General features: G+C 47.2%; 2 protein-coding genes and 1 long non-coding RNA gene across 5 annotated transcripts; 2 read left to right on the top strand and 1 right to left on the bottom strand.

Moving 5' to 3' along the window:
* Nucleotides 1-24,714: 24,714 nt before the first annotated feature.
* Nucleotides 24,715-63,709, top strand: TRIM62 (tripartite motif containing 62). 2 transcript variants are annotated; one of them, XM_055398250.2, is made up of 6 exons: nucleotides 24,715-24,961; nucleotides 25,392-25,916; nucleotides 40,670-40,765; nucleotides 45,766-46,022; nucleotides 47,133-47,248; nucleotides 61,189-63,709. In XM_055398250.2, exons 2-6 carry the CDS (start codon nucleotides 25,509-25,511, stop codon nucleotides 61,737-61,739), a joined length of 1,428 nt encoding a protein of 475 aa, XP_055254225.1. In that variant the 5' UTR covers nucleotides 24,715-24,961; nucleotides 25,392-25,508; the 3' UTR covers nucleotides 61,740-63,709. The 2 variants fall into 2 exon arrangements, with proteins under 2 accessions (XP_055254225.1, XP_088700880.1); XM_088844754.1 differs by lacking the exons at nucleotides 24,715-24,961; nucleotides 25,392-25,916 and adding an exon at nucleotides 30,911-30,979.
* A 15,986-nt stretch (nucleotides 63,710-79,695) lies between these two features.
* LOC129538317 (uncharacterized) lies at nucleotides 79,696-84,448 on the top strand. Its single transcript, XR_008682200.2, has 3 exons — nucleotides 79,696-82,877; nucleotides 83,196-83,358; nucleotides 84,313-84,448. It is a non-coding gene; the product is annotated as an uncharacterized LOC129538317 (long non-coding RNA).
* Nucleotides 79,838-124,931, bottom strand: AZIN2 (antizyme inhibitor 2). Of its 2 annotated transcripts, XM_088844725.1 has the most exons (10): nucleotides 124,768-124,931; nucleotides 122,903-123,076; nucleotides 112,695-112,867; nucleotides 111,573-111,707; nucleotides 110,621-110,786; nucleotides 104,937-105,105; nucleotides 103,384-103,496; nucleotides 87,796-88,010; nucleotides 84,618-84,752; nucleotides 79,838-79,964 (listed from the first exon to the last, which is right to left on the bottom strand). In XM_088844725.1, exons 1-10 carry the CDS (start codon nucleotides 124,870-124,872, stop codon nucleotides 79,838-79,840), a joined length of 1,512 nt encoding a protein of 503 aa, XP_088700851.1. In that variant the 5' UTR covers nucleotides 124,873-124,931. The 2 variants fall into 2 exon arrangements, with proteins under 2 accessions (XP_088700851.1, XP_055254413.2); XM_055398438.2 differs by lacking the exon at nucleotides 79,838-79,964 and having other exon boundaries at nucleotides 84,614-84,752.
* Nucleotides 124,932-143,579: the final 18,648 nt, after the last annotated feature.

The following is a 143,579-nucleotide window of genomic DNA, read 5'->3' as shown; positions in this document are numbered from 1 at the left end:
TCTCCAGGGGATCCTCCCAACCCAAGGGTTGAACCCACATCTCCTACACTGTCAGGTGGCCTCTTTACCATTTGAGCCACCAAGGAAGCCCTATTTCCAATTTGGGCTATTATAAATAAAGCAGCAATGAACATTTGTGTACAAATTGTCATGCAACGATGGTTTTATTTCTCTTAAATACTTTGGAGTAGAATGGCTGAGTTATGTGGTTGGTGTATTTTTAACTTTTTAAGAAACTGCTAAACTGTTTTCCAAATTAGTTGTACATTGAGCAGTTTCTCCAGCAATTTAGGAAAGATTTTGTTACTCCACATCCTCGCCAGCACTTTGTATGGCCGTAGGTGTTACAGTAAGTGCATTGTAGTATCTCATTGTGGTTTTAATTTGCATTTTAATGATGACTAATGATGTCAAACATCTTTTTATATGCTTGTTGGCCATCCACACATATTCTTTGGTGAAGTGTTTGTGCAAATCTTTTACCCATTTTGGGGGAAGCTGTGTGTTTTCTTTTTATTGAGTTTTTATAGTTCTTTATATTCTGCATCAAGTCCTTGATTAGATATGTGATTTGCAGTTATTTTCTCCCAGTCTGTGGCTTGTTTTTTCATTATTGTAACAGTGTCTTTCAAAGAATAGATTTTTCTTATTTTGATGAAGTCCAGTTTATCAATTTTTCCTTGCATGCTATAACCAATGTTTTAAAATTTCAGTACTGTATACAGGAAATCTTTCAAGACTTGAAATAGCTCAACTGGAATTCCATCACCTCCACTAGCTTTGTTCGTAGTGATGCTTTCTAAGGCCCACTCGACTTCACATTCCAAGATGTCTGGCTCTAGGTCAGTGATCATGTTATCGTGACTATCTTGGTCGTGAAGATCTTTTTTGTACAGTTCTTCTGTGTATTCCTGCCACCTCTTCTTAATATCTTCTGCTTCTGTTAGGTCCATATCATTTCTGTCCTTTATCGAGCCTATCTTTGCATGAAATGTTCCCTTGGAATCTCTAATTTTCTTGAAGAGGTCTCTTGTTTTTCCTATTCTGTTGTTTTCCTTTATTTCTTTGCATTGATCACTGAGGAAGTCTTTCTTATCTCTCCTTGCTCTTCTTTGGAACTCTGCATTCAGATGCTTATATCTTTCCTTTTCTCGTTTGCTTTTCGCCTCTCTTCTTTTCACAGCTATTTGTAAGGCCTCCTCAGACAGCCATTTCTCTCTTTTGCATTTCTTTTCCATGGGGATGGTCTTGGTCCCTGATGATGCTGTGAAAGTGCTGCACTCAATATGCCCGCAGATTTGGAAAACTCAGCAGTGGCCACAGGACTGGAAGAGGTCAGTCTTCATTCCAATCCCAAAGAAAGGCAATGCCAAAGAATGCTCAAACTACTGCACAATTGCACTCATCTCACACACTAGTAAAGTCATGCTCAAAATTCTCCAAGCCAGGCTTCAGCAATATGTGAACCGTGAACTCCCAGATGTTCAAGCAGGTTTTAGAAAAGGCAGAGGCACCAGAGATCAAATTGCCAACATCCGCTGGATCATGGAGAAAGCAAGAGAGTTTCAGAAAAACATCTATTTCTGCTTCATTGACTATGCCAAAGCCTTTGACTGTGTGGATCACAATAAACTGTGGAACATTCTGAAAGAGATGGGAATCCCAGACCACCTGACCTGCCTCTTGAGAAACCTGTATGCAGGTCAGGAAGTAACAGTTAGAACTGGACATGGAACAACAGACTGGTTCCAAATAGCAAAAGGTGTACGTCAAGGTTGTATATTGTCACCTTGCTTATTTAACTTATATGCAGAGTACATCATGAGGAACGCTGGGCTGGAAGAAGCACAAGCTGGAATCAAGATTGCTGGGAGAAATATCAATAACCTCAGATATGCAGATGACATCACCCTTATGGCAGAAAGTGAAGAGGAACTCAAAAGCCTCTTGATGAAAGTGAAAGAGGAGAGTGAAAAGGTTGGCTTGAAGCTCAACATTCAGAAAACAAAGATCATGGCATCTGGTCCCATCACTTCATGGGAAATAGACGGGGGAACAGTGGAAACAGTGTCAGACTTTATTTTTTTGGGCTCCAAAATCACTGCAGATGCTGATTGCAGCCATGAAATTAAAAGACGCTTGCTCCTTGGAAGGAAAGTTATGACCAACCTTGATAGTATATTAAAAAGCAGAGACATTACTTTGCCAACCAAGGTCCGTCTAGTCAAGGCAATGGTTTTTCCCGTTGTCATGTATGGATGTGAGAGTTGGACTGTGAAGAAGGCTGATTGCCGAAGAATCGATGCTTTTGAACTGTGGTGTTGGAGAAGACTCTTGAGAGTCCCTTGGACTGCAAGGAGATCCAACCAGTCCATTCTAAGGGAGATCAATCCTGGATGTTCATTGGAGGGACTGATGCTAAAGCTGAAACTGCAATACTTTGGCCACCTCTTGCGCCGAGTTGACTCACTGGAAAAGACTCTGATGCTGGGAAAGGTTGGGGGCGGGAGGAGAAGGGGACGACAGAGAATGAGATGGCTGGATGGCATCACCGACTCTGTGGACATGAGTTTGAGTGAACTCCGAGAGTTGGTGATGGACAGGGAGGCCTGGCGTGCTGTGATTCATGGGGTCGCGGAGAGTCGGACACGACTGAGCGACTGAACTGAACTGAACTGATACAAGAAATCATTGCCTAACTCAAGACCAACAAAGAATTTCTTCTGTTTTCTTCCAGAAGTTTTATAGTTTTATGGCATACATTTAAGTCCATGATTCAAGTCTTATTTTTGTTTTCAATTTTTGCCTATGGATGTTTAGTTGTTCCAATACTATTTTTTGAAAAGATTATCCTTTCTCAATTGAATTGCCTTCACATATTTTCAAAATTCAATTGACCAAGTGTGACTCTCTTCTGGAATTTTGTCCTAGAGATATGTGTCTATCTTGAAGCCAATACCACACTGTCTTACTTACTGTAGCTTTATAATAAGTCCTTCAACATTCACATTCTTTTTCAAAACTGTTTTTACTATTTTACATCCTCTGTATTTTTATATAAATTTTGGAGTTAGCTTGTCAGTTTGTACACACACACACACACACACACACAAAGTCTACTAGGGTTTTCATTAAGATTGTGTTGAATCTATAGATGAATTTTGGGAGAATTGATTTAATATTGAGTCCACTAATCTAAGACCAGGGTATAGCATCCCATTTGTTTAGGCCTTTTCTAATTTCTCTTAGCAAAGAGTTGTTATTGTGTATAGGTCTTACACATTTTTGTCAGAGTCATCCCCAAGTATTTAATATATTTTACTATAAATAATGTTTCAAAATTTAATTTCTGATTATTTGTTTCTAAGAAATAGAAATAAAATGGATTTTTTCATATTAATCTTGTGTCAAACCTAACTAACTCACTTATTTGTTCCAGTAGCACTGGCAAGAATCTCTAGTATAAAGTGCAATAAAAGTGATGAGTGCTGACATCTTTACTTTGATTCTGATCCTAGGGGAAAGCATTCAATCTTTTACTATGAAATATGATAGAAATTGTAAGTTTTTCATAAATGCCCTTTATCAAGTTGAGGAACTTCCCTATTATTTCTAGAGCATTGAGAGTTTTAATCAAGAATGGATTTGACTTTTGTGAAATGTTTTTTCTGCTTATTAAGATGATCACATGGCTTTTCTTTCTCAGTCTGTTAATATGATGGATTATATTGACTGTATTCCTGGAGCATATTATCCTTTTGACCATGATGTGTTGATAGTATCCTGTTTATATATTGTTGAATTCAATTTGCTGACCTCATAAAATAAATCAGGTAGTATTCCCTCCTCTTCAATTTTATGGAAGATTTTTGTAAAATTAGTATTATTTCTTCCTTATACATTTGGAAGAATTCCTCAGTGAAGCCATCTGGAGTTGGAGTTTTCTTTGTGGAAAGATTTTAACTATAAATTCAATTTATTTGTGTGTGTATATGTGCTCAATTGGAGAATCGTGTCCGACTCTTTGCAAACCCATGGACTGTAGCCCACCAGGCTCCTCTGTCCAAGCAGGAATACTGGAGTGGGTTGCTGTTTCCTTCTCCAGGGGATCTTCCCAACCCAAGGAATCAAGGAACCCGCATCTCCTGCACTGGCAGGCAGATTCTTTACCACTGAGCCCCCTGAGAAGCCCCAATCTATTTAATTCTTATAAAATTATTCAGGTTATCTCTTCTTGAGTGAGCTTTGGTCATTTGTATCTTTCAAGGAATTTATCATTTTTATCTAAATTATCAAACTTAGGTTGGCAGAGTACCTTCAATATCTTTGAAGATCCGCTATCTTCTAGCTTGCATTGTTTCCAAATATAAAATCTGCTGTCATCATTCTTTGTTTTTCTGCATGTAGTGTGTCTTTTTTAAAAAGTTATTTTTATTTCTTTGTGATTTTTGGTTGTGCTGGGTCTTCGTCGCTGCATGTAGGCTTTCTCTAGTCAGAGCGAGTGGGCTACTCTCTAGATGTCGTTCGGGGACCTCTCATTACTGGGGCTTCTTTTGTTGCTGGAGTACAGGCTCCTGGCAATCTTCCCAGGTAACACTAGTGATAAAGAACCTGCCTGCTAAGGCAGGAGATGCAGCTTCGATCCCTGGGTCAGGAAGATCCCCTGGAGGAGGGCATGGCAACCCACTCCAGTATTCTTATCTGGAGAATTCCATGGACAGAGGAGCCTGGTGCACTACTTACAATTCAGGTCAATCGGTTGTGAAGAGTCAACCACCACTGAAGTGACTTAGCATGCCCACCTGTGTAGGCTCTAGGCACTCTGGCTTCAGTGGTTGCAGCTGGCAGGGTTTGTTGCCCCAAAGCATGTGGAATCCTTCCGGAGCAAGGATCAAACCCATGTCCCCTGCATTGGCAGGTGGACTCTCAGCCATCAGACCACCAGGGAAGTCCCAGCAGTGTGTCTTCTTACTCTGACTGCCATGAAGATTTTCACTTTATCGCTTGCCTTATGCAATTTGATATGCTGTGTCTTGTAATTTTATGTTTCTTGTGTTTGTGTTTTATTGAATTTCTTGGATCTGTGAATTTATAGTTTTCATCAGATTGGAAAATTTTCAGACATTTCTTCAAATTGCTTTTGGTCCCTCCCCTTCTCCTCTCCCTCCAAATACACATATGTTGCTGCTGCTGCTGCTGCTAAGTCACTTCAGTCGTGTCCGACTCTATGTGACCCCATAGACGGCAGCCCACCAGGCTCCCCCGTCCCTGGGATTCTCCAGGCAAGAACACTGGAGTGGGTTGCCATTTCCTTCTCCAATGTGTGAAAGTGAAGTCGCTCAGTCGTGTCCGACCCTTAGCGACCCCACGGACTGCAGCCTACCAGGCTCCTCCATCCATGGGATTTTCTAGGCAAACATACGTTGCTGCTGCTGCTGCTAAGTCACTTCAGTCGTGTCCGACTCTGTGTGACCCCACAGACGGAAGCCCACCAGGCTCCCCTGTCCCTGGGATTCTCCAGGCAAGAACACTGGAGTGGGTTGCCATTTCCTTCTCCAATGTGTGAAAAGTGAAAGTGAAGTCGCTTAGTCGAGTCCGACCCTTAGCGACCCCACGGACTGCAGCCTACCAGGCTCCTCCATCCATGGGATTTTCTAGGCAAACATATGTTACGCTGCTTTAAAGCTATCCCACAGCCTGTTTATGCTCATTTCATTTGTTATATCTTTTTTCTTTTTTTTTCTTTGTATGTTTCATTTTGGATAGTTTCTATAGCTATGTCTTTAGATTCACAAATCTTTTCTGCCGTATCAAAACTGTCATTAATTCCATTCAGTGTATTTTTCATCTTAAACATTGTAATTTTCATCTCTAGAAATTTGATTTGGGTCTTTTTTATATCTTCCATGACTCTACTTAACATACTTAATCTTTCTTCCAGCTTCTTGAACATATGGAATTCAGTTATAATGTGTGTTTTAATGTCTTGTCTCCTAATTCTATCATGTGTCACTTCTGGGTAGTTCTGATTGATTTTTCTCTTCCTGATAAGTTGTATTTTCCTCCTTCTTTACATGCCTGGTACTTTGTTTTTGGATGCCAGACATTGTGAGTTTTACCTTGTGGATGCTGGATCATTTTTGTATTCTTAAAAATATTCTTTAGCTTTGTTCTGGATATGGGAAGGCTCAGTTCAGTTCAGTCACTCAGTCATGTCCGATTCTTTGTGACCCCATGAATTGAAGCACGCCAGGCCTTCCTGTCCATCACCAACTCCCAGAATTTACTCAAACTCATGTCCATCGAGTCGGTGATGCCATCCAACCATCTCATCCTCTGTCATCCCCTTCTCCTCCCACTTTCAGTCTTTTCCAGGATCAGGGTCTTTTCCAATGAGTCAATTCTTCACATCAGGTGGCCAAAGTATTGGAGTTTCAGCTTCAGCATCAGTCCTTCCAATGAACACCCAGGACTGATCTCCTTTAGGATGGACTGGTTGATCTCCTTGCTGTCCAAGGGACTGTCAAGAGTCTTTTCCAACACCCCAGTTCAAAAGCATCAATTCTTTGGCACTCAGCTTTCTTTATAGTCCAACTCTCACATCCATACATGACTACTGGAAAAACCATAGCCTTGATTAGATGGACCTTGGTTGGCAAAGTAATGTCTCTGCTTTTTAATATGCTATCTAGGTTGGTCATAGATTTTCTTCCAAGCAGCAAGCATCTTTTAATTTCATGGCTGCGGTCACCATCTGCAGAGATTTTGGAGCCCAAAAAATAAAGGCTGTCACAGTTTCCACTGTTTCCCCATCTATTTGCCATGAAGTGATGGGACCAGATGCCATGATCTTAGTTTTCTGAATACTGAGTTTTAAGCCAACTTTTTCACTCTCCTCTTTTACTTTCATCAAAAGGCTCTTCAGTTCTTTGCTTTCTGCCATAAATGTGGTGTCATCTGCATATCTGAGGTTATTGATATCTTTCCTGGCAATCTTGATTCCAGCTTGTGCTTTCTCCAGCCCAGCATTTCTCATGATGTACTCTGCGTATAAATTAAATAAGCAGGGTAACAATATACAGCCTTGACATACGCCTTTCCCAATTTGGAACCAGTCTGTTGTTCCATGTCCAGTTCTAACTATTGCTTCTTGACCTGCATACAGATTTCTCAGGAGGCAGGTCAGGTGGTCTGGTATTCCCATCTCTTGAAGAATTTTCCACAGTTTGTTTCTCTATGATCCACACAGTCAAAGGCTTTGGGGTAGTACATAAAGCAGAAGTAGATGTTTTTCTGGAACTCTCTTGCTTTTTTGATGATCTAGTGGATGTTGGCAATTTGATCTCTGGTTCCTCTGCCTTTTCTAAATCCAGCTTGAACATCTGGTTAGGCTACTTGGGAATAATTTGACCCTTTCAAAAGTTTGCTTCTAAACTTTTTGGACAGGATCAGAGTATTATTTAGCTGAGAGATAATTCTCCCCATTACTGAGGTAAAATTCTTTTGATTTCTCAGATTCCCAATAATTATGATATTTTCCCCCTCTAGTTGGTGGAAATGACCTTTTTACTAGCTATATGTGAACTCTGAGAATTTTTTCCTCGAATCCTTCCAGGAGGTCCTTTCCCCTGCCTTGGGTCATTTCATATGCATACATTGATCAATACTCAGTACTGAGCTAGTACCCTAGCTGGTACTTTGCCCTGTAAACTCTAGCTTCTTTGGCCTCCCTGGACTCCCTGATCTCAGGGATCTGTCTCCTGATCTCAGAAAGACCTCTAGAGACTGTCTAAGGTCCCTCTCCCTGCACTGTGGCCTGGAAACTTCCTCTAGGCAGTAAGCTGGGGCAACTACAGGGCTCAGCTTGTTAGTTTCCCATCTCTCAGAGATCACTGCCCTTCATAGCCTCATGTCTGATGCCTTGAGAAGCAACACTTCATACATCTTGTCTAGCTTTTCTTAGTTGTTTCAAGCCGGAAGGTAAGTTTAGTTCTTGACTGGAAGAGAAGGTCTTTTCCACTGCGTTTAGTTTTCTTCTTTCTGAAGTTCATCCTTCATAAATTCTTGGAGCAAAGTCTAAGATAAGATTCCCTTATCTCTCAGTCTGTAAATCTCTGAAAATTTCTTTATGTTACACTCACATTTAAATGCTAGTTAGCTGAATGTAGGATCCTAATTGTTCTTCTGTTCACTCTGAAGTTTTATTCCATTGGCATCTATTATTGCTGATGAGAAAATGGTTTCAGGCAGAAATCATTCATTTATGGATAACCTCCTTCCTCTCTAGCATTTTTTCCGATTTCTTTCTTTATCTTTATTATTTTCCAATTTCTTTACAACATCTCTGGGAATGACATTCTAAAAACTACTTAGAACTCAGTGTTTTCATTTTAGGGGCTCATTTTTCTTCATGTATAGAAAATTCTCATCATCATTTCTTGAAATGTTGCTTCTTCCCTGTTGTCTCCATCTGGGACTGATTAGATAAGTGCTGGAACTTCTTGCTTTTTCCACCATGACTTTTAACTTATCTTTCATATTTTCCTTTTCTCTGTAATATTAGATAATGTTTACTGAGTACTTACTATGTGCTATAAGAACTATGACTCAGTGATAAGAACCATAAACTCATTTAATCCTAATGGTAATACCATGAGGGCTTCCCTGGTGTCTCAGCAGTAAAGGATCTGCCTGCAGGTGCAGGAAACCTGGGTTTGATGCCTGGGTCGGGAAGATCCCCTGGAGGAGGAAATGGCGACCCACTCCAGTATGCTTGCCTGGAGAATCCTATGGACAGAGGAACCTGGTGGGCTACAGTCCATGGGGTCACAAAGAGTGACACGACTGAGGGCACACACAACAATCGGGTACTAGTATATCTTCGTTTTGCCTTTGAGAAAACTGAGCCATAAGGAGCTTAAAAACATGCCTAAGGCCTTATAGCTGGGCTTCCCAGGTGGCTCTAGTGGTAAAGAACCCACCTGTGAGTGCAGGAGACATAAGAGACAAAGGTTCGACCCCTAGGTTGGAGGAGGGCATGGCAACCCACTCCAGTATTCTTGCCTGGAGAATCCCTTGGACAGAGGAGCCTGGCAGGTTATAGTCCACAGGGTCACAGAGTCGGACACAACTGAAGCGACTTAGCACGCAAGGCCTTATAACTAGTAACAGAGTTGAAATTTAATCCCAGGTGCGTCGCTTCAGAGCCCCTGCACTCGGCTGATATTCATTGCTGGCTGTCATCATTGCATTTCTTTGTGCTGCTTTGTGCTACAGCCTGGGTGATGTCTTCAGGCCAATTCAAGTTTACTAATCCTCTCTCCAGCCTGATGTCTAGCCTACTTCTCAAAACACGAATGAGTTTTCAATAGTTTATTTCTATTATCTCTATTTGGTTCCTTTTTATTAAAAAAAAAAAAGCTGTATGCCTTCTAGTCCTAATTTTATCTCTTTAAACGTACTTCTATTCACATCTTTGAGACCTTTCTGTTTTGGGCATGTGCACCATTCAGATCTCCTGTCATTAAAAAGAAAAATTCACCCCATTCAACCACAAGGGGTGCAGTTAGCTGACAACCTGGGACTATCGGTACCTTTATGACCTGCCTGGGCTTTTGAGTTGAGACCATGCTCTTTCTTGACGGTCTCCAAGCAATGACTGATTAGAAATAGGGAACTAGTGTCTCACCGTTTTTGTTCCGCATGGGACTCCTCCGATGTGCAATATTTGCTCTGTAATTCCCTTTGGGTTAGCAGCCAAGGCTTTGTCATCTGCGTCTCATCCAGGGCTCTCACTGCCCAGTCTTGCTAGGCAACACCCCAACTCCTAACTCCACCCCTGCCTCTATTTTCTGGAGGACACAACTAGCTCAGCATGTGAATTATCCAAGTTGTTTCATCTTCTTTTATCTCCTAGAAGTCTTTCTCTTCTTATACTTTGTAATGTTTTACCAGTGGGAGTTGATTCTAAAGAAATCCTATGTGCCCTCATTGCAGAGGACTACTTTGGGCAGTTTCACAAGAAACTTCGTTCGCTTAACCTCCATAACAAATTTTCTTTCAATTTCTGGGTTTTCCCCTATGACTGACACCACCACTATAGTATTATTAATACAAACTTAGCCCTCACACCCACACAGTAGCAAGCTGTGATTACAATTGTTCCCAGGTGACTCTTTTCTGCCTACAGCTTTTTGTCTCAGCTCTGTATTTAAAAATACATTTATTATGTTTTATCAATCATTTCTATTTATTTACAGTAGGAGGTGAAAGGGACTTCTTCACCGGAGTACCCCATATTTATTGAAATCAAACCCCAAAACCCACAGTAAGTATATGTAGTTGGTTAATTGCATGCAACTGGTTTCTCTGGTCATCCTATTTTTTTAACTTTTAATTTTGAAATAATTATAGAGTCTCAGGAAGTTGTAGAGAAGTCTTGCATATTCTTCAGAGTTTCCCCCAATCAGGAATCTGCATTTTAACCAAATAATCAGATAAATGTAGATGCTGTCAGTTCTACATGTGTATCCCTTGGACCTTTCCTATCAACTGCTAGCATCTGCCCGTAACCAGTGATGCTCAGAGTTGGTATATAAAACATCTCGTGGGACTTCCCTGGTGGTTCAGTGGCTAAGACTCTGGGCTCTGAATACAGGGGGCCTGGGTTCCATCCCTCATCAGGGAACTAGATCCCACATGCCACAACTAAGACCTGGAACAGTCAAATAAATAAATGTATTTTTTAAAAACCCATCTGCCTTACCCCACACATGGGTTATTTCTGAAGAACATGTTTTGTACCATTTCCTAGAGTTTCCCTGGTAGATGAACTTTGATTACCAACTGTGGTAGCTGGTTGTCTTCCTTTCCTTCATCACCTCCCACTTCTCTCCCAATGCAACCAACAGTTCCCAAATAAGTGAACTGAACTCAGATCCTTGTCAAATCTGGACAGTGTGTACCAGAAGTGGTATTAGGAATCAGATCCTTAGGATGGAATTCTAGAGTTGGGTCACCTGCCAGTCAGGGGCAACAGGACCCCATTGTTGGAAGTCCTTGATGTACCTTGAAGTTGGTCACCTTCACTATAACAGGTGACCAACTCCTGTTACAAGGACTCTCATCTGTAGTGTATGGGGGGCTCAGATACAAGTGTAAGGGGTGTGATGGTTTCTATAGCCTCTCTAACATTTGAGAGATATGGAGGCAATGGTAATTAAAAGAACTTGTGGAATTTGTTGGTTGTTGTTAAGTATCATTGATGTGATGAAAGAAGAAAATGATAGGCTGTAACTAACTAGCCAACTAACAATCTAGGGCATAGCACAAGAACAGAAGACTTTTATGACAGCATTTAATGATCTCCTAATCTCCTTCGCTGGAGGGAAAACCAGAACCAGGACCCAATGATTAGAGTGTCAGAAGTGTCCCACTCCCCTTTGTTGGAAGGTAAGAGGCTCCCCCTTCTTGCCTAGAGACCAGGGAGAGGCCTCACCTAAGGCAAATATGTTGCAAGAAGGATACTTGCCCTCTCGGAGGCCTGCTACTACTTCCTCTTGTCACTTCTGGACTAATCACTAAGGTCAAGTCCTAGCATGGCACCACTGAGGAAGTACTACCTCTGCTTGGAGACTTTTACCAAAAACAAACAAATGAAAAATGCTAATAAGTAATTAGCATTGTTATCTGAGTAATAAGTGGCAACAGCAATCTGGAGAACATAGCTGGGAATGGATTTTGAGGGTATTGAGTCAGGAGCAGAATGGAACGTGGAGTTGGATTACAGAAGTTTGTTGAGATGGAAGTACTTTCCTGGGTCTCTGGATCTGTCATCCTGGCAAAGGCACCTGGAGCTGGGATGGCTCCTTGAAACTTGAAAAAATTAATGATCTGGGTTCAATCAGGAGACAAAAACCTCAACTCTATTTTAATAAAATCTAGTATGGACAGAGGAACCTGGCAGGCCACAGCCCACAGGGTCGCAAACAGTCAGAAACAACTGAAGTGACTTAGCACATTGGATACACATAAAGTATTAAGTAGGTATAATGACATTAACTAAATAACTGGAAAGGTAAAAACAGCAATTGCTAAGTTATCACAAAGGCAGCAATTACAAGAACAGATGCCTTGTCCAAGGTTCACTCATGAAATAAGGTAAGAGTGTGGAATTACAAAAATTGAAAAGCTTGGAGGAGGGATTCCAAGAAACTAAAACTCAGACCTCCAAGGAGAAGAACCAGAGTGTTGGCAACTATTGGTACAGAGTGCTGGAAAAACTGCAGACTAGATTCAGCGGCCGCAAAGGCACTGCTGTGCTGGAAGGAAGAAGTCAGTCCCTCCTTGATGCTTTAGGCTTGTCAACACCCTGCTGCACTCCTTATTGACAGGGCATAATGGGGAGCAACTGGAGGTGCTGACATATGATTTTCTGAATCCTGGCTCCAGTACTAAACAACAGGGTATAACATTTATGGCTTAGTGGTAAAGAATCTGCCTGCTAATGCAGGAGACGCAGGTTCAATCCCTGGGTCGGGAAGATCCCCTGGAGGAGGAAATGGCAACCTGCTCCAATATTCTTGCCTGGAGAATTTCATGGACAGAAGAGCCTGGCGGGTTGCAGTCCATGGCGGGGTGCAAAGAGTCAGAGATGACTGAGCAACTACGCAAGCACACTACGTGTAGCATTTAAGTAATAGTTTAACAACTGACAGAAAGAATAGCTACAATCAGCGGTAAAGCGACACGTGAACTGCCAGAACTGGAGGAAGCAGTCAAAAGGTACAGAGAAGCGGGCTCCCTAGAAGAAAAGCATCACCTAAAACAAGAGGACCCTCTAGCTGAGATGCTCTCAGTAAGCTGCTTTCATTGATACTCACTGGAAATGAGCTTATGAAGGGGACACTGGCCCCGTGGAACAGCTCAGCGGTGGCTGTCCTTTCTAAGCTGAGGATGGTAGGGGAGGATGCTATGCGCCTGGACTCTGTAGTGTTTATACTAATGGTGTGACAGTGGGATTCCAGAACAGCAGAGGCCAGGTGGCAGCACTTAAGCATCAGAGGCAAAGTGGATGGAAGGTCTACCAAGGGGCCCTGACGCACAGGGATCTGAGGGATCACTGATAGACCTTGGAGTTCTAAACTTGGTTCAAAGGGGGAGGTGGCCTGCACATAAAGGTCACTCCTGGGCAGTGGTGATGGCTTGGTTGGTTAATAAGGAACCTGCAAAGGGCAAGACTGAAAACTTGGAGTTATGGAAATCTGGAGAAGAAGCTTGTAGATTAACCTTGGAGAGAAGTTACAGAATGTATGGATCTCAGGCTCCTTTCAGTGTCTACTGGACAGTGCCCATTGTAGAGGAGGCATGGAAAAGGCAGGTAGAGAGCACAGTTCACCCCATAGAAATGGGCCATGCTCTAACCTCAGAGCATGCACAACTGGCCAGTGAACCAAGTAGCCATGGCAGCAAGGATGGAAGCCCTGCATGGCCCACAGCATGGGCTCCCTCTCACCACTACTACTTCTCAGTGCTCAGTCTGTCAGAGCGAAGACTGATATACTTGATAGGGTGCCACCCCTGAAGGAGGGCACATGGTGACAGGTTGATTACAAAGAACACAACCATCCCAGAGGGGCCATGATTCATCCACGACTTCTTGGGATCGGTGCAGGTTTGTCTTCTCAGTTCATAATCTCTTGGCTAACAGTACAATCTGAAGGCTCCCAGAGTGTCTAATTTATCATGATGGGATTCCCCAATAACATGATCATGGAGGAAGTGGGCTATCACATTAACCACTGGTCCTACTATATATCGTATCAACCAGAAGCTGCCATCTTGAGAAAATATTGGGATAATCACTTGAAAGTATAACTAAGGCATCAGCTAGAAGATAGGATCAAGATGCTGTCCTTAAGATATACCTTCAGCCAGTAGCCATTACATAAATACATGCTGTATTCCTGATCAGTAGACTACACAGCTCTGGGAACCATGGAAGTGGCCCTTCTCACCTTTATTCCTGGTGTCCCATTTGGTAAATTTGTGCTTCCTATCCCCAAAACCTTAGACTCTGCAAGACTAGAGATCCTATTTCCTAGAGGATAAGAGAACACTCCTACCACAGCCACATTAATGGTTTTCACTAAATCTAAAATTATGTATGCCTCCTGGCAACTTTGAGCTTCTCATGTCACGAGAAGTGCAGGCAAAGAAAGGAGTCACTGAATTGGCAGGAGTAAGTGACCCCAGCTGACTCAGGTGAGAGGCACCTAGAATGGGCGGTAGAGGGACTTCCCTGGAGGTCCAGTGGTTAAGAATCCTTCTTGCAGTGAAGGGGATGCAGGTTCAATCCGTGGTGGAGGAACTATGATCCCACAAGCTATAAGATCCTACACGCCGTGGGGCAACTGAGCCCGTGTGCCACAACTAGAGAGTCTGTATGTCACAGTAAAGACCCTGTGTGCTACAGCTAAGACCTGACACAGCCAAATGCAGCTTTTTTAAAGGGTGGTAGAGAAGAATCGGTAGGTGTTCAATGTGCTACTGGAGATCAGTGGAGAAATAACTCCAGAAAGAATGAAGGGATGGAGCCAAAGCAAAACAATACCCAGTTGTGGATGTGACTGGTGACAGAAGCAAGGTCCAATGCTGTAAAGAGCAATATTGCCTAGGAACCTGGAATGCTAGATTCATGAATCAAGGCAAATTGGAAGTGGTCAAACAGGAGATGGCAAGAGTGAACATCGATATTCTAGGAATCAGCTAACTAAAATGGACTGGAATGCATGACTTTAACTCAGATGACCACTATATCTACTACTGTGGGCAGGAATTCCTTAGAAGAAATGGAGTAGCCATCATGGTCAACAAAAGAGTCTGAAATGCAGTAGTTGGATGCAGTCTTAAAAATGACAGAATGATCTCTGTTCGTTTCCAGGGCAAACCATTCAATATCGCGGTAATCCAAGACTATGCCCCAACCAGTAACGCTGAAGAAAATGAATTTGAATGGTCTGTGAAGACCTACAAGACCTTTTAGAACTAACACCCAAAAAAGATGTCCTTTTCATTATAGGGGACTGGAATGTAAAAGTAGGAAGTCAAGAAACACCTGGAGTAACAGGCAAATTTGGCCTTGGAGCACAGAATGAAGCAGGGCAAAGGCTAATAGAGTTTTGCCAAGAGAACGCACTGGTCATAGCAAACACCCTCTTCCAACAACACAAGAGAAGACTCTACACATGGACATCACCAGATGGTCAACACCGAAATCAGATTGATTATATTCTTTGCCGCCAAAGATGGAGAAGCTCTATACAGTCAGCAAAAACAAGACTGGGAGCTGACTGTGGCTCAGATCATGAACTCCTTATTGCCAAATTCAGACTTAAATTGAAGAAAGTAGGGAAAACCACTAGACCATTCAGGTATGACCTGAATCAAATCCCTTATGATTATACAGTGGAAGTGAGAAATAGATTTAAGGGACTAGATCTGATCGACAGAGTGCTTGATGAACTATGGATGGAGGTTTGTGACATTGTACAGGATACGGGGACCAAGACCATCCCCATGGAAAAGAAATGCAAAAAAGCAAAATGGCTGCCTGAGGAGGCCTTACAAATAGCTGTGAAAAGAAGAGAAGCAAAAAGCTTCAAAAAGGAGAAAAGGAAAGATATTCCCATCTGAATGCAGAGTTCCAAAGAATAGCAAGGAGAGATAAGAGAGCCTGCCTCAGCAATCAATGCAAAGAAATAGAGGGAAACAACAGAATGGGAAAGACTAGAGATCTCTTCAAGAAAGAGATATCAAGGGAACATTTCATGCAAAAATGGGCTCAATAAAAGACAGAAATGGTATGGACCTAACAGAAGCAGAAGATATTAAGAAGAGGTGGCAAGAATACACAGAAGAACTGTACAAAAAAGAGCCTCACAACCCAGATAATCACGATGGTGTGATCAATCACCTAGAGCCAGACATCTTGGAATGTGAAGTCAAGTGGGCCTTAGAAAGCATTACTACAAACAAAGCTAGTGGAGGTGATGGAATTCCAGTAGAGCTATTTCAAATCTTGAAAGATGATGCTGTGAAAGTGCTGCACTCAATATGCCAGCAAATTTGGAAAACTCTACAGTGGCCACAGGACTGGAAAACGTCAGTTTTCATTTCAATCCCAAAGAAAGGCAATGCCAAAGAATGCTCAAACTACCACACAATTGCACTCATCTCACATGCTAGTAAAGTCATGCTCAAAATTCTCCAAGCCAGGCTTCAGCAATATGTGAACCATGAACCTCCAGATGTTCAAGTTGGTTTTAGAAAAGGCAGAGGAATCAGAGATCAAATTGCCAACATCCGCTGGATAATCGAAAAAGCAAGAGAGTTCCGGAAAAACATCTACTTCTTCTTTATTGACTATGCCAAAGCCTTTGACTGTGTGGATCACAATAAACTGTGGAAAATTCTGAAAGAGATGGGAATACCAGACCACCTGACCTGCCTCTTGAGAAACCTATATGCAGGTCAGGAAGCAACAGTTAGAACTGGACATGGAACAACAAATAGGAAAAGGAGTACATCAAGGCTGTATTTTGTCACCCTGCTTATTTAACTTATATGCAGAGTACATCATGAGAAACGCTGGGGTGGAAGAAGCACAAGTTGGAATCAAGATTGCTGGGAGAAATATCAATAACCTCATATATGCAGATGACTCCACCCTTATGGCAGAAAGTGAAGAGGAACTAAAAAGCCTCTTGATGAAAGTGAAAGAGGAGAGTGAAAAAGTTGGCTTAAAGCTCAACATTCAGAAAACAAAGATCATGGCATCTGGTCCCATCACTTCATGGGAAATAGACAGGGAAACTGTGGAAACAGTGTCAGACTTTATTTTTGGGGCTCCAAAATCACTGCAGATGGTGACTGCAGCCATGAAATTAAAATGCTTGCTCCTTGGGAGGAAAGTTATGACCAACCTAGACAGCATATTAAAAAGCAGAGACTTTACTTTGCCAACAAAGATCCATCTAGTCAAGGCTACAGTTTTTCCAGTGGTCATGTATGGATGTGAGAGTTGGACTGTGAAGAAAGCTGATTGCCAAAGAATTGATGCTTTTGAACTGTGGTGTTGGAGAAGACTCTGGAGAGTCCCTTGGACTGCAAGGAGATCCAACCAGTCCATCCTAAAGGAGATCAGTCCTGGGTGTTCATTGGAAGGACTGATATTGAAGCTGAAACTGCAATACTTTGGCCACCTCATGCGACGAGTTGACTCACTGGAAAAGACTCTGATGCTGGGAGGGATTGGGGGCAGGAGGAGAAGGGGACGAATGAAAATGAGATGGCTGGATGGCATCACCGACTCGATGGACATGAGTTTGAGCGAACTCTGGGAGTTGGTGATGGACAGGGAGGCCTAGCGTGCTGTGATTCATGGGGTCGCAAAGAGTCGGACACGACTGAGCAACTGAACTGAACTGAACTGAGAGATGGAAGCTGATGAGCATCGCTTCATCTCAGGACCAAAGACAGCAGTGGCATTTTGGCTTGTTCCTCTAATCCTCCTGTTGTCTTCTTTAAAAAAAAAAAAATGACTGGTCACCACTTTGAAGAAGCAGGGGCAGGACATGAAACTTGAAGTGGGGTGCTAGTTGATCTGAAGGTGTGTGAGGAGGAGGGCCATCACAGATACTATTGTGCCCTGTCCTTATCCTTCAGCCCCCTCAGTGGGCCAGCATGTGTACCGTGGCTGAGGGATCTTCTCCCCAGAACTGCAGGCAGCTGACTACATACATCACAGGTCACAAGTACTGGGGAGCAGCCTCAGCACTCAGAGATGGTGTATAAATGCCCAGCTCCCTCGTCCTTGAGGTGGCATCACTGTGAGGCATGTTTTTTCCCACTTCCTAGAGGCTTCTCTGCGGGAGAAATTGTCACTTGCCCTCTGTTTTAGCTGGCTTAATAGTACAGCCATAGGGGGCTGCCTCCTGTTCCCTGTATCACTTTCCCACTTCTCTGCAGTGTTACTTAAAAACACCTCCCAAATAAACTATTTTCTCAAGGTCAGCTCCTGGAAGGCCCTATGCTAAAGACACATGTGGCTCAAGAAAAGAAATGATTTAGAGAGTGAACTCATTTCTATTTTAAAAAAATCTCTCTTAAGAATTACCTTAATTAAAAAAAATCTCCCTCTCTCCCTCCTCTTCCCTTCTTCCTCGTGTGTGCATGCATGCGTGTGTATGTGTGTGTGTGTGCGTGTGATAAACGCCTGTGAGGATATAAGCTGAGTATTAACAATAGGTCTTTCTGGGTGGTGTAATCATGAATATTTCAAAGTTTCTCTTAATTTGTCTCTGTGTTTTGTTTCTCTGCAGCAGCAGCTATGTATTAGCAGCTATCTTTAATTGGCAATTAGGAGGTTATTAGTGAGTTCGGTGGAATGGTAGGGAGCAGGGCCAGGCTGCCGTGGCTGATGAATGGCAGAGGAGGCTGGGCAGACAATTCTTCCAAGAGGCGGGGCTAGAGAAAGGCAAGATGAAATGAGGTGGTCGCTCAAGACGGGGGGGAAGTGGAGAGAGGGCTGTTTTAAGAGAAACTCAAGCCTGTTTATCGGCTGAGGAGGATAAGTAGTCAATGCCAAAGCAAGAAATGAAAATACAGGGTGCAGAGGGAGAGAACTGAAGGAGTCAGATCCCAGAGGAGGCCTGAGAGGATCCGACCCGGGCCTAGGTGGAAGAATTAAGGAACTTCATCCTCAGGCTACAGCAAAGGAGCTGAGGATGAGTCAAGTTATAAATGCACTGACTTCATTCCATTTGTTTATTTTACACTCAGCTTCACTGCACAAAGGATGGATATAGGTTGAAAGGGAGTGGATGCTAAGAAGGCCCCCTGGAGGGGCTTTTTTCCTAGTATGGGATGCAAGGTCCCCCACTGAGAAAGAAGCAGGGGCATGTCTATGGGACTAGTGGAAACAGGCAAAAGTTTGGCGTGGTGGGAAAGAGGGGCTAGCTGGATTTATAAAGACCATCGGATAGAGCTACGGGCTCAGATGTGACCCAGCTCCAAGATGCACAACTGTGGAATCTTCTCTCCAGTATTGGGGGGTGGAAAAGTCTATGCCTTTTACTTGCTCTGGTTTGAGGCAAGTCACGTCTCCCCTTTGAGCTGCAGTTTTCTCATCTGCAAAGGGGCAGAAAAAGGACAAGTCTGGAGGGCTGTTGCGAGGATTAAATAAAAGTCATGGACACCAAGCACCTAGTGCAGGGCCTGACACACAGAAGTGGCTCAATCCACGCTCATCCTCTTGCCGCTCCCCTTTGACAGACCTGAGTCAATGCTGCTTTGTGAGCTACACATTCTCTGTGCCCTGGAGCTCAGGCATGTCCGACCCCATGGACTACAGCCCACCAGGCTCCTCTGTCCCTGGGATTTTTCCAGCAAGCATGCTGAAGTGGGTTGCCATTTCCTCCTTCAGATCTCAACCCAGGGATCAAACCTTCATCTCCCACTTTGCAGGCAGATTCTTTACTGCTGAGCCACTGGGGAAGTCCTCAAGCCAATGTTACCTGGAGGGAAAGGGGCATGGAGTTTGGTACCTCCTATTGATGACTGCTGTTAGACACAACTTTAAGTACAAGCGACTCTTGACATTCACATAGTTATGTTCCACTAAGTTGCTGCAGCGACTGAAATAGGGACTATTAAACCATTGCTCCTTGAGGAAATACAGAGGCAGGTTCCTGGGAGTCTCTGGCCGCATTTTTGTCAGCCAATCAATACATAGCCTTGTTTTAAGTGTGTTTCTGTTTAAAAACGCCTTATTTAATATATGTTGTTGATTCATTAATGTTGAACTCATGGCCAACAGCACTATAACTTATTCCTGAATGAAGCTTATCAAACACACTCCCCCAGCTGCCTTCAACCCCCAAGGCCCATCACAGCAGTGGTGCACTTGGGAGCACGAGACAGCCCTTTAGTGCCGTACTTGGGAGTTATTTTAAAACAGCAACATCACCAATCAAAGCCCCCAAAATGAGGGAGAAAGTGGCACTGAAAAGATCATGAAAAGTTGATAGTATGAGAGCTGAAAAAAGAAGACTGGTTCCACCTCTGCTGTGTATCAGACAATCTAAATGTTCGCTACCCTGGGCCTGTGTATGTCCACAAATGACAATGAAAACACCTCAAGTGTTGATTGGGGAGTGGGGGTTATAAGTAAATTTGAGGGGTAGGCGAATTTGCAAATACAGAAGCCATGAAAATGAGAATCAACTGTGTCTTTTTTTATTGAAGTATAGTTGATTTACAATGTTATGCTGATTTCTACTCTATTGCAAATCTTTTTTCTGATTATAAAACTAAACAATAAGCAAACAGAGCTGTACAGTGTCATAATTAAAGTCCCCCCTCAGCCTACATGTAAACACAGTTAGGATTGCTATAGTGGTCTACAGATTTTTGCTATACAAATAATGCCTGTGAGCATGCGTAGGACTGCATGTGCCCATGTCTGTGTATCTGTGTGTATGGGGTCTCCTTCTCCCTTTTTTTTAAATCACTCAACAACATCTCTTGGACAGTGTAAAAAATTTTTTTAACTCCTGATATTATTCTTTAGAGTATGAATAGAAGTGGGTGGCATACCCTGCAGTCAGGATCACAAAGTCTTGGTTGACCTCTCAGCCACATCAGGTTGGAGAAACATATCCAGAAAGAGCAATGACCTGCCCAACAAATATAACTAACAGTCTGCAGGAGTGTAGTGCCCAGTATCTTAGTGGAAATGGGGGTAAATTCAGAAGAACAACAACTCGAAGGGCAAAAAGATGGAAAGCTGGAAAGAATTGTGATGGGTCTAAGAGATTGCAACTTTCAGCCAGAGAAAACCATGTTCTATACTCTTTAGATTAGGGCTTCCCTGGTGGCTCAGAGGTTAAAGCGTCTGCCTCCAATGCGGGAGACCCGGGTTCGATCCCTGGGTCGGGAAGACCCCCAGGAGAGGGAAACGGTAACCCACTCCAGTATTCTTGCCTGGAGAATCCCATGGACGGAGAAGCCTGGTAGGCTACAGTCCACGGGGTCGCATAGAGTCGGACACGACTGAGCGACGGAACGGAACGGATACTCTTTAGAAGAGATTGGTGCTAGATTAAGAGGAACTTAGCTATTGAAAAGATTTCAGTTCAGTTCAGTCACTCAGTCGTGTTCGACTCTCTGCAACCCCATGAATCACAGCACGCCAGGCCTCCCTGTCCATCACCAACTCCCGGAGTTCACTCAAACTCATGTCCACAGAGTCGGTGATGCCATCCAGCCATCTCATTCTCTGTCGTCCCCTTCTCCTCCTGCCCCCAACCTTTCCCAGCATCAGAGTCTTTTCCAGTGAGTCAACTCGTCGCATGAGGTGGCCAAAGTATTGCAGTTTCAGCTTTAGCATCAGTCCTTCCAATGAACACCCAGGACTGATCTTCAGAATGGACTGGTTGGATCTCCTTGCAGTATAAGGGACTCTCAAGAGTCTTCTCCAGCACCACAGTTCAAAAGCATCAATTCTTCGGTGATCAGCCTTTTTCATAGTCCAACTCTCACATCCATACATGACCACGGGAAAAACCATAGCCTTGACTAGACGGACTTTGGTTGGCAAAGTAATATCTCTGCTTTTTAATATACTATCTAGGTTGGTCATAACTTTCCTTCCAAGGAGTAAGTGTCTTTTAATTTCATGGCTGCAATCAGCATCTGCAGTGATTTTGGAGCCCAAAAAAATAAAGTCTGACACTGTTTCCACTGTTTCCCCATCTATTTCCCATGAAGTGATGGGACCAGATGCCATGATCTTTGTTTTCTGAATGTTGAGCTTCAAGCCAATTTTTTCACTCTCCTCTTTCACTTTCATCAAGAGGCTTTTGAGTTCCTCTTCACTTTCTGCCATAAGGGTGGTGTCATCTGCATATCTGAGGTTATTGATATTTCTCCCAGCAATCTTGATTCCAGCTTGTGCTTCTTCCAGCCCAGTATTCCTCATGATGTACTCTGCATATAAGTTAAATAAGCAGGGCGACAATATACAGCCTTGACGTACTCCTTTTCCTATTTGGAACCAGTCTGTTGTTCCATGTACAGTTCTGACTGTTGCTTCCTGACCTGCATATAGGTTTCTCAAGAGGCAGGTCAGGTGGTCAGGTATTCCCATCTCTTTCAGAATGTTCCACAGTTTATTGTGATCCACACAGTCAAAGGCTTTGGCATAGTCAATGAAGCAGAAATAGATGTTTTTCTGGAACTCTCTTGCTTTCTCCATGATCCAGCGGATGTTGGCAATTGAAAAGATTTAGACAATAGCATAAAGTAGTACCAAAGCCTCTTCTAAAAACAACTATAGAGTAGCATGGGGTAGACTAAGCTGCCTCAACAGAGTCCCAAATGCAAAGGCTTTAAGAAAAAGGAAGTCTACTTCTCACTCTCTAGTCCACTTTGGTGGGTGGTCCACTCCATGCAGTCATTCAGGAACCCAGGTTCCTTCCTCATCCTTGCTCTGCCAGCCTCATTGAAGCATTACTGAAGCTGGGTTCCTTACACGTCTATGTTTCAATGTGAAAAGTCAAAGTGTTAGTTGCTCAGTCATGTCTGACTCTTTGCAACTCCATGGAGCCCACCAGTCTCCTCTGTCCATGGGGTTCTCCAGACAAGAATACTGGAGTGGGTTGCCATCTCCTTCTCTGGGGGATCCTCCCAACCCAGGGATCGAACCCAGGTCTCCTGCATTGCAGGCAGATTCTTTACCATCTGAAACACCATGAGGGAGGAGGAAATGGAACACAGATAAGCATGTGCCTTAGGATTATTTCTATTGCATTTTATTACAAAGGATTTAGTCACAAAACCACACTCAGCTACAAGAGCAGCTGGAAAATGTGGTACCTAGCAGACTCATCCTTTCTCCAGCTACTATATTGCTAGTGAAGAGGAGGATGGATTACATGTTGAATAAATGAAGCCCACTGCTTCATCCATCATCAAGCCTTTTTTCATTTCAAATGCTTCAATAATTTAGACCCTGCCCTCTTTGTAAAAAAAGTGAAGGTGCATATCAGTGTATCATTTGGGATTCTTTGTTTGCCAAGAGAAAGCACAGTGCTGTTAAACCTGCTTAAGCAATAAGACGGACCATCTCATATATCCAAAAGTTTAGACTCTCCATCAGCGCACCAGCTCCTCTTCCCCAGGACTCTCCCTGCCTCTGTCATGTATTGGCTGCATCCTGACTGGGAGCAATTCCAAGTATCACCACCAAACACATACAAGTATATCCAGCAAAAGGGGCAGACTGGTTTTGATAGGGAAGAGACCCTTTGCAGAAGCTGTCTCCTTGCCACAAGATTCCCCTCTGGTATCTAAGGCCAGACCTGCATCATCTGTCCAAACCTAAGCCATCACTGGCAAGAGGACTGTAACTATCATGATGGATTTGGACTGAACAGGACTTATTCCTAGAGCTGGACCGGGGTCAGCCAACCCTTGGTCACATGGGGAAGCGGGGGGCCACTTGAACAAAATCAGGGCTCTGACTGCAAGGAAAAATCCATGAATAGTTGTTACACGAGCTATCAACTTATTTCTGGCAATGATGGAGACAAGAAACCACGTAATGATGTGATGGAGGACACATAAATAGCAAGCTTTTTCTTAAATTGTGCTTTGATAAAGTTTAACTCCAGTGAAGACGCTGCTGAAGGAGCCAGAAACTGGGGGGAGCCACCTTCATGCCTCCTTCTTTCTCACTCCAGATTCAATCCATTACAAAATTTCAGAGTGTCTATACCTTCAGTATCCTGTCTTTCTCTCCTTACCCACTGTCATGGCGCCAGTTCAGGTCTCATCACCTGCAGGCACTATGACACCATTAATCTACTGCTGCCCAGTATCTCTTCTTGAAATCCACATCTTTTATTGAGCTACACACCTTCACTGTCCACAGAGCACTGCACGTGTGCGGACAAATCAGCAAGTCTGCTTTCATCTTGCCGATGGGATAATAAGCATCACCGTGACTTCCTGAAACCCACATCAGACCAGGTCAGTCCCCTGCTTGAAAGCTCAATGCTTTCAGGAAATCTTTCAGCAAGACCCTCAACACCCTCCACCTCACTCTAGCCCCTTTTCCACCCCAACCCCAACAGTAGAGAACCACTCACACTTCCCCAAAATTTTCCTCCCCTTTCACACCTCCATGCTCCTGCACATGCTGCCCCCTCTGCCTTGAAATCCCTTATCCCCTCTCCATCTGGCATGCAGACCAGGTCTCCTATTACTCTTTCTCCCTCTCCATAATACACCACTCATACTATAGCACTCCAGAAATGCTTGCTGAGTGGAGACAACTCCTCGGGTCAGATATTAGTCAGGGCCAGGACTTTCCAACTTCCGCCACTAGCACTGCTTAAGAAAGTGAAGAGGAAATGGGACCCCAGGGCTTAGAAGTGTGAGGGTCCTTGCTCTAAGCAAGCAGGGTATTTCTCGAGTTTTATCTTTACATTTTATGCAAAAGTTGTATTCTACGCAGATTAAACAGATGATCCAAAAAGATCATGTACTCCTTATCCTCTCAAATTAGCGGGCCCACTTCTCCCGCCTCCACCACCCCCAGCCCCACCTCCGCCGCAGGGACGCCAAGCGAGACCTGGATGTTGTTCCAAGTGCAGACCCTGAAGGAACAGCTGGCTTTCGCACCCCAGGGAGCTGGAGAAAGGTGGGGGCGGGGAGGGGTTTCTCGGGCTGGAGTCCCAGCCCTGCCCCTCCTCTCCCCCGCCCGCCGCGAGGGCGGAGTCACTGGGTCCCCGCCCGCGGGGGCGGGGAGGGAGCCGAGGCCGCCGGCAGCTTTGGCTCGGCTGGTTCCGGGTTGAGAGGCTGCGCTGGGACCGAAGCAGTGGCCTCTGAGCCGGCGAGGGTAAGAGGCCGCGCGGGGACGGGTCTTGGGGCCGGGATCGAGCAGCTGAGCTTGCTCACACCCCTCCTCTCCTCTGCCAGGCACAGCCGAGGGGCGGCTCTTCCCTCTCCCCGAGAATTCCCCATCCCCAGCTTCTCCCCCTCCCCCCACCGCACCCATCCTGGTATTACAGCCCCCCAAGGCCTCCGCCCCCTTCCCTGATCCTCTTCTTCCAGCACCCATCCCTCGGGACTTCCCCTTTCCCTAGACGCTTCTTGCTGGGAGCACCCTCCCCCAGACACCCACGGCCCCCTCCCTCCAGCACCCATCGCTCCGGGTCATCCACTACCTCGAGACCACCCTCCTGGGCTCTCTTCTCGGATAGTCTCTACCCCGGACCTCTTACTCGCATTACCCCGCTCCCGGACAACACCTCTTCCTTCTCTTGTAGCTCCTGCTTCTCCGGGCCTGCTCCTGGCACCCATTCCCAGGAGCTGCCCCCGACAGCGCCGCGGTCTCCCCGCCGCCCCCTGCATCTCGGGGGACCCTCTCCACCGCCCCTGGCGCCATGGCATGCAGTCTCAAGGACGAGCTGCTTTGCTCCATCTGTCTGAGCATCTACCAGGACCCGGTGAGCCTGGGCTGCGAGCACTACTTCTGCCGCCGCTGCATCACCGAGCACTGGGTGAGGCAGGAGGCGCAGGGCGCCCGCGACTGCCCCGAGTGCCGGCGCACGTTTGCGGAGCCCGCGCTCGCGCCCAGCCTCAAGCTGGCCAACATCGTGGAGCGCTACAGCGCCTTCCCGCTGGACGCCATCCTCAACGCGCGCCGGGCCGCGCGACCCTGCCAGGCGCACGACAAGGTCAAGCTCTTCTGCCTCACGGACCGCGCACTGCTCTGCTTCTTTTGCGATGAACCCGCGCTACACGAGCAGCACCAGGTCACCGGCATCGATGATGCCTTCGAGGAGTTGCAGGTGAGCTGCTCGCTCGGCCTGGGGCGGGGCCGGGGCGGGGCCGGGGGCGGGGTCAGGGCTGGACCTCGCGGGCAGGGCCCAGTCAGAATTGCCATAGGGCGGGGCCGCCGGCAGGGTCAGGACCCTATCAGAATTAGAACGGGGCGGGGCCTCGGCGAGGAGGCGGTGTTGAGGGTGGGGCCTTGAGCCGGGTTCGCCAGGCTGGGTCTCAGAACTGAAGCGGAGGGTGGGTCCACGGCCGGGGAGAGGGCACAGTGGAGTGCGACGCGGGGGACAAATAGGATCAGAGCTGTACTGACTGGGGCAAGGTTAGGGACGCGGCCGAATCAGAGCTGGGCAAGGGCAGGGCCACTATGGGAGGTCCTAGAATGGGACCTGGAGACAGGGCCCGCGTTAAGAATGGTTCAGAACTGAGCTGGGGACAAAGACACAGGTAGGGGATGTGAACAAAGTCAGGACTGGACAGGGGTTGGGGCCGCCGTCCGAGGATGAGTCTGGACTAGACATTGTAGCTGAGCTGCAGGCTTTGGGGCATGATGTCCTTGGGGGTTCAATCAAGTATGCATCAGGACCGGGGGATCAGTCCCTGGGCTAGATCACTCTGGGCAGGTTAGGGTTAAATCTAAGAGAGGGTCTAAATGAGGGTCAGCAAACTGCTGAGAGAGTGGATTTGGGTGCCAGGGGCTAGGGCAAGGTGTGTGAGGGTCTAAAGCTGGGATCAAGTTCAGTTACTGTAAAAATCATTCTGAGCTGAAATTACAGTAGAGGCTAATTGAGAGTTAGGATAGGACTTATAGACTCAAGATTTGGGTAATAAGACCCTGAGCTGAGGTGATTCAAGAAAAGAGAGAGAGTGGACCTCTAGGAGTTTCCAGGGACTTTTAGTGACCTCTTTAGCCCTGTCTCCCACATCAGGACCTTGAGGACTATGTGAAACAGTACATGCAGGGTAACCTGATCATAGTCAGCCTCGGACTGTAATTGATCTCCCTGCAGCCTTCCCATCCTCTCTGACCAACTCCTGTTCAACTCTCAAAGCCCTGCCCAAATGCCCTCTCTGTGTAAGCCTTCTCTAAACTCCAAAACAATAGCATTAGCATTTGTTAATAAGTATAATATTTTTAAAAACTAGTGTTCCAGGAACTTCTCTGATGATCCAGTGGCTAAGACTCCACACTTCCAAGGCAGGGGGCTGGGGTTGATCCCTGGTCAGGGAACTAGAGCCCACACTCTGCAACCAAGAGTTTGCATTGCTGCAACTAAAGATCCCGCATCCCATAACTGAGACCTGGCATAACCAAATAAATAAATAAAAATAAATATTAAAATAGTGTTCCAAGATTAGCTATAATTAGGAAATAAAGTACATTCTCTATACCCTCCTTGGAGAATTCTCAGTGTACATTTGCATAATAAAGGCTTGGAGAAATCTTGTAGCAAAGAAACCCATCTTGCTGTGTTTAATAAAATGATTCCCAAGCTTTTGTGAGCCTGGAATCTCTTTCTCAAGCTAAACCGTTTAAATCTAGCAAACCTTGTGTCTTTGGCCTCAGGATACCAGACTAGTACACAGTCACCAAGAGATGGGACAGTCTCTTAGTCATCATGTCTGTGGACCTAAAGTCCGGCACAAGGCCTGGCTCACAGCGCACATCAGTAAAGGTTGAATGAATGACCAGCCCTGACCTAAGTTGGCCCAGACTATAGAACCTTTGGAATCAGAAGGTTTTTGACTCCTTAAGCAGGAGCTAAATGACTATTTTCCCTGTTGTAGAGGGTCACCCCCCTTATGCCTGAGTCTCTGTGAGCCAACCTGCATCAGCAGATACCCTTGCCCTAGGAGAAATGATCCTGTGTTCACCTCATCTGCTCCTTGTTCTGCTGATTCCCTTTCAGTTTGGCTGTTTGGGGATGGAGAGCAAGGGCTGGGGGCTCTGGGAGCTGGCACAAGGATGGCATTGGCCCTCTACTTCCAGAGCCCCTTGTGCCAGGCTCTGGTGTCTCCATATCCCCGTCTATGAAGTCACATAAACAGGGAGAAGGAGAGAAGCTTGGACAGGACTGGGCACAGGTAGTAAGAGAGTGGAGGGACTCTGTCTGAAACCATCTGTCCATCCTCTTCATTATGTAGATGTGGAGACAGGTCCAGAGAGGTGATGCAACATACCCAAAGTCACACTGTCAGACAGTGAGAGAACGGGCCTAGAAAGCTCAGCCTGACCCTAGCCAGATCCCATCCCTGCCGCTCAGCCCCTCCTCTCCCTGTCTGACTTTCTAGCTAGGGAGAACTGTGCCTTCCAACATTAGAAACCCCTATCTGCAAACCAGCAAATCCAAATTATGGTGTTGTGGGGTTTTGTCATCTGTTCCATGACCTGGGGCAGGCAGGAGAAAATGAACATATATTTTCTCCAAATGTTTATTGAAACACTGTCATTCTTGGGTGAAAAGAAGAATAAGACTGCTACTCACTCACCCTCTAGTGTACTGTCCTGGGGTCGGTCACATTTAGGTTCCAAACCTTCGTTCAGCCCTGTCTGTCTAATTGGCACATCTCTTCGCGGAAGCCTCCAGGCTCTCGCCTGGAAACTGGCATCAGAATGATTCTTTCCTACCAGGATTTTCATGAGACTGACCTGAAATGAATCTGCTATTGAGATGCCTGGCACAGGTTAGGGGCTGGGTCAGCACGCGCTTCCATCCTTTCTCCTTCTACCTATGAGACCTCAAGTGCCCAGCTGGGCGATTGCCCAGACCTGCCTCTCACCTGAGAAGGAGGCCTTGTTTTGGTACCTCCTTTGGGCATGGCAAGAAAGTGGCAGAGAAACATCCTCCCCCGTGGAGAAGTAAGCTGCTGGGTGAGGCTCAAGCCACTCCCCACCCCCGTGACTCCCCCTCTGTTCATGGGGAAGTGGGGCTCATTAGCTATTTATGCACTGGAAATGAGACTGGGCTTGCCTGTCACACCCCCTCCTCTCCCAGCAGCTGGTGGCTTGTCCCCAGGGCTCCTGAGGCCTGGGCTGGGCCCCTCTCCTGGAGAACAACAGACTCCGAGCCAGCAGGGCCTTGGAGATCATCTGGTACAAACTTCCTTTGACAGATGGGGAAATGGCAGAGCAGGGAGGAGAGGATCCTCCCCTTTCCCAAGGCCTTGAGGCCAGAAGAGGCTACTCCTGGCTGAGCGGGAGTCTCCTCACAGCCCTCACTCCTCCTAACAGTTAGCCTGGAGCTGTTTTCATTTATTATAAATCCTAGAGGCAGCAAAGCAGAGAGGTAAAGGGCTCTGGCTTTGTACTCAAGCAGCTCCAAGTCAGCAGTACCATTTCTGACTGTGTGACCTTAGGAAAGTTCCTTATCATCTCTGAGCCTCAGGAACCTCCTTCACAGCATGGGAATAATGGGGTTGAATTCAATAAGATGACATTGGCCAGAAGTTGGTACTGCACTTGACACATAGTAAGCACTCAATAAATGACAGTTCTAGTATGTTACATCATCCTTGGCACTATTAAGATTTGGGGCCAGATAAGTCTATGTTACGCAGTGCTTCCCAGGTGGCACAGTGGTAAAGAATCTGCCTGCCGATGTAGGATGATGCAGGAGAGGCAAGTTGGTTTCCTGGGTCAGGAAGATCCCCTGAAGAAGGAAATGGCAACCTACCCCATTCTTGCTGGGAGATCCCATGGACAGAGGAACCTGACAGACTACAGTCCATGGTATCACAAAGAGCTGGACACAACTGAGTGACTGAGCACGCACACACGCGAGTCTACGTTATGCAAGGCAGTCCTGTGCACTGTGGGCTGTTTAGTAGCATCCCTGGCCTCCACCCACTGGCTGCTAGTAGCATGACCCATCCCAAGCTCTGACAGCCAAAAATGCCTTCAGGCTTCATCAAATGTCCCCTAGGGACACCAGGCTGAGAACCCAGGCCTGGAGAAGTCCCACTCAGCTTTCCAGGCTCAGCTAAAATAGCCCCTCCTCCATGAAGCTTTCCCTGACCTGCCAAGTAGAATGGCTTTGTACCCCAGATTCCAATACTGGGGTCAGATCCTGGCATCATCACCGATAAGCTGTGTGTCCTTGATCTGGTCACTTCCCTTCTCTAAGCCTCCACCTGCTAACATGGGGATAATATGACCATCATGGCAAGGATGTTGTAAGAAGGAGGTTGTATCAAAAGTGCCTGACACTGTGCTTGGCACACAGTTGGCAGTAGCAATTTTTAAATATCCTTATTTTTTCTGAGGATAAAATTAACATAAGAAACAGAGCTATATAATGTAAAACTTAAAATCCCCTCATAGTCCCACCCCATGGAAAAAGAGGATTTTTTTCTTAAAGATTTATTTACAGTTCTACAGAAATTTTGTCATGTAAACTGTGTGTGTGTGTGTGCGTGTGTTTGCCTTCCCTTTTTTTTCACTGCTGAGCACTGGACCACAGAGCAAAGTGGAGGGAAGGAGCCACCATCTCAGAAGGGTTTGGGGCTTCTCAGTCACTATTACTGAGTCCTAGTCCACTGCCCAAGAATGTGCTAAGCACTTTTCGTGTACTGACTCATTTAATTTTTTTTTCATCTAATGTTTTTCATAACACCCTGTCAAGTGGGTACTGTAATTTACTCTTTTTACAGATAAGGAAACAGAGGCTCAGAGGAATTCAGTGACTTGTTTGGTCACCCAGCTGGTAAACAGCAGGGACAGAATTTGAAGCCTGGCTGAGTGGACCATGCATAGCCTCTGAGCTGCCTCTCAGGGCCGGGTGGCTGTCTCCCCCGCACCCTGCCTGTCTTTGTAGTTCAAGTGTACAGGGTCAGGCTCCGGACACTGTCTGCCCATGCCAGCTGATGCTCCAAGGGCAGGTGCTGAATGTCATCGTACTTGGGCACAGCATCCGGCTCTCTGGCCATCTCAGCTTCCTAACCTCCAGGCAAGGGGTTGGATGCAGTCCCAGCCACCCCCTCCAGGTCTCATGTGACCACTGGAGCCTTTCCCAACGCCTCCTTCATGCCAAGGGAGACAGCAGTGGATCATCCTTGGATGGGAGCCCTGAGAAGTTGGGCATGGGGCTCCAGAGACCCCCGAGGCGGCCACACGGGGAAAGAACAGAGCTGAGGGACTGAATTAAAATCCTGACGCTGGCTTCTTCCAGCTGAGCAGAGGGTGCTGCCTTCTCTGCACCCTCTCCCAACCTCGGAAGTGGAAATCAGAACAAAACATAAAGAGGGAGAGCGAGTTGCTGCCTATCCAGAGACAACTGGTGTGAAGGTACTTTATTTGCTACTATGGACAGCCGGGCTGTCTGAGTCCGGGGGAAGTGGCCTCTGCTATTACTTTTTGCAGGAGAGGGCAGGACTTGTGTGCACAAAGCAGGCTCCACGGGGGCAAGGCTGCCAGTGAGTCAGACCCATGGCCGCAGTTGGCATCTCTACTTCCCTCTTCACAGGTATGTGTGGGCAGCCAGGAAAAGCCCAGTTCATCCGGAACAACTTGGCTGAGCACAGGTCACGGGGCTGAAACTCAGAATGGAAGCTGGGGACCCCAGGATGTTTATTTTCTAGAGAGGAAAGGATCCAGTAGGAAGTGACAAGAGAAACAATGACAACCCTATAAAACATGAGCCAGAGTGTATTGGACTATTGTTACGTGCCAGGTGCTCTTACGGGCCTTGAATCCTCACAGAAACCCTTTTTCTTTTCCCTGCTCCCCGAGTGGGACTAGGATCAGCCCCATTTCACAGGTGAAGACAATGAGGCTGAGAGGCTCAGTAACTTGCCCAAGATCACGCTGCAAGTAGGAGGCATAGCTGGGTCAGACTCTGGTCTGTCTGACTCAGAATTCTTCCCCCTCACCAACACCACCCTAACTGCCTCAGGGAACATCCAAACGAGACCTCAGAAACCATCCGCTTCCATCCTCTCCCCTCTGTGCAAATGGGGAAACTGACTTGCCCAAGTTTGGTCCAGAGCCCAGCTCCCTGGAATCTCAGTCCAGTGCTGTTCTCACAGCATCATTTACTTTCTGGGCCTTGAATTCTGTTTGAACACGGGGGTGGTTGTCAAGGATGTGGAGATGGTGTCCTTCTTGGATTCAGAGATTTAGTCAATTTACTCAGTTGACACTCCTCCGCTGGCTCACTGAAGGCCAGGTCCTGGGCCCAGGAGAGAGCAAGATAAGCTTGGCCCTGCTGTGGTTCTTGGGAGACAGGCCCATAAGCTGCCGGGTCATGTCCTAGGCTCCCGTGGCCACAACTGAGGATTGGCCAGGTTCCCCAGCTGACAACTGGGTCTTGAGAGCAGAGAGAGGAGACACTACAGAGGGAAAAACAACACCCATGGTCCCATGTGCAGAATGCCGGGGGCAGATACCCGTTCTTGTTTCACCCTCACAGCAGCCCTAGGAGACAGGTCTCATTGCCCCATTTTTCACATGAGGAAACTGAGGCTCAGACGTTGTGCCTAAGGCCACGCAACCAGTACGTGTTGCTGAAGCCAGAACTTGGACTCAGATGATGATCTGAGTCAGCCAGGGACAGGCATGAAGGTGAGCCGGCGGTTCATTGTGACTGGAGGGCGAAGAGTGGGAAAGGGGCTTGAATGTGCCACCCCTACCCAAGGAGCGTGGACTTGATCCTGGAGATGCAGGGGAACTAGAAACAGGCTAGAGCAGACGAGGCTGGCCTGGTCAGTGTGCCTTAAGGGGCGGTGTGTGGGTGAGCCTGATGGGCAGCCTGGAAGAGGGGGCACAGTCACGCGGTGCTGCCCTGCCAGAGACCCTGAGGCTCAACGTGGACAGGGCGGGCTCAGAGGCCGAGAAGATGCATCAGGGTTCAGGTCTGACAGAAGAAACAGGAGCATTGGGGGTCTGCAAGTAGAAGAGAGACCTGGGGGAAGGGAGAGAAGAGGCCAGTTCAGTTTGCCCTGTGAAGATCTGGGGCAGCTTTGGGCCAGCGGAGGGAAGAGAAGGCAGGACTGGGTGCGGAGGAGGGGAGGAGTCTTGAGCACCGAGGGGTCTTGAGTACCTATCGTGAGCCACGCCACGCTGGGCCCTTTCAAGGGTCTCATCTCATTTTATCCTCATCACATCCCCCACCAAGTGGCTCTGGTCCTCATTTTATAGATAAGGCTCTGAGAGGGGAAGATGTGATCTACCCAAAGGCATGCAGCCAGGATTTGAAACCAGGTTTTTCTGACACCCAAGTTCATGCTGTCACCGGACAGAATGGTGACACGGGTGAGAGGGTCTCTGAAGATGATGGAGATGGCTTCTGGCAGTTTTGTCCTCTGGGCTGGAGGAGGGACAGCCTTGCAGGAAGGGAGGTCTGGCCTTGGGGGCCTGTGAGCCCTGGCTCTCTGTCCTCCCCCTCAGCTGCTACCCCAGGCCTGGCCTCTCTGTGCACGCAGGAGCCTCAGATTCTCTCAACTGACATATTTGCATAATTGTGTGCTTAGGTCTGCACCAGCCCTGACTCTGCCCCCTCTCCAGCGGCTCTGCCCTCAGGAGGGCATCCCCCCACTCCCCACCCCCATTCCTGTTCTGCCCCAGCAATGATGGGGCCTGCAGAGTCCAGCTCCCCTAGGCTGACCTCCAAGGTCAACTCTACCCCACCCCCTGCTGCCCTCATTCCAGCCAGTCCCACTGGCCTTTCCAGCTTGGGACTCCACCCACATACCTGGCTCCGGCCACCCCCAACTGCCCCTCACTTCCTGCACACACCAGGAGTGCCCCTACCCGACCAGTTCTCTCCACCTGGAATGCTCTGGCCCCACCCTGGAGACTAGAAGGGACCCTGCCCAGTCATCCATCCATCTTTCCAGATCTTTCTGTCAGAAATAAACTCTCTCTAAGAAACTCCCTATTTCACATACAATTATAATTATTGAGATGATAATGACAACTACGAGTGACTGAGCACTTCCTGGGCCTCCAGACAGGTCCTGTATTAAGTCACCTAATCCTCACAACAACCGCAGAGCCGGTGCTGTCATTAGCTGTACTTTATAGACTTGGCAACTGAGGTGGGAGGGAGTCACAAACACAGCCGGGTTCCTAGGTGTTCCCTCCATGTTTATCCTGTTCTCCCTTGCAGTCTACCTGTTTCTATTTCTGCCTCTCCTACACACTGCAAACTCTCAAGGGTAAGGGCTGCCTGCAGCCTCCCAGGCCCCTGGAGTGACTGGCCCAAAGCCTGACCGTGGGTGCCCAGACGTGTTTGCTGTATTGCTGATAGAGGGACCGAGTGGTTTTCAACACGGATTTTGGAGTCACTCAGATCCCCACTCCTGATTCTTACAAGCTCTGTCACCTTTGGCACACTGCCTGACCTCTCTGAGACTCTGTTTCCCCCTCTGAGAGACTGAGGTGACAAAGGCACTAATCTGATGAGGTTGTTGTGAGAAGTAAGTGACACGCTGCCTGTGAAATTCACACCTAGACCACACCACCTCCAGACCCAGTTCTAAGCCTCCAGGAGGGCCCGTGTCCTTCCTCACAGTCAGCTCTATCACTTAGGAGTTTATCAGCAACTTCCTGTTTCCTGTCTGACATCTGCTGGGAGATTTCCCAGTGGGTTCTCTGTCAAGCTGTGTGGCCATGGGCCACTCAGTCCCTTTTTCTTGGACCTCAGTTCCCTGTTCTAGAAATCCAGATGGCTGGACTAGATGGTCCCTGGGGCCCCTTCCCATTCTGGCCATCTGAGGAGGAAAGGAGGGGCCTGACACAGCAAACCAGAGGGACATGGAGAAGTGACCCAGGAACCTCACATGGGACACGGTGGCCTGCCTGCCTCCCAAGCACCCAGTGTATGCCAGGCTCTCCACCGTAAGGAGATATTGTTATCCCCATTTCTCAGATGAGGGACTGGGGCCCAGAGAGGTTAGGGTACCTGCCCAAGATCACACAGCTAGTGGATGACAAAGTTGGTCTCCTAACCCAGGGGGTCAGGTCTGATCCCAGGCCTGGAAGGAGGGAAGGCAGGCTGAGTAACAAAGCCCAGGCTGCCTCCGAGTCCTGCTCTGTGGGTTCTACATTTTGTTTCTCCTAACTTAGCTGTTCCCTCAGGATCTGTAGCCCACCTGAGGAGAGCTGCCTGCCTGGGGACTCTTCCCACCCTTTCAGAGGTGAGCCCTGACCCAGCCGAGCCTCTCCCCAGGGCAGATTCATGATGTAAACTCTGTGCCTGGCCCTCTCCTAGGTACTGAGGGTGTGAAACTCTCTCAGACACAGTCCCTGGCCTAAGAGCCTATACCTCATGGGGAAGACTGACAGGTAACCTTGCTGTTAAGATGCAGCATGTGCCAGATAGTGTGAGGGAAGGCTCTGCACACAGGGGATTGTCTGATGACAGAATGGGAGTTAAGATATGGATTCTCAGTGGAGGTGACGTCTGATCTAGGTCTTCTGAGATAAGCACTAGTCTAACAAGTAGAGAAAACCATGTAGCTGAGCCTTCCAGACAGAGGGAACAGCATGTGTAAAGGCCTGGTGGAGGGCACTGCAAGTTGCTTCATGCATCTATAGCAGCACTGTCCAGTAGAACTTTCTGGAATAATGGAAGTGTCCTGCATCTGCGCCATCTGATACCATAGCCACCAGTCACCTGTGGCTGTTGAGCACTTGAAATGTTCACTCTAGTATAGCTGTTGTTTTTCAGTTGCTCAGTTGTGTTCAGCTCTTTGCAACCTCATGGAATGCAGTACACTAGGCTTCCCTGTCCATCACCAACTCCCAGAGCTTGCTCAAACTCATGTCCATTGAGTTAGTGATGTCATCCAACCATCTCATCTTCTCCTGCCTTCTCCTCCTGCCTTCAATCTTGCCAAGCATCAGGGTCTTTTCCAGTGAATCGGCGCTTCACATCAGGTGGCCAAAGGATTGGAGCGTCAGCATCAGTCCTTCCAATGAATATTCAAGGTTGATTTCCTTTAGGGTTGACTGATTTGATCTCCTTGCTTTCCAAGGGACTCAAGAGTTTTCTCCAGCACCACAGTTCAAAAGCATCAATTCTTTGGCATTCAGCCTTATTTATGGTCCAACTCAGTACAGCTTAGGAACTGAATTTCAATTTTATTTTATTTCATTTGAATTTAAGTAACCATGTGTGACTAGCAGCTACTGCTTTGAATGTTAGGCCTGGATGAAGAGAAAGGGCTGGAGAAGAAATCTGGGGTCAATACTGAAGGGCCTTGAATGCCTCACTCAGACTTGGTGCCCTTTTCTCCAGCGTATTTGTGTGCTCAGTCACTCAGCCGCGTCCAGCTCTTGACAACTCCATGGACTATAGCCAGGTTCCTCTGTCCATGGAATTTTGCAGGCAAGAATACTGGAGTGGGTTGCCATTCCTACTCCAGGAGATCTTATCGACCCAGGGATTGAACCATTGTCTCTTTAGCTCCTGCATTGGCAGATGGATTCTTTACCACGGAGCCACCTAGGATGCCCTCTTCTCCCTAGACAATGTGGAAATCCTGCAGAGGGACCTGGGGAGGAGATGCAGGAACACATCCATCCTGGAGAACTATCATCCCAGCTGCTCTGTGGGGCAGGGAGGAACCTGGAGCCAGGGTCCAGAAAAGAAGTGATAAAACTGAACCAGGGCATAGAGAGGAGAGGACAGATTCTAGGGCAAGCCTGATGACTGATTGGATTGGTGACTGGGCCATGTCAAGGGTGACTCCTAGATTTCTGGCTTGGGTAGCAGCAGGGGTAGGGGGTGTTCCCTGCACAGAGATGGGGAACATGAGAGGAAGGGCAGTTTTGGGGTGCCATATCACTATTCCAGCTTTCACTGTGATGTAAATGTCTCTGTCCCTGTCTCCCACCGACCCACCCAGCCCATCTACACACCTCCTGAGGCTTCATGGGTTTGGACTCGCCCCCATCCTTCTCCCTGTCACTGACACGGCAGCATGTGAGGCCCACAGAGGCCTCACTCAGCACATGTTTGTGGAATGGACGAATGAGTGTTCCATTGCTCCTGGGATCCTGTTGTTCCCTGACCCTGAAAGCAGAGAGGAATTTGGCCATGTCCCTGGTGTGCCCTGAGCAATGTGAAGAACGTGGCCTCCAGGGCAGTTTTCTCAGGGAATCTGAAGAACCGCCTGAGTGGTTGGGTCTATGAGGGCCACCAAGGGAGAGAGTTGTAGCATTTGGTCCATCTCCTCAAACTCTGCATCTCAAGCAGACTGTCCCAAGCTGGGCAGACCCGAGGCCGTCAGGGAGGAGCAGTCATTCTCTATTCTTCGGTGACCGTGATCTGTCTATTTCAGTGGCTCAGATGCATGAGAAGCTATTCCTAATAGCTGCCCTAATAGAGAGCTGCCCAAAGTAACTGAAATTAGATGAGGGTGTATTTCTCTTCCACGTAAAACAGGTCTATAGGAAAGGAGCCCAGGCAATGGTCTGCCAGGGCCAACTTGCCCCAGTTACTGAGAACTAACTGTGCAAATCTTGTCTCAGCTCTGCGTCTGATGACCTCACTTGGAGAGCTTGAAATTGGCTTTGAGGGAGTCTTTACACCATGGAAATTGGCCAGCACTACAAACTGAGGCCATTTATCTTTTTTTCCAGAGGGCAAACTTCCTAGCACATCACTGAGTGCAGTAATGGTGTGGCTACCCCATCAGGGACCCAGGCTGCTGCTTCTTTCTGTTTCACAGGTTTCGGCCTGTCATATCCATCTTTCTGGTTGCCTTGTGGCCTGAGATAGTACTAGAGTTCCAGTCTTTATATCTGTGAAAGCTCTCTACTCCCATAAAACTAGCTATTCCGAGTTTCCTATCTAACTTGGATATTCAAGGCTGGGTCCTCTTCATCCTTCACCTGTCATCTGAGGTGTGCTCTCCATAGAGAAGCCTTCTCTGACACCCTACTGAATTCATCACCCATCCTACATGGCTTTATTTTCTCTAGAGCACAGACCATATGTGCATGCTAAGCTGCTTCAGTCATGCCTGACTCTTTGTGACCCTATGGACCATAGCCCGCCTGGCTCCTCTGTCCATGTCATAGAACATAATGGATAACTATCTGAAGGCTTCCCTGGTGGCTCAGTGGTAAATAATCTGCCTACCAATGCAGGAGATTCAGGTTCAATTCCTGGGTCAGGAAGATCCCCTGGAGAAGAAAATGGCAACCCACTTCAGTATTCCTGCCTGGGAAAACCCATGGACAGAGGAGCTTGGAGGGCTACAGTCCATGGGGTCACAAAAGAGTCAGACATGACTTAATAACTAAACAACAATATTATCTGTCTTCCCCTCTAGACTGGAAGATCCCTATCAGTAGGGACTATGTCTGTCTGGTTCCCTGCTGTGTCCCCAATGCCTCACACTGCCTTGTACATCATCAGTTCAGTTCAGTTCAGTCGCTCAGTCGTGTCCGACTCTCTGCGACCCCATGAATCACAGCACGCCAGGCCTCCCTGTCCATCACCAACTCCCGGAGTACACTCAAACTCATGTCCACAGAGTCGGTGATGCCATCCAGCCATCTCATTCTCCGTCATCCCCTTCTCCTCCTGCCCCCAACCTTTCCCAGCATCAGAGTCTTTTCCAGTGAGTCAACTCGTCGCATGCAGTTTCAGCTTTAGCATCAGTCCCTCCAATGAACATCCAGGACTGATCTCCTTTAGAATGGACTGGTTGGATCTCCTTGCAGTATAAGGGACTCATAATTGTGCAATAAATATTTGTTGAGTGAATAAGGGATAGTAAGCACAGATCATTTTGTTTTCTACATGCTTCCCTTAACATGTCATTGTGACCATTTTCTCACGTTGCTATCTAGCCTGTAAAATTAGTTGGATTAGATGTTTTCAAGAGCTCTCCCTGCTCTGACGAGACAGGTGAACAGGAGGTGGGGGTGAACAGGTAAGTCAGCTCCCTGGCACCACTCACACCCCAGGCTGACTAGAGAGCCCAGGCCAGAGGCTGTTTCCATAGAGATTCACTCCCAAAGAAAACTTCTTGGAGTCCCATTTCAATGCCAGACCATTGATGGGTGCAGGGGAGATAGAAAATGGTAGGGTAGGCCTGCCTTGCATGGGGATGGATGAAGGACAGCCAGAACAACCAGCTGTGATACTATGGACTAAATGTCCAGAAGTACTGGGAGCCAGGGCTTCCCAGGTGGCGCTAGTGGTGAAGAACCCACCTGCCAATGCAGGTAGACATAAGAGACACAAGTTCGATCCTTGGGTCGGGAAGATCCCCTGGAGGAGGGCATGGCAACCCACTCCAGTATTCTTGCCTGGAGAATCCCATGGACAGAGGAGCCTGACAGGCTGCAGTCCATAGGGTCGCACAAGAGTAGGACATGACTGAAGCGACTTGGCACGCACACACTCACTGGGAACCATCCATCTCTATGCCCCATTCATTCATTTGACAAATAATTATTGAGGCCCTACTGTGTGATGGGCACTATTCTCAGCACTGGGGATAGAACAGTGAACATGTCCGTCAAGATTCTTGCCCTCCTAAAACTCATATTCCAGTGGAGGAGAGGAACAGTAAACACACTGTCAGATAAATAAGCAAGGTCATGGAGACCATGAAACAGGATGTGATGGAGGGTGGAAGGGATGCCACTGTGCATGGGCTGGTGAGGCAAGACCTCTCAGAGGAGGCAGCATCTGAGTTGTTACGTTAATGCTATAGAGGAATGGGCGGTGGGCAGTGGGTGTGGATCTGAGAGTGAAGTGCACCAGGGAGAGGAAGCCGCAAGTGCAGTCACAGGGCTGGAACAGGAAGAAGACCGCTATGGCTGGCTGGGATTGATGGGGGCAGGATGGTGGAGACAGCGGTGGGACGAGCATGAGGGCACTGAGACACTTGCTTCACGCACAAAGCTGAAGCAGATGCCCCAAAACTCAGTAATCAAGATGAATAATTCTTAATGAAATTTTTAAAAATCAAAATTAATGCCCCCAAAACTGCATGAACAAAATATCAGATTTGTAAATAGAGACAAGATGACTAGCCATGTCTTACTGAGCCATATTGGAACCAGAGGCAAAGGAAAAATTAGTCATAATGATCCTGTCCTTTAAAATTTTGACATGTTGTCTTTCATGGATTTTTGTTGTTGTTCATTACTGAAGAAAATTTGTCACCTGGTGTCATGATCATGGTCTCCAGAACTAGACTTTCTGAATTCCAATTCTGGCACTACCCTTCCATGCTTAGCTGTAAGTTTGGGGGCCAGTTTCTTGGCCTCTCTGTACCAGTTTCTCCATTGGAGAATGGAGATAATAACAATGCCTACTTCAGGCTTATTGGGAGGATTAGATGACCCCATACAAGCTAAGGTCTGAGGACAGTGCCTAGCCCACTGGAAATGCTCTGAGGATGTGTGGAGTTAGTCACAGCCCTGGACAGTGGTACGGCCTTGGTTCCTGCCAGAGGATTCTAAGCAAGGAGTCTTGACCAGCACATCAGGGTGTCGGAAAGTATGTGGAGGTGGATTGCAGGCTTGGGAACCAGAAGCTCCTAGGATGGCCCAAGTGGAGGCTGTTGCAAAACTCCGGATGAAAGATGGGCACAGACTCTAGAGATACTTGGGAGACAGACTCTACAGGACTTCGTAGTTGTTGAACTGTGACGGGAGGAGGGTGCTGGGGCAAGAGAGGCACGGGGCCAGGATAGCTTCCAGTGCCCGCAGCAGTCAGGCCTGGGCTCTGCATCACCGTCACCAGGAAATACCGGGCTGGCTCTGGCCTGCTCCGCCATTCCTGTCTTGTCTGTGTTCCAGAGGGAGCTGAAGGAGCAGCTTCAGGCCCTTCAGGACAGTGAGCGGGAACACACGGAAGCGCTGCAGCTGCTCAAGCGACAGCTGGCAGAGACCAAGGTGAGCCCGGCCTGGAGGTGGGGGCGAGGCTGGCTGAGGTGGGGCGGGGCTTCGTGGGGGCGGGGCCAGTTGGGCACTTGAAGGGCGGGGAATCGAGCCCGCTGCGGGCGGGGCTTCGAGGTCCCAAGCTCCAGGTGAGAGGGGTGGGCCGTGCGGACGCGGCGGAGGCTGGGGCTTCTGCGAAGGTAAAGGGCAGGGACCTTCTCCCAGATGACGGAAGGAAAGGATTTGGGCTGGTTCCCGGGGTTAAGGATAGGATCCTCGCTCCCTGCTTTGGGTGAAATTTGAGGTGGGATCAGGGACCCTCTAGGAAAACCCTGACGTCCTACGGGACTGGAAGAAGGTACCTAGTCTCTTTTTCCTCTCCTGTTATTAAACACATCCATTTTCAGAGTTAGCAATCCCTCCAAGTCCTCCCGATGATTTGTGGCTCAGTCCTGGTATAATCTCCTCTCTGAAACTCAGACCGTGAAGATATAAAGAGTAGGGGAAAAGAAAAGTCCTTTTCCTTGACCTGAGAGGAAGGCTGTGGGTTCTCATCCAGGCACTCCATGCTGTGTGACTTTGGGTAAACTCTATACTTTTCTGCACTCTTAATCTTCCCATCTGTGCAGCAGAGACTCTGCCATGCTCTGTCCAACCATGCTGTTCTAAATCCTAGCACACTTCCAAGGGGCTCCTTCCAAGTCCTCCACAGATATCTCTCTAACTGAGCAAGGCTTGCTTTGCTCTCTGCTGTCCTTCTGGGACCACGCACCAGGGACCTAGACCTGGCTGCTAAGCTCTTGGGTGATTTCATTGTCCTGGTAGCTCAGTGGTAAAGAACCCGCCTGCCAGTGCAGGAGACGAAAGAGACGTGGATTCAATCCCTGGGTCGGGAAGATCCCCTGGAGGAGGGCATGGTAACCCACTCCAGTGTCCTTGCCTGGAGAACCCCATGGACAGAGGAGTCTGGCAGGCTACAGTCCATGGAGTCGCAGAGTCGGACACGACTGAAGTGACTTAGCACACACAGCACAGCACTCCATTTGCAGAGATGCCACTGCCAGCAGTAGCTGGAGGCGAGCCTTAGGAATGTTCTGGGCCTCCAGAGGTCACTGGAGAGGCCATTGGAGATCCAGACTTGTGCCCCATCTTGGCTGCCAACCCACCGTGGGGTCTCAGGGAGGTCATGACAGACATTTCTTCAGAGAACATTCTGTCCAGCCTCCAGACAGTACCCTCAGTGGGCAACAGATGAGAAACAGACCCAGAACTCTGGCATCTTTGCTTCTCACAGCCTCAGTTTCCCCACCTGTGTGGGGATCCGTACCTCTCAGGTGGAGAGAAGCAAATGGAAGCCTCTGTCTGGGTGAGAGGGGAATATTATGGTCTATTTTTCTCCCCAGCATTCTGTTCTTCTCTCCAACCACCCCCCCCACCATTGTTTTTCTCCACTGACCTCTTCCTCCCCTGCCTTCCTGTCCATCTGTCTACCTCTGGGGGGTCCTGTGGGGCCACCTTCCCCTCCAGTTCCCCCAGCCTTGCTTCCTGTCTGGACTGGGGTGTTTATACAAGAAATGCCTATGGATGCTTTGGAGGTCATATTTCACCTGGTGCCTGACTCGGCTCAGCTTTCTTGCGGCGCCTGCCCCTCCAGTGGCCCGGCTTGAGGGCCCGTCTGATCTCCCTCCCTGGGCCCAATGTTTTCCTTGGTCGGCCCTGACCAAGTGACGCATTCTTGGCAGGGTATTTTTCTGAAACAGCCCCAGCTCCTCCAAGCCCCAGTGTGTTCCCAGGGATGTGGTGGGCTGAGGTGGGGGCTACTTTCCCAGTCGAGGCACTGAAGGGATTGGGGGTGGGGTGGGCCTGGCTCTGTCCTAGAAAAAAACTAGAGTAAATGGGGCACACCAGTTTAGCTGAATCTTTCTCTGTGCTGGGAATTGTGTTCCCCACCCATTATCCTGCTGAACTGCACAGAACATCACCTCCATGACCACAGGATTCCCCAGAACCTATACACTGTCTGGCACAAAATAAATCAGTTCAGTTCAGTCACTCAGTCATGTCCGACTCTGTGACTCCATGGACTGCAACACGCCAGGCTTCTCTGTCCATCACCAACTCCCGGAGCTTGCTCAGACTCATGTCCATTGAGTCAGTGACGCCATCCAATCATCTCATCCTCTGTCATCCCCTTCTCCTGCCTTCAATCTCCTCCTGCCACAATTGTGCCTTCAATTGTGCCTGCTGCCACAACGATAAATAGTTGTGGAACAAATGAGTGAGAAAAAAACACACCTTTTGAAGAAGGAATTGTTGTCTCCATTTTATTAGCAAGGAGACTGAGGCCTGGAGAGATTGTGGGACATGCCTGAGGCCCCATGGCTAGTAAGTAGCTAATTGACAGCTTACTGTCTTATTCTGTCAGATCATAGGGCATATTCCAGCCTCACGCTGGGTTGTCCTCAGCAAGATCTCTGTCTCTGTGGTCTGCAAGCTGGAGAGGCCTAGAGAACCCATCAGGGACATACTTGGGCCTCCTGGGGTGGCTGTCACTCTGATGTTTCACTTCTGAGCTCCCTCTCCCAGCTTCTTTCTCTCCTCTTGTGTTGGAGACACTTGGCCCCTACCAAGAAAGATGATGGAGTCTGCACCCACCTCTGCAGATCAGTCTTGGGCCAGACCCTTCCTTCCTTCACCATTCAAGCATGTTCTGACCATCAACCTTGTGCCAGGCCCTGGGATAGGCACAAGGAGTGGAGAGTTAAGAAAGATGTCATTCCTCCCCAGGAGGGGTTCGTTCACTAGCTGGAGAACCACATAAAATGTGGGACAGCCTATTAAGAATATTTACAAAATGCTGTGGGAACATTTAGCCTTTTTAACTGGCTGCAAAAGTTAGGGAAGGTATCACAGAGAAGGGAGCTTTTGGTCTGGGTCTCACAGGATGAGTAGGAGTTTGCCAGTTGAATAAAGCATTTGCTGGGGGAGGGGTCCTGCTGCGTGAGGCTAAGCTCTAGGTGGGTAGGCTTACAGGGCAATGGCACTAGAGTGGTAAGCTGTGATTAGAGTGAGGACTTTGAATTCCAGACTAAGGAATTTAGCGCCATACTAAATCAAGGCGCCAAGAGATGTTCCTGAATACAAGACTGACTGTGACCCAGTTTGCACTTTAAAAGGATCACTCTGGCAGCAAGTTTGTTGGCAAAGATTAGGTATAGTTGACACGTTAAACCAGTGAGTTGGTGGAACCCAGGGGCATGCGTGGAGGAGGCAGGTGGAAAGATGAATGTGGCACTCAGGAGACATGTAAGGCCTTCAAGATGGATGGATCTGAAAAGCAGCCTCAGAGTAGCAGGAATTGAAGACGAGGGAGGGCATGTCATGTATGAACAAAAGGAGCCAGGACTGGATGAGTCCTCAGGAACAGGGATGGCAGGGAGGGAGAAGCCACAGAGGTGGGAGGCAAACCATAATTCTCGACTGGTAGAGGCTGGCCCTTGGGCCAAATGCTGCTGCAGACTGGCTGAGGAGGAGCCAGAAGGGCTGGCCATGAGATTTAGGGTTCTTTGGAGGCAGCAGCAAATGGTCCAGGGCGGGCAGGCCCCATCTTACCCACCATGACCTGCCGCTGCAGAAACCTCGCCTTCCCTGGGTGAGGGGGTTCCAAGAGGCCACAGGCAGCCTGGCCCTTCATCCCCAGCCTCTCCCTTCACCACCCCCTTTGTCTGCCTGGCGAGCTGGGTGGGCATGCGCAGGGAGGCTGGCCCACTGCCAGCAGCTCTTCCTGCCGGCCCACAGCCACGACCGGGAGAGAACAGGCCCTAATTGAGCCTTTGTGGAGCTTCCCACAGAGCCCTGGGCACTGAACACAGCGGGGTCTCTGACTCTGTGAACTCCCAGTCAGAATCCCACAAAGTCAAATTGCAGAGGCAGGCCCCACATGCTGCTGCCGCTGAGCAGAACTTTTGTACCCTGTGTCATCCTGCCTCTTGCTGTCCCCTCGGCCCGTCCCCCCCTCCACCCCCAACTGACATCCTGCTCAACCTTCAGGGCCCAGCTCAGCAGCCATCTCTCCATGGAGACTTCTGGGATGTGCCTGTTCCAGTGTTTAAATAGCCAGGCTCTGGGGCTGCACCTCAAACAGCGTCATACATTTTGTGAACCTCCCCTCACTTATCGTAGCCCTGCAATGTTACCCTCTTCCCAGATAAGAAACTAAGGTTCAGAGATATCAGGTTCAGAGATATCAGGCGACTAAAGTTGCCACAGCGGGAGACCCAGGTCCCTTGGGCACCAAAGCTATGCCTTTTACTACTTGACCCCCTCTTGGGCCTGGCAGTGCCCTTGGGGACAGAGAATCAATCAAGTCCATGCTTGTCTTTCTGTGACAATGGCTTTAACCCCCAACTCTTGTTCCCTGGCAAGAGGATCTGGGGGTGGTGGGACAGGGTGAGTGACCCCCAAATTTGCCCAGTACGTTGCCATTTATAAAGTGCTCAGACATCTATGATCTCCTTGGCATCTTTGCTTAGGCTGCGTGAGTGATGTTTTTTAAAAAATAAAAATGTCACTGTCTCCTAGACTGAGCTCAACATCTGCTCCCTGCCCATCCCCCGACATCCCTGGCCCGCTTCCTCATCCCTCCGGTCCCCAAGCCAGAAATCTGGACATCATCCCCACACCTGTCTCTCTTTCACCCCTACAGCCAGTCAGTTGGTCACCAGGGCCACTGAGGCTCCCCCTACAGATGTCTTTCAAGCCATGTCCGTCTGCTGTTCCTCTAGCTCAAGCCTCATTGTCTCGCCTGGACCACTTCATTTGTTTCCGAAGGGAGACTGTTTGTTGTCCCTGATCAGGCCAGTTCTCTTCTGCCTCCGTGCCTTTTGCCATTTCCCCACTGAATGCACATTTCCCGGCCTTTCCTCTCTGCGTGCCAAGACCCTCGGTTTCCTCCTCTCACACAGGGATCACCCCATGCATTCTCCCTGACTAACCCCTGATGACTGTGTTCACAGTCTTCCACCAAAAGCCTGCGGACCACCATCGGGGAGGTGTTCGAGCGGCTGCACCGGCTGCTGCGGGAGCGGCAGAAGGCCATGCTGGAGGAGCTGGAGGCAGACACGGCTCGCACCCTAACCGACATCGAGCAGAAAGTCCAGCGCTACAGCCAGCAGCTGCGCAAGGTGCAGGAGGGGGCACAGATCCTGCAAGAGCGGCTGGCCGAGACCGACCGGCATACCTTCCTGGCCGGCATGGCCTCACTCTCCGAGCGGTGAGTACCTGCCTGCCCCGGCGTCTTCTCCAGATGGGTCACCCCTCCCTGGCCCCTGTAGGATGGAGGGAATGGAGGCAGATGGGGGTGGTTAGCAAAGAAATCATTCATTAAAATCTCCATCAAACACACAGGACATCTGCTCTGTGCCATAGCCTGGGGTGAAGGCTTTGTGTTCGCACGCTATTTTATACATAATATTTATAATCCTATAGGATATTACTTGTTTTGCATAATTATATTTTATACTATTTATTATAATATATAATTTTTATAAGCCTACTAGCCCCTTGGAGGTCATTAGCACTGTCATCCCTATTTCACACATGTAGAAACTGAGGCACAGAGAAACTGGAGCAACTGGCAAAAGCCCTTCATCTAGTACATGGGGGAGCCAGGATTCAAGCCCAGGCCTCTTTGGTTCCATAGCTACCTTTAATAATAATACCTGAGACTTCCCTGGTGGTCCAGTGGTAAAAACTCCTTGTTCCCACTGCAGGTGGCATAGATTTGATCCCTGGCTGGGGAACTAAGATCCTGCATGCTGCGTAGTGTGCCCTCCCCCAAATAACAAATAAACAAAACTTGAAAATAAAAATAATAACACTTAATTATTGATTTTCCCTTGTGGCTCAGCTGGTAAAGAATCCACCTGAAATGCTGGAGACCTGGGTTCGATCCCTGGGTTGGGAAGATCCCCTACAGAAGGAAATGGCAACCCACTGGAGAATTCCATAGACTATATAGTCTATGGGGTTGCAAAGAGTCAGACATGACTGAATGACCTTGACTGTTACTTTCAATGACCAGTACTGATAGCTGATGTCATGTATTGTGTTGATCATGAGGCACACACCGTGCTAAGCGTTTTACATGCATTAAGCAGCACAGTGTTCACAAGCCTAGGGGGCAGGTGTTATCATAGTTCCCATTTTAAAGATGAAGAAACTGAGGGTGATAGCTAGAGAATTAGGAAGTGGTAGAAGCAAGCACTTGAGTCTGGGTATGGAAGACTTCCCACGCATGGCCTCTCCCTATGCCAGCAACCCTAAAGGGGCTGGGACGGGAATCTAGCCCCCAATGTGGTCTGCTCTCTTGCTCTCTTTCCAGGCTCAAAGGGAAAATCCACGAGACCAACCTAACCTATGAAGACTTCCCAACCTCCAAGTACACAGGCCCCCTGCAGTACACCATCTGGAAGTCCCTGTTCCAAGACATCCACCCAGGTAAGGCCCTTCCTGCCACTCACCCGAGGGCCCAGGAAGAGGCAAGGATCGCCACAGGTCGGAGCTAGATGGGCCGCTGCCCAGTCCAGCCCCCTGCTCTACACACAGCATGGGGGCAGGGAAGAGGGATGGGAAGGGTGCCTCATGAGCGCCTACTATGTTCCGGGGCCTGTACTGGGCACCTGCAGTAGCTCAACCAAGGGGATCTTTATATTGATACAACTCTAGGAGGTTGGTTCTACTAGTGTGCCCATTATCCAGATGAAGAGACTGAGGCTCGGGCTGTTCACTCATTCACTCTATGAGTGCAGAAGAGATCAAGCACCTACCTCACACCAGGCACTATTCTAGGTACTGAAGATAAAGCAGTGAACGAAACAGGCAAAACTTCCTACCCTCATGCATCTCAGTCATGTAATAGGGTGTGAGAGAGAAAGAAAACAAAATTAAATAAGTAAAATACGTAGTTTATTCAGTCAGTTCAGTTCAGTCGCTCAGTCGTGTCCGACTCTCCGGGACCCCATGAATCACAGCACGCCAGGCCTCCCTGTCCATCACCAACTCCCGGAGTTCACTCAAACTCATGTCCACAGAGTCGGTGATGCCATCCAGCCATCTCATTCTCCGTCGTCCCCTTCTCCTCCCGCCCCCAACCTTTCCCAGCATCAGAGTCTTTTCCAGTGAGTCAACTCGTCACAAGAGGTGGCCAAAGTATTGCAGTTTCAGCTTTAGCATCAGTCCTTCCAATAGTGATAAAAGATAAGGAAGGGGGCTAACAGCTGTTGAGGTAGGATAAAGCGTTTAGTAGTGGATAGTCAGAAGACCTCCTGGAGAAGGAGGGAGTAAAGACCTGAAGGAAGAAGAAGAGTGAGCCATGTAGCTACCCTGGGAAGAGTGCTCCTGGCAGTGGGAATAGCAAGTGCAAAGGCTGCGGGGCAGGAGCAAGACGGCCATGTTCAGGGAAGAGCAAGGAGACCGGTGTGGCTGGAGTGGAATGGGGGAGAAGGAGAGTGGAGGCAGCAGCAGGCAGACCATGAGGGCCTGGGGGCCCAGGTGAAAACTTTCTATGTCGTGCTGAGTGAGATGGGAGCCATTGGAGGGTTTGGGACAGTAACATAAAGTAATGTGAGTTTTTAAAGTATTCCTCGGGCCGCTGAGTTGAGACTAGACTGCAAGGAGTAAAGGGTAGAGGTCAGGAGCCTATTGCAGTAAGCCAGGTGAGAGGTGACGCTGGCCTGAAGCCGGGTGATAGCAGTGCTCATGGTGAGACGTGGTTGGACTTAGGATCCATACTGAACAGAAAGTCAGCAGGATTTTCTAACGCATTAGATCTCAGATGTGAGAAAGAAAAAACTAAAAAAACCATAAGGAAGACTACAACGATTTTGGCTGCGGTGACTGGGAAGATGGAGTCGTAAGCATGTGGGGTTCGGGATGCCTATTAGATGTCTCAGAGCAGAGGTGGAGAAGGCAGTGGAAATGACACGCATGCAGTTCAGGAGGAGGGTCTGGGCCAGTGGCGTCCGCGTGTGGACGGTACCAAATGAGCCAGGATGAGATCACCTAGGAGGTGAGTTGCGGGTAGGGAGAAAAGAGAGAGGACCATGCTAACAGTTGGAGCCCTGGGGCCCTCCTAGAAGTCAAGGACAGGAAGGGGACCCAGTCAAGGAAACCGAGAAGGAATAGCCAGAGGATAGGAGGAAGACCTGGCCCATCCTGGAAGCCAGGTGGAGAAAGTGTTTCGAGGAGGGGGAGTGGCTGGTGGTGGCCAGGCTGCAACGCCAAGCATGGGAGGATCAGCACTGACTGTTCTCTTGGTCTCGATGGCCTTGACAGGGGCCGCTCTGGTGGAGCGATGGAGGCAAATCCTGATTGGAGGCCATCCAAGAGAGGAAGTGGAGACAGTGCTTTCAAAGAGTTTTATTGATGGGAAGGAGAGAGAGTGTGGCGGGAGCTGTTTGTTTAAGATAGAAGAAATGATAGCCTGTTTGGGGGGGGGGGAGGGGGGCTTCCCTGGTGGCTTAGCTGGTAAAGAATCCACCTGCAAAGCAGCAGACCCTGGTTCGACTCCTGGGTTGGAAAGATCTCCTGGAGGAGGGCATGGCAACCTACTCCAGTATTCTTACCTGGAGAATCCCCATGGACAGAGGAGCCTAGCAGTCTATAGTCCATGGGGTCGCAAAGAGTCAGACATGACTGAGCAACTCAGCACAGCGCATGGGGTCAGTGGGCCACAGAAAAGATGCAATAGAACAAGGAAGAATTGAGGCGGAATGAGAGAGAGTTGCTGGAGTGCTGTCGGGTGTGGGGTCCACCCCAGCCTCTGCTGGGAGTCTGGAGAAGGTATAACACATGGATGCTGAAGCAGAGGGGCAGGTGGTGAGAACTTGTGGGAATTCTGTTCTGATAGCTTTGCCTTTTCCAGTAAGGCAGGAAGCAAGGTCATCCGCTGGGATGAGAATGGGCCAGAGAAGGTGTTGAGAGGTTGGCTGAGAGGGGAGAAAGTCTGAAATGGATTTCTAGTAGAGTCAATAGACCCTGGGGCTCTGAGATCAACACCTTCCCAACATTACACAACCCACCAGGGCATCAGGGTCGAACCTATTGGCATCAGGGACCCTTCTGTGTTGAGTCAGGCGCAATGTCCTATAGAGAGGAGACACGGATGTAGAGGGGACTAGTCCCTAAGAGATAGACACTATTATTATTTTTTAGATGAGGAAACTGAGGCACAGAACTGTTAGGAACTGGTCATGGTCATAACCTGGATTAATGGTACAACCAGGATTTGAACCAGATCCATCAGACCCAAAGGGGGTGCCCTTCCCTACTAAGCCTACCAGGCATTCTCTGGCCTCATATCACCAACCCAGGAAGGCTGCTGGGGAGGCTGAGGCTCAGAGAGGCTCACCGATTTTCCCAGGTCACACAGCGATCAGAGTTCTTTGCACCTGTCTGGATTCATTCTTTCATTCTACAAACATTGAAAGTCCTTTGAGGCACGTTCAGGAGAGACAGATGGGACAACAGATCCTGATAGTCCATGGGAAAAGAGCCATGATGAGGGACTTACACAGGGCCATGGGAGCCCAAGAGGCAACAGGAAGCTCTGGGTGGGTCAGGGAAGGAGCCAGGGGAACACTGAGCAGATGGTGTTTGCACTGAGCACTGAAAACTGAAGGCTTTCCCACTCAGGGAGGATGTGGCCTAGAGGTGTCCCCAGACAATCCCTGGCATTGAGAACGATATACGCAAAGCATCCCAGGATGCTCACGATTGGCCTCCAGGATGCAGAAGGACTGAGGACAATCACTGAGGGTGTGCCTACTGGACAGGGATGGGGCTCCCCTCTAGGTGACTGAGGGCTGCCTCTCATGCATCATGACCGATTTCACAAAGATGAAGGATAGTTCCTAGTACCCTTTAGTCTGGATCTGTGCCCTCGTTGACAAAGGGGGCAGTAGTTGGGGGAAGGGCCCATTTTCCAGCCGACTGGGTAGGGCTCTGGACTATCCTCCTGGGGTGGGGGTGGGGGGGGTTCTGTGTGCTCCCAGCCTTGGAGGGACCTTCACAGTGGGACCCAGCAGGGTGAGGGCCACACATGGGTGAAGCGGCATAATTCAAGGAAGCAAGAAGCCCAGCCAAGGGTCCTGACCCCTCCCCTGACCCAGGGAAGCCCCTCAGGCAGATGGTCTCAGGAGATAGTTTATCTCAGCTGCCACCTGCCCCACCCTCCTCACAGCTCAGGGAGGCAATCCAGGCAGTTAAACTTTATATATCAAGGCACTGTGAGATCTGGGCCCTGCCAGTCTCTCCTTCTCCCTCTACATCACACCCAGACACACGGAACCATCTTCAGGTCTCACATGAAGCATATGCCCTCTCCTGCACACTTTTCTCACTTTTGCACAAGCAGTTCCCTTTACCTAAAACCCTCGACACAAACCTCAGTCTTTGAGAACTAACTCCTCCTCTCTTTCACATCTTAGTTTATAAACACCTCCTCTGAAATGCCTTCCTGGATTTCTCCAAGTAGCCCTGGGCTTTCCTGGTCTTGCTGTCTAATTAACGTCTGCATGGCTGTCTCTCTCACTAGACTGTGAGCTCTGAGAGGTCAGGGGCTGAGTCTGATTCATCACTCTACATCCCCAGCAGCCAGTGCAGTAAATGTTTGTGGATGATTGAATAAAGAAATGAATGAGTCCTGGTCTCAGTTCTGCTACTAGAATAGCCTGGTATTAAGGAGGTGCTCAGTGATTATTTGTTAAATGAAGGCACTTGCTGCACATCCTTGGACAAGTCCCTTCCTCCCTCCAAGCCTCTGTCTCTTCCTCTATTATAGGGATACTAGTGTTCCCTTCTTGACTCCCGGACAAGAGAGCAAACGGATGTGGGAATTTGCTGATTGCCCCAGGGCAGGCTTTCTCAGCCTCAGAACTATTGACATTTGAGGCTGGATAATTCCTTGTCTTGGGAGCTGTCCTGTCCAATGTATGATGTTTAACAGCATCCCTGGTCTCTACCCAACTAGATGCTACACACACATACACACCCAGATGTGACAACCAAATATATCTCATTCATTGTCCAATGCCCCTATGAGGCAGATCCACCCCAGTTAAGAATGACTTCTCCAGAGAAAGCAGCCTGTAGGAGAGGGGCTGAGGGAGCCCCAGTGTGTGCTCTGAACATCCTGCCAAGGCTAGCAGCCCCTGGGGGTTCAGAGAACAGTGACCTGGTTAGCTGGACCGCTTCCTTTGTCTGTAGGGCCTGTGAAGTCACTCTGGCTCTTCTGCCAAAACCAAGGCTCTTTATGTCTAGATGGGAGGGGCAGGCGCCTCCAGGGACCTAGCCCTGGATTCCAGCAGCTTCCTGCCTACCCGCCTTCCAGTTCAGGCTTCCTACTAGGTCACCAGAGAATTTTATCTAGCACCTGTCACTCCCCTGCTCTGGAACCTCGACTCTCCACCTCCACCCACACCCTTGCTCCACACCTCAGCTGACACTGGAAACCCTCCTCCAACTGTCTGGCCTGACTGCCCCATCTCCCGGGCACCAACTTCCTCCCCACCCAGGACAAGTGGCCATTGTCCAGAGGACACCAGACACTGCTTCCTTTGCTCCTGCCACCTCCCCCTGCTTATCTGAATCCAATCATTTGGGTTCCAGCATATTCACTGTCAAGCTGTGTGACCCAGGGCAGATCTCCACCCTGTCTGAGCCTGTTTCCTCATCTTCGAAACAGATGGTGGAAGGTGTGATTTATGCCCAGGGTAGGTAGGAGAATTAAATAAGATTATTTATTTGTGATAATAATCCTGGAACTTATTAAATGCATGATATCTATTTCGTATGATTATCATGAATCATCAGTCTTGCTGAACAGGCTTTCTGGGGCCACATAAAGGAAAGAACGTGGGTGAAAAGACATTAGCTCAAGTTCCGGTTCCACATCCACACCAAGTGGCAAATTAAGCAAGGCCCTTAATTCAGAGAAATCTCCTTGGAACCTCAGTTTCCTCTTCTGAAAAATGGGTACAGCAATTTGTGCTACTGGGGCTGCTGGGGTGGTCTCATAAGCTAGAGAATGTGAAAGTGAGTTTTTTTTAATGCCCCACTGGGTGCAGCTGAGCCTGAGTAGGCATGAGGAATCAGACTTTTTAAAGGCATGACCAGAGGAAAGAACCGATGGTATTTCTGTCAGGCCTCAAAGTTGTTGTCCTTGAGAATAAGGAGGCACAAATGACTTGTTGCCCAGTCTTTGGAGCTGCTGGACTTTGAAGTTTCTCTGTTGCTTGGGTCGCTGCAGTATATGGTTGATGGTGGCCAGGAGACAGATCCTGGGCCCACTGCAGTCCACACTCCTTCCTGAATGCCTTTTGACCTTGGGGTCTCTGTTCAGTTCAGTCCCTCAGTCTTTGCAACCCCATGGACTGCAGCACGCCAGGCTTCCCTGTCCATCACCAACTCCCAGAGCTCGCTCAAACTTCTGTCCATCGAGTCAGTGATGCCATCCTACCATCTCATCCTCTGTCATCCCCTTCTCCTGCATTCAATCTTTCCCAGCATCAGGGTCTTTTCCAATGAGTCAGTTCTTCGGATCAGGTAGCCAGAGTATTGGAGCTTCAGATCAGCATCAGTCCTTCCAATGAATATTCAGGACTAATTTCCTTTAGGATGGACTGGTTGGATCTCCTTGCAGTCCAAGGGACTCTCAAGAGTCTTCTCCAACACCACAGTTCAAAAGCATCAATTCTTCGGTGCTCAGCTTTCTTTATACTCCAACTCTCACATCCATACATGACTACTGGAAAAACCATAGCTTTGACTAGATAGACCTTTGTTGGCAAAGTAATGTCTCTGCTTTTTAATATGCTGTCTAGGTTGGTCATAGCTTTTCTTCCAAGGAGCAAGCATCTTTTAATTTCATGGCTGCAGTCACCATCTGCAGTGATCTTGGAGCCCAAGAAAATAAAGTCTGTCACTGTTTCCTTGTTTCCCCATCTAATTGCCATGAAGTGATGGGACAAGATGCCATGATCTTAGTTTTTTGAATGTTGAGTTTTAAGCCAACTTTTTCACTTTTCCTCTTTCACTTTCATCAAGAGGCTCTTTAGTTCCTCTTCGCTTAATGCCATAATGGTGGTGTCATCTGCATATCTGAGGTTATTGATATTTCTCCTGGCAATCTTGATTGCAGCTTGTGCTTCATCCAGCCTAGCGTTTCTCATGATGTATTCTGCATGTAAGTTAAATAAACAGGGTGACAATATACAGTCTTGACGAACTCCTCACTCAATTTGGAACCCGTCTGTTGTTTCTTGTCTAGTTCTAACTGTTGCTTCTTGACCTGCATACAGATTTCCCAGGAGGCAGATAAAGTGGTCTGGTATTCCCGTCTCTTGAAAAATTTTCCACAGTTTGTTGAAATCCACACAGTCAAAGGCTTTGGCATAGTCAATAAAGCAGAAGTAGATGTTCTTCTGGCACTCTCTTGCTTTTTCGATGATCCAGCGGATGTTGGCAGTTTGATTTCTGGTTCCTCTGCCTTTTCTAAATCCAGCTTGAACAAGTTCTCGGTTCATGTACTGTTGGAAGTCTGGCTCGGAGAATTTTGAGCATTACTTTGCTAGTGTGTGAGATGAGTGAAATTGTGTGGTAGTTTGAACATTCTTTAGTATTGCCTTTCTTTGGGATTGGAATGAAAACTGACCTTTTCCAGTCCTGTGGCCGTTGCTGAGTTTTTCAAATTTGCTGGAACATTGAGTGCAGCACTTTAATAGCATCATCTTTTAGAATTTGAAATAGCTCAACTGGAATTCCATCACCTCCACTATCTTGTTCGTAGTGATACTTCCTAAGGCCCACTTGACTTTGCACTCCAGGATGTCTGGCTCTAGGTGAGTGATTATCGTGGTTATCTGGGTCATGAAGATCTTTTTTGTACAGTTCTTCTGTGTATTCTTGCCACCTCTTCTTAATACCTTCTGCTTCTGCTAGGTCCATACAGTTTCTCCCCTTTAGTATGCCCATCTTTGCATGAAATGTTCCCTTGGTATCTCAAATTTCCTTGAAGAGATCTCTAGTCTTTCCTATTCTGTTGTTTTCCTCCGTTTCTTTGCATTGATCCCTGAGGAAGGCTTTCTTATCTCTCCTTGCTATTCTTTGGAACTCTGCATTCAGATGCTTATACCTTTCCTTTTCTCCTTTGCCTTTCACATCTCTTTTCTCAGCTATTTGTAAGGCCTCCTCAGACAACCACTTTGCCTTTTTGCATTTCTTTTTCTTGGGGATGGTCTTGATCACTGCCTCCTGTACAATGTCACAAACCTTGTCCATAGTTCTTCAGGCACTCTGTCTATCAGATCTAATCCCTTGAATCTATTTGTCACTTCCAATGTATAATCGTAAGGGATCTGATTTAGGTCGTACCTGAATGCTCTGACACTGTTTCCACTGTTTCCCCATCTATTTCCCGTGAAGTGATGGGACCAGATACCATGATCTTTGTTTTCTGAATGTTGAGCTTCAAGCCAACCTTTTCACTCTCCTCTTTCACTTTCATCAAGAGGCTTTTTAGTTCCTCTTCACTCTCTGCCATAAGGGTGGTGTCATCTGCATATCTGAGGTTATTGAGATTTCTCCCTGCAATCTTGATTCCAGCTTGTGCTTCTTCCAGCCCAGCGTTCCTCATGATGTACTCTGCATATAAGTTAAATAAGCAGGGTGACAATATACAACCTTGACGTACTCCTTTTCCTATTTGGAACTAGTCTGTTGTTCCATGTCCAGTTCTAACTATTGCTTCCTGACCTGCATACACGTTTCTCAAGAGGCAGACTTTATTTTTTTGGGCTCCAAAATCACTGCGGATGCTGATTGCAGCCATGAAATTAAAAGACGCTTACTCCTTGGAAGGAAAGTTATGACCAACATAGATAGCATATTAAAAAGCAGAGACATTACTCTGCCAACCAAGGTCCATCTAGTCAAGGCTATGGTTTTTCCCGTGGTCATGTATGGATGTGAGACTTGGACTGTGAAGAAAGCTGATCGCCAAAGAATTGATGCTTTTGAACTGTGGTGCTGGAGAAGACTCTTGAGAGTCCCTTGGACTGCAAGGAGATCCAACCAGTCCATTCTGAAGGAGATCAATCCTGGGTGTTCATTGGAAGGACTGATGCTAAAGCTGAAACTCCAATACTTTGGCCACCTCATATGAAGAGTTGAGTCACTGGAAAAGACTCTGATGCTGGGAAAGATTGGGGGCAGGAGGAGAAGGGGACAACAGAGTGAGATGGCTGGATGGCATCACAAACTCGATGGACATGAGTTTGAGTGATCTCCAGGAGTTGGTGATGGACAGGGAGGCCTGGCGTGCTGTGATTCATGGGGTCGCAAAGAGTCGGACACAACTGAGCGACTGAACTGAACTGAATGGTCTAGTGGTTTTCCCTACTTTCTTCAATTTAAGTCTGAATGTTGCAGTAAGAAGTTCTTGATCTGAGCCACAGTCAGTTCCTGATCTTGTTTTTGCTGCCTGTATAGAGCTCCTCCATCTTCGGCTGCAAATATAATCAGTCTGATTTCAGTATTGATCATCTGTGATGTCCATGTGTAGAGTCATCTCTTAGGTTGTTGGAAGAAGGTGTTTGCTATGACTAGTGCATTCTCTTGGCAAAACTCTGTTAGCCTTTGCCCTGCTTCATTTTGCACTCCAAGGCCAAACTTGCCTGTTACTCCAGGTATCTCTTGACTTCCTACTTTTGCATTCCAGTTCCCGATGATGAAAAGGACATCTTTTCTGGGTATTAGTTCTAGAAGGTCTTGTAGCTCCTCATAGAACAATTCAATTTCAGCTTCTTCAGCATTAGTGGCTGGGACACAGACTGGGATTACTGTGATATTGAATGGTTTGCCTTGGAAACGAACAGAGATCATTCTGTCGTTTTTCAGATTGCACCCAAGTACTGCATTTCTGACTCTTGTTGACTATGAGGGCTACTCCTTTCTTCTAAGGGATTCTTGCCCACAGAAGTAGGTATAATGATCATCTGAATCAAATTTGCCCGTTCCAGTCCATTTTAGTTCACTGATTCCTAGAAAGTCAATGTTCACTCTTGCTGTCTCCTGTTTGACCACTTCCAATTTACCTTGATTCTTGGATCTAACATTCCAGGTTTCTATGCAATGTTGTTCTTTACAGCATTGGACTTTACTTCCATCACCAGTCACATCCACAACTTAACACTGTTTTCGCTTTGTCTCCTTCTCTTTGTTCTCTCTGGAGTTATTTCTCCTCTCTTATCCAGTAGCATATTGGGCACCTCCTGACCTGGGGAGTTCATCTTTCAGAGTCCTATCTTTTTGCCTTTTCCTACTGTTCATGGGGTTCTCAAGGCAAGAATACTGAAGTGGTTTGCCACTCCCTTCTCCAGTGGACCACATTTTGTCAGAACTCTCCACCATGACCCATCCATCTTGGGTGGCCCTACACATCACAGCTCATAGTTTCATTGAGTTAGACAAGGCTGTGGTCCATGTGATCAGTTTGGTTAGTTTTCAGAGATGCTTAAATGGATGGAGAACACACCTGGAGACCATATGGGCTACCTAGGCTCCTGCTTTCTGTTTGTGTAAAACAGTGTCCCAGGACCTAGAAAAGAGCTCTGACCTTTAAAATGCTGAACCCCAGGCCTCAGGATTTGTTTTTTCTCGGAGAGTCTGGCACCTCTCCTGAAAATAAAGGATGGGTGGAAGGTTTGCCAGTCCCCATCTGGGGACCGACTTGTCAGAGTTCAGTTTGGTTCAGTCACGCAGTTGTGCCCAACTCTTTGCGACTCCATGGACCGCAGCATGCCAGGCCTCCCTGTCCATCACCAACTCCCAGAGGTTACACAAACTCATGTCCATTGAGTCAGTGATGCCATCCAACCATCTCATCCTCTGTCATCCCCTTCTCCTCCTGCCCTCAATCTTTCCCAGCATCAGGGTCATTTCAGATGAGTCAGTTCTTCGCATCAGGTAACCAAAGTGTTGGAGTTTCAGTTTCAACATCAGTCCTTCCAGTGAACACCCAGGACTGATCTCCTTTAGGATGGACTGATTGGATCTCGTTGCAGTCCAAGGGACTCTCAAGAGCCTTCTCCAACACCACAGTTCAAAAGCACAGTTCTGTCCAGAAGCACAGAAGGGAGGACCGAAGACAGGATCTCTCTTTATGAGGAGGTGGACCTCAGCCCAGGTTTTAGGGTGCAAGCAAGAGCCTCTTAAGTGGAGAAGGAAATGGCAACCCACTCCAGTGTTCTTGCCTGGAGAATCCCAGGGATGGGGGAGCCTGGTGGGCTTCCGTCTATGGGGTCACACAGAGTCGGACACGACTGAAGTGACGCAGCAGCAGCAGCAGCAGCAGCCTCTTAAGAATCAGGACACACCCTCTGCCTAATCAGGATGCCTGGTCCTGCCCCTAACCTCGCCCTTTGGGCAGTTGGACCCTGCCCACTGTGGGTCAGGTCCCGCCCCCAGCCCCGCCTCTACTGCCGGAAATGACCAATGAACAGCAGACCCCGCCCCTAGGCCCACCCAATGAGTGGCGGGTCCTGTCCCTTGTGGGTCTGCCCCCAGAGTTCAGACGGATTTTCTCCATCCTACAGCTTATCCCCCCTGTCGGTCCAATCTCAGAACCACTCAAAACCCACTTGGCTGCCTCCTAGAGTGCCCTCCGTACTCATCAGTGGCACTGGAAGCGCCCGCGTTGCCCTACTTAGGCGTAAGAGTATGGAGCTGAGCCCTCCAGCGTGCTAGTCTCTCGCCCCCTCCCCAGCCCCGTCCTTCTCCGAGCCTGGGTTCTGCCTGTCGTTGGTCTCCTCAGATCATCCTGGCACCTCCGATATAAGGCCCAGTTTCCCCCGAGGCACTCACGACAGCTGCCCACACCTTGGCATTGTGACCATCTCCTGTCTCTCTTGCCCCTCTGCCTCGAACACCTTGTATGACCCACATTCCACAGCCAAAGGAGTGGCCCCATGTGTATCTGATTAGATTTTTCTTCTCTCCCGAGCTCCCCCGCCACACACATACCTCCAACACCCCCTCCATCTCCTACCTCTTGACCCCATGGTGGGAACGCCCACATTCCATGTGGCCAGAGCCTTCTGGTCTGACAGGCTGTGCGGTGACCAGAGGACAGGGTGAAACGTTCCTCCGCTGACTCGGTGTCCTCCTCATGGCTCCCCTCGTCTGTGTCTCTGGATAGAGAATTATATTTCCTTTGACCTCTCTATTCACCGGGCTAATTGTTTCCATGCAGTCCTCTGGCTTCTAAGAATAGGAAAGGAGGGTGTAAAACTCAAGACTAAATTTATTCCTGACAGAGCTCAGGGAAGGAGCTTGCTCTAAGTCAATGGTCAGCTTTGTTAGTTGACTGAGAACAGGAGCACAGTTCAGGGACTGGTTGTCACTCCCTGTTAGAGATGATGGCCATCACTGAGGCATTTCATTTCTCTGCATACACACAGCCAGGAGAGGTGGCTGAATTTGGAGGTGACGCTCAAGCCAAGCATCATCATGGCCCCTCTCCACCAGATAACGAAAGCACCAGAGAGTCAGATGGAGGAGTCCCTCCTTTGCTCCAAGGAACTAGTGACAGAATTCCTTCTTCTTTTCTCCTCTCTGTCTTGCTCTGCTGTGGAAATGCTCATCCAGGCTGACAGGAGCCAATTCGCAGTTCCTTCTTCTGGCTAGGCATCAGCTCCTTCAGGGAGGCAAGAGTAAACAGAGTCTTTGACAAGAGTTCATAAGACTTTGAGAGCCAAGCCTGCGAAGTCAGTGTGGCCACCTCAGAGCTGGGTGTCCCAGCCTGCCCAAAGACCAACACAACCAGGGTCTGTTTAATTTGGTGAGGCTTTCTGGAAACCTTCCCCAGGCCAGGCTGTGGGGAAGATTGTATATGTCAATATGTAGATGCTGGGCATGGGGCACGCCAGGGAGAACCTAGTTGGGAGAGTATGTGGTCCTTGCCCTCCTGGTGTACATGATAAGTTATGAGCACAGAAGACTATCCCAGGTGTCAGGAGAGAGGCACAAACAAAGTTGAGAAATTTCAGAGGAAGCAACCAGGAAGGCTTCCCTGAGGATGAGCACTGGAATTGAGCCTCATGGGGATGATTACAACAAGCAGAGGTGAGGTGGAGGAGGGAAAAGTCTGGGTGAAGGCCTGGGCCTGACTGGAATGGGAGGTGGTGAGTGAGAGGTAGGCAGGAAGAGAAGGCTGGGGTTGGATTGCACCTGGTCTTGATTAGTCCTGGCTCTGCCAATGTTCGTCTGTGACCTGAGACTAGTCAAGTCTCCTTTCTGGGTCTCAGTTTCTCCATCTGTCAAATGGGAGAATTGGCCTAAAATCAGTGGTTTTCAACTTTTTCAGACCCATCATATACTTTTCATAACAAATAATTTGTAATGACTCAAAATTAGTATGACCGTCTCACAATTTCAAGTATATATGCACCCATATGTATGTATATAGTCTATGATATATATAAAGGAAAAAATAGAAGGAAAGTATTTATAATAAAATATTGTATATGTCAATATGTAGATGCTCACTCACAATCACCCCAGAAAACATAATGAATGAGTCAGGTGCTCACACCATAGGTAAAACACCATTCTGCCTCAAATGCAGTCTGAAATAGGTAGGTTATCTTGGTCAATGGTGTTCTTCTTAGAGATGTACTTTCAAAAAAAAGCAAATAATTCTTAGTGAAGTTCCAGACAAAACAAATTCAGTGTTCCCCCAGTTTATGGGGTAGTTGCATTTCAAAATATTCAGTATATATTAAAACTGTACAAAAATTATTTCATGTTTATGTATAAAATTGAGTTAAACTGTAGTTCTTGGTCATTGTAAAGATTTTTTCCATCCACATGAATATCTGGGGGAGCATCTGAAACTTATTGGTGGGGGGATATAGGATCACCCTGTACATTTCATTCAAGGCACTTAGCATCCCTGGATCATACCTATGGAGACAGCTCAAACACTCCCACGAGTTTCCAGATTACCCTATAGAGTGATTATCCAGCACCTGAAGAATCTTTAAGCTCCCTCCCAGCTCTGAAATCATCCAGTTCTGGACCTCATTCAGGTTTACTCAGCAAATTTTTGCAGAGTACCCACTGTGAGCCTTGTCCCCGGGAAATCATCAGTGAACAAGCCGCCACAGCTCTTGTCCCCCACAAGCGAGTTTCAATCCAATAGGCTCTTAACTGTCACCCTCCCGTTTTATAAAGGAAGAAGCTGAGGCCCAGAGAGGGCAGGCTTGTATTCAGCATCACACAGCTTCCTGGGGGCCAGCCAGAACCTGGCCTCAGGGAGGCACCATAGAGTGGGTCCACAGCCTTCTCTCCACTCATCTTCTCTTCCTCCCCCATCCCCGCAGTGCCAGCCGCCCTGACCCTGGACCCGGGCACCGCCCACCAGCGCCTGATTCTGTCCGACGACTGCACCATCGTGGCCTATGGCAACCTGCACCCACAGCCGCTGCAGGACTCGCCCAAGCGCTTTGATGTGGAGGTGTCGGTGCTGGGTTCGGAGGCCTTCAGTAGCGGCGTCCACTACTGGGAGGTGGTGGTGGCGGAGAAGACCCAGTGGGTGATCGGGCTGGCGCACGAGGCCGCGAGCCGCAAGGGCAGCATCCAGATCCAGCCCAGCCGCGGCTTCTACTGCATCGTCATGCACGACGGCAACCAGTACAGCGCCTGCACGGAGCCCTGGACGCGGCTCAACGTCCGCGACAAGCTCGACAAGGTGGGCGTCTTCCTGGACTACGACCAAGGCCTGCTCATCTTCTACAACGCCGACGACATGTCTTGGCTCTACACCTTCCGCGAGAAGTTTCCGGGCAAGCTCTGCTCCTACTTCAGCCCCGGGCAGAGCCACGCCAATGGCAAGAACGTGCAGCCGCTGCGGATCAACACCGTCCGCATCTAGCGCAGTGGAGGGCGACTGTGGGCGCTTGGGCTTGGCCACCAGCAAGAGCCTTGCCCACAGACAGGAGGTGGGGACTCCAACCCAGCGGGGCCACCCACGAGATCTCAGGCCTGTTGTTTACCCTTCAGCCTCACTTCCCCATCTGTGAAATGGAGGTTGTGCCCTGTGACTCGGAAAACCTCTTCCAGCACTGATGCTCTATAGCTCTGACCTTGATGGGGATGCAAGTTGTGGTCCAAGTACCAGACCTGGCTTCTCTTCATGGCAGCCCCTGCCTAACCACTCATCCTCCTCTCGGGCAGGTGTGGAGGCCTGCCTGTGTCTCCTTCCCACCCACATGCCCTGACCTCAGGATGTGTCAGAGTGTTGCCAACAGTTGACAACTGCAGAGAGAACCCTCACCGAGACTTGCCCCTGACCAAGCTAGTGATGGGCTGTTTTGTCCTTGATCACAGCCCACGGTGGACACAGGTGGTAGTTAGCCCCAAAGTCGCCTGAGAACCACCCTCTCCTTCCACCCCTGTACCACGAGTTTTATAGTTCCTGATTTTCCCATCTATCTGTGGGTAAAAGTGATATTGGGCTTCCCTGGTGACTCAGTGGTAAAGAATCCATCTGCAATGCAGGAGATGTGGGTTTGATCCCTGGGTTGGGAAGATTCCCCTGGAGAAGGAGATGGCAACCCACTCCAGTGTTCTTGCCTGGAGAATCCTATGGACAGAGGAGCCTGGTGGGCTTCAGTCGCAAAAGAGTCTTAGTGACTCTTTTGACTTAGTGACTAAACAGCAACAACAACAATAAAAATAATGCTGTGGCCTGTGGAAGGTACCCAGTAGTTGAGCCCACTTGTTACAGCCAGTTAAGCCCACAGGTCTTAAGGCAACAGGATGGCGCACCCCAAGGCTCATGTAGGACAAGCATCACTGGATGGTGGAGGTCCCCAGCAGCTCTGAACAAAGGTCCAACCAGGTCTATTGACTTGGTAAGGGTGTAGCAAGGCTGGGGAGAGCAGTTGTTTAGGCCCTGAGCACTGGGGTGGGCTGTCGGTTAGGCCCCCCCCCCATCAATCTTGGCATCTGTCTCAGTTGGGATACTATTGCAGAAAACATGAGCTGCTTTAGCTTTTTTTAATTAGACAAGGATTTATTACCAGGTCCCTAGTGGCTTTGCAAAATCACTGCAAGGGCTAGAGGAGCCGACTCTGCTGAATTTCAAGGAACAGCTCCCAGCCGCCAAATTCATCACGTCTGCTATAACCAGGAACGCTGCTCCCATCGGCAGGCGGCCACTGCATCAGAAGCTGCTGGCTGCAGAACTGTGCAGTCTCTGCTACTGTCCATGCCAGTAAATGATGTCCTGAGGCCTGCCTCCCTCCAGGCAATTCGGTTTCCAGATCCAAATCTCTACAAGGGATTCTGTTTGGGGAAACATAAATCAGATCCAGAACCTTGGCTGCAAGGGAGTCTGGGAAATGTACTTTTCTTCTTTCCAGCCTCATCCATACAAAAAGGCACAATAGAAGAAAGTGAGAATGGGTGTTGAACAAGCTCATTTTCAGTTTTTGCCATTGGAATCCACCTCTAGGCCTTGGCTTTGAGGCAGCGGAGCCTCCAGGTGTCCTGCTCCAAGGCTGTGTCCCTGTCCAGGACAGGCGCCCCTAGAGTGAGCCTGCAGGACCAAGCTGAAAGCCTCCTGCCCTAGGCTTTCCTTTCCAGTTCTGGGGCTTAGATTCTGCATTTGGGGTCTTTGATCATACCCACCTCAAAGAAACCAGACGAGCTGAACCTGGGGGGCTCCCACCTCACAACTGCTGCTCATGGGGACCTCCCTTGGGCAGGAGGAATCCTCAGTCTCACCCCACCCATTCAGCTACCAGAATCTGGGCCACCCCCAGCAGTATTTTTATTTTAAATGTTACCCATTTTGTGAGTTATGATGAATTTGTATTAAATTAAAGTTACAGGCTGTGAGTGGTCAGTGCCATTCATTTTGACACACACAGAGGCCCACCCATCCTGGCCCAGGCAGCATACATAAATCAACATGGCTAATCCACAAAGCAACCCGGCTGAGTAGCACCATACCCATTTTACAGAAGGGGAAAATAGGTTCATAGAGAGGACATGACTTGCCTACAGTCCCATGTCCCATACTAAGCGAGTTTAGAATTAAGCCCAAGGCACTCTCATCACAACTTACCAGTCAGGGAAGACTGTCAGTCTTGGCCTGGAGGAGGGCATGGTGGTAGTCTTGGAAGCAGAGAGGAGCTCATGAGACAGTGGGAAGGGACTGGACCCTAGAGCCCCACAGACCTAGGCTTAAATCCAGGCTCTGTCACTGTGTGCCTCTAGAAAAATGAATTAACTTCTCTGGACCTCAGTTTTCTCGCATGGAAAATGGGGATAATCACACCAATCCCACATGGTTTGTTATAAGCTGCAAAGTGCAGTGCATTTAGGGAGGACCTGCCTGTCACTCCAGCTGCCTCCCAGAGTCAGTGCCTAGAACTGGGTGGGTTTTCTCAACCTCTGGGCTGGCACTGCTCCTCAGGAGTCTATCTTCTTTCTTGTGCCTTCTGAGGGGGTGTGGGACCACCCAGGCCAGGCAGTTCCCCAGGTTTGCTATGTCAAAGGAGGTCCATCCCACCTCCGCCTGGCCCGTAGTCAAGGCCCTGCATGTGGACGCGCGGGTGTGTACACTCAGGAGAATGGCCCCTGGGGCCTCCTGTGGTTGTGCAGTGCACTGCAGCAGCCTTGGAAGCAGGACTCCTGGGCCTACTCTTAGTTCTGTGCTGACTTGTTTTGTGCCCTGAGGGTCCCTCCTCCATCGCCTCACCTACAGAATGAGGGAGGTTAGACCGGGTGCTCTCTACGATGGATTTTCACCTATACCTGGAGGCGGGGAGGAAAGAGAGAGGGAACTACCCAAGTCACTACTTGTTTGCAGTTCTTGGAAGATGGACATGAATGAGGAGGAGGAGGGGCTGTTGGCAAAGGCAGAGGGAAAGGTGTCTAAATGGTTGACAGCGCCCCAGTTTACAGAGAAGCTGTAGGGAGTGAACCTGGGACCAGAGAACCCCATCACCCCCTAGCCCATGCTCTCAGGCCCCTGTGACTCCTCCCAAGCCACACTCCTCTATTTTGCTCAGGGCATCTCTCCCCTGGAGGAAGAGTACCCTGTCCATGGTCCTTCCTCCCCCACCCCCACTCAGGCTCAGCACCTGGTCCCAGAAAGGCTGCTTGCTGCCCCATCTTCACCCCTGGTTTCCAAGTGTCTGCGAGTGTAGGGATCCAATCTGAACGCCCAACTGGGGACTCTGGGAAATCAGGGGACCTCCAAGAGGTATGAAGTGTCCAGAGACTTCCTGAATGAAAGAATCTGCGGTTGCCAGTATAACACCAGGAACCCCACACTTAATACAGGTAAGTGAAGAGGCGAGACAAAGGCAGTCTAGCCTGAGGTGGAAGCAGGGATCAGCAAGGATTTTCCTCAGGGAAGGAAAGAACTGATAGAATGACAAAAACCCCATTCACAACCGTGTTCATGGTCAGCAAGCGAAGCAGTGGGACTTTTTGCACCTTATCTAACATCGAAATAAGTCCATGAAGTCAGTATCATTATCTCAGTATTTGAGCAGGGAAACACTACTTACCAGGGGACCCACAGTCAGTACTCAGTAAAGCTGGAAATCAGACTCAGGCCTGTCCAAGGCTAAAGCCCAGCTCTTCACTGGCCTCCCTGGAAATGCTTGTCAACTTTGAGAACAGCTTCAGTGACAGGCAGCAGCCACCAGAAGTGTGATCCCCTTGGGATTCAAGGCGGGAACTTAACCCACACTCCACACCATTGAATTATGCAACTGTGAGTTAAGTTTCACCTATAGACTCCATCTCCTGTACCTCCCAGATCAGAGGTGGACTCGTGAAGGCACTGTGTGACCCGGAGCGGCTCTCTCTCCCTTCCTAGACCTCTGTTTCCCCATTTCTATCAAGGAGGGGTTTAGATTTCTAGCTAACTGATTGTCAAGGCAGTGGTTCTGATGGCCCAGGATCCTGTAAGTCTTATGTTGGTCCCAGGGCTTGGGCCGCTCAGCACCTAACAAGGCCATTAGCTCTGGGTCTTTCTCTCTGGAGTGGCAGCAGGAATAGAAAACAACAGAGATAAGGTCTCCTGGCAGCACAGTCTCAGCTCAGGGGCTCTGGGGATGGGCCTTCCCTCCTGCCAGAGAGGCCATCCCAGGAGGCTGACTGCTCACACCTGGATAGCATTCCTGGCTTCATCCCCTCCTGTCTGAGTCTTGGCTCTATTCACTCTCCCCAGATGCTCCACCAGAATGTAAGTTTGCAAAGGACCCTGTCACAGGCTTAAATGCAGACAGAAAGGAGTGGGATGAGGTTGGGGGAGGGGCAATGTGCTGACCGAGGTGCTGAACCTTCATTTCCACCAGGGAATGGTAATTTCTCCTTACTCTGGGATATCTGCAATTCTAGCCAGTGTCTCTGGGAAAGAAGGAGTGCTGGGAAGCAGAGGAGAAATGAGAAGGAAAGGGAATGAGAGAGGGAGGGAGAAGGGGAGAAAGAGAGAGAAAAGGAGAGACGCATTTAGGAGGTGTAGCCTCTAAAAAATAGCAAGAGATAGGGACTTTTATTCTGAAATATGCTCATTTTCCTTTTTCTTTTCTATCTGGTTTAAATTATGTGGATTTTTGTTTACCCTAGATAGAGTATAGAACAGTCTTCCATCTTCTTTCAAAATGTTGACAATTCTATCATATTTCTGACTCTTACAAAATGCTCCCCATTCACCCTAGGAATTCAGTGAAATAGGGGAAGAGTGACCACTTTGGACCCTAGAACCAGGAGGCTTCCTACTCTGATAGCATGTCAAGGGAGGGCCTTTCAGGAGGCTAGAGCCAGAGGCACAAAGCCCAGGCCCTGGTGAGCTCCCCCAAACCATGGGCTGCAATATGATCACGTCTGAATGCTCAAGGCACCCAAGGGCTCCTCCACCCCAATCTGGAGGCCCAGAGAGGGTTGGTTTCCAGTTCAAGATCATATAGCATATGGCAGAGCCAAGCCAGGGAACCCAGGTGAGGAAGAGGAGCAAGCAGAGTCAGGAAGTCCTCTCTGGGTGGAGACAGCCCAGTTGAGCATGCTAGTCAGCATCATAGACTCCAGGATGGCTGCTAAGAGACCACTGGCCTCAACTCCATCATTTCACAGGTAAGAAAACTGAGACCTGGATGGGAAGTCACCAGTCCATGAGGCAGAGCAGGCCCAGATCCAGGTCTCCAGACTCACAGCCATCAGTTTCTTATGCAACCTTTAATCTCCCCCATGTGGATTCTGATGCCTCCTCCTACCCCCTGGGAACTTGGAGTCAGAGCCAAAGGAGAAGGGGAGTGGCTTGGGTCCCTGCAGCTCCAGGCACTAAGAGCCGGTTACCTTTCTCCATCCTCCTCCCAGAAGAGAACGAAGAATTGGCCTGGACCCCAATGGCCCCTCCTCCAGGGCAGAGTCAGTCGGTGCCTACCCACACCTGGTACCTCCCTTACTGGCAACAGACTCCAGAGCCAGTAACAGCCACAGCAGGGACAAAGCCAACTGGGCAGCTGCTGGAGCCACTGGGAGTCACAGGTAAGAGAGGGCACTGGGAGTGATGGCCCAAGGAGGTCCCCTGATTCCATGGGCATTTGGGATTTTCTTCCTAAAGAAGGGGCTTTTGCCCCCTCTCTCACTGTAGGCTAAGCCCCTGTGCCTGCTTCCTGTGCTCACTGCAAACCCCAGGTGAAGCCCCTCGATGACTAAGCTGCCAGATCTACAAATCAGGAATGGGGTCCCAGGCTCAGCAGCTCTTCTCCTGCCCCTGGGAGGAAGGAGAAGCAGATAAGGGCCCCAGGAAAAAACAGAGACCAGCTGGAGGTGTGTGCTTCTCATAGGTGTGGGCTGTGGGCCAAGATCTAGACAAACCTGCTAAATCTGGAGTGGACCCCCACTCAGCCTCTGACTCACCAGTGACCCTGGACAACTCCCGGCATAGCCACCTTACTGACGTCCACGTCTTGTTGGTTCAATGCAAAAGATGGGTGGCCCTGGGCTATGGGGCAACCTCCGTTCTAAGGTTCTAGCTTGAGGCCGCCTCATGGAATTTGTCCAACAGTCTCCACCTGCTTCACCTTCCCTCTTCTTTGGGGGTCTCCCTCTGTCATATTTCTGGAATGCCCTCCTCCACCCCTTTCGTTCCTCCGTCAAAACTTACCCTCCCGTGTTCCTTAGAGTAACTGACTTGTGGTTTTCGATGCCTCCTTCCCCAACCCATGCACATGTATAAAGAAACCTCTTTTAAAGAACAGCTAGTGGTCGGATTTCAGACCCCACACCAAGCAGGTAGGAGAAAGATAATAGTGGGAATAGGAAGGCAGAAGAGACCTCCATATAGGCAGTGATACAGAAGTAGTTACTGTGTGGGCACAGATCTGGCCAGAAATGACCATGGCTCTCATGTACTGAACCGATCCAAGTCCTACTCCTGACCCAGCCTTCAGCCCTCACTCCCCCTCACCAACAACCAACAGGCTAATGGTGACACAATACTGTCTTTCTGTTTTGAGGATCTCCTGGTGGAGGAAAAAAATGATGATGTGTATAATATTAGAATCAGAGAACTCAGGATATTAAAATCAGGACTTCCCTTGTGATTCAGTGGCTAAGACTCTGTGTTCAAATGTAGGAGGCCTGGGTTCAATCCCTGATCAGGGAACTAGATCCCACATGCTGCAATTAAAGATCCCAAATGCCGCAATGAAGATCGAAGATTCCATGAGCCACAACTAAAACCCAAGGCACCCAAATAAATAAATAAATATTTTTTAAAAAAGAATATTGGGATCTCAAGTGGAGAGCATGGAGCAGAGTTTGGTCCTTAACGCTTCGGCTTTTGTGACACCCATCCACCTCCTAGAATATCTTTGCCCTCCTTTTTCTTCCTGTTGAAATCTTACTCATCCTTCACTTCCCACTCAAGGTGAAGCTGTCCTGGTCATTCAGGTCCAGTGGAACTCAATGTTCTGCACCCTTGAAGCACTTTGGGTCTCCCACTACCACTAGACCATGAGCATCGTGAAGCAGGGATCATGTTCCCTGGGGTCTTGGGTACAGAGAGGGTCACAGAAAATGTTTGCTGGGGAATTCCCTGGTAGTCTAGGGGTTAAGACTTTGCCTCCCAATGCAGCGGGTGCAGGTTCAATTCCGGGTCTGGGAGCTAAGATCCCATATGCCTCGAGGCCAAAAAATGAAACAACATAAAACAGAAGCAATATTGTGACAGATTCAGTAAAAAGACTTTAAAAGTGATCCACATTCAAAAAAAGGAACTTATGAAAAAAAGAAAGAAAATCTTTGCTGGCTGGAGCTGGTTAGTGTCCAAGCTGGAATCGTGGTTAGTGTGTCCAAGTTGGGAGGGAATGTAGAGACCAGGGATGGCTCCTCCCTAAAGATGGCCAGGACGAGCATACTGAGACACCCCCGGCCTGGCTCTGCCCAGAGAGAACCAGGAAGAGCCAGCAAAGACTAGGAACACTGCTTGATTGTCTTTTTTTCCCCCCATTATAAAATAACTTCTGCTTTTTGCAAAAAGATTACAATAGACATAAGCCTATAAAACAGAAAGTCCCCTCATTCTGCTTCCAGGAGTCAACACCTGTTTACAGTTTGTTGTAGGTCCTTCCAGGCATTCTTGTTTATACATAAATAAAGATAGCTTTTTCCTTTATAAAAATATGTTCATTTTTAATTGCCTATGAGTTCTGTGCGTGCGCGCATCGTGTCCGACTCTTTGCGACCCCAAGTTCTGTAAATTTCTACAATTTCTTGGTCAAAAGGCTTCTTCATTTTATTCTACTTTTAAATTTTATTTATTGATTTATCTCCGGCTGTGCTGGGTCTTCGTTGCTGTGCTCGGGCTTTCTCTAGTTGTGGTGACCAGGGCTACTCCCCGGTTGCCATGCACCAGCTTCTCATTGTGGTGAATTTTCTTGTCGTGGCGCACAGACTTAGTTGCCCTGCAGCATGTGGGATCTTCCCAGCCCAGGGATCAAACCCATGGCCCCTGCATTGGCAGGCAGATTTTTCCCCACTGGACCATGAGGAAAGTTCCTTGCTCATTTTAAATGTCTTGCTTTCCTAAGTAACTTTTTTTTCTTACAACATGTTCATTGTAGAAAAATTGTGAAATACAGTCAAGACACACAGAGTACATATTTCCCATCAGCCACTGTTGAGCGATAACCACTGCTCGTGTCTAGGTGATTACAGGTTTTTCCCCATGTGAGTACATATGTTTGTTTACAAAAATTGGAACACACTCTCCTGTTGTTTGCTAGCTTAATTTTTTCTCCACTTAATAATAGATTGTGTGTATTTTTCTGTATTATTGAATAGTCTTCTATAGCATCAATTTAATACAATAATGTTGTTTGACCTTGAGGTCCCCCTAGTAGCCTGTTTTTCCTGACTCCCCTTCTGAGTATGGAGCCTGCTGCACCAGTGAGCCAGAGCCTGTTGCACCAGGGTTTAACCTTGGCCTGCCCCCTACTTTCAGGAAGGGAAGGCCCTGGAAGGCCTTGAACACCTGCCGCCTCCGCCCCTCCTGGGATAAGGTCCCAACACCCCACGGATGGGCCCAGGGCCCCCCTGTAACTTCTCCACCGCCGCCCACCGGTGCAGTAAGTAGACACCATCGCTTTCCTCTGCTGCTCTCTGAGACCCTGGGCTCCTTGAGTCCTGGAGGGTGGGGGACTTGGGCGATCTCGACCTTGAGGTGGAGGAGGGAGGCTGGAATCAAGTGGAAGGGGAGGGGCGGAGTGCCAGTTGCCCTTGTACTTCAGCCAGTTCTTCAGCCAGCTTTTCCTCATGCTGCTGGGACTGGAGGAGTAACAGGGGCAGATGGGGGTGGGGGAGGACGGGGGAAGGAGCTAAGCTACTTGAACGTTTTCTGGTTCCCAAAGCAAATTCCCAACTTCCCAACCCAAGCCCATGCTCTGCCCCAGGAATTTACTAGCCAAATAGTAAGGAATTAAGTGTGATCCTAGACCAGACTCTGATCCACTCTTTGAGCAGGGGGGCGGTGGCTGGGGGGCCTCAGTCTCCCCTCCAATGTACCACGTGGTTCCTAAGGCAAATTCCCCACTCTGGAATTCTGTAATCCAATTCAAACCCACGTTTTCCCAAATGCTCTCTTTTCTCTCCAAGCCCCTGAAGACCTTACGATTGGTTAAATCTAATTGTGCACCAGACCTTGTTTGAGGGATCATTAACATAATGTGTATTATTAGCTGTCAACTTGTTTAATCCTCACAACAAGCCTAAGAGGAGGTACCCACTTTTATCCCCATTTCACAGATGAGAACACTAAGCCCAAAGAGTTAAAATGATTTTCCACATTAAATGGTTAAGCTCAGATATGAACCCAGGGCTGGGGGACCCCCAAACCCACGTTCCTTATTATTATCCCATCCGTGTACCACTGTGCTGTATGTGCAGAGATCATTCTTCCCTCGCTACAGTTGAGGAAACTGAGACCAGAGCAGGGAGGTGGATTCCTCAAGGTCATACAGCGTGTTCACGGCAGAGCTAGGTGAAGCCAGGCTTTCTGCCTCCAGCCCACCCTCACCTCCTGTGCTGCCCTGGCTAGCTTTCAAAGAGGGAAGCTGCTGAGCTAGAAACAGTCCTTGGACTGGAGTCAAATGCCCAGAACTGATTGGGGCAGTCAGGTAGAAAAGGTTATGTTTGTTCAGCCCAGCTTGGTTCTACCCTTCTCTGGCTCAGTTCCGGGAAGTGTTGACTTTGGACAGGTCCCAAAGGAGAAAAGGTGACTTTACCTGTGGGTGGGGGAGGGCTGGGCCAGAGGAGCCCCTTCCCCACTCTCCTCTTAGACAGCCCCACTGTGCTCTCCACTCCCTCACCCTGCCATTCAATCACTTACCTGACAAACCCTTATTGAGCGGCTACTATGTGCTAGTGCTGAGATCAAGGACAGGTTTATCTCCGGTCTCCATCGAAGAGGCGATAGTGACCAGTCACAGCACACGCGCAGAGGGCTGGGCTTGAACAGGAGGGGAGAAAGTCAGAGGGGCCACTGGAGGGGTACATGGAAGTTGAGACCTGCAGCATGAGTGAGAGTTGGGGACAGTGTTCCAGGCAATGGGAACAGCATGTGCTAGGGATAGGAGGCCAGAAATGAGATCATGCCGTTAAAGCATTGAATGTGAACCAAAGAGGCAGCCTCTGCATCTCAGGTTCTTCATCTGGTAAATGGAGATGGCAGCTTGCTAGTGGGCTACGACACGGTATGTAAAGCACCTTGGGTTACAGCATCACTCCTCTCCCTTTCAGTCCACAAACATGCGCCTAGCACCAAGTGCCAAACACTGGGGGAAATGAACTATTGCCTGCTTGTCCAAGGTCACTCAGTCTTTGCCTCCAAGCCTGTGATTGCTCTGTACCAGTCCTCCTTCAGACCTGGGGCCCCAGCTACTGAGGGCCAGGGAACAGGCTGCCCTTGGGGAACACTCCACTACCCCTGCCCTGATGCCTCTGTCCCTTCGTCCCCAGACGTGGGTGGCCTGCAGGCTGCAGTGATCATCATCCCAACCCTGCTCTCCTCGTCCACTCTCCTGATCATCAGCTTCATCTTATGGAAAACTTGCCGCCGGTTGTCTCGGGTCACCCATCCCCGCCTGCCATCCACATGAGGGGCCCAGGTAAGCTACTTAAGCACCTTCAGCACAGGCAGGGGTTCTAGATCAGTTTTATTCTTTGTCTCCCATAAGAGAAGAAATTCTCCTCATTGTCTTGTGGCAACAAGGGATGATGTACTGAGTTGGATAAAGCCTCATAGAAGCCACAGCCACATGTGCAGCCTCACAGTCTCCTGTACCTTTGTCCAGGTTCTGTTGGATGTAATCATCAACCCTGCAGGTCAAGGAAGCCCATTCTGCAGCCCCTGTAACTGTGGCTCTGGGTGACTATGAGACCAAGGCTGCCCTTACCACACTGCCCCCTTACCTTCCAGGGATACTCCCTGCCTGGTGGGGCCTCCACAGGGAAACCTGACCAAGGAGCAGAAAGTCCTCCTCCCGGGCCTGAATGAGAACACTCCTGGTTTCACCCCAGTTGTGGCATGGCTTATCACAGTATCCGAGGCTTGCAGTCCTTCAATCTTTCCACTTCTCATATCTCTAAACACTTGCACCGCCAGTGCTTTCCTGAGGTCATGGTGTTTCAGCTTTTCCTATGGTTCTTAGAGGGGACAATAGCCCGATGGCCCCTGGCAAGCAAGGCTTGGATGACACAGAAATTGCCAGGAGACTCCTCGTCTACCACCTGAGACCTGGGATTCAGAGGAGCAACAAAGTGAGGAAATTGGGTCTCACACAGCTTAATACAAAAGCCCAGAATTCTCACCACTGCCCGGAGATGTCAGGATGTCTGTTCCGATTGTCTGCCAGCCACGGGTTCATGGCATCTTACATGCATCCAGTGGTACCCAGGTGTGTAACATGTGCCAGGCATGCCAGGTGCTGGATTTATAACAACAAATGGGACCCAGACTAGGATCCAGTGGCTGTTACAGAACAATGATGACAGAGTCTGAGAAGTGCTTGGAGAGAGTACAGGAGTCTAGCAGAGCGTAAAGAAGAGACCAACAACCAGCTGGAGGAGGAGGGTTAGGGCAAGCTTCCAAGAAGTGGCATCTAAACTGAGACCTGCAGCATGATGGGAAGCTGCTGGAAGGAAGGTGGGAAAGGATAGAAGAGGCAGAAAGAAAAGAAAGCACAGTGTAAGGTGATGGAAAACTATGGCCCACGTTTTAGTTTTATAAAAACAGTTTTATTGAGACATAGTTACGTCCATTCATTTATGTGCTGTCTCTGACTGCTTTCGCTTTACACAGCAAAGTGGCATAGTTGTCACAGAGACTCTTCGGCTCACAAAGCTTAAAACGTTTACTCTCTTGTCCTTGAAAGAAAAATGTTGCTGACTCCTAGAAGTTAGAGAGCTTATACTGCCCCTTAGGAACATAGCAGTTGCAGGGTTGAGGGTGAGAACTCTACAATAAGCATCTCACAGCGAGTTCTTCTCTTAGCCATTGTGGATTGATCCAGAAGTAGACACACCTGATTGAAACTGACCTAATCAGATTCTCTCTTCCCAGGAATTTGAATTGTGGAACGTGACACCCAGAAATGGAGCTGAGTTATATTAATGCCTGTGAACCTCTGCTGCTGAGGCCCCTGGAGCTACCCTGCTCCTTTCAAAGACCCATTCGTCAATAATCCTTCTGATTCTGAAAGTCCTTGCAATCAATTCCCCAAACTTTTAATTTTCATTTCTTTCAGAATCAGTTTGTTACTTTTAAAGAAAAAACTTTAACTAAAATTAACAGGGAAGAGAAATGAAGCTGGTGGGGTGTACAGTCAGCATGATCCAGTGTATGTGTAATATGACTCACATATGTAATTTTGCATTTTCTAGTAGCCACATTTTAAAAATTGAAAAGAAGTTAGTGAAATTAATATTAACAATGTGTTTCATTTCACCCAATATAGATATATCATTTCAGTATCTAGTCAAAATTTTTAAATTGCTAATGAGATGTTTCACATTCTTCTCTTTGAACCATGTCTTTGAAATGTGGGGGGTATTTTACACATATAGCATATCTCAAATAAGACTGGCCACACTTTGAGTGCTCCATAGCCACATGAGGCTGGTCGCTTGTATAATGGATAGCACAGATTAAGATATTCAAGGTGATGAAGGATCTGCTAAGAAGTCCTGGCCTCATTCTGAAAGCAGTGGGCACCACCCGAAGAGATTCAAATCTAGAAGTAACATGATAAAATATATATATAACTTTAGAAAGGTCACTCTGACTTCCACTTATAGAATGGACAGGAAAGGAATTGAAGTTCAAGTTAGGGAGATCAGTTAGGAGGAGCTGAAGCGAGAATGAGAGGTAAAGATGTTGACAGTAGACTTTGGTGGCAGCACCGGAGATACTAAGATGCAGTCCTTCCCATCACTCCATCTCACATATCTTCCCCTGTTCTCTCTGGCAACCAAAGAGGCAAATCTATGATCTTTAAGGCATAGTCCCCAGTAGTTATGCCTGCAAAGTGGTCCACAATAGGAGATCAATCAAGAGATGTGTCTTTCCTCCCTCAATGCAATGTCCTCTGAATGCTCCTGCCCTCACCTAACCACTGATCCTGAAATTTGAAAGACAGGAATATTGGCCCAATCTATGGTAAACTGGAGGTCCTGTCCTAGGAAGTTTCCAGCAACTCTAAGAAGAGCTTTCCGCTGCATGGGTGAAGGTGGAAAGTTATATTCAACCAGAGTTGTAGTTTTGCTTAGAGAGTAAACATACAACAAATCAAAAGATGCAAGGGAGTAGTGGGTGAATGCAAGGGAATGATGATAAAATAACTATGGAATTTAAGCCGGCATGGGAATATTTAAGAGATATTCATAAAAATTCCAGTTCTCCAACCCTACCCCTTGCTTCTGGACTTTGGGAAGAAATGCACTTTTCTGTCCATTTGAGGCTAGGTGTGGCCATGTGACTAGTTCTGACCAATTAGATTACAGACTCTAGATGGAGCATTTAATTGCCAAGACCCTCCAGAGCTCTCTTTTCCCTCTCACATAGTAACCAATGTTATTTGAAATGGTGGCTTTTCCATCAGCCTGGGTTTCTCACTATGAAAAGCAGAGTCCTCTGTTGACTGACAGTGTTCAAGTTGTATGAGCAGGAAATAAATCTTTCTTCATTGTATTAAAGCTTAAAATGTGAGCCTTAAATATAAACCTGAATTATTGGGATGGTTTGTTACTGCAGCACCACATAGCCTAGCCTGACTGATATAACCAGAAGAGAGGACAGTAACAGGGAGGGAAAAAATGCAAAATGTAAGATTGATCGATTTCAGTTCCTGGCACTGAAGGCTGACGGAGTCTCAGTAGGAGGGAGGAGAATAACTGGAGAGACATGTTTAGAGCCTTAAATCCATGTCAAGGTCTAGACAAGATCTCTGAAGCAAGAAGCTGAGAGAACAGTGTCAGAAGGGTCATCTGTGTGTATATTGAAATTGTCAAAGATTAAGACAGAAATAACATCGAAGAGAGTTAACAGGCAGAAGCCAAAACTCTTAATTGTTTCTCTTCCCGCAAGGAAGGTATGAATGCCATGAAGGCAAAGACTTTTGTGCTAACATTTATGTCCCCAGTGCCTGGGATAGCGCCTGCCACAGGGAAGACACTGAATATATACTTGCTGAATGAATGAGCAGAAGAAGGGGAGAATAGTATACCATACATTTTGACAAATAAATCTAATTCAGAGAGCGCTTTCCAGTTCTTTCTCCTTTGATTCTGTTTTTTTCTGCAATACTTTTCCCCCAGGCCACAGTGGCTGTTCTCTTTGTCCATGAGCCTGCTTGTTGATCTATCTTCTTGTTGCCAGAAATCTCAAGGAGCTACTTTTTAAACTTATCCCCAGAGGCTTGCATGCTGGCAACTCTAGCTAATACCACCCCCCATGTTACAAAACACCAGTGTTATTTTCTCCTCCACCTTCTCCCTCATTCCCACATCCAACTTCATTGCCAAATATCTTTTGTTTATTTCCAGACCTATCTCAAATCCATCCACCCCTACAGCCAATGCCCCAATCCAGATTCTCATTATCTCTTCCCTGACCTAGAACAAGTGTCCCCTCCTAATCAGCCTGCTTTCTCTTTGCTTCTAATCCCTGTCTATTGTCTAGTTATCTACTGATGCACTAAAATTACCTTAAATTCTTGCTAAAACTTAAAGCCACAAGTATTTATTATCTCGAAGTTTCTGTGGGTCAGGAATCTGGGCTTGGCTTAGGGGGTGCCTCTGGCTCAGGGTCTCTCACATGACTTCCAGCAAGTGTTGACCAGGGCTACAGTCATGCCAATGCTCACTTTGAGGAGGATCCACCTTCAAGCCCACTCATGGCTATTCAGTTCAGTTCAGTCGCTTAGTCATGTCCGACTCTTTGCGACCCCATGAACCACAGCACGCCAGGCCTCCCTGTCCATCACCAACTCCCGGAGTTCACTCAAACTCATGTCCACAGAGTCGGTGATGCCATCCAGCCATCTCATTTTCTGTCGTCCCCGTCTCCTCCTACCCCCAATCCCTCCTAGCATCAGAGTCTTTTCCAGTGAGTCAACTCGTCACATGAGGTGGCCAAAGTATTGGAGTTTCAGCTTTAGCATAAGTCCTTCCAGTGAACACCCAGGATTGATCTCTTTTAGAATGGTTGGATTTCCTTGCAGTCCAAGGGACTCTCAAGAGTCTTCTCCAACTCATGGCTATTAGAAGCCCTCAAATCTTTGTCATTGGACAGAGACATCCATTTCTGGACACCTAAACCTCTCAATAGGACAGCTTGTAACGTCGAAGATGTCTTCCCCAAGAGCAAGTGAGCAACAGAGGGTGTCAAAGACAGAAGCTACAGGTTTTTTTGTAATTTAATCTCAGAAGTGGTAACCCATCACTTCTAACATAGTCTATTCATTAGAATGGAATCAACAAGCCCAGTCCATACTCAAGGAGAGAGAATCATATCAGGGTGTGAATACTGACATTTGAGATCACTGGGGACATCTTGGAGACTGCATACCACAACCTCTTCACTGCCTCTAGTGAGCCACCTAAAGTGCAAAGCTGATTTCTTCTCTTCCTTTCTCAGAAACTTCCATTAACTTGCCAACACTACCACATTGCCCTTCATAATATGCCTCAATCACTATTGCATTGTCATCTTCCATCCTGTGCTCCAGTTCCTAAGAAAGTGCACCGAATTATTGCACCAAGCTGATCGCGGAAGAATTGATGCTTTTGAACTGTGGTGTTGGAGAAGACTCTTGAGAGTCCCTTGTACCGCCAGGAGATCCAACCAGTCCATTCTAAGGGAGATCAATCCTGGGTGTTCATTGGAAGGACTGATGCTAAAGCTGAAGCTGCAATACTTTGGCCACCTCATGCGACGAGCTGACTCAATGGAAAAGACTCTGATGCTGGGAAAGGTTGGGGGCGGGAGGAGAAGGGGACGACCGAGAGTGAGATGGCTGGATGGCATCGCCGACTCTGTGGACATGAGTTTGAGTGAACTCCGGGAGTTGGTGATGGACAGGGAGGCCTGGCGTGCTGTGATTCATGGGGTCGCGGAGAGTCGGACACGACTGAGCGACTGAACTGAACTGAACTGATCCCTTTACACACCCTTTCCCTGGTTTGGAAAACTTCCCTCAGCCTTCTCAGGCTTTTCTACTTGGTCAACTCCTACTTTTCCATCAAGGTTTCTGCTTCCATCCACTGCTTCTGCCAGGTCCACCCTAACTCTAGCAGGCAGTTTCATCTATCACTAATCAGACCTTGCTTGCAACCCTCTGTTTTCCACTAACACACAACTTACCACACCAAGTTATAATGATTTCCATTTGGATCTCTCACAGGATCTCAGATTCAACACATTCAGAAGTTCGTTTCTGCTGACTTTTATATCAGTGAGATTTAGCAGAAGTGGATCTTGCAGCCTCATCTTCTTCAGTGGAGATGTATGACAGTGAAAAGTGTTAGTTGCTCAGTCATGTCCAACTTTTTGCGACCCCATGGTCTGTCCATGGAATTCTCCAGACGAGAATACTGGAGTGGGTTGCCATTCCCTTCTCCAAGGAATCTTCCCAAATTGGGGATCAAACCAGGGTCTCCTGCATTGTGGGTAGATTCTTTGTCATCTGAACTACCAGGGAAGCCCATCTTCAATGGAAATGTATAGAACAAGTTAGAGAGCCTCACCATCTTAACTGGTGTTATTTAAATGCCCAGAGAGCAGTCATTTGGTAATAGGGTCTTACTAAATAAATACGTGTGGGGCTCTAAAGCCAATTATGGTCCCCACAGGATTCCACAGGAAGAGGGCTGGATGAGTATGATTGAGAAGTTCCTCCAGAATGGGCAAAGCTGCTTCCCTACCTCCCTCCACTAGTAATTAACACTATCTATTCTAGACAAGTTACTTCACTTCAAAGTCTCCGTTTCCTATTTTATAAATGGAGGTCACCTAACTGGTTCCTCTGGTGACCACGGATCAGCTGCTGTTCTGAGTATTTTAAACATGCTAATTTATTTACTCCTCAGACTTAGGGTATGGGATAGGTGTATTATTTCATTTTACAGATGCACAGGAAACACAGGTAGTAATTGCTTACGATTCCAGGATTCCAACACAGGCGCTGAGGAATCGGAGTTCCTGTTATGATATCCACTTCACAGGCTTCTGAGGGTTGAATGAAAAAGATGAGAGTGAAGGACGGCACAGAGTGAGTATCGTTTTGAAAGGTAAAACACATCGGCCTGCAAGTCAGGAATTCATTCAAAGCCCGTGATTTTCTGCGTGAATTCATCAGGCGTCTCCTCTAGGGAGTGAAATGGATGAGTGGGGAGGACACTGAGGACAAGCCTCCCAAGATCGATAAAGCTCTCACGTCCCGTCACTCATGGATACTCCTATTTTGCAAGGCGAAGTGGAAGTAGCTGGTGGGCAGAAGCCCACGTCCGGTGTTACTGCGGGCCTTTCTAGCCGAGCAGGGGCCCGGTTGCACCTTTGCCTGCCTCCTGCGTCCCGGGAGGACCCCTTGCCGGTGGGGGCCCTCCCTCGGCAAAGGTTCGATTTTCCATTCGTGGAGGCTGCGAGCTCTGTCTTGTCCTTCAACCAATGGACTCGGCTGTCTCTTCTCGCTGTTTGGTAAAGTCTTCCTCCGCTCAGGCAGGGGGCGCCAGAGCGCGGGGGCTCGAAACCTGGGAGGCTCTCTGACACGAAGTGACGTCACGACGCCGGAAATCCGCGTCCCCGGGGACTTGGGCTGTGACGGGTAGGTCAGGTTGCTGGGAGCCGAGGGAGCAAGGCTAGTTTGGGCAGTGTTTAAAGGCATCGTTTCCACTCCGGATAGACTCGGAGACTCAGATGAGAAAAGTGCGTTTCTAGAGGCAGGGATTTGTTCATATTCCAGCGAGAACCTCTCCCAGGACCAGCGCGCTTCCCACGCGACTCGGAACCGGGAGGGACGTCCTCGGGGTGGTTTGCTCCACTTGAGAAGTCCCAGAGGCAAGTGTCTCTGGAATACACCCATTCCACAGATGGGGAAAACGAACCCAGACAGAGAGAGTGACTTGCAGGTTCGGGTTGCCGGATTGAGCAGCTAAAATGCAGGACGCCCAGTTAAAGGTGAAGTTCAGATCAACAGCAGTGTAGTACATGGGTCCTACGTTTACTGAAAAAGTAGCCGTCGTCTTTCTGAATTCAGCTTTAACTAGGCGTCCTATATTTTACATGGTAATCCTACCCCAAGGTCACCCAGCTGAGTGGAAGAGCAGAAAGAGCTATTGAGATATCTTGTATCCCTCCCCACCTAAGATTCCCTAGTATGTGGACCCGGGCTCCTCCTGGGTTGTAATGCTGGAAGCCTGCAGGGCCCCTAGTCTTTTCCAGTTAGTGGTCTGCCCTTAGTGGGATCTAGGCTGCTGCTCAGGAGCTGAGGAGAAGGGCCTAGATATTCCTGCCTCGAGGTTCAGGGATAAACCCCCACCACCCCATCCTCCAAGATTAGTTTATTCAAAAGACAGCACTTACTTAGTGTCCAGCACTGACTCAGGTTCCAGATGATATTGGCAAGTATGAAAAACATTCCCTCTCTTTGTGAAATTAACAGATTTGCAGGGAGACAAGAAGAAAAATTACAATGCACTGTGATCAGCAATTCTTTAATATGGGTAAATACAAAGCAGTGAAAGTGCAGAGATGCAATTCCCAGGCAAAGAAAAGGGATATATCCAAGCTGAGACTTGAAAGATTTGTTCAACTTATATGTTGGACATTCGTGTATAGTGTTTTAGTTGCTAGGAACATGGCAACAAAAATAAACATATCTCTGCCCTTAAGAGCTTCAGTTCAGTTCAGTCGCTCAGTCATGTCCAACTCTTTGTGACCCCATGGACTGCAGCACGCCAGGCTTCTCTGTCCATCACCAAATCCTGGAGCCTACTTAAACTCATGTTCATCGGTCAGTGATGTCATCCAACCATCTCATCCTCTGTCATCCCCTTCTCCTCCTGTCTTCGATCCTTACCACCATCCAGCATCAGGGTCTTCTTTGATTACAACTCATCAGTGAGTTGGTTCTTTGCATCAAGTGGCCAGAGTATTGGCGCTTCAGTTTTAGCATCAGTCCTTCCAATGAATATTCAAGACTGATTTCCTTTAGGATGGACTGGTTGGATCTCCTTGCAGTCCAAGGGACTCTCAAGAGTCTTCTCCAACACCACAGTTCAAAAGCATCAATTCTTCGGTGCTCAGCTTTCTTTATAGTCCAACTCTCACATCCATACATGACTACTGGAAAAACCATAGCCTTGACTAGACAGACCTTTGTTAGCAAAGTAATGTCTCTGCTTTTTATATGCTGTCTAGGTTGGTCATAACTTTTCTTCCAAGGAGCAAGCCATGGTCTTTTAATGGCCACAGTCACCATCTGCAGTGATTTTGTAGCCCCCAAAATAAAGTCTGTTACTGTTTCCCACTGTTTCCCCATCTATTTGCCATGAATTGATGGGACCAGATGCCATGATCTTCGTTTTCTGAATGTTGAGTTTTAAGCCAGTTTTTTCACTCTCCTCTTTCTTCATCAGGAGGCTCTTTAGTTCTTTGCTTTCTGCCCAAAGTGTCATGTCATATGCATATCTGAGGTTATTATTTCTCCCTACAATCTTGATTTTCCAGCTTGTGCTTCATCCAGCATTTCTCGTGATGTACTCTGCATATAAGTTAAATAAACAGGGTGATAATATACAACCTTGACATATTCCTTTTCCTGATTTGGAAACAGTCTCTTGTTCCATGTCCAGGTCTAACTGTTGCTTCTTGACCTGCATACAGATTTCTCAGGAGGCAGGTCAGGTGATCTAGTATTCCCATCTCTTGAAGAATTTTCCACAGTTTGTTGTGATCCACACAGTCAAAGGCTTTGGTGTAGTCAGTAAAGCAGAAGTAGATGTTTTTCTGGCACGCTTGCTTTTTTTCGATGATCCAACGGATGTTGGCAATTTGATTTCTGGCTCCTCAGCCTTTTCAAAATTTTAGAATTTAAAGCTTAATTCTAATGAAATGTATGTCAGATGATGAGTATGGAGAGTGGGAGGAGATAAGACTATAGAGGGGATCATGGGATGGTAGGTGGGGGTGGGAGTGTCACAGTTTTAACAATGGTCAGGAAGGCCTCACTGAGAAGGTGGCATCTGAGCAAAGATCTGAAGCTGTGAGGGAGATATAGAGCTATTTGGGGTTATAAGGAAATGCACCTGGCATGTTAGAGGAAGACAGAGAAATAATGAACTGCTTCCATTAGGATAGCTTTCTCAGGGATTTTCAGTGGCAACTTTGACTGTGTTTCTTGCCTTAAATGTTACCTTTAGAATCTACTTTCTGTAAAATGTGACCACCACCCCACCCCCAACACACGTAATTAGATGGGAGGGGCACTTTGAATAGGGTGTACAGAAAAGGCCTTCCTGATGTGCGCTTAAAGATGGGAATGAGTCAGCCCTGGAGAGCTGGAAGAAATGCAGTTTAGGCAGAGGAAACAACAAGGGCAAAAGCCTGGAAGCAGAAAGGATTCCGATAAACGCAAGGAACTGAAGAGGCCAAACAGGCCAGTGCTTGGTGAGAAAAGAGCAGCAGGAGATGAGGTTGGAAAGTGGTAGGAAATCTCAGGCAATTTAACTTCTATTGGGGCTTCACAGTGGGAAGCCACTGAAGAGGTTTCAGCAGCGGATTGACAAGATTGGATTCATATTTCAAAAAGATCCCTCTGACTGTTAGAAGCCTACGTCGAATAATTTACAGGTTAAGTTTACACAGGCTTAGCTACTCATCTGCTCAGTGCCAGGAAGAGGGTTTAAAATGGAACAAAGGTTTAACTGGAAACTCCCATCCTGTTGCCTTCCCTGTGGTCCCTTTGCAGCTGGAATGAGCTGGCTTGGGCAGGTGAGTTTCCTAAAGGTGGGGGGAAGTGGGGGGTGACACCCAGAGAGTCACCATCTTCCTCCTGAGCAGGGGTAGACAGAGGTGACAATTTGTGTCTTTTGGACCCCCTGGCTGGACCTCCCTTACACAGGCTGGGGGGTTCTGCCCCTTTTGAATAAGCTTTCATTTATCCTCTCAAAGGTCTTACCACACTTCTGCTCCAGAGGCATATAGGGCTCCCTACTGCCTGCAGAATTAAGTTCAGACTACTTGCTCTGTTGTTCAGATTTGTAGGACTGAGCCCTTAACCTGTGGTATCTGATTCTATCTCTCCTCTAGGTAGGTCGTGTCAGAATTGAGTGGAGTTGTGGGACACCCAGCTGTTGTCAGAGAATTGTTTGGTGGTGTAGGGGGAAGAAACGCACACATTGTACCAGGCTTACCCAGGAAGAAGCTCAAGTGAGGATGGAAAAACAACGGCAATTCAGAACATCTAGGCCAGGTAGATCCACAGAGGTGGGAAAAAAGTTAAGTAGGTACCAGGGGCTGGGGGAAAGGGAGAATGGGGAGTGAGTGCGAATACGCAGTTTCTTTTTGAGGTAATGGACATGTTCTAGAATTCGATAGTGGTGATGGTTGCACAGACTCTGAATATACTAAAAACCACTGAATTCTACACTTTGAAAGGGTGAGTTTTAGGGAATATGGATTATATCTTTTTTAATTGCAAAAGAAAAATCTCTAGGATCACCTGTTAACAGCTGGGGGAGCTCTAAAATCTGAACTCCTCTGCTAAGCAGCTCACACACCCCACGTGCATAGTTTTTTTGACGCTAACAATGTGAAGTCCTGACGAGAACTGCCAAACTGAGGAGACATGGGCCTCAGGGCCCTGGACCCTGGGTGCGGCAGTGGTCTATGGCCAACCATGTGCTGACAGTCACTGCCTGCATAAGCAAGACCAGCCATGGCTTTCTGTTGCTCTGACTGCCTTGCTGACCTGCAAGGAGAGGACGGGTAGGGGATCTCCTTAGAACCTCCCCGGTACCCACCTCTTCGCTCTTCATCTTTGGTAGGAATTCCCAAAAGCTGTGTCAAATACTCAGTTGCCCCCACTTTAGGCCAAGACTTAAGCTGGGTATTGGGGACACCCAGAGACACCTCCTCAGCCATGAGCTGCAGCTCCAGCTCTACAGGAAGGCAACCCTGACCCCACCCTGACCCCTGACGGCTCTGCCTTCCTCATGATGCCAGCATGGAAGCTTGGGGAGACAAGAGAGGGTAATCAAAGAAGCTGGGCACCAGTAGGGGAGGCCCACACTGCGGCGTGAGGTTATCATTGTAGGATGGGGACGTCTCGGCCCTGGCCTAACCCAGGCTGCTTTGTGAACTGAACTGCTGATTGCACTGGAGTATTAAAAAACCTAAACGTTTTATTTGCTTCATATTTACAAAGGTGAGAAGGAGACCAAGGGAGACCCCCAAGAACACCCCCACACCTGGCTGACCAGGCCCCTTGCGCTGGGAGAGGAGGCAGACACAGCTGGAAGGGACAGGATTTATGTTGCATACTTGAACTACAACGAGTGTAAGACTGGTCCTATTTACAGGGCAGAAACACTACAGGTGGAGCATGGGGGTTGGCAGAGCAAGCACCAGAGTCCTGGCCAGAGGGTGCCTCTGCTTGCCACTTTCCCCACCTCTCCCAGAGGCATCTCGGGCCCCGCTGGGGTTCTCCGGGGGGGAACGGGGCCCGCTCACATGATGCTTGCTGGGGTGAAGATAGGGCCCATGCACAAGGTGTCTGTGATCTCCCAACCACAGGACAGAGGCTTGCACATGCCCTCGGCGTCCTCGTCCTGTTCTGCAGGCAGCAGCTGCCCTTGCAGGGCTTCCCTGCAAGGGAAAGAGGGTCTCTGAAGGCAGCCGGCATGGGGTCCATGGGCCAAGAATTCCCCATGGCTCCTGCACTGGAAGACCTGGTGCCCCCTCTTCCCCCACTGCTGTCTTCTCCCCAAAGCCTAACCCACAAGGGAAAGGAACCCACATTCATTGATGTGCCCATTATTGTGCCAGGCACTTCACTTACAGTCTAACTGTATCCTCCCAAAACCTTCTAAGGGTGACTTTATCGTCCCCATTTTACTCCAAGCAAACCAACTTAGAAGTTACCTGCCCAAGGTCATATCCCTAGAAGGAAGCAGAACTAGGACTCAATCCAACACTCACTTCAAAGCCCACATTCCTGAGACCCCAGGCTTAGTACTTAAAAATCTGTCCTTCCCTCAAAAATCCTACAAACCATTTCTCCTGCATCCTCACATTAATAAACGGCTCCTGTTCTCACCACGAGTTGGGGATCTTGTTTCCACACCCAGCCGAGCCCCATTCCTGAGCATCCCCAAAGGCACCCACTTCTCTTCATTCCCACTGACACCACCATCTCTAGCCAGGAAAGCACAGTCTCCCAGACAAGTCTGACCCAGGTTCATCTTTCCAAAAACCAAATCCCCTGAGTTGCCAGCAGTTTCCCTCCACGCTCAGGCCACACAAGATCTGGCCCCTGCCCGCCTCTCCCACCACGCACAGCAGTGCAGCCGTCTTTTGGCTCACATCCCATCCCAGGCACATCCTGTGCTCATCCAGTCTCTGCATCATTAACCCTTAGTTGAGACCCACAGCACAGTGTACTCCTTGATAACAATGAACATTCAATATCTGCTTCCCTGACAATCCTCCAGCTACGGTGGGGCAGGGGAGGTATCTGAGTTACTCATTGCCTAGTGCCCCTGACAGCAAATAAATGCACTCGTTGGGGAGAGGTGGATACTGGGTGGAGGACAGGGAAAGAGCACTGCATTCAAGAGGCCGGGTCGGGGCAGCATGACAGCCTGTTCCTTACTTCTGCCAGGATATGCTTCCCAGGACCCTCCCCCTTCCATCTACATCTTCCCTCCCCTTATTTCATACTTCCAGCCCATACCGGTCCCCCACCTGCAGGAAGGCCTCCCCCTTTGCTGATGTGTACAGTTCAGCAGCAAATCAGTAGTCAGTTCAGTCAGGCCATTCCCTTCCAGGTGGGAGGTACTCTGGGCCAAGCGCCCTCTGTCTGAACCTCTATTTCCTTATCTAAATGGGTTTTGAAAGATAAGTTTCTTAGAATCCCTCACTAGCTCCCCACTGCCTTTAAGATCAAGGCCAACCTGGGCCTCCAAGGTCCTTCTTGACTGAGTCTTCCCTTCATGTCACTGCAGTTAGACAGAGCCACTTAAAACTCTGGATGAACTGGACTCTGAAGCCCCTGTCCCTCAGCCCAGGCCACCCTCCTGTCACCTTGCCTGGCCCTCCAGTGCCTGGCTAACTCCTCCTTTACCCATCAGGCGGTCCCTCCTCCCCAGCTCACTGGCCCACCCTCCCTCCTTAGTGACCTCTGCACTTTGCTGGTGTGTGTCTGTCTGTGTGTATCTGTGTGCAGGTCCGAGCCTTGGCTCACCATGTTCTCAGATGCTCTTTTACCCTCCAGGATCCAGCACAGAGCCAGATTCTAAAGTAGGACATGCCCATGAGGCCCCTGTGATACGGGGAATAATTTTTTGATGTGGCCATTTCAATACATAGAATTTTGTGTTCCTAGTAATGTGTGCATCTGACTCTGTGCAACTTCATCCACCTGCGTTTGCTGACGATGGAGCCGGGATAGATAAGGAAGCCTGTGTGATTATTGGTTTTTTACGTTTGGTGTTTTGTGGTTTTTATTTTTTGGCCTTGTCAAAACACCTGTGATTTCAAAATGGCAGCATCAGCCTATCCTGTGCAGGGAGCAGAAGCAGCAGGTTTGTTGACTGGATGAACTGCAGGTGACTCTGATCCCGAGCCGTGTCAGACCTGCCATTTGGGACCATTGTTCCTGGGGTGGAGGGAGCTCAAGCCCCCACCATGGCCCTGGGGGACAGGCTTCACGCACTCCTCAGGACCTGGCATAAAAGCCCCTCCTAACGGCTCCTGCCCTCTGCAGCCCTCTCCCCAGCCCCATAAGTGGGGGCTCTTCACTGCTGAGCAGCTGTGTGACCTCAAGCAAGTGACCTCTGTTTGTGTCAGCACTGATCCATAGTGTTCTGTGTTTGAGTAAAAGAAAATCATCATATGATGCCTAGTGTAGAGCCTGACAGAAAGGCCCAGGACTTTCAGTCTTGTCTCGCTGGGTCCCAGTGCTGGCCTGGTGAGGGCGTGCTCAGTGAGTAGCCACCCAACTGGTCAGCTCTATCTACACCTGCCCTTATCTTCCCTTCATTCACCCAGTAGCTAGAGTGGTCTTTCTAAAATCCAAATCGGACCATGTCACCCCCAGATTTCCAATCAGTCCCTGCCAGCTGCTGCTGGAAGCTCTAAGCTACCCTTCATGGCCCTTCCCATGTCCAGGCCTGCTCCCTCTCCAGCCCCAACCAACCTCATGTTTTTTGAAGGCATGTTCGCCCCCAATTCCTTCTAAAATTCAAATAGGACCATGTCCCACCCCCATGGAAGGTCCCTCTTCCGGGGGACCTTGGAACAGAACCCCCTTCCTGCCCTTCCAGCCATTTAACTCCCATCAGGCTTTGACTTCATCCTTCTTTCCTCAGGGAGGTAGATTTGGGCCTCGGGGAGGTGGGGGTGGGGACCTAAGCCTCCAAAATCCGGCCCCTCCCCACAGCACTGTATTCTCAGGTGCGCATGTCTGCTTCTGTGTCCCTCCAGGGCTCTGAGCTCCCCAAGGGAAACTCAGTCTCATTAAAGGCCACAGCCAGGTGCCCAGCACAGGCCTCACTTGAAATCAGTAGCCGAGGATTACTTGTCCCATTGGATTACACAGGGGCAGGGCCCCAAACGCTCCCCATGTGGCTTCCGTCCAGCCTGCCCCCTTCTCCAATCCCCACTCCATTTCCCAGCAGGGCCCCCTTACCAGGCCACCCGGGACATGGCATAGGTGATGCGGCAGGTCTGGGCACCCCTGAGGAGGGAACCCATGCCCACGGTGTAGGCGCCCATGTTCTCAAAGACCAGCCAGTCCCCTACGTGTAGTTGCGGCAGCCACAGGCCCTCAGCTACGCAGTCACAGCCAGCGGCCACCGGGCCCCACAGGCTGCTGCTGTACAGGGGCTGTTCCGTGGATGGCTTCTGCAGGAGAGAGGGACAGTCAGCTTTCCCAGGCATACGTGCAGTCTGAGCACTCCCTCCCTCCAAAGCCTGCACAGCTCTCAGAGCAAACAGGATCCAGACCAGCTGGGCCTCCTCGCCTGCATTTAAGGCCCTCCCACTTCTCTGAATTCATTGCCTCTTACACTCAGAAGCCACAGTGCCTGGTCTTAAATGCAGGCTCCAACACTTGCTAGCCGTGTGACCCTGGGCAAGATACTTAATCCAACAGTTTGCTCATTTGTAAAATGGGAATAGCAGCAGTCACCTACCTGCCAGGGTTAGTGAAAGGATACATGAGTGTAGGAAGAGTGTGTACACTAGTGTCTGACCCACGGCAAGGGCCCAGTAAGCAGCACCATCTTTATTCATCGGTGGTGTTGCCGTCAGCTTCTGGCTTCAGTCTTCACCGGAGTATCTGCCACTTTGCAGACCCTGGGTTTTTCCCCACCTCTGCAGCCCTTTCCCCTCCCTTGGAGCGAGACTGTCCTCTGCGGCTCCTTCTATGCAGGCCGTCATAATCCCCTCCCCTTCCAGGCCTGGCCCACTAACAGGAGCCAGAAGGGCACCAGTGAGTTTGACCCTCCCTCAGGCTCCCACGGCACTCAGTCTGGTGAGGAGGACCAGCCTCCCACAGACGGTCCCAGGGTGACCTGGCCGAGGTCACAGAGGACCTCACAGAGTCACAGAATTACTCCCATTTCTGAGAAACTGAGGTTCTAAGAGGTTAAGTGACTTACCCAAAGACACAACTAACAATGACATAAAGTTTTTACTTTTTTCTTAAGTGACTTCCAAATCCAGAAAAACAATCTATAGCACAGACCATCTGAGGACAACCAAGGTATCAGTGCCATTCGTCACAGTGTAGGGATGCAGCGAGGCAGGTTGTGACTGGAGTTGTGGAGCTGTGACTCCCCACGTAAACCCTGCTTCTGTCCTCTCCCTCCCCTCACCCCTGGCTCCCAAGCCATCCCCATGCTATTCCCTGAGGTCCCAAACCTACCAACTCCTAATTTTCCTTTAGATCTCAGTTTCCTCCTGGAAGCCTTTACTAAGGCTCTGCAAGCTTTGCCTTCATGGCATTTTCTATCACTTATAATTAGATATTTAAGAAGTATATCTCCTCAGGCCCGTCTTCCCATCAGACCATAAATTCGGTTGAGTCCAGAGATCACGACAGTCTTTTTTACCCCCATCTCCTCCAAGCCTAGCAGTCTGGCACACAGTAGGTGCTTTTATGAAGACTACTTAAGTGAATGAAGGAATATATGAACAGGGAGCACATGAGTGATGGGAAAGAGCGAAAAGGAAAAAGAAGGTACAAGTAGAAGCTATCCAAAAGCCTAGGAGGAGGCAGCAGAGAAGCCCAATGGAAGGAGGAGGAAAGGTGTTTCGGTACCTCAGCCAGAAGCAGGAAGAGCCACAGGTGCCGTGAGCAGAAATAATACTCATGTGTCACAAGAAGTTACTGCATAAGCCATTAGTCTCATTAATAAAGACATGCACATGTTACTAAACTCAAACATGAAAACTATCCTATACTCATTCATTTATTCAACAGATACTTATTAAGCACCTACTATGTGCCAGGCTCTGATCTAAGAGCCTAGGATGCAACAGTGAACACAAGCAAAGTTCCTGTGCTCATGAACCTCACATGCTAGAAAAAGGAGACAAATCAATACATCCTTGTTCATACAACTTAACACTTGTTCACAAGCTTCTTAATAATGAGTAAAATTCATCTCAGTTGCTCTGAATTATTTCCCTTAGTTCCAATTGTTAAAAAACAATAAGCTGACTTTTAAAGACATGTGAGGGGAAATGCTACATAAGTGTATCCATGAGGATCCTTAAGAAAATAGGTTTCAAAGCTTCTTCCACAATAAAATGAAAAGGCACCCTTGAGTTATAATCAGATTTCTCTCACTTATTAGTGGTATAAATTTTAAATGGGTAGAAAGGAAAGATTTTAAAATTTCACAGGAAATAAGGCAATTACCATTTAAAACCTTTTTTTCAAAAAAGGAAATAGCAAAATAAATGTTCCAAAAGCATGAGGGGGCAGGCTTTTAAGTCTCAGTTCTGTTTTTGAGTCAGAAAACTAAGCGGAAATGGACACGCACCTGTAAAAATACGAGAATCCCAATCGGCTACTAGGGCCCCACTCTGAGAGAGCAGGCAGAGGATCCTACTTTACAAAGCACACCCACCACTACTTCACACTTCATCTGGGAGGCAGTTGCAATTCCCATTTTACAGATGAGAAAGCTCAGCAGAAGTGACCTGGTCTGGGTTCTGGAGGGAGGGAGTGGCACAGCCCCTGGGGGTCCAAGACAAGGGCCCTCCTAGCTGCACCTGGATGGCAGCTTTCCTCAAAGAGGCCCGATAAGAGAGCAGATCCACAGAAGAAACACAAACATTTAAAATGGCACATGGCTCTGATGGAATCCCTAAATAATTCCCCACCCAACTTTTAAAGCATACATAAGTTAGCTCCTATACTGCATAAAGTATACAAAAATATTTTAAAAGGAAAAAAAATGGGATGAACAAGGGCGGTACACGAAAAGGAAAAAGAAGAAACATAACAAAAGCCTATGATCAAAATCTCACTTGTGAACATACAGGCAAAAATCCAAAATGAAACCCTAGCTAATCAAATCCATCAGTTCAATTCAGTTGCTCAGTTCTGTCTGACTGTGACCCCATGAACCGCAGCACACCAGGCCTCCCTGTCCATCACCAACTCCCAGAGTTTACCCAAATCCATGTCCATTGAGTCGGCAGTGCCATCCAACCATCTCATCCTCTGTCATCCCCTTCTCCTCCTGCCCTCAATCTTTCCCAGCATCAGGGTCTTTTCAAATGAGTCAGCTTTTCGCATCAGGTGGCCAAAGTATTGGAGTTTCAGCTTCAGCATCAGTCCTTCCAATGAACACCCAGGACTGATCTCCTTTAGGATGGACTGGTTGGATCTCCTTGCAATCCAAGGGACTCCCCCAAGAGTCTTCTCCAACACTACAGTTCAAAAGCATCAAATTCTTAAGCGCTTAGCTTTCTTTATAGTCCAACTCTCACATCCATACATGGCTACTGGAAAAACCATAGCCTTGACTAGACTCATACTCAAAACATTCACTTTCAATGGTCAGATTATTTAAATGGAAGGCAGGGACAATGAGCAAGGTGATCACTGGCTTCATCGTAACATGGAAAATATAGATCTACAATTCAAATTTCATTTTCCCTATATATGTCAACATGGCATTCAATAGCACCCCATCTTGATTAAAATTACAGACAAAATTAAACTCCACAATAAAGAGAAACTATTTAAAATAAGGAGCCAACTCTAACTTAATGGAGATATACTAGAATGGCTTCATTTCAGAACTAGTAGCAACCTTAGTTATTACAGTTAAGCCCCCTCATTTTCCAGATGAAGAAACTGTAGAAACTACAGGGCCCAGAGAGGTTAAGTAACTTGCCTAATGTTACCCAGCTACTAGATGGCAGAGCCAAGAACCAGACCCATGTCTTCTGACTCCAAGTCTGAACCTTTCTGTCATTTCTATTTTACATAGCATGAGAAATGCTGACAATAACTATTATCTGGAAAAAAAGAAACAAAAAGGTATAATATAGAAAAATAAAGAAATAAAATACTATACTGCAGACAAACCTTGCCCACCTAGAAAATTCAGAGGGGAGAGGAGTAGTTACTAGAGATTAATGAGTTTTTACATGTAAGCCAATGTCTCAGCTTAAACACACAGGGGACCATCTCCACTCACACAGTAATGAAAGCATTAAGTTACTAAACTCAGGGATGTACTTGGGCCACAATAATATTTAACCCATGAAAATAATAAAACCTTGAAAGGAGAGATGAAATACAAGGACTCTGTCTTCTCCTAGCTGTTAAAACTTAGAAAAGCCAAAAAGAGAATTTCCTCCAATTTAAGAAATAAATAAGCTACTACTAATTAAAAGCCCCAGAGATAGGGATCCAATTTCCTTTTTTGCATACCATCAGGTGACCTAGCATCATATATTAAGCAATTCCCACTGATGTGCTTTGCAAGCCTTGTAAAAATCAAGTTTCTGTGCTCTAATCTATGTTTCACTGGTCTATGTTTTTATGCCACTCTCCAAACCAAACTGTTTTAATAAACTCCTACTATTTTAGTGGTTACTCCAGATATTTACTTTGTAATACGTATACCTCAGGAAGCTACAGTTAGAACTGGACATAGAACAACAGACTGGTTCCAAATAGGAAAAGGAGTAAGTCAAGGTTGTATATTGTCACCCTGCTTATTTAACTTATATGCAGAGTACATCATGAGGAACGCTGGGCTGGAAGAAGCACAAGCTGGAATCAAGATTGCAGGGAGAAATATCAATAACCTCAGATATGCAGATGACACCACCCTTATGGCAGAGAGTGAAGAGGAACTAAAAAGCCTCTTGATGAAAGTGAAAGAGGAGAGTGAAAAGGTTGGCTTGAAGCTCAACATTCAGAAAACAAAGATCATGGCATCTGGTCCCATCACTTCATGGGAAATAGATGGGGGAACAGTGGAAACAGTCAGACTTTATTTTTTTGGGCTCCAAAATCACTGCGGATGCTGATTGCAGCCATGAAATTAAAAGATGCTTACTCCTTGGAAGGAAAGTTATGACCAACCTTGATAGTATATTAAAAAGCAGAGACATTACTTTGCCAATAAAGGTCTGTCTAGTCAAGGCTATGGTTTTTCCAGTGGTCATGTATGGATGTGAGAGTTGGACTGTGAAGAAAGCTGATCGCCGAAGAATTGATGCTTTTGAACTGTGGTGCTGGAGAAGACTCTTGAGAGTCCCTTGAACTGCAAGGAGATCCAACCAGTCCATTCTAAAGGAGATCAATCCTGGGTGTTCATTGGAAGGACTGATGCTAAAGCTGAAACTCCAATACTTTGGCCACCTCATGCAAAGAGTTGACTCACTGGAAAGACTCTGATGCTGGGAAGGATTGGGGGCGGGAGGAGAAGGGGACGACAGAGAATGAGATGGCTGGATGGCATCACCGACTCGATGGACATGAGTTTAAGTGAACTCCGGGAGTCGGTGATGGACAGGAAGGCCTGGCGTGCTGTGATTCATGGGGTCGCAAAAAGTCGGTCACGACTGAGTGACTGAACTGAAGGTAGTGTAGGGAGATTCCTTGGTGGCTCAAATGGTAAAGCGTCTGCCTGAAATGCGGGAGACCCGGGTTCAATCCGTGGGTCAGGAAGATCCTCTGGAGAAGGAAACGGCAACCCACTCCAGTACTCATGCCTGGAAAATTCCATGGATGGAGAAGCCTAGTGGGCTACCGTCCATGGGGTCGCAAAGAGTCGGACATGACTAAGCGACTTCACTTTCACTTTTCACAAGGTAGTCTAAAATCAGTCAACATCTTTACCTTCTACCCAAGCAATTGAAGGGCTTCTCAGGTGGCGCTAGTGGTAAAGAACCTGCCTGTCAAGGCAGGAGACTTAAGAGATGTGGGTTTGATCCCTGGGTTGGGAAGATCCTTTGGAGGACAGCACGGCAACCCACTCCAGTATTCTTGCCTGAAGAACCCCACGGACAGAGGAGCCTGGCGGGCTACAGTCCATAGCATTGCACAGAGTCAGACATGACTAAAGCGACTTATACCAACTTGGTCACTCTACCTTCCAACTCACATTCTATTGCTATCCAGTATAGGTTGATAGATCAAAGCTGCTAGTTCACTATCTTCTGCCTTCCATTGTTATGGGGGGAAAATAAGCTATAAGTCTAATTAATATTCTTCTACAGGTATTCTTTTATCTGCCTCATTTCTCTCACTAGTTTTATGATTGTCTTCTGTCTCTGGTATTCAGCTTCACTAACATGTTGTCTACGTATGGATTTATTTTTAGGTAACATACTTGGAATTTGTTGGATTTCCTGAATCTGAGAATAAATGTTCCTCTCATTTACTCTCTGCCAGCTATTCATTTTTAATTTTATTTATTTTGCCTCAATTCCAAATCTACCCTTCTTCACCCTGCTTTGTGATACTAGAGTGAGACATTTCTTCCTTACTAACCAGCTTTATTTTGTTGATGTTGCTAAGTCATGTCTGACTCTTGGCAGCCACATGGACTGTAACTCACCAGGCCCCTCTGTCCATGGAATTTCTCAGGCAAGAATACTGGAATGGGTTGCCATTTCCTTCTCCAGGGAATCTTCCTGACCCAGGGATCGAACCCACGTCTCCTGAACTGGCAGGCAGGATCTTTATCACTGAGCAACCTAGGAAGCCCAGCTAGCTCTATGTTAGGCTTTGTCAAAATAAGTTGCTAAAAAAACACTGCAAGGGCAGATCAGGAAGAAGGAACTCTCTCCCTTTTAGTTTGCTGTTTTCTGTGCGGCCACCTTTGGTTCAGGGTATGAGGGCGTGGTTGCGTTCACCTCAATGGCCCTCAGTTAACTTTGGCCTGCACAGTCCAACAAGCTTCTCTCCACTCCACAGCAGAGTACTTCTGCAATTCAGTTGTGTTGGCAACCCTCTGCAAGTTTCCTTGCCACTAGAAGGCTGCATACCATAGCCTTTCCTCAAAGGTTTCAATCTCAGACTTGCAGGGAGGAGCCCTCCTCTAAGGTGCTTCATTTTTCACTTTCCCTTACCAGATGTGGTAACTGCTTTTATCCACTCCAGTGTTCTTGCCTGGAGAATCCCAGGGACCGGGAAGCCTGGTGGGCTGCCGTCTATGGGCTCGCACAGAGTCGGACACGACTGAAGCGACTTAGCAGCATTTTAGTAATTAGCCATCTTTAAAGTTAGCAATTCTTTATATTAAAATTTCCCTGTTCAAACTACCTGTCTTGTTTCTGCATCCTGATACAATCTCTTTCTGAAACTATGATTAGACATTATGCGCTCTCACTCTATCTACCACTTCCTTTGCCTTTCTTTTCTATTTGTCTCTTTTTGCTACATTTGCAAAATTCCTCAGCTCTATGATCCCATTCCTTATTTTCCCATATCTTCTCTCTTCAACTGTCTCTAATATCTTGTTTTGTTGTTGTTGTTTAGTCGTTAAGTCATGTCTGACTCTTTTGCGACCGCGTGGACTATAGCCCACCAGGCCTTTCTGTCCATGGACTGTCCCAGGCAAGAATACTGGAGTAGGTTACCATTTTCTTCTCCAGGGGATCTTCCGGACCCGGGGAATCAAACCCATGTCTCTTGTATTGGCAGGTGGATTCTTTACCACTGAGCCACCTGGGAAACCCCAATATCTTGCTTACCCTGTGTATAATTTCAATGTTCATATATTTCATTTCTAGAAGTTCTATTTAATCCTGTTAAAAATCTGGTAGGTCATGTTTTTTATATTTGCTTACTTTTTGGAAAGCAGAAGTAATTTTCAATTTACTTATTTTCAATTTCTCACCTCTTTAAACATGGTAAATATTTTTGTTTTATTTTTCAGTTCAGTTCAGTTGCTCAGTCATGTCCGACTCTTTGCAACCCCACGGACTGCAGCATGCCAGGCTTCCCTGTCCATCACCAACTCCCAGAGCTTACTCAAACTCACGTCCATCGAGTCAGTAATGACATCCAACCATCTCATCCTTTGTCATCCCCTTCTCCTCCCACCTTCAATCTTTCCCAGCATCATGGTCTTTTCCAGTTAGTCAGTTCATCCAAACAGGTGGCCAAAGTATTGGAGCTTCAGCCTCAGCATCAGTCCTTCCAATGAATATTCAGAACTGATCTCCTTTAGGATGGACTGGTTGGATCTCCTTGCAGTCCAAGGGACTCTCAAGAGTCTTCTCCAACACCACAGTTTAAAAGCATCCATTCTTTGGTGCTCAGCTTTCTTTATAGTCCAACTCTCACATCCATAAATGACTACTGGGAAAACCATAGCTTTGACTAGATGGACCTTTGTTGGCAAAGTAATATCTCTGCTTTTTAATATGCTGTCTAGGTTGGTCATAACTTTTCTTCCAAGGAGCCAGCGCCTTTTAACTTCATGGCTGCAGTCACCATCTGCAGTCATTTTGGAGCCAGAAAAATAAAGTCTGTCATTGTTTCCATTGTTTCCCCATCTATTTGCCATGAACTGATGGGACCAGATGTCATGATCCTAGTTTTCTGAATGTTGAGTTTTAAGCCAACTTTTTCACTCTCTTTCACAAATTCTTTCACTTTCATCAAGAGGTTCTTCTTCACTTTCTGCCATAAGGGTGGTGTCATCTGCATATCTGAAGTTATTGGTATTTCTCACGGCAATCTTGATTCCAGCTTGTGCTTCATCCAGCCCAGCGTTTCTCATGATGTACTCTGCATATAAGTTAAATAAGCAGGGTGACAACATACAACCTTGACATACTCCTTTCCCTATTTGGAACCAGCCTATTGTTTCGTGTCTAGTTCTAACTGTTGCTTCTTGACCTGCATACAGATTTCTCAGGAGGCAGATCAGGTGGTCTGATATTCCATCTCTTGAAGAATTTTCCACGGTTTGTTGAGATCCACACAGTCAAAGGCTTTGGCATAGTCAATAAAACAGAAGTAGACTTTTTCAATGATCCAACGGATGTTGGCAATTTGATCTCTGGTTCCTCTGCCTTTTCTAAAACCAGCTTGAACATCTGGAAGTTCACGGTTCACATACTGTTGAAGCCTGGCTTGGAGAATTTTGAGCATTACTTTACTAGAATGTGAGATGAGTGCAATTTGTGCAGTAGTTTGAGTATTCTTTGGCATTGCCTTTCTTTGGGATTGGAATGAAAACTGACCTTTTCCAGTCCTGTGGCCACTGCTGAACTTTCCAAATTTGCTGGCCTATTGAGTGCAGCACTTTCACAGCATCATCTTTCAGGATTTGAAATAGCTCAACTGGAATTCCATCACCTCCACTAGCTTTGTTCGTAGTGATGCTTCCTAAGGCCCACTTGACTTCACATTCCAGGATGTCTGGCTCTAGGTCAGTGATCATGCCATCATGGTTATCTGGGTCATGAAGATCTTTTTTATATAGTTATTCTGTGTATTCTTGCCACCTCTTCTTAATATCTTCTGCTTCTGTTAAGTCTATACTGTTTCTGTCCTTTATTGTACCTGTCTTTGCATGAAATGTTCCTTTTCTCTAGTCTTTCCCATTCTATTGTTTTCCTGTATTTCTTTGCATTGATTGCTGAGGAAGGCTTTCTTGTCTCTCCCTGCTATTCTTCAGAACTCTGCATTCAAATGGGTATATCTTTCCCTTTCTCCTTTGCCTTTCCCTTCTCTTCTTTTCACAGCTATTTGTAAGTCCTCCTGAGACAACCATTTTGCCTTTTTGCATTTCTTTTTCTTGAGGATGGTCTTAATCACTATCTCCTGTACAATGTCACAAACCTCCATCCATAATTCTTCCAGAACTCTATCAGATCTAATCCTTTGAATCTATTTGTCACTTCCACTGTATAAATGTAGGGATTTGATTTAGGTCATACCTGAATGGTCTGATGGTTTTCCCTACTTTCTTCAATTTTTAGCATCTGATAATTCCAGTACATGAAGTAATTGCAGTTTTAAATCTGCTCTCTATTGGTTTATGCTCGCTCCCTCTCATGGTGACTTGTTCCTTTGTGTTTTGTGATTTTTTTATTGTGAACTTAGGACTTCCCTAGTAGCTCAGGCGGTAAAGCGTTTGCCTACAATGCGGGAGACCTGGGTTCAATCCCTGGGTCGGGAAGATCTCCTGGAGAAGGAAATGGCAATCCAGTCCAGTATTCTTGCCTGGAAAATCCCATGGATGGAGGAGCCTGGAAGGCTACAGTTGATGGGGTCACAAAGAGTCGGACACGACTGAGCAACTTCACTTCTTCACTTCATGTGCTTGAAACTTTATCTGTGAAAATTATTAAAAGCCTAGCTTGAAGATTCCTCAAGAGAGAGTTTGTGTTTGCTTCTGCAAGATAAAATAAATTCTAGGCTTCAGGCTTCCAGATCACACAGTTAATACGAATTTGGGCAACAAACCCAAGAAAAGGCTGTCTGTGCCTTCAAATTCTCAATTTTTTGCTCTCTTCCAACCACTAACAAGATCAAAACAGACACATTTTCTTGCTGTCCTCCTCTGTGGGGGTTTTTCCTTATATTATCTTATACTAATGATGATGTACTTTTTTTTAGGGTTCCCAGCTTTATATGAGGGATCTTATCAGATTCTCTATCTCGGCTAGTCCCTAGGAACACTCATAGATATCAAAACTGAAGATCAGTGCTAAAAGGATTCCGCATACATCCCCAGAGAGAAGGCCAGTTTCAGAGTTAGGTTTTCTCTCTGGATTAATTCACTTAACATTTTTGAATAGTCACTATTGTACGTGCTTGGGACACACTAATGAAAAATAATAGACAAAGATCCTTGTCCTCAGAGGGCTTATAGTCTAGTAGGAGGGAGGAAAACAAAATAAAGAAGTAAATTATATACTATGTTATAAAGTAATTTAAAAACAGATTAGGTGAGGGGTACAGGTATAACATTAAATAAGGTATAAGGTGTCAGGGTGTAAGGAGATGACCTTTCAGCAAAGACCTAAAGGAGGTGAGGAGTGAACCAGGGTGGTACCTAGAAAAGAAGTGATCCAGTCAGAGGGGAAAGCTGGTGCAAAGATGCTGAAGCAGGAATATGCCTGGTGAGTTGAGGGAGCTGCAAGGAGGCTGGAGTGATTAGAGTGGGATGACCAAGCAGTTGTGGGTGAGGGAGGAGGTGGTGAGGGTCAGGTCTCAAAGGGCCTTGGGAGCTACTGGAAGGGCTCTGGCTTTAATTCAGAGTGAGACAGGAGCCCAAGCAGAGTTTCAGTTAGAAAAGAAACATGATTTGACTTACACTTAAAAAGGGTTCCTCAGACTGGTGGTTTGACTGACTTTTACACTAAGTGAAATGGAGATTCCTGCTTTCACTTGTGTATTGACCTCTGAAGATTCCCTGCTATCTTGTAAGTCAGGACACAGTCTTCTTTGTCAGTGGGGAGGCTGTTCAGAGTATCTAGTCTACCACATTACTGGAAATAGAAGGCACCCCCTACCAGGTTTCCAAACATAGCACAAAGCTGTTGTCCAAAGAACAGGATAAAAACTAGAGATCATTGAAAAATAAAAGTAATGGATAGTATGGCAAAGCAGAAATAAAATAGGATTAGAAATCATTACTTAAGAATTTTTAAGACAAGAACTAAACAGATCCAGACCTTAAAAAGTACTACAGAAATGTACTCCAGATGGAATCTTACTTTTTAAACCATAAATAATTAGAATAAAATACAATGACAAATGAGAGAACCCAATCTTGGCAGCAAGGTTTCTCTGTACAGAGTGGGGTGATCAGAGCTTGTACCCTGAATTTCGCTTCTGAAGATTCTTGACAAACTCCCATGGTACTTCCCCCTCTGGGACCCTCCCCACACCTAACTATACCTTGCATTTATGAAGTACTAATACACATTTATTGAACTGCATTTTAGACCACTCAGTGAATATTTTAAATGTTTATAAATAAAAAGTCTACCTAACATATCAGTAAAGAAAATCATGTCTTGGAGAAGATAATGCAAACCACTCCAGTATTCTTGCCTGGAGAAGCCCAGGGACAGAGGAGCCTGGTGGGTTATGTCTGTGGGGTTGAAAAAGAGTCAGACACAACTTAGTGACTAAACAAGACCTTGCTAAAAATATTTTCAAGAGTAAAGGATATTTTCTTACCTCCATTATTGCTTTAAAAATAGCATTTAAAAAAGATAAAATCAGTATGCCCAAACATTGTTCATAAAAGACAAAGTTACTAAGTTATTATATATCCAGGGCTTCTCTGGGAGACAGAGGTTATATGCTGCTGCTGCTAAGTCGCTTCAGTCGTGTCCGGCTCTGTGCGACCCCATAGACGGCAGCCCACCAGGCTGTCCCGTCCCTGGGATTCTCCAGGCAAGAACACTGGAGTGGGTTGCCATTTCCTTCTCCAATGCGTGAAAATGAAAAGTGAAAGTGAGGTCGCTCAGTCGTGTCCGACTGAGTGACCCCATGGACTGCAGCCTACCAGGCTCCTCCATTCATGGGATTTTCTAGGCAAGAGTACTGGAGTGGCTTGCCATTGTATATTGGCTTCTAATTTAAAAGTGTTCACTTTATCAAACATGATTTGACTTTGGCTGGCCTTTTATAATTTACATAAAACAAAGTTGATTTTCCTCAATTCTATGATTTAGATATTTCCCACACTGAGAAAATAATGAAATTTGAATTAATATAAAAAAGAAAACCATGTCTCATAATATATTTTTTTAAGTTAAAACAATGTGCACTATGACACTTAAAGAAATGAAAGTGAAGTTTAGCAACAGTCATCTCTGAATGGTGGAATTAGCGGATTATTACTTTTTGTGCTAAATTTTCTCCAGGAAATATTCTATGTATTATATATATCTATATATATATACACACCATATACAATATACATATGGTAAATCTATAACCCACAGAGCAGGTAGAAAGAGATAAATATCCTTACTATTAATTGCAGAACACTTAGTTAAGACATATGAGAGCGTGTTGAAATATCTATGAAAGAAGACTTTATACCTATCAAAGAAACAAAAATGAAAGACTGAGGCATACCATTTCAGACAAATTAGCCAACAAGAGAAAGGGTCACAGTGTGTAATGCTGGTGAGCTCACTGTGAAACAGCACTGCTGGTAATAACACGTATGAGCCCAAGCGTGGAGGAAAGCAATCTGACAACACACATCAAGAGGAGTAAAATGCTCAAATCCTCTTATTCAGTAACCCTATTCCAGGACTCGCCGTAAGAAAATGGTTTTTAAAAGGGAACATACTTTAAGCATGTACACTGAGCCAGCTATACAAAGAGACTAACAAAGAACATTTTCTGACAGAGGATACTCAAAGAAACATGAATAACAAAAGATTAGCAATGCCCAAATGCTAATGAAGACATTTTACAAGGAGGCAGCGATTTTACAGGGAGACAATCATTTTATAGGAAAGTAGTTCAGAGTTTGGTCTTTAGCAACAGACAGATAATCAAAGCTGAATAAGACAAGAAAGAACCCTACCCCAAGGGTCTACAGTTTAAAACGCTGCCATTTATTAACTGTGTGACTTTGAGTAAGTCCCTTCACCTCCCTATGCCTCAGTTTTCTCACCTGTAAAATCAACTATAAAAACCATTTATACGGGAATATTTGAACACTCACTAGGTGACAAGGGATACTATGGAACTGCTTAGTGTTTAGCTTGATGATGATACTGTGTTTCTTAAGTCCTTATCTTTTAGTCGTTAAGTACTGAAATATTTTTGGAAAAAATGCAGTAACATTTGTTCTGTCCTTTTTGTACTTTTCTCATGACATTGTTGTAGTCTGTGTACTTCTCTGTGTATGTGTGTGCATCACACACACACACACGTTTCTACTCAGCAAGACTGTATTCCCAAGGCACAAGCAATCCTGCCTCACCTACTACCTTCTGCAGACCTCAGTGCACGTGGAAGGTGCTCACATATTTGTTGAATTAAACAAACAAACAAACAGAAGGCCACACATATTCCGATGATGAGAAAAATACCCTGAAGCAAGGATTATGTTTAATACAACTTTTTCTACCTGAGGTCCAAAATGGGCACGAAGAGCAGGGTACAAAGCTGCCATCCTGGCTAGTGAGGGGCACCTTCCTTGGGGAGGAAAGTGCAGATACCCTGGCCAGGCTGGGCCCTCCCGACACACTCTGAACACAACCATAGCTTGTTTATACACTGTCATCTACAGTGTCTCCATGGCCACACTGCGGGCCCCACCCCAGGTGTGGTCTCCTAAGCGGCTGACAGCCCGAAGAAGAAACCTGAGCACCCCCCAGAAGGGGAGCAGCACAGACCACTGAGAGAGTTAGGAACATCCTGGTGTCCAAGCCAGGAATACCAGCTGGAGACTCATCCGCCAAGCTCCTGGGGCAGGTGTGGTGCCGGTTTGCGACCACAGCCCTGCTCGCTCCTCGCTCCTCGGAGGAGCTGATGAAGGGAACAGGGAGTGGGTCAGGGACGGCCTGCGACAGGAAGAAGGGACTGGGAGCGGGAGGGGGACTAGGAAGCGACTGCTGCCTGCTGTGTAACCTGGGGCTTGGCTGGCCTAGGCCGGGCCTCCGCCTGTGTGGTAGGATGTGGGAGACCACAGGAATGCAAGCAATGCTAGTGCATCACCTTAGAAATCTGAATTCCTGAGCACTTCATCATCGGGGAGGCTTACTCAGACAACAAGCAGCTATGGAATGAGGACTCATCCAGTTGTGGCGGGGGGGGGCGCCTGGAGGAGGGAAGCTCCCTCTGCCTGCAGTAGAGGACGGGCAGGAAGAGCTACACAGAGGAGCCCACATCTGGCTGACTCTAGCGGGGGGAGAAAAGATGGAAAGAAAAACAACAGCACGTATTGAAAGCTCACGGTGGTCTAAGTGCTGGTTAGGCACTTAAGCTTCCTTCCTGAAGCAGGACCACACAAAGCCTGTGAAAATACAAGAGTGTCTGATTTTTCTTTCCCCTCATAATGAAGCCCACTAAAGCTGCCAGAGGCCCTGGGCTGGATTCGGCAGGCTAGAAGGAACGTTCTGTCTATTCCTATTCCCTTGTTAACATGGAAAAACTCAATAAAATGAATTTTTAGAGACTTCCCTGGTGATCCAGTGGTTAAGAATCTGCCTTGAAATGCACGGGATGCAGGTTCGATCGCTGGTCAGGGAACTAAGATCCCATATGCTATGGGGAAACGAAGCCCACACAGCACAATGAAGACCCAGCCCATGAGCAGTGATCAGAGATGGAGGTCAAGATAGATTCAGGAAGCTCAAAAACAGGAACCCAAATGGACAATTGCTAGAGTTAGATTGCCTAAAATATTATATGGTCATCAAGAAGCGTGTTGTTAAAGATTTGTGAATGGCATGGAAAGAGTCACACCGCATACGAAGTGAAAAAAAATCAGGTTACAAATGAATATGATCCCAACTTTATGGGGGAAAAGTATGACACATTATTTAAAAGACTGAAATCTAAATATTCAAGGGGTCTATCTCTATGTGGTGGAATTAGGGGTGATAAGCTTCTTCATTCTTAGTGTGTTTTCTCCAACAAATATGTTTTACTTTTTTAGATAAAGTAAATTAGATAATTACTAATTAGATAATTAATTAGTTAATTTAGATTAGATAAATTAGATAACACACACCAAAAAAATGTTACTTAAATGCACCCACACAACTGAAAACAGGCCCAGCAGGGCAGGCTCACCTTCTGCAGGATGGGGGCAGGGCAGGTGTTGTCAAACAGGACTGAGTTGAAGATTCCATACACGCCCTCGCTGAGGTGGTACGCAATGGTCTTGGGGGAGGAACCAGCTTCCTCTGCAGGGAGGGGAGGGGTCAGGGGGCACAAGCAGCATGTGAGGCGGTGGGACAACGGCGGACTCAGCAAGAGGACAGCAGGGCTCCTCAGCTATGGGGCGACTCCTGCTTCCTCCTGTGTTCATGGCTGGGTTGGAAACACCATGCAGCTGAGCAACCCTGCCTAGGACGCACTCCAGGCTTGCATCTGAGCCCCTCGACGCCCCAGCAAAGGCTGAAGAGCCACCCTCCAGAACTCAAAACCCCAAGAGACTGAGTCCCCGGCTCAGAAGCACACGCTATGGGGCAATGCATGAGCTGGAATGAGAGGTCGGGTCTCCAGGCTGGACTAGAAAGTATAATCCCAGATCTGGAAAGGAGGCCAGAAGAACCCCATCCCTACACACACACACACACACACACACACACAGAAGACCTTCCACCTGGAGCCCACCACCCGTCTCTGGAAAAAGTGCCCGGACCTTCAGGCTGGGGGTCCCAGAGCAGAGAAAAAAGCTCCAAGATCAGAATCAGACCTCTCACTCAAGAGGCTGCTGGGAGGACTGATCTAGCCGGAAGGTCAGGGAGGAGCACTGATGTTGGCAGTGTGGACAGAAAAGCCTTGAGTCAGCCTGAAAGTGTTAGTCGCCTCAGTCGTGTCCAACTCTTTGCAACCCCACAGACTGTAGCCCACCAAGCTCCTCTGTCCATGAGTCAGCCTAGCCTGGACTTGAAGCCTGGTGCTGCCCCCTTCTCAGCTGTGTGACCTTGGGTAAGTGACTCAACCTCTTCATGCCTATGTTCTGTTGTCTGCAAAATGGGCTTGGATCAGTATAAGTTGTTGTCAATTATTTTCATTATGTTGTGAGAAGCAGTAGGATGAGTAAGAGCCTGTACTCTGGAAAGGAGACAAACGTGGGGTCAAATGCAGGGTTTACCACTTACTAGCTCTTAAGCAATTCACTTGTATTCTCTCTGGCTCTCAATTTCCTCATCTGTACTATAAAATGTGTGCTCAGTCACGTCCAACTCTTTGCAACCCCATGCACTGTAGCCCGCCAGGCTCCTCTGTCCATGGAATTTTCCAGGCAAGAATACTGCAGTGGGTTGCCATTTCCTTCTCCAGGGAATCTTCTTGACCCAGGGATCGAACTCGTGTCTCTTGTGTCTCCTGCATTGGCAGGCAGATTCTTTACCGCTGTGCCACATAGGAAACCCATATACAATAGGTTTAATAAAGTATCTGTTCTCCCCAAGGTTGCTTTGATCTCAATCTTCATAAAATATAAACATGCATGGGGGGGGAAGATGCTAAAAGAGCATCTTGGGGGTGCGGAGACATGACTGTAAATTTACCTAAAGAAGGAGCCAGTCTCCAGATTTCCCCACCCCATAAAATCAGACCCAGCTCAGACAACAACTGTCCTTGGCTTTAGGGAAGCACGGGCCTCCACTGCCCACCTGGCACCTCCCTGCCTGGCTGATCCAGAAGAACCTCCTTCTTGGCGATAATGCTGACTGCCAAGGTGAAGGCCGAGGTCACATAGTAGCGCCCCAGCTTGGCAAGGATGTCCACACCACAGCCCTCCGGGAAGTACAGGTCCAAGGCTGAGTTGATCACAGAAGCAATCTGAGGGTAGAGAGACAATTATATGTTTGAAATGTGGGGTTTATGCTGGAGACTAGCTACAGCTCCAAGTCTTACTTCTTGAAAGCAGCTTCGATTTCAGGAAGTAGAACTTGGCAGCTGCTAAGACCCCAGTTGGTAACCACAGACAGCTGGCCAAGGCAGACAGGCAGAGACGGAGGAGGGTCAAGACCCTTACCCTTGTGTAAATCACCCTTCAATGCCCACACAATGGAAAAAGGGACTCTTAATCTAACAGTTGGTACTCAGGTGACAGAATCCCTGATGCAGATCTTTCTTTCCTGAATAACCAGTATGCTAAACAACACATTTTTATAGAAAAGACAGAGAAGGAAAAAGATCAAAGTCACCCCTAATTCTATCACCCAGATTAACCTATTTGGTGCTAACTTAGTGGAATCACTCCTTTAATTCCTTTTTATACAAATCTGAAAACCTGATTTTTTATTATAAACACGATAGGGCTATAAGTATATAGGTTTTTGTAACCTGTTTTACTCAATAAACTGAATGATCTCTCCATGTATATAAATTTTTCACATAAGAATATACCTGAATTTACTCAGGGACCTCAAACAGGAGCTCTGCGACAACCTAGAGATGTAGGAGGTTCAAGAGGTTCTATACATATGAACCTCATATGTATAGGTTCAACATATACATATGTTCAAGACACTTACTCCTTGGAAGGAAAGTTATGACCAACCTGGATAGCATATTAAAAAGCAGAGACATTACTTTGCCAGCAAAGGTCTGTCTAGTCAAGGCTATGGTTTTTCCAGTGGTCATGTATGCATGTGAGAGTTGGACTGTGAAGAAAGCTGATCGCCAAAGAATTGATGCTTTTGAACTGTGGTGTTGGAGAAGACTCTTGGGAGTCCCTTGGACTGCAAGGAGATCCAACCAGTCCATTCTAAAGGAGATCAATCCTGGGTGTTCATAGGAAGGACTGATGCTAAAGCTGACACTCCAATACTTTGGCCACCTCATGCGACGAGTTAACTCACTGGAAAAGACTCTGATGCTGGGAGTGATTGGGGGTGGAAGGAGACGGGGATGACTGGATGGCATCACCGACTTGATGGACATGAGTTTGAGTGAACTCCAGGAGTTGGTGATGGACAGGGAGGCCTGGCGTGCTGTGATTCATGGGGTCGCAAAGAGTCGGACACGACTGAGCGACTGAACTGAACTGAAGGGGACATATGTATACCTATCGCTGATTCATGTTGATGCTTGACAGAAAACAAAATTCTGTAAAGCAATTATCCTTCAGTTAAAATAATAATTTTTTCAAAGTAATTAAAAAGAAAGATTTAAAAATTAAAAAATTTTAATAAATCTTATTTGCATTTTCCCAGAAAGTACACTGGTATCATTGCCATATGGTAAAATATTTTTATAAAAACACTTTTTTGTAAATTAATTGGAGGTTAATTACAATATTGTAGTGGTTTTTGCCATACATTGACCTGAATCAGCCATGAGTATACATATATACCCCATCCTGAATCCTCCTCCCACCTCCCTTCCCATCCCATCCCTCAGGGTCATCCCAGTGAACCAGCCCTGAATGCCCTGTTTCATTCATCTAACCTGGACTGGCAATCTATTTCATATATGGTAATATACATGTTTCAATGCTATTCTCTCAAATCATCCCACCCTCGCCTTCTCCCAGAGAGTCCAAAAGTCTGTTCTTTACATCTGTGTCTTTTTTGCTGTCTCACATATAGGGTCATTGTTATCATCTTTCTAAATTCCATATATATGCGTTATTATACTGTATTGGTGTTTTTCTTTCTGACTTACTTCACTCTGTATAATAGGCTCCAGTTTCATCCACCTCATTAGAAGTGACTCAAATGCATTCTTTTTAATAGGTGAGTAATATTCCATTGTGTATATGTACCACAGCTTTCGTATCCATTCATCTGCCAATGGACATCTAGGTTGCTTCCATGTCCTCAGTTCAGTTCAGTTCAGTCACTCAGTCATGTCCGACTCTTTGCGACCCCATGAATCACAGCACGCCAGGCCTCCCTGTCCATCACCAACTCCCGGAGTTCACTCAAACTCATGTCCATCAAGTCGGTGATGCCATCCAGCCATCTCATTCTCTGTCGTCCCCATCTCCTCCCACCCCCAATCCCTCCTAGCATCAGACGCTTTTCCAGTGAGTCAACTCGTCGCATGAGGTGGCCGAAGTATTGGAGTTTCAACTTTAGCATCAGTCCTTCCAATGAACAGCCAGGATTGATCTCCTTTAGAATGGACTGGTTGGATCTCCTTGCAGTCCAAGGGACTCTCAAGAGTCTTCTCCAGCACCAGAGTTCAAAAGCATCAGTTCTTCGGCGATCAGCTTTCTTCACAGTCCAACTCGCACATCCATACATGACCACGGGAAAAACCATAGCCTTGACTAGACGGACCTTGGTTGGCAAAGTAATGTCTCTGCTTTTTAATATGCTATCCAGATTGGTCATAACTTTCCTTCCAAGGAGTAAGCGTATTTTAATTTCATGGCTGCAATCAGCATCTGCAGTGATTTTGGAGCCCAAAAAAATAAAGTCTGACACTGTTTCCACTGTTTCCCCATCTATTTCCCATGAAATGATGGGACCAGATGCCATGATCTTCGTTTTCTGAATGTTGAGCTTCAAGCCAACCTTTTCACTCTCCTCTTTCACTTTCATCAAGAGGCTTCTGAGTTCCTCTTCACTTTCTGCCATAAGGGTGGTGTCATCTGCATATCTGAGGTTATTGATATTTCTCCCAGCAATCTTGATTCCAGCTTGTGCTTCTTCCAGCCCAGCATTCCTCATGATGTACTCTGCATATAAGTTAAATAAGCAGGGTGACAATATACAACCTTGACATACTCCTTTTCCTATTTGTAACCAGTCTGTTGTTCATGACCAGTTCTAACTGTTGCTTCCTGACCTGCATACAGGTTTCTCAAGAGGCAGGTCAGGTGGTCTGGGATTCCCATCTCTTTCAGAATTTTCCACAGTTTATTGTGATCCACACAGTCAAAGGCTTTGGCATAGTCAATGAAGCAGAAATAGATGTTTTTCTGGAACTCTCTTGCTTTCTCCATGATCCAGCAGATGTTGCCAATTTGATCCTGTCCTTTTTTAAAACCTGCTTGAACATCTGGAAGTTCATGGTTCACATATTGCTGAAGCCTTCCATGTCCTAGCTATTGTAAACAGTGCTGTGATGAACACTGGGGTACATGTGTCTCTTTCAATTCCGGTTTCCTTAGTGTGTATGCCCAGCAGTGGGATTGCTAGGTCATATGGAAGTTCTATTTCCAGTTTTTTAAGGAATCTCCACACTGTTCTCCATAGTGGCTGTACTAGTTTGCATTCCCACCAACGGTGTAAGAGAGGTCCCTTTGCTCCGCACCCTCTCCAGCATTTATTGTTTGTAGACTTTTTCATAGCAGCCATTCTGACCTGTGAGACAGTACCTCATTGTGGTTTTGATTTTCATTTCCTGATAAAGAGTAATATTTCTTTTCATGTGTTTGTTAGTCATCTGTATGTCTTCTTTGGAGAAATGTCTGTTTCATTCTTTGGCCCATTTTTTGATTGGGTCGTTTATTTTTGTAAAATTGAGCTGCATGAGCTGTTTATATATTTTTGAGAGTAATTCTTTGTCAGTTGCTTCGTTTGCTATTATTTTCTCCCATTCTGAAGGCTGTCTTTTCACCTTGCTTATAGTTTCCTTCCTTGCGCAAAAGCTTTTAAGTTTAATTAGGTCCCATTTGTTTATTTTTACTTCCATTATTCTGGGAGGTGGGTCATAGAGGATCCTGCTGTGATTTATGTCAGAGAGTATTTTGCCTATGTTTTCCTCTAGGAGTTTGATAAAAAACATTTTTATAAAAAATTATATTTTTATAAAAATAAAAATATTTTACATAAAAGGAAAGAATGTACTGTAATTCAGCAAATCCCTGAGTGTTAGTTGGACCAGGGAAATCCATGGAACTTCTGTTATGAAGAATGTTGCAATGTTCATCTTTGAAGCTAATTCTTAGTGTCCAGCACAGATTATTTTCTTAAATTCAGTTCCAAGATGTAAATAAATATTCCAGAACGAGTCACTTCCTGAGGAAAAGCGACCCCTAGTGGTTAAAGTGGGGATTGCAATGACACATTTTTTCCTGATTTAATCTTGGTATCGGGTCCCATCAGTTCAGTTCAGTTCAGTTCAAGTCAGTCGCTCAGTCGTGTCCGACTCTTTGAGACCCCATGAATCACAGCACGCCAGGCCTCCCTGTCCAACACCAACTCCCGGAGTTCACTCAAACTCATGTCCATCGAGTTTGTGATGCCATCCAGCCATCTGATTCTCTGTCGTCCCCGTCTCCTCCTGCCCCCAATCCCTCCCGGCATCAGAGTCTTTTCCAGTGAGTCAACTTCACTTCATGGCAAATAGATAGGGAAACAGTGGAAACAGTGACAGACTTTATTTTGGGGGGGCTCCAAAATCACTGCAGATGGTGATTGCAGCCATGAAATTAAAAGACGCTTACTCCTTGGAAGAAAAGTTATGACCAACCTAGACAGCATATTAAAAAGCAGAGACATTACTTTGCCAACAAATGTCCATCTAGTCAAGGCTATGATTTTTCCAGTAGTCATGTATGGATGTGAGAGTTGGACTATAAAGAAAGCTGATCACTGAAGAATTGATGCTTTTAAACTGTGGTGTTGGAAACTCCTGAGAGCCCCTTGGCTTGCAAGAAGATCCAACTAGTCCAACCTAAAGGAAATCAGTCCTGAATATTCATTGGAAGGAGTGATGCTGAAGCTGAAACTCCAATTCTTTGGCCACCTGATGTGAAGAACTGACTCAATGGAAAAGACCCTGATGCTGCAAAAGATTGAAGGCAGGAGGAGAAGGGGATGACAGAGGATGAGATGGTTTGATGGCATCACTGACTCCATGGACATGAGTTTGGATGGACTTCAGGAGTTGGTGATGGACAGGGAGGCCTGGTGTGCTGCAGTCCATGGGGTTGCAGAGTAGGACACAACTGAGCGACTGAACTGAACTGAATCTTGCAGATGGGAAGGAGACAGATGGACTAGAAGTTGACAGAAGGCTGGCTTTTCCTTCCCCTGCCCAACTTGATTTCTCATCATCCCATAGGAGGGTGAATGCATACCCAGACCCTCAGAGAGCCTTATGACTTATGCAGATATGTCCCGGTTAAACCTCAAATATGTGCATGTTCAGAGTCAGGGTAGAGTGGGGCAGAGCTGGATGTGCAGCCGGCCCTGCTGTGGACTCAAGAAGTGAAGTAGCTTCTATGTGCCTGTTTGCTCAGCTGTAACACAGGGTTAATAATGAGATAATCCAGGCAAAGCACCAAGCACAGCGCATAGTACAGGCGACCCACTCACAGTGGGCTTCCTAGGATCATTGTAACCCTCTCCCCTCCCCCCACCCAGCCCAGCACAACACTTGTGACCCCACTTACCTCTTCAAATCTCACTTGGACGCCCTCCACTCCAGGGAAGCCGCCACCGAGGTCTAGGATGTGCATCCTGTGGCCCAGCTCAGCACCCATTTCAAACACAAGCCGGGCGTCTGCAATGGACTGAGCGTACACCTGAGGGTCAGGACAGCCACTGCCAATGTGAAAACTGGGGAGGGAGGAAGAGTCTCGGCTTACACACAGGACCCCAGGTACCACCACTTCAGCCCCAGCCAGCAGCAGCCTTGCCCAAGCACATTGGATGTTGTGCCCATTTTCCAGATGTAGTGACTGTGGGCCTAAAAGGCTAAGTTGGTTGCCAAGGGCCATGTGGCAAATGAAGAGTGGACAGGAGACTAGATCCAAGGACTTTGGCCCTTGGTGCCCCTTCCATCCCTCCACACTGCCTCTGGGGCTGAGTCTTCCTGGGATGAGGGTTAGTGCCCCAGAGTCAGCCAGAACTAATGTACATCTCAGCAGTGTGGCCAGTCATGCTCCAGTTTCCCCATCTATAAAGTGGGGATAAGGTCCCACAATTGAGGGACAATGTCCATGGAGCATTTAGCAGAGTGCCTGGCCATCCGAAATCCAGAGCATAGGAAAGTTATATCGTCAGGTCATAGTTCTGGCTTCTTCCACATCCCCACCAGAAAAGCGGCAGAGCCAAAGTGTGCCAGGATGACCTTTGGCTTCAGGCCGGGGACACTTCCTGCAAAGCCAGGTCCCTTCTGGAACCTCCTGAGATAGGACCTTCTGCAGACTATGGGGTTGGGGCAGTGGGACACACCAAACCTTCTTTCCAAAGGGAGGAAACTCTCAAATGGCAATATTTCAGACCCAAGGACAGGCCTGCCTTAGGGGCCCTGGGGGAGGTCTCACACAGAATTGAGTAAGTCCTGGGAAAGAAGCAGGAGGCAGCGGGCATGGTGGGGGATGGCGGGGTTCCGGCACTCACCTCACACCTACCACATCTACATGGTCCCTCTTGGCATTCTCAAGCAGGTGTCGGCAGGATTTCAGCGACGCTCCGAACTTGAGGCTCAGGCGGCTCAGAGAGTGGGAGTCCTCAGTGGCAACGCACAGAACCATCCTGAGGAGGGAGACACGCGCAGCACCTCGGCGGGGGGCGGGAGCCCGCTTCCCAACCCCTACCACGTCTTCTCTAGTCAAGGGGGATGAACCCTCATGGCTCAGAGCTATATCCAACCCCATAAGCCCCAGCCCCCTTCCTCCCCCTGCACAGCCAGTCAACCTCTGAGTCCATCCAATCCACTCCCTAAATGTCCCCGGACCCTTCCATGGGACCCCTGCCCTGGTCCGGACCTCACCAGTTTCCCTCTGGGCAGCCCTACTTCCTCCCAATGAACCAGACTTTTCCAGCTTCTCTTGTATGGTAGGGTGGAGGGGACCATTTTTTTTTTAAAGTCTTATTGAGAACGCCTGGATCCTCAATATGTGAAACAGACAAAACAGAAGCCGCTTTGGGTGAACCTGAGTGGCCCACCCCCTGCCCCCCACCAGGTGTGTCCAGTGACCAGGTGAGGGTCACACCCTGGAAAAGTTGTCCAGCTCTGACCCCTTCCAAAGCCCACGTGCATCGGGGTCCCTGCCCTGTGACCAGCATCATAGACTTCTCCTTCACCCCTGGGTGCACATGGTATGATCCAGCCACATCAATTTCTGCTTATCTGGCAAACGCCCTGTGCTGCTTCCGACCTCCATGTGCTTGCTCCTGCAGCTCCCTCTGATGCACTGTTTATGCCCACTCCAGATGCCAGTCACCCCTGAAGGCCCACCTCAAATGCCGCCTCCTCCGTGTAACTTTCCTGACCACTGCTCCCTTTGCCATGGCTTTGACCTCTGCAGTACCATGGGCTTTGCCTGGACTGTAACCCATCATTTCTACCTCCACCCTAGTCAGGCTCTGGCATCCTGGGTCCAGCCCAGGAGTGCCCGCCCCAACCTCCTGTGGCTATGGCCGGTTCCAGGGCAGGGTCCTCAGTCCCAACCCTATTTCGCCTACTCCCCCCACCCTCATCCGCAGCCCAGCCTCCCACCTGAGTAGTTCTCAGCTTACTTGGCACTGGGGTGGCTTTTCACCACCTTTGCCAGCTCCACCTCATTGTCAAAGTTCAGCAGCCGGACCCCGTGCTTGGCAGCATACTTGATGTGTGCAATTTGCTTACAGGGATTGGCATAGATGATCTTACTGGAGGGGACACCAATATGCTGGACCAACTCCATCTCTGCCTGTGGGGTCCCAAAGGTGGTGGTGAGGAAGCGCCAGAGCCTGCTGGGCCCATGGAGGCCAAGGAAGCACAGATGAGGGGAAAGTCATAGCTATGCCTAAGGAGGTCCATAAGAAGTGGGCCTCACTTTAGACAACAGATGCACAACCATCAGAACTCACACTGGTTCCCCGTTGACAAGAAGGGCTGCCACGCACAGCTGTGCAGGGGGTACACTGCACAGTCCTAGGGAGGCTGGGGCCCCATCAGAGAGTCCTGCATGAGTGTTCAGTCGCTCGGCTGTGTCCAACTGTTTGCAACCCCACGGACTGTAGCCCACCAGGCTCTGCTGTCCATGGAACTTTCCCAGCAAGAATATTGGAGTGGGTTGCTATTTCCTATTCCAGGGGATCTTCCCAACCCAGGGACTGAACCCATGTCTCCTGTGTCTCCTGCATTAGTAGGCAGATTCTTAACCACTACGCCACCTGGGAAGCTTCATTCAGAGACTATATAGTATATTGGTATGTTTATTACAACTTCCTAATGGTGAAGCATCTTACTCTAACAAAATCTGTATATTTGTAACAATGTCTTCAAGATACATTTTTTAATTCCCACAAAGGCACTGTACAGATTCATGGTGGCCATGAAGACGGATTTCTGACATATTTTCCTGGCAGATTTAAATGGATAGAAAATATAATTTGATGTCTTAGAAAGCTTGCCAGATCAAGAGGCTTCTTGGCACAGGTCATCCCACATCCAAAGGCTGGCCCTGTGTGTGGCACTGTGCTGGGTGCTCCAGCAAGGCCTCTTCTTCCTCACCTTTCCAGAAGAGCGCTTCACCTGATTGCTACATTAATGATACAGACAACAATGATGGTGTTGGTGATGAAAGGAACCATGGGCATGGAGCACCTACCACAAGGAGGCACCGAATGACAGGCTTTACATAGGCCTTGGCAAATATTTCCCAGGAAAGGCCAGAGAGTAAATATTTTATGTTTTGTGAGCCAGTAGTTTCTGCACAGCTAAACTGCCTTTGTAACACCAAGCAACCACAGATAAAGCATAAGTGAATGAACATGGCCATGGGTCAGTAAAACTCTACAAAACCCACCATCCATAATTTGTCAACCTTTGTTTTAGATTCCCTCTTATTTCCTCCTTGCAATACCCCGCCAGAGGGGTATTAGCTCCATTCTATAGAGAAAAAAAACACACTCAGAGAGGCCACACAGCAAGTAGGAAGCAGAACCAACTTTTAAACTCAAACCTGACTCTCCATAATTAAGAAGGAAGCAGTTTTGAAACATGGTAGAGACACAGGGTCATCTTTAGCCATCGTGAGTTTGTAATAAGACTGTATGTAATTTTAATGTAGCAACTTTTCAGCATGAGTTATTTATGTGTATTATCTCATGTGATGTCTGCAACTATCCTATGAAATATTCATTGGCCACATTTTACAGAGGACGAAATTGAGTTCAAAGGAGCCCACTTGTCTGTGAGCCAGTGAATAGCACAGGGAGACACAAAGGTCCCCCTCCAGAGCTGAAACTGCTATCATCAGAGCTTGCTTACAAAGACCCTGCCTCTCCGCAGATATGAAAATGTGCTTCTGCTCCTGGCTTCACCCATGAGGTGAGAGGAAGCAGCAAGGGTAGCACTTTGGGGACCTGTGGTTGAGCTTTGATTATAGTTATTTAAATAATAACCACTGTCACTCATTGACAGATTACCGTATGCCAGTCATTGCATTAAATATTTTATAGACATTCTCATGTCATCCTCATAATACTCCCATGAGACAGGGAACAGAGGCTCTGAGAGGGCTTAAGTGATTTGTTCAAAGTCACACGGCTTGCAGGTGGCACAGCTAGAATTCTAACCCGGGACTGTGCGACTTTAGCACACTGGCTCTCAACCACAGTGCTTCAGCGGAAAAGACACCTCAATGCTGCCCTGGCAAGTGTCTCTCGAGCATCTATCGAGTCGCCAGGCTCTGTGACAGATGCAAATGAAAGCAAAGCGCTGAGTAAAGCAGACAGTGTCTCTGTGGAGCTTTTGGACAGACAGGAAAGAAGGGGAGGAACGAATGAACACTGAATAATGATAGGATTACAAATGGATAGGAGCCATGGAGAAAAAGTATGGGATACTAGAGAATGTGGGATGCAGAGGCCTGGGTGAGAGGTGTGGCAGGCAGCTTTCTGAGGGTCAGAAATTTGGGGAAAAGGGAACCCTCCTAGACTGCTGGTGGGACTGTAAATTGGTATCGTCACTATGGAAAACAGAATGGAGGTTCCTTAAAAAAACTAAAAATAGAGCTGCCATATAAATGATCCAGTAACCCCATTCCTGGGCACATATCCAGAAAAGATGAAAGTTGCAATTCGAAAAGATACATGCACCACAATGTTCATTGCAGCACTATTTATAATAGTCAAGGCATGGAAGCAACCTCAGGGTCCAGGAACAGACGAGTAGATGAGGAAGAGGTGGTAGATATACACAGTGGAATATGACTCAGCTGTAAAAATGAAATCCTGCCATTTGCAGTAATGTGGATGGACCTAGAGATTATCACAGTAAGTAAATAAGTTAGAGAAAGAAAAACACCATATGATATCACTTATATGTGGAATCTAAAATATGCCACAAATGAACCTATCTAAGAAACAGAAATCAAATCATAGAGAGTAAACTGGTGGTTGCCAATGGGATGGGGTGTGGGAGAGGGTTGAATTGGAAGTTTGGGATTAGCAGATGCAAACTGGTATATAGAAAACAGATAAACAACAAAGTCCTACTGTACAGCACAGGAAACTATATTCAATATCCTGTGATAAATCGTAATGGAAAAGAATATGAAAAAGAATATATATATATGTATAACTGAGTTACTTTATTGTATAGCAGTAATTAATACAATATTGCAATTTAAGTATACTTCAATTATAAATAAATTCTAAAAACTAAAAAGAAAAAAGAATATGTTTCAAATGGGGAGTTACTATTCAATGGGTATAGTGTCAGTTCTGCAAGGCGAGTAAGTTCTAGAGATCTGCTGAACGACACAGTGTCCAGAGTTAACAATTTCTTGTCGTTCAGTCGCTCAGTTGTGTCCACCTCTTTGCGATCCCATGGACTGCAGCACGCCAGGCCTCCCTGTCCTTCACCATCTGAGTTACTTATATACGTAAAAAATTGTGAGGAAAGATCTCACGTTAAATGTTCTCTACACACACACACACACACACACACACACACACACTCCAAAAAAAATACAAAACAAACAAAACCTTTTTTCATGGTGAGAGCAAAAAAAAGATAGGAGGATCAAGGAATGGCCCCTCCAAGGTCTAAATGCATCAACACAGGCAGATCTCCAAAATCTGCTGAGTTTTAAAGCCACTGAGGCACAGTGCCTACCAGATGAATATTTTATATTTTGTTACAAAACCACAGCATACTTTGTATATTTTCTATGGATCATATTTGTAAGTATTTTTAGAATATAGCCACCAAACTCAAACTCAGAATGTTGATTATCTCTGGAGATAAAAAGCTGATGCTCTACTTTTCTTCTGCAGATGAATCAATGTATTATTTGAATAATTCAAAATGAGTGTTCAGTATAAAGTGCTCACTGGATCCTGCAGATCACTGGGGACATCGGTAAGAGGAAATTCCTTGGAATGATGAGTGGAGGTCAGGAAGCAGTGGCTTAAGGAGTGGGTGCTAAGGGACAGAGACAAGTGAGCATAGATAAGTGAGTGTAGACAACTCAGTTTGGTTTTCAAGAGGGAGCAAGGGATTGGACTGGGGGGAAATGTGGTGTCCAGAGAAGGCTTTTTAAGATGGGAGGATGCTGAGGGAGACAACAAGAGAGGGCAAGGGATGGGGCAGGAGAGATGACATAAGGTCCTTGGGAAGGTGGGTGGGTGGACCAAAGCCCCACATAAGGAATGGTTGGTGCCCTTGACCCTGGAGCCTGTCTGGGGCATATCAGTACACAGAGCCCCAGCTCATGCCTGTCCCTTGGCCATGCATGTGTGTGTGTTCTTCAGTTCAGTTCAGTTCAGTCGCTCAGTCGTGTCCAACTCTTTGCGACCCCATGAATCGCAGCATGCCAGGCCTCCCTGTCCATCACCAACTCCTGGAGCTCACTCAAACTCATGTCCATCGAGTCGGTGATGCCATCCAGTAATCTCATTCTCTGTCGTCCCCGCTTCCGTCCGTCTGTTCCGTCGCTCAGTCGTGTCCGACTCTTTGCGACCCCGTGGACTGTAGCCTACCAGGCTTCTCCGTCCATGGGATTCTCCAGGCAAGAATACTGGAGTGGGTTACCGTTTCCTTCTCCAGGGGATCTTCCCGACCCAGGGATCGAACCCGGGTCTCCCTCATTGGAGGCAGACGCTTTAACCTCTGAGCCTTGCATCCAATTCTTTGCGACCCCATGGACTGTAGCCCTCCAGGCTCCTCTGTCTGTGGACTTCCCAGACAAGAATACTGGAGTAGGTTTCCATTTCCTTCTCCAAACAGTATTCCCAACCCACAGACTGAACTCATGTCTCCTATGTCTCCTGCGTTTGCAGGGAGATTCTTTACCACTGAGCCACTTGTGAAGCCCCAAAGCATGATACTGTACAGGGAGGCCACCAGCTCTAGCCTGCCAGAAGAGGGCAGCCTCGGCCTTCCAAGAAAAGCTGTACCACCTCGGAGTAAAAGCACCCAAGGGCTAGGTGATCCCACCTACCCAAGAGGGGTCCCATCTCTGCCATCCCCTCCCCAAGAACCTTCGTGAAGACAGCAGCCATAAAGTCAGAGAGGCCCTAGCCATACTCAAGTGGCCCTTCCCTGTGCATCCCTCAAACCTCTGGGCCTCCTTTTCTTATATGCTAACTGCTTCCTCATGGGACTGTTATCAGAATCACTGTGATAATAATTACTTTACAGAGTTGTTTCGAGAATCAAATGAGATCATGTACAGAAAGCGCTTGGCAAAGAGCCTGGCACAACAGATGCCCTCAGCAAACAGTAGATGCTTTTAACGTTCCCCACTGACTTCTAACCCCTAACACCCCACAGTTCTGCTCTTTGAAGGCCAGTGCTGAAGCTTGAGGGCCAGCACAGGGCCCACCTCTAGGTTTCCAGAAGCAGAAGAGTCTAGTCAGTGAGGTTTGGTCTTGTTCTTCACCCCTAGACCAAGCAGGCAGGAAAAGGGTCCCCTTCCACCTCGGTCAGAGCAGAGACTCGGAGAGCTACAAAGGGCAAGTCCTCGCTCTGCCATCAGCAAGTTCTGTGCAGCTGGTCCCCAACTTCCTCAACTGCAAAATATCAATCTCCCCCTCAGACACCTCACCAGGTCTTATGTAGGACATGCATGAAACTAGATGTGCAAAACAAGAGCTGATGCAAAGGGGCTTCATGGGTGACAAAAGAGAGACTCGTCGACCACTAAGGACACTAATGTGTATCTCTGATAAAGGTGAACCTGCTCATTCCAACCCCCACCATTGGTGTGTACCTTTCTTCCACTTGGAATCCCTCCATCCCTGCACGCCGCCCAGGCAAACTCTCCTTCTGTCTCCTCCAGGATCCCTTTCTAGAATCCTTACAACACCCAGCCATATTGCTGATCAGGATTTAAAAAGGGTTCCCTCTCAAAACAATCATTCAGTTCAGTTCAATTCAGTCGCTCAGTCATGTCTGACTCTTTGTGACCCCATAAATCACTGCACGCCAGGCCTTCCTGCCCATCACCAACTCCCGGAGTTCACTCCAACTCATGTCCATCGAGTCGGTGATGCCATCCAGCCATCTCAGTCTCGGTCGTCCCCTTCTCCTCCCGCCCCCAATTCCTCCCAACATGAGAGTCTTTTCCAGTGAGTGAGTCAACTCGTCGCATGAGGTGGCCAAAGTATTGCAGTTTCAGCTTTAGCATCAGTCCTTCCAATGAACACCCAGGATTGATCTCCTTTAGAATGGACTGGTTGGATCTCCTTGCAGTACAAGGGACTCCCAAGAGTCTTCTCCAACACCACAGTTCAAAAGCATCAATTCTTTGGCGATCAGCTTTCTTCACAGTCCAACTCTCACATCCATACATGACCACTGGAAAAACCATAGCCTTGACTAGACATCATTACTAACCATTAAAAAAAATAACAGTAATAACAATATCACAAACCAATGCCCACCAGGCTTTCTCCCACCTCAGGGCCTTTGCACTTGCTGGTTCTTTTGCCTGGAATGCTCTTCCCCTAGTTATCCACCTGGATTGATCCTTTGCTTTCTTCAGAACACTGTTCAGATTTCAGTGAAGCCTTCCTTGGCCAAACTTTCTAAAAGTACAACCCTCTCTCCCAACAACCATGTCTCTTCCCTACTTCCCTTTCCCACCTTAATTTTCTCCACAGCATTTACCATCTAAAGTACCATAGATTTTCACTGTTTGCTTGTTCTTTAGAAAGCAAGTTCCATGAAGGAAGAATCTTTTTTTGTTTTGGTCACTTGCTAAGTCCCACCGAGAAAAGTACCCCATAGTAGGTGCTCAATAAACACTTGCTGAATGCATAACTATGTCAAACCTGTCTATGTCTCAGAGGAATCTATGTCTCATAGGAAACTCTGTAGCTAAAAGACTTTATCAAGTGAGAACAGAATGAAGATAGATAAGCCGTGCATTCAACTCAACAGAGTCTGTTTAACTCAATACTGTATTGCCAGCTGAGGAAGGCTTTCTTATCTCTCCTTGCTATTCTTTGGAACTCTGCATCCAAATGGGTATATCTTCCCTTTTCTCCTTTGCCTTTTGCTTCTATTCTATTCACTGCTATTTGTAAGGCCTCCTCAGACAGCCATTTTGCTTTTTTGCATTTCTTTTTCTTGGGGATGGTCTTGATCGCTGTCTCCTGTACAATGTCACGAACCTCTGTCCATAGTTCATCAGGCACTCTATCAGATAGAGTCCCTTAAATCTATTTCTCACTTCCACTGTATAATCATAGGGATTTCATTTAGGTCATACTTGAATGGTCTAGTGGTTTTCCCTACTTTCTTCAATTTAAGTCTGAATTTAGCAATAAGGAGTTCATGATCTGAGCCACAGTCAGCTCCCAGTCTTGTTTTTGCTGACTGTGTAGAGCTTCTCCATCTTTGGCTGCAAAGAATATAATCAATGTGATTTCGGTGTTGACCATCTAGTGATGTCCATGTGTAGAGTCTTCTCTTGTGTTCTTGGAAGAGGGTGTTTGCTATGACCAGTGCGTTCTCTTGGCAGAACTCTATTAGCCTTTGCCCTGCTTCATTCTATACTCCAAGGCCAAATTTGCCTTTTACTCCAGGTGTTTCTTGACTTCCTACTTTTGCATTCCAGTCCCCTATAATGAAAAGGACATCTTTTGGGGGTGTTAGTTCTAGAAGGTCTTGTAGGTCTTCATAAAACTGTTCAACTTCAACTTCTTCAGCGTTACTGGTTGGGGCATAGACTTGGATTAACGTGATATTGAATGGTTTGCCTTGGAAATGAACAGAGACCATTCTGTCGTTTCTGAGATTGCATCCAAGTACTGAATTTTGGACTCTTTTGTTGACTATGATGGCCACTCCATTTCTTCTAAGGGATTCCTGCCCACAGTATTAGACTTAATAGTCATCTGAGTTAAATTCACCCATTCTAGTCCATTTTAATTTGCTGATGCCTAGAATGTCAACGTTCACTCTTGCCATCTCCTGTTTGAACACTTCCAATTTGCCTTGAATCATAGACCTAACATTCCAGGTTCCTATGCAATATTGCACTTTACAGCATTAGACCTTGCTTCTATCAGACCTTGCTTCTATGCTCAATAAAGGACAGAAATGGTATGGACCTAACAGAAGCAGAAGATACTAAGAAGACACGGCAAGAATACACAGAAGAACTGTACAAAAAAGAGCTTCACGACCCAGATAATCACGATGGTGTGACCACTCACCTAGAGCCAGACATCCTGGAATGTGAAGTCAAGTGGGCCTTAGGAAGTATCACTACAAACAAAGCCAGTGGAGGTGATGGAATTCCAGTTGAGCTATTTCAAATCCTAAAAGATGATGCTGTGAAAGTGCTGCACTCAATATGTTAGCAAATTTGAAAAAGTTAACAGAGGCCACAGGACTGGAAAAGGTCAGTTTTCATTCCAATCCCAAAGAAAGGCAATGCCAAAGAATGCTCAAACTACTGCACAATTGCACTCATCTCACAAGCTAGTAAAGTAATGCTCAAAATTCTCCAAGCCAGGCTTCAGCAATACGTGAACCGTGAACTTCCAGATGTTCAAGCTGGTTTTAGAAAAGGCAGAGGAACCAGAGATCAAATTGCCAACATCCGTTGGATCATGGAAAAAGCAAGAGAGTTCCAGAAAAAATATCTACTTCTACTTTATTGACTATGCTAAAGCCTTTGACTGTGTGGATCACAATAAACGGTGGAAAATTCTGAAAGAGATGGGAATACCAGCCCACCTGACCTGCCTCTTGAGAAACCTATATGCAGGTCAGGATGCAACAGTTAGAACTGGACTTGGAACAACAGACCGGTTCCAAATAGGAAAAGGAGTATGTCAAGGTTGTATATTGTCACCCTGCTTATTTAACTTATATGCAGAGTACATCATGAGGAATGCTGGGCTAGATGAAGCACAAGCTGGAATCAAGATTGCCGGGAGAAATATCAATAACCTCAGATATGCAGATGACACCACCCTTACGGCAGAAAGTGAAAAACTAAAGAGCCTCTTGATGAAAGTGAAAGAGGTGAATGAAAAAGTTGGCTTAAAGCTCAACATTCAGAAAACTAAGATCATGGCATCTGGTCCCATCAACTCATGGCAAATAGATGAGGAAACAGTGGACACAATGGCTGACTTTATTTTTCTGGGCTCCAAAATCACTGCAGATGCTGATTGCAGCCATGAAATTAAAAGACGCTTGCTCCTTGGAAGGAAAGTTATGAGCAACCTGGACAGCATATTAAAAAGCAGAGACATTATTTTGTCAACAAAGATCCGTCTAGTCAAGGCTATGGTTTTTCCAGTAGTCATATATGGATGTGAGGGTTGGACTATAAAGAAAGCTGAGCACCAAAGAATGGATGCTTTTGAACTGTGGTGTTGGAGAAGACTCTTGGGAGTCCCTTGGACTGCAAGGAGATCCAACCAGTCCATCCTAAAGGAGATCAATCCTGGGTGTTCATTGGAAGGACTGATGTTGAAGCTGAAACTCCAATACTTTGGCCACCTGATGCAAAGAGCTGACTCATTTGAAAAGACCCTGATGCTGGGAAAGATTGAGGGCAGGAGGAGAAGGGGACAACAGAGGATGAGATGGTTGGATGGCATCGCCGACTCAATGGATTTGAGTTTGGGTAAACTCTGGAAGTTGGTGATGGACAGGGAGGCCTGGTGTGCTGCGGTTTATGGAGTTGCAAAGAGTCGGACACGACTGAGTGACTGAACTGAACTGAACTGTATTGCCAGCCCTACCTAGCAGAGTGTCTAGCACATTGCAGGAGTGAAATGAATAGAGATAGTAAATAAACAAATCTAAAGAGAGCAGGAGGGAATTAAGACAATAACATTAATCAAATCAGAAAGGCAGCAGAACTGGCAACAATAACAAAACTCTAAGAGATTAGTTTAAAAAAAAATACAGTCACACATTAATATTATAAAAGAAAAAATAAAACCAATGATACAAAAGGTGTTTTTGTTTTGTTATGTCTTAATCAGAAGAATATCACATATAGCTCTATGCCAAGAAGTTTGAAAATCTCCATTAAAAAGGTGACCCACCTGCCCAGGGACACTTGTGATTCCAATGCGGAACTTCAAGGCTGGCAAATTCCTCCCTCATCCTTAAACTCCTCCCAAGTGGGTGGCCCGTCCCAGAAGACAGGGACCATTACAGGTCACTCCTGCTTCCCCGGTCCACCCGATTACAGCAGCTGCAACTGGGCCAGGTGTGCGCATTCAGTAAGTCAGTGTGCAGGTAGGGGATGGGAGCTCACCTTGTTGGCACAGCTGAAGCCCAGCCCCAGCTCGGCCAGGACCTTCAGCACGCCCGGGCTGCTGTTGCACTTGACAGCGTAAAAGGATCGGACCCGAGGCAGGCACTTCAGAAAGCAGAAGTGCTTCCTCACCACGGCACCCAGGTCGGCCACGAAGAAGGCAGCGACCTCTTCCTGTACAAGAAGAGGGGTGAAGATGAGACCCCACTCAGCTCTCTGCTAATGCATGCCACCCACGTTCCCCCCAAGTACCCTGCTCTAAAATTCTCTGGGGCTCCCCAAGCCTACAGGATGTTCGAGGTTCTGTGATTCAGCTCCAGTCCCTCACGGTAGCTCAAACTCCAGCTCTGTCTTTCTTCCATCATTTTCCACCTCCCAGCCTTTATTGTCACCACGCCTCCATGTAGGATACCCTGCCCCCATAGGAGTCTGGCAAATTCTTAATCTACTTTCAAGTTTCAGCTGAAATGCCACCTGCCCCCAAACCAATAAGGCAGTCCTTTAATGCTCACACTGCATTTTGCACATGTTGCCAAAGTATCAGAACTGGGTATATATATACATCTGTCTCCTGCAGATCAATTCCTTGAAGACCAAAGCTATGGCCTTCAGCCACTGGCTTTCATGTTTAGAAGCTCAATGAAGCCTTGAGGTAGTCCCACTGTCACTGCAGCCCAAGCGTGTGGACAACTGACTGCTGAGGGCAGGACATGTATGAGGCCATGGGTGAGGCCACATTATTTAAACCTTTCCCGTGCCTCAGTTTCCCTTTTATGCAACACCTTTTTACTGAGGCCCACTTGGCATCTGATCAAGCGTATTTATGCAAGTATGCTAAATAAGGTACAAAGATGAACAGACAGGGCTCTAGCCGTGAAGGGGCTTGGGTCTGGACAAGAACTAACCCTGCAAGCAATTACAAGCACATTCAGGAAACACTAGGCAGGAGTTTCTACAAAATGCAGAGGGAGAAGCACAAAACCTGCCTGGGGCAATCAGGAAGAGGTGACACAGATGAGTGATAAGTGAAGAGTAGAAACAGGTGAGAGGCAGAGAGGCTGGGAGAAGGGTGTTCCAGGCAGAAGGAACAGCCTGGACAACAGCCTGGACATTATGTGATAATGGAGCACATGGAATCATTGGGGAAAATGAGCAGAGCAGTTCAGTTCAGATGGAGCACGATACATACCCTAGGAAAAGCCAGAAATGGGGCCATGAAGGCAGAGGGGTTCTGACTTGGATCCTGTAGGCAGTGGGAAACTGCCAAAGAATTTAGATTTTGAGCAGGGATGTGATAAAGTTGGAGGGGGTGGGATGAGGCAGGGAAAAGTTAAGGGGGGTTATTGAGAGATGAGGCCTAAACTACAAAGTGAGGTTCCAGAAGAGCATGTGTGTGTGTGCTAAGCCCCTTCAGTTGTGTCTGACTCTGCGACCCCATGGACTGTAGCCTGCCAGACTCCTCTGTCCATGGGGATTCTCCAGGCAAGAATACTGGAGTGGGTTGCCATGCCCTCCTCCAGGGGATCTTCCTGACCCAGGGATTTAACTCTCGTCTCTTATGTCTCCTGCACACTGAAGGGTAATTTAAGAAGGCTGAATTTACAGAACTTGGTGGTGCCCAGGTGTGGGAGAGGAAGTGAGGATTCCCAGGTTGGGTAGATGATGGTAGTGCTGTTCATGAAAGTGGAGGACGCAGGAGGGGCAGGATTGGGGCAAGGACCAGGAATTTGCAGATAAAATGAGCCCCTCTCTTGCAAACAGCAAGGATTGAATATCAAATGAGTCAAAGAAACAGATGAGGGCCCTAGGGGGCAACTGAGCCTGCTGTGAGAATAGAGGTCCCGCCCCCACCCCCAGACCCTCACCGTGGTGGCCTGTGAGGCCCCCAGAGTGAGCTCCTCCAGCAGGTCTCGGGTGCTGAAACCCTCCTCCACCATCACAAAGTCCGTTTCTCTCAGGTAGCCAGCCATGCCGAGGGGGAGGACCCGATGGGCTGGATGGAGTTGCCGCTGCCTCCGGCCGCCTTAGAAAGTATGCAACACACTGCGGAAGGAGAGTGAGGGACGGCTGGGGGACTGGCCTCAGCTGCGCCCCTCACCTCCCCAAGCCAGGGCACCCAGTCCTGTCACACCCTGTCCCCAGCACAAGCCTGGGGAGCTTAGGTTCACTGGGAAAAGTGAGGACGATCAGGACTTCTGGCCTGGGACAAGGTATTATATGCCTAGATGTCATTGCCTCTCCGAGCCTCAGTTTCCCCATCTGTAAAATGGATGAATTGCTTTGGCGATCCTTTCCAGTTCTGAAATTAGGGTTTTGGTTAAAAGGGAAAGAATGAGAGGGAAAGAGCAGGACAACCGAGGGGAGAAGTTTCCAGGTGCCCCCCCCCATCGTGACCACGCCCACTTAAAGTGGCTGCAGGTGGCCCCACCAAGGAGTCTCAGCTCTCTGACCCTGGATATGCCCGACCCCCTCTCAGAGCCTAGTTTCACCGTTTGTAAAGTCGGGGGCGGACTGGTCCTGACGTACTAGGATTCTAAGCATGCATAGGAGCTCCACATGGTGGGTGGGGGCCGCGGGCTGAGGTTCTGTCCTGATGAGCCCTCCGGAGTGCAGAGCCGAGGTCCCGCCCCCACAAACCCCCCTTACCAAGCCCCGTGCTCCTTCGCGAGGGCCAGAGCCAGGCGCGCTGCTAGGGGGGGTCGCCGGTGACCTCGAAACTTGTGCAACACCCCGAGGAGGAGTGGCAGTTGCGGAGCCGAGGCCCCTGCTGAGAGGAGGCAAGAGTAGCCGGGGAGCAGGTCAGCATCGGAGCCAAGAGCGCCCGCTCCCGAGGCTCCCCGAGGGTCTCCCCGCACTCGCCTTAAAACGCATTTACACGGCTTCGGCCCATAGGTCTCCCCAGCGAGTGAATCGGATCCTCGGCGCCTCCGCTCGCTCGCTGCCCCCGGCTCGGGCCCCGCGGCCTGCGCCCCGCCCGCCCAGCAGCCACCGACCCCCCCCCACGCCCCGCCTTCCACCCGCCACCCACTTATATAAGCCCCGCCCAGACCCCGCCCCTGGCACACAAGCCCCGCCTCCACCCGGCGGCCCCCCTCCGTAGTCCTGGCAACTGGGTGCTGCCATCCCATTGGTCGATTCCGACATAAAGCTTTCAACTCTGTTAGCCAGCTCCGCAAACCTGAGCCTCAGTCCCACGGAGACCCCTCCGCGACTCCCGTACGCTGGTAAATCGGCACTGCAGGACCGCCACCTCAGAATCCTGAGCGTCTACGCGATAGGACCCTTAGCTCCTGGATCTTGGGTCTTAGAGAATGGGCAGAAAGACAGGAGATTTACTGTTCGCTCTGAGAAGCCTTTTCTGACGGTGCCTCTCCTCTCTGATCTGGTGAACTGCCCCACTTGTCCCTGGAAGCCCAGGCCAAATGTCATCTCCTTGTATTACTTTTCTCATCAGGTCCTTTTCATTTGTCTCTTCCAGCATCCTCCAACTCAAAACCCAGATGAAATGTCTTCAACGATGCTTCTTGTCATTTTCCCAGCTCAGGGCAATCCCTCCCTTCATTCAGTCTTCTGAATCGAGCAAATTCCTACTCACTTCTCAAGTAAAATGTGTCCACCTCTCTAAGAAGCGTTCTCTGACTTTCTCAAAAGACTTTCTTCTTTTATATCTAATGAACTCCTGCTCCTGCGCATCCATCAAAGCCCAGTATGTCACCTCCCTCGTTGAGCCTACCAAGACTTTCCTAGCTTGGAGAAGCAATGGAACTCACAGCACTTACCTCTGGGTGGACTCCTTGCTTCTTCCGCTTTTGTTTCCTCATCTCATAGCATGAGATTCTTGTTGTTTTACACTGCTTGTTTGGTTACACTTCCCAGTTGGTTTGAGAGCTCCCAAGGGCAGGAACTGAGTGCCTGCCTCCTCAGAGTGTCCAGCACCTGGCATAAATAAGAGTGCTAAGGAAGATTCGATATCTCTGCTATTCAAAATTGAACTGAAACGTTCATCTGAAACTGTAATTGTACTAGAACAGCCAAGATATTCTTGAAAAAAGAAGAGGATGTCTTCTACAAGATAGCAAAGTACTTTATAAAGCTATGGTCTTTAAAACAGCATGGTGCTGGTGCAGGAAAAGGCAGTGGTAGAACAGAATAGAGTTTAGAGCAGTCTTGTGTATGTTGGAGAATTTGGTACACAGTGAAGGCAGCATGTCAAATTAGTGTGGCCAAAGAGCTTTTGGTCTAACATATGTGCTCACATCCGTTTTCAGGCTATAGGCTTCTTGAAAGTCAGAGGCACTTCTTTTTTTATATACATGAACTTTTTTTGTATTGGGGTATTTTCAATTAACAAACAATGTTGTGATAATTTCAGGTGAACAGTACAGGGACTCAACCTTACCTATATATGTAGCTATTCTCCCCCAAGCTCCCTTCTCATCCAGGCTGCCACATAACATTGAGCAAGGGTTCCATGTGCTACACAGTAGGTCCTTGTTGGTTATCCATTTTAAATATAGCAGTTTGTACATGTCCATCCCAAACTAACTACCCCTTCCCCATTTTTTTCATCCTGGCAACCAGAAGTTCATTCTCTAAGTCTGTGAGTCTCTTTCTGTTTTATAACTAAGCTCATTTATATCATTTCTTTTTAGATTCCACATATAAGGAATGTCATTTGACATTTCTCCTTCTCTGATTTTCTTCACTCAGTATAACAATCTCTCAGTCCATACATGTTGCTGCAAATGGTATTATGTCATTCTTTTTAATGGTTGAGTAATACTCTATTGTATATATCTTCTTTATCTATTCGTCCATCAGTGGACTTTTAGGTTGCTTCCTTGTCTGAAAGCCAGAGGCACTTCTTGTTCTGTATCAGTATCTCCCTGGGGCACCTGGCACAACCTAATCAAAGCATCCTTAGCACACAGATGGTATAGAACCTTGAAGTCTGGAAGAACCATTTTCTGCTCCCCACCTAGCATGGCTGCATTAATGATGGATGTCCTGCTGAGATGAGGGTCACGTCTGCCTGGTTTGATTTCCCCCTCTGAACTGAGAGCATTCAGACTGAATGATTTCTGTGGACCTTTCTACCTGGAACACTCATACTTTCTATACTAGGAACAGCCTTTCAGAAAGCAGTCACTTTTACCAGAGGAGTCATTTGGCAGATCCATTCTTTGAGAGATCTGTAGCCATTTGCACTGTAGTGTGAATTAGTGACTGAAGTCCTCCTAAGAATAAGCTTTTACTGACTCAGAAAGAGTAGACCAGGATGGCCATGGCAGAATCCTCAAAGGGAGACCTCAAGAAAAGATGACAGTAAGAGGAGGCAGGGGCACCCAAACGAACTGTCTCTACTTTTTGTAAAATCATTGTTGAGCTGGCTTTATGATACCATGATCTAAGTTTGCCTCACTAGCTCTTTTCATCACCTGGTATATAGTAGGCACGTAATAGACACGTTCAATGTGCTAGCTGAATGAACCAATAGATAAAAATAAACAAACTATAATCCAGTCTGTCCATTTGAAATCTGTTAAGGATTGGTAGTCAGAGCAGAAAAACCATCTCCTGAACTGGATACAAATACACTGTGGATTTATCTTTTACCCTACTGTGTATACGATGTCACTGAATCCCCATGAAAACCTTATGTTATAAGGCTAAAATTGTCCCCATTTTACAGATAAAGAATCTGAGATTCAGAAAAGTCAGTAACTTACTTGGGGTCACACAGCAAGTCAGGGTGGAGCCTAGGCTTAAACACATCTGACTTAACCCTTCACCTTCATGCTTAACTGCCAACCAGTGCCTGAGCATTCGGGCCCCAGCTCGAAAAATGTCAGCCAGTCATCCTGCTGGCATCCAGGCTGAAATCTGGTGGCTCTTCTCCCACTAGTGTCTTGTGCCAATGTTATTAATGCATACTATGCAGAGCCCTGAAAAACATATTGCTGAAGCAGGACAAAGAGCCTTTGATCATTGTATAAGTCAATTTCAACCTGTTCTGCTTAAATCAGTCATAATTGTATTCACAAATACTCAATAATAAAAATGTCTTATGTGTGCCTAGAACTGAAGAATTTGTAAAATACTTTCCTGTTCATAATTTTATTTGGGCTTCCCAGTACTTTATGGGATTAGATATCAGATAAATTTAGGTTTGGCTGAGGAAAACAGAAATGTCAAATGCAATAGCACCATGAACAAACAAATTTACTCTACTATGCATGTAATATATGAGGTAGGCAGTCCAAATCTGATATGGAAGCTTCACAAGGTCATCAAGAATGAAAGTGCCTCCTTTCCTTCAGTTCTGCCTGGCTTCTAACCTCATGGTTCAAAATGGCTGCAAGAGCTCCAGCCACATTTGTAGGACTCCTATTTAACCAGTATACATGAATATAACCTAATTATTCATGGCCAGTGTCCTTTCTGGTTGATCAGTGCCCAACTTTATATTGATGTTAAATATTTTAAACACCAGCCTTGCACATTTCAGGAAGGAGGAAGCAGCCACCCCCAAATTCTACACATGCTTATTTTCCAAGGGTTGCCATCACAAAGTACCAAACTCTGGGTGGCTTAAAACAACAGATATTTATTGTTTCACAGTTCTGGAGGCTAGAATTCCAAAATCAAACTGTTGGCAGCACCATGCTCTCTCTGCTAATTCTAAGGAAGAATCCTTCCTTGCCCCTTCTATTAATAGCTTCTGGTGTCCACGGTCAATCATTAGTGTTCCTTGGCTTATAGATGCATCGCTCAGGTCACATGGCTATCTTCTTATCCCTGTGTCTTCATATCATTTTCCCTGTGTACATGTCGGTCTCTGTGACCAAATTACCCCTTTTAATAAGGACTCCAGTCATATTAGATTAGGGCCCACCCAAATGACCTCATTAAAACCAGATTACCTGTGTAAAGACCTCATTTCAAATAGAGTCATATTCTGTGATCCTGAGGATTAGAACTTTAACTTATCTTTTGTGGGGACACAATTCAAACCATACCAGCACTCCAATATTTTAATATTGTTGGCAAAATATAGATACAGTGTGCCACCTAGCTGCAAAGGAGGCGGGAAGGTCTAGTTTTTAGATGGGTACATTGTTGTTTCCTCCCACCCCATCAAAGTCAAGATAGTAAAGAAGAAAGGGAGACTGGATATTGTGGGGAGACTGGATATTGTGTGGAGACTGGCAATCTCTGCCACAAGTAGGAAAGGTTATTTTCTCCTTTTACAGATACACCAGCTCAGAATAACTATGGGATTTACAGGGAAAACTGACAGGGACGTAAATAAACATATATAGAGCACCAATTGTGTGACAGACACCCTGCTGAATACATGGTCACATTTAATCTTTAGATGACCCTGAAAGATAGACATTATTAGTCCCATGTTACAGATGAGAAAATTGTGATTAAATCTGTTGTCTGGTGAGTACAGAGCTGAGACTTAATTCTTGCCTGACTGATACTATATCTGTGAGATGGACCCCAGGAATGGGGCATGAATGCTGAAAACAAAGGATTCTGAGACCAAGCCAAGGGCAAACAGCAGAAGACCTCAGAGAGGCTGGAACTCAGAATCAGACACAAGATGAATTGGCAGAAAAGGCACCAACCCCAGGTTAGCACTGCAAACTCCCCCAAAGGCATTAGTGAGATGGATACCCTTAAGTAACCAGAAACCAAAAGCTGAAAGCAGCCATAGGCATTGTTAGGTCAAAGATATCTTCACATTAAGATGGAAAGTAACAGGACTTCCCTGGTGGTCCAGTGGTTAAGAATCCACCTTCCAAATGTAGGGGATATAGGTTTGAGGAACTAAGACCCTAAAGCCCATGAAGCAACTAAGCCCTTGCACTACAGCTAAGACTGACACTGCCAAGTAAATAAATAAAGAAAACACTATTTTAAAAAGACAGAAACTAACTAACCACCATTTATCAACCATCTACTGTGCTCCAGTAATAACAATAGTAGCTTCATTATAGGGAACTGGAATGCAAAAGTAGGAAATCAAGAGCTACCTGGAGTAACAGGCAAATTTGGCCTTAGAGTACAAAATGAAGCAGGTCAAAGGCTAACAGAGTTTTGCCAAGAGAATACACTGGTCATAGGAAACACCCTCTTCCAACAACACAAGAGAAGACTCTACACATGGACATCACCAGATGGTCAATACCAAAATCAGATTGATTATATTCTTTGCAGCCAGAAATGTAGAAGCTCTATACAGTCAGCAAAAACCAGACTGGGAGCTGACTGTGGCTCAGATCATAAACTCCTTGTTGCAAAATTCAAACTTAAATTGAAGAAAGTAGGGAAAACCACTAGAATATTCAGGTATGACTAAATCAAATCCTTTATGATTATACAGTAGAAGTGACAAATAGATTCAAGGGATTAGATCTGATAGAGTGTCTGAAGAATTGTGGATGGAAGTTCATGACATTGTATAGGAGGCAGTGATCAAGACCATCCCCAAGAAAAAGAAATGCAAAAAGGCAAAATGGTTGTCTGACAAGGCCTTACAAATAGCTGAGAAAAGAAGAGAAGCAAAAGGCAAAGGAGAAAAGGAAAGATATACCCATTTGGATGCAGAGTTCCAAAGAATAGCAAGGAGAGATAAGAAAGCCTTCCTCAGTGATCAGTGCAAAGAAATAGAGGAAAACAATAGAATGGGAAAGACTAGAGATCTCTTCAAGAAAATTAGAGATACCAAGGGAATATTTCATGCAAAGATGGGCACAATAAAGGACAGAAATGGTGTGGACCTAACAGAAGCAGAAGATATTAAGAAGAGGCGGCAAGAATACACATGAACTATACAAAAAAGATCTTCATGACCCAGATAACCACAGTGGTGTGATCACTCACCTAGAGCCAGACATCCTGGAATGTGAAGTCAAGTGGGCCTTAGGAAGCATCACTACGAACAAAGCTAGTGGAGGTGATGGAATTCCAGTTGAGCTATTTCGAATCCTAAAAGATGATGCTATCAAAGTGTTGCACTCAATATGCCAGCAAATTTGGAAAACTCAGCAGTGGCCACAGGACTGGAAAAGGTCAGTTTTCATTCCAATCCCAAAGAAAGGAATGTCAAAGAATGCTCAAACTACTGCACAGTTGCACTCATCTCACATGCTAGAAAAGTAATGCTCAAAATTCTCCAAGCCAGGCTTCAACAGTACATGAACTATGAACTTCAGATGTTCAAGCTGAAGTTAGAAAAGGCAGAGGAACCAGAAAGCAAATTGCCAACATCCACTGGATCATCAAAAAAGCAAGAGAGTTCCAGAAAAACATCTACTTCTTCTTTATTGACTATGCCAAAACCTTTGACTGTGTGGATCTCAACAAACTGTGGAAAATTCTTCAAGAGATGGGAATACCAGACCACCTGACTTGCCTCCTGAGAAATCTGTATGCAGGGCAAGAAGCAATAGTTAGAACTGGACATGGAACAAAAGACTGGTTCCAAATAGGAAAAGGAGTACGTCAAGGCTGTATATTGTCACTCTGCTTATTTAACTTATATGCAAAGTACATCATGCGAAATGCCAGGCTGAATGAAGCACAAACTGGAATCAAAATTGCTGGGAGAAGCATCAATAACCTCAGATATGCAGATGACTCCACCCTTATGGCAGAAAGTGAAGGACTAAAGAGCCTCTTGATGCAAATGAAAGAGGAGAGTGAAAAAATTGGCTTAAAGCTCAACATTCAGAAAACTAAGATTATGGCATCCAGTCCTATCACTTCATGGCAAATAGATTGGGAAACAATGGAAACAGAGAGACTTTAATTTTGGGGGCTCCAAAATCACTGCAGATGATGACTGCTGCCATGAAATTAAAAGATGCTTGCTCCTTGGAAGAAAAACTATGATCAACCTAGACAGCATATTAAAAAGCAGCGACATTACTTTGCCAACAAAGGTTCGTCTAGTCAAAGCTATGGTTTTTCCAGTAGTCAGGTATGGATGTGAGAATTGGACTATAAAGAAAGCTAAGTGCTGAACAATTGATGCTTTTGAACTGTGGTGCTGGAGAAGACTCTCAGGAGTCCCTTGGACCGCAAGGAGATCCAACCAGTCAATCCTAGAGGAAATCAGTGCTGAATATTCATTGGAAGGACTGATGCTGCAGCTGAAACTCCAATACTTTGACTACCTGATGTGAAGTACTGACATCACATTGAGTGACATCACATCACTGACATTCCAATGAGTACTGACTCATTGGAAAAGACCCTGATGCTGGGAAAGATTGAAGGTGAGAGGAGAAGGAGATGACAGAGGATGAGATGGTTGGATGGCATCACCAATGCAATGGACATGAGTTTGAGTAGGCTCCGGGAGTTGGTGATGGACAGAGAGGCCTGGCGTGCTGCAGTCCATGGGGTGGCAAAGAATCAGACTCAACTGAGTGACTGAACTGAGCTAACATTCTACTAACATTTTACTACTAGTAATTACTATCCTGAGGACTTCCCTGGTGGCTCAGATGGTAAATCATCTGTCTACAATGCGGGAGACCTGGGTTCAATCCCTGGGTCGGGAAGATCCCCTGGAGAAGGAAATGGCAATCCACTCCAGTACTATTGCCTGGAAAATCCCATAGACAGAGGAGCCTGGTAGACTACAGTCCATGGGGTTGCAAAGAGTTGGACACGACTGAGCGACTTCACTTTCCTTTCCTTTTTCTTTTAATTACTCTCCTTCAGCTTTGTTGTAAATTCATGCTATGGGTATTACAGGGCAGAAAACAAGCCTGAGAGACTAACAAACCTGCTCTAGGTCACACACCTCTATGCTACATACGTTTCCTCCATCCTCACAACAGGCCAGCAAGGTGGAAACTATCACTCTCATTTCCCAGTGGAGGAAACTGAGGCCCAGAGAGGCCAAGTGATTTGCCCAAAATCACACAATTGGTAAGTGGCAAAACCTGACCCAAACTCAGGGCTATGTGCTGGTGAGGAACTTGAAATGGTGCAGCCCAGATTTGTGTTGGAGCAGACTCTGAACCCCAACTCTTGGAACCCCCAAAGTCTAGTTAGTGAGTTGTCTGTGCCCCTGACACAGAGTTAGGCAGGACAGGGACCCAACGTGTGCCTCAGAACCCAGCCTGGGACTGGGCACCAAGGAGGCAAAGCTTGAGTGTGTGGACTGAATGTAGTATTCCAGTCACAGCCCTTCCCTAGACAGACAGGATGCTAAGATGCTGAATTCGGTCCTTTGGATGTCTTTACGTTTATTTTCACTCTCTTTTAGGCTGAACACAAATGTGAAAAATAATAATACTAGTGTGCAATAATTAAGGAATTCACACACTATCTCTCAAGCCAGCCCTGAGTCATTTCTAACAAACGTGATGAGAAAGCAACAACAACAACCGAATTAAAAATAAAAACACTCAGATGAAAATTTTGCTTTGGCCAGCTGCTGTCGCCAGAGCCCCCTGGGAGAAGAATGGAAAGGGTGTTGACTCTTCTGCATTCTCAACGGTTTGCAAATGAGCGTGTATCAGAAGCACCTGAAAGGCTTGCTAAAGGACAGATTTCTGGGGCCCGCCCAGGAGTCTCTGATTCAGTGAGCCTGAGGTGAGCCTGAGAAGATGCATTCTGAGAATTTCCCAGGTGATGCGGATGCTCCCAGCCCAGGAACCAGACTTTGAGAACCCCTGCCCTAAATGAACTTGAAGTACAGCAGGCAGAGGGATCAAAATTATGTACCCTTGAAAATCTCATCAGGCTTTTACCTCTATCCCTTCTCTGGTAGGAAAGTAAGTGAAAGTGAAAGTGAAGTCGCTCAGTCGTGTCCGACCCTTAGCGACCCCATGGATTGCAGCCTACCAGGCTCCTCCGCCCATGGGATTTTCCAGGCAAGAGTACTGGAGTGGGTTGCCATTGCCTTCTCTGTAGGAAAGTAGGTGGGCCAAAAACCTACCTGGGCTAGTCGAACAGCTGTACAGTTTCTAAGTAACAAGAGAGTAAACTTAGTGTGTAAATAAGCTTCGCTCTGTTTCCTGGGGCCACACTCACTGGCTGTGTGACCTTGACCAAGTTATTTATTGTGTGTGAGCCTCACTTTGAAAGTTAGTGTTAGTCGCTCAGTCATGTCCAACTCTGGAGCCTGCCAGGATCCTCTGTCCATGGAATTCTCCAGGCAAGAATACTGGAATGGATTGCCGTTCCCTTCTCCAGGGGATCTTCCCAACCCAGGGATTGAACCCAGGTCTCCTGCATTGCAGGGAGATTCTTTACCAGCTGAGCCACCAGCCAAGGTCACACAGGCAGTGAGTGTGCACCCAGGAAATGGAGCAAAACTTACCCACGAATTTTGTTCTCTTGTTACTTAGAAACTGTATAGCCATTTGGCTAGCCCAGGTAGGTTTTCGCCCCACCCAACTTTGCTGCTACTGTTAAGTCACTTCAGTCGTGTCCGACTCTGTGTGACCCCATAGACGGAAGCCCACCAGGCTCCCCCGTCCCTGGGATTCTCCAGGCAAGAACACTGGAGTGGGTTGCCATTTCCTTCTCCAACTTTATCCATCTGTAAAATGGGCATAAGAGTAACTACTTCCTAGAATTGATGTCAGAAATTCATGAACTTATAAAAACTCTTGCCTAGGGCTTCGCTGGGGGTGCCGTGGATAAGAATCTGCCTGCCAATGCAGGGGACACAGGTTCAGTCCCTGGTCCGGGAAGTTTCCACACGCTGAGGAGCAACTAAGCCCATGATTCACAACCACTGAGCCCACGTGCCTCAACTACTGAGGCCCGCGAGCCTAGGGCCTGTGCTCCGCGACAGGGGAAGCCGCTGCAGTGAGCGTCCTGCACACCACAATGAAGGGTAAGCCCTGCTCGCCAAAACTCGAGAAAGCCCTCTTGGAGCAACGAAGACCCAGTGCAACCTAAATAAATAAAATAATTTTTAATAAAGCTCTTGCCTAGTGCCTGGCATGTACGTTAGTATATGCACTGTAAATAGTGGCTGTTAGTATTATTACCCTGAGCCGGGGTGTGCAGGGGACTAGAGGAGAAAACCTAAACTGCATCAGAGCGACACTGCTGGGACAGGATCGGAGAAGCAGCTCCGCAGGAATGTTTTGGGACCTGAGCCGAGGAACACCCAGCAGGGGTCAAAGGCTCTGGAAGAGTCAGCACAGTGTGAGGGGATGGGTGGACAGGCGATAGAATTCCATTGCAACCCCATGGGATTGCACAGGCTACTGAGTCATGGTAGCCTGACCCAAGTTGGGCTTCTTCCTAAATTGCTGTAGTGTCATGGTCTCCCCTTGAAAACTGCTCCCTCGCCCCCAGAATAGCCAGGTAGCCATGTCTGTACCTCAGGGTTCCTGCTCGCCTGCCCCACGGCCAATAGAATCACAGAGCACCCATATACCTCCAGTTAATCGACAAACCAGAGACACAGAGACTGTGGTCAAGTAACAGGTCAAAGCCAGGGTCAGTGAAGTCCTCTCCAGAGGGAGCCAGAGAGTAAGGATTTGCCTCTGTCTCTGAGGCTTTCCTTGTAGCTCAGTTGGTAAAGAATCCACCTACAATGCAGGAGACCCAGGTTCAATTCCTGGTTTGGAAAGATCCCCTGGAGAAGGAAATGGCAACCCACTCCAGTACTCTTGCCTGGAGAATCCCATGGACTGTGTAGCCTGCCAGGCTCCTCTGTCCATGGGATCACAAGAGTTGGACACGACTTAGTGACTAAACCACGACTGAGGCTTCCAGCCCTGCCTGATGTCTATGAGAGGGCCTGCATCCTTTGGGTAAACCCATCACAGATGCCATGTGGCCGAGTTCTCCATAGCATAGACACCAGACCTCCCGCCTTTGAGAGGCATGGCATCACTTCCTCTGCATTTATTAGTTAAAGTGGGCCACACAGCTGTCCCACATTCAACGTGGGATGAGACTACACAAGGCATGACTATTAGGAGGCACAGTTCATGGGGACCATCTTTGAGGACTAGAGGAACAAAACCCATCCAATCTCTATATAGCCACAGCATGCGTGTGTGCTAAGTCGCTCTAGTCATGTCTGACTCTTTGCGACCCCATCGACTATAGCCTGCCAGGCTCCTCTGTCCATAGGACTTTCCAGGCAAGAATACTGGAGTGGGCTGCCATGCCCTTCTCCAGGGGATATTCCCAACACAGGGGTCGAACCCGGGTCTCCTGCATTGGCAAGTGGGTTCTTTACCACTTGCACCACCTGGGAAGCCCCTATATAGCCACAACCTCCCTCTCATCATATCTAGCCTGGAGGTCTGAAGTAATTTCTAAGAGATCCCCCTGCATTACTCTTACCTCTGCCAATCTAGTCCCACCCTGCCACCGGAGTATTCTTATCAAAATACAAACAACATCAAATATAAATTGTCAATCCCCATTTTAAACCTTGCAATGACTTCCCATGGCTTTTGGGAGAAAGTCTCAGATCCTTAACAAAGCCTGTGAATCCCTGCATCAGGGACCCAGTTCCAGGTTCCTCACTCTCCCTGCCACCACCATCCAGGCCCTCCTGCATCTCCTGCTCCACCCTTCCCTTTGCTGAGGCCTTCATATTCACCAGTCCTTCTTCCTGGACCAGTGTCCCTGACTCTTCATCCATCCACCTGCTGCTAATCCTTCAGGTCTCTGCCTCAGTGCCCCTTCCTATGAGAGGCTGACACTAACACTTTGGAGCACTCAACACATTTTTCTGTAAGAAAAATTCCGACTCAAAGTGGCCCAAGCAAAAAGAGAATTTGTTTCCCCATGTATCTAAGCCACCAAGGAATAAAAGTTGAGACCCAAACTTTGCTTGAAATCTCAGCTGGGCCTTTGCTGAGGCTGGCTTTCTCCTCGGGAAGGCTGTCACCCCATCTTTCAGCCCTGGACCCCAGGACCATGTCTCCTTGGGCCTGTTGCTTTATGTGCATGTATCTGATTGGCTGGACCTTCATTTCCAGCCACCTCCCTCCCCTGAGCTGGGAGATGGGATGAGTGTGGAAGGAGAGTGGGCAGGGGTAGCTCCTCAAAGGAATGTTGTTACCTGAAGAAGGGGGATGCCTGCTAGGCAGGTAATAAACACTGATGCGTTCCCTTTACATATCGTCCTCAACTTAGGGTGGGGTTACAGTCCAATAAACCCATAAGTTGAATACATCATGAGCTGAAAATGCATTTAATACATCCAACCTACCAAACATCATAACTCAGCCCAGCCTACCTTAAACATGCTCAGAGCACTGACATTAGCCTGCAGTTGGGCAATATCATCTAACGCAAAGCCTATTTTACAATCAAGTGCTTGATACATCACGTAATTTATTGAATATGGTACTGAAAGGGAAATCAGAATGGCTGTGTTGGTGCATAATGGTTGTAAGTGTACGTGTGCGTTACCCTTGTGACCACGTGGCTGACCCGGAGCTGCGGTTGCCACTGCCCAGCATCACAAAACAGTAATGTACTGCATATCACCCGCCTGGGAAAGATCAAACTTCAAAATTCAAAGTATGGTTTCTACTGAATGCTTATCGCTTTCGCACCATTGTGAAGCTGAAACATTGTAAGTTGAACCATCATAAGTGAGAGACCATCTGTATTTTCTTTGCTGGCTCCCTGAATGTCTCCTTCACAAGTCCAGGCACGCTCCCATCTTAGGGTCTTTACACAAGCTGCTCCCTCTGACTGGAATGCTTTTCTTTTAATAATATAAATCTATTTAAAAATATTTACTTTGGAATTTCTTACTGAAAATTCCTAAAAATTGGATGCCCCCCTTCATCCAGATTCCCCAAATATTAACATTTTAACAGTTTTGTCATTCTTTTTCTCTCTGTACAAGTATATTTATCTATGTGAATACACACATATATATTGTATGTCTATTTCTATTGTATGTCTATATAACTTATTTTTTTCTAAATTGTCTGAGAGTAAGTTGCAGACAAAATTCCCCTTCACCCCAAATGGGTGTATTTCGCCTGGACAGCGTTTCCTCCAGATACACAAATGTCTCACTCCAGATGTGACACAGCCTCACCTCCTTTAAGTCTTTGAAAATTCAAATGAAACCTTTTAAAGGGAGCCTCCCCAACCACCCTTTTAAAGATTTCAACACACCCCTCCACACACACTGTTGTCATTCTTGGTCCTCTTCCCCCTTCATACTTTTTCCTCTTTTATGGCACCTTTCACTTTTCAGAATCTTAGAATTTATATATTAAGTCTATGTACTTTAAGCTTCATAAAGGCAAGTCTCTTGTGTTTACTGAAATATCCTAAGCTCCTAAAACACTACTTAGCACAAAGCAGATAGTCAATAAATATTTATTGAATGAATGAACGAGGCAGCTCAGAGTCACAGCAGTGATGGCACAGTGCTTTTCAGCAGGTGGCGCCACAGGGCTGGCTCTGTTCTTGGAGCTTTTCTGTGATGTTCTCTGAGGTGCCCAGGCTCTCCATGGGACAATTTGTGTTGCTGGTTTATATATCCCCTAGCCAAGGTGGGGATGACCCAAGACAAAACTGAGATCTCCATTTTGCTATTACCTTGGCTCCCTTTTTTCTCTCCTTCATCCACCCCAAAGCTACCCTGTACCCCAGTATTATTTCCCCACATGGCAACCATTCCCCTCTTGAGTGTCAGGGACAGGGCAGTTCTGTGCAAAGAGCAGGCAGGAACCCTTGGAAAAGTCACTTTCCTCTCTGGGTCCACGTTCCCTCCTTTGTGACTCCATCTGTGAGGCTCTTGGTGACTTAGATATCCTCTGCAATCTCTTTACATCACTGCCCTGGGAAATCTGGGTTGAGATAGCTCCCTTTTCTCTGATGGAAGCCTGTGTGTCTTCTTCTTACAGGGAATGGATGATAAAAGTATTTTCAGGTCAGGAGCTTCTGTTTTCTAGTCTCCCAGGTTTGGGACCTAAACATAGCGGAATTTAAATCTAAAGTTGCCACACCGAAGTAACTCTATGACCCAGCAATTTGCTTGAGTGTTCTGAACCTCAGTTCTCTCCACTGTGAAACAGGTTTAGTAATATCTCCTGCAGAAGATTGTTGAGAAGAGTAAATTAAAAGATGCACACAGCTCTGGACATCACCTGACACATAGAAAGTGTTCTAAAAATAGTAGCTGCTGTTAGCTTCTGAGCCCCAAGTGGATCCCTGCAGCTGCACATGGGTGAGGTTGGCTGGGGCGCATTTCTGGAGTCCTCTCTGCTCTGCAGGTGTGGGCCTGGGCGCTGTGTGCAGCCGCCTCCTGCGGTGAACATGAGTGGAGGCTGCGGCTATTCTGGAGACACCAGTTCCTGATGTCTAGGTGGAGCTCAGGCCCCTCATCTCCCCACCGTGGAGATGGAGCCCAGAAGTCTGAGTCACAGAAAACACTTGAAGGTCTCTGGGAAAGCTCTCTGAGCCAGGAGCCCTTAGAAGATGTTCTCCCCACATGTTTAGTTTGTTGAAATATTGTATTTGTCATTTACATCTGCAAAACAAAATAACTCTCAAAACGTAATGGCTTCAAACAGCAAACATATATTCTTTCACACCATTTCTGAGGCTTAGCAATTAGGAGGCAGCTTAGCTGGGTGGCCTGGCTCAGGGTCTTTCATGAGTTTGTGGTCAACCAAGGTTGCAAACAAATGAGAGCTTTAACCGAGGCTGAAGGATCCTCTTACCAGAAGCTCAGTCACACAGCCAGGAAGCTTGGGTTCTTCACCTTGTGCCTTTCTCCATAGCGATGCCTAACACTGGGCAGAATAAGCAAAATAAAAGAGAGAGAGTACAGGACAGAACCTGAGCATCTTTTATAACCTAATCTCAAAAGTGACATGCCATCATTTCTGCCACATTCTAGTCACCACACAGACCAACCTGATACAATGTGCAGGCAGGGATTACACAAGGAGGCAGTACTCCCTGGGAGCTATTTTGAAAGCTGCCCATCACAGGTATACTTTCCATATAATGAAATTCATAGATCTTAGCTATACAATTTGATCAGATTTTTAATATATATTCAATCCTTGATGTGATATATTGATTTATTTTTGGCTGTGCTGGGTCTTCGCTGGGCTTACTCTTGTTGCAGGGAAGGGGAGCACTGTGGTGTGTGGGCTTCTCTTGCAATAGCTCTATAGCTTGGGCTCAGTAGCTATGGTGAATGGGCTTAGTTGCCCCACAGCATGTGTGATCTTCCCGGACCAAGGATCGAACCCGTGTCCCCTGTATTTGGCAGGTAGATTCTTAACCACTGGACCACCAAGGAAGCCCAAGCCCAGTTTGATGAGTTTTAACAATCACACTCCTGAAGCTCACACTCCTGTCAAGGTTTAGAATGTGTCCATCCCCTCACGAAGCCCCGCATCCTCAGAACGTTCCTCAGAAAAGCCATCACCTCACACCTCGTCACGTCGATCCTCTCTCCCCCAAGCAACCGCTGATCTTATTTCTATCTATACCTGACCCACAGTTGAGCCTGATCTAGAACTCCATAATCGTGGATTTGGACCGCTTGTACTCCTTCGTGTCTGGCTTCTCGCGTTCTGAATGATGATTGTGAGATTCATCCCTGTAGTTGTATGGATCAGTGGTTCGTTCTTTTTTACTGCTGAGTGAGGCACTCTCGCCTTAGCCTGAGTCTTACCCTTCAGTGTGCTCTGGACATGTGAGGACAGAGAATGTCCCCTGCCATTTCAGTAAACAAAGGATGTTGAGGCCATCATGCCATCGGCCACTGCAGCCGCCCCAACTGTGTACCCTGAGGGGATTCAGGATGGAGATAAACAGGATCCTGCCCCTAGATAGTTAAGATGCATATCAAAGGAATGATTTCAAGGAGTCCAGGCTCTTGTATCTTCCCATGTACAAGGAAGTGCTAAATTTATTAGCTTTTTCTTTAATTAACATTCATCATTTGATATTCTGACTACCTGGGGGATGTTTTTGCAACCCTATATGTCCTGTCTCCTCCCTTAGCTCTTCAGAACGGTACCTCAGAGCTATCTGAGAGGCTTTAGTCCTCAGTATGTCCACTCAATAAATCATAATTCTCAACTTTAGGTTGTGTTTTTTTTCAGTTGATATCTGACAACTGGCAGTTAATTCTGCATGTTTCTCCTCCTGTTGAACTGTGACCTGCATGAGGACAGAGGCTGTCTCTCTCTCTCTTTTTTTTTTAGCAGCACCATGTAGCATGCAAGATCTTAGTTCCCTGACCAGGGAGTGAACCCTCACCCCTTGCAGTGGGAGCAGAATCTTAACCACCGAACTACCAGGAAAGTCCCTGTATCTCATTTATTTAAGGGTCCCCAATATGAGCTCAGGGCTTCCCTGGTGGCTCCATGGCAAAGAATCTGCCTCCTAGGCAGGAGCTGCAGGAGATGTGTGTTCAGTCCCTGGGTTGGGAAGATCCCCTGGAGAAGGGCATGGCAGCCCACTCCAATATTCTTGCCTGAAGAATCCCCAGGGACGGAGGACCTGGCCAGCTACAGTCCACAGGGTTACATAGAGTTGGACACAAATGAAGTGACTTAGCACAGCACACAATATGAACTCAGTGCCTGACTAGACAGTAAGTGCTGGGAACTTGAAAGTGGGGCATGATAGGAAGTAGGGGTCAACAGGGAGCCAAGTGGTGGGGCAGGCAAGCTGGACTTTGGTGGGAGATGTGTCCACTGGCGCCAGAAATCACTCCAAGATCCAGAATCCCCAGGCCTCGGGAGCTCAAAGAGATTTCCACCCAGAGGTTCTAGGACAGAGAGGGGCCTCCAGGCCAACAAACATAGAAGGGCCCGAGTCCAGGGCTGTCACCTCGAGCCACTGAAAATCTCACTGGTTGAGGACAGACTCAATAAGATGGTAAATCTCGATTCTCCTTCTCTTGTTTCCTCCCTTTTCACCCAAACAGCGCACCTGCCAACTAGCCCCAACACTCAGGCAAAGGTTGAAGCCAAGCCCCTCTGAGAACCTCTGTTCAGCCCCTCCCTCTCACACTGCACACTGGCCTCACCCTTGGCAGAGCCTTGAGAAAGACCAGGGCTAAGCTTCCAACATTAGGTAGGCTTTTGGAATCTCAGGGCCCCTGGAGCATGGACTTAGGGGTCAGGGTGCTGAGTCCCTCCTCTACCGCCTTCCGGCTATGTGACTTTGGCTAGAAAACTCCCTTGTCCATAAAATGGGTGATAGCTAGTAGGGTGAGTGTAGGACCGATTAAGATAACGTGCTAAGTGCAGTAGCTGGCACAGAAAGGGTAATGCGACTTGGTGGGACAAGATACCACACAGGACCTTCTCTGTTTATCCAGAAAGTAGGATTAACACCCGAAGCCAGAACTGAGACCAAAAGGCAAAAAGTATTCCACCTTCCAAGCTTGGAGGACTGCTGGCTCCCCACAGGGCCTGGCAGGAAATGCCCTTTAAGCAGACAGGGAGCAATGGACTGGTTCCGCTCCCTGCATCTGGGCAGCTATGTCCAACTATGCCCCCCATAGTATGTCTCGTCACACTAGGTCTTCTACAATGTGACCTGATCACTCCTGCATCAAGAGGACAAGTCACATCCCCTCCCCTTGAATCTGGGCTGACCTTGGAGACAGAATACAACAAGTGTCCCAGGTGACTTTTGAGACAAGGCCAAAAGGAACCTTGCA

The sequence above is a fragment of the Moschus berezovskii genome, chromosome 2 (genome assembly GCF_049115385.1).
Source record: "Moschus berezovskii isolate FMDL1 chromosome 2, NW_MosBer_1.0, whole genome shotgun sequence".
NCBI lineage: Eukaryota > Metazoa > Chordata > Mammalia > Artiodactyla > Moschidae > Moschus > Moschus berezovskii.
The sequence above is the reverse complement of the archived record's forward strand: the minus strand, read 5'-3'. Positions and strand labels throughout refer to the sequence as shown.

Coding starts and splice junctions, on each gene's coding strand:
- TRIM62 (XM_055398250.2), top strand. CDS start 25,509: ATGGCATGCAGTCTCAAGGACGAGCTGCTTTGCTCCATCTGTCTGAGC. Junction 25,917..40,669: donor ATGCCTTCGAGGAGTTGCAG/GTGAGCTGCTCG, acceptor TCTGTGTTCCAG/AGGGAGCTGAAGGAGCAGCT. Junction 40,766..45,765: donor GACAGCTGGCAGAGACCAAG/GTGAGCCCGGCC, acceptor CTGTGTTCACAG/TCTTCCACCAAAAGCCTGCG.
- AZIN2 (XM_088844725.1), bottom strand. CDS start 124,872: ATGGCTGGCTACCTGAGAGAAACGGACTTTGTGATGGTGGAGGAGGGT. Junction 88,011..103,383: donor CTGCCCCCATCCTGCAGAAG/GTGAGCCTGCCC, acceptor TCTCTCCTGCAG/AAGCCATCCACGGAACAGCC. Junction 79,965..84,617: donor TTCACCCCAGCAAGCATCAT/GTGAGCGGGCCC, acceptor TCTGTGGAATGG/GTGTATTCCAGAGACACTTG.